The following is a 121,896-nucleotide window of genomic DNA, read 5'->3' as shown; positions in this document are numbered from 1 at the left end:
AACCAGAAAAAAAAGTGTGTAAAACTATGAAACGTTTGCACATTTCAGAAACTTGTGTTTCAAATCAATCCAAGAAAATTTCATCCTGCGAAATAATAAAATCATAACCCTGAATTTATGCAATGAAAAGAAGTTTCATATTGCAAAAGATATTGGTTTTACAGTGCTGGTAAAGACTGTTTTTACTTCCCTCAATATGTGTCATTGTCTAATTGTGTTTGATGGGCTTGAAGGTAGTTCTGACTTCTGGATTAGGGTGGCAAAACAAATCGCATATAATCAAACAAAATTTGCTCTGAATTTTCGAGACTACATATTAATTTATGTTTGCAGTCCATATATGCACACGTTTGTGTTGTGCTTTTTAGTGAATATATTTTCCAGGAAAGTCTTCTTTAGTTCGTGTTTGTTAGACAACCCAACTTTAAGTGTACACTTTAAGTGTAAAAACAAAAGCAAAATTCTTTATCTCAAGATACATGTCTTTTACCACAACTAAAAATTAACTAAGACCCTAGGATGCAAATTCCATGCTTGAATACTGAAACTTGACTAAAGAAACCAATGCAGTTTTTACTTATTTATTCAATGGAACCTCGTGTATATGTACATGTATATATTAAAGAGTGAGAAAAGTAAAACAAATTTTCAGGACTAAGAATATTGCCTTGATCCCTTTACATATTCTTTTTAAAAAATCAGGGAAACGAGACTGGCGAAATTACATTGTTACACCTGAATGTAATTATTACAGTTTTCTCTATGATGAGGTTCCATTGTGTATTTAACATATGAATAAAGTGGGCATCAATTATGACAGATTTTGACGTAGAAATTGAACACAAGGAAGACGTCTAACAAAGAATCATATTTATGTTTTTTTTTTCCACATGGAAAAGGCACATGTCAATACATCAGACATGATTTATTTCAAGAATGTTTTTTTTCTCCTCTTTGTACAGAAATGGTTTCTTCTCAGGAATTTCAACATTTCAATAAACACATAAAAAGAGCAGCATCAAAATATTCCATGACAAAACAAATTATTTCTGAAAATGACAATAAATATATTTGGCAACATATAGTTAACCTGAAGAAAGTTAAATGTAATGTGACCAAAGAAAAAAAAATTAACTTCAGCATTATTATTTTTTTAAAACCTTAACAGAAATAAACTATGGTGCAATTAGTGATTAAATTTGATTTGTCTTTATCCCCTTTGTAAGGGACTTCAGAAGCTTCTTGAACGTTTGATTGTATACTGGAGTGTTTCTATCAAAGTATACCACTAAAATATACAGGAAGGCAGGCTTTGTTGGATGCTGGTCTGAAAATCTATGGAATGTTAGCTTTACTGATATATCTTAACAATCTAAACTTGACCTGGTTTTCAAATGAAATTTCAGAATAAAGGGAAAATAGATAAGGAAAAAAGGAGAGAAAAAAAACAAGTTGCTGTTCTAAGATACAAAAAAAAAAGCACTCATCGGTTGCTGAATATGTATTCACCCGATACAAAATTTCATTTGTTGTTTTAAGAATGCATGTATAAACCCCAAATTATAATGTACATTTAAAGTGTACATTAAATTAGTATATACCAACTGTATGTATTGTTACAACTTTTGTGCATTCACAATACAGATATCTACCCAACACAGTCAATTGTCCAATAACATGATAAAGACCAAGTACATCTGAATAAATCTTTTTTTATGCAATCATTTTGAAATATAAAGATATATCTTAAAGAAAAATACACAATTTACATCATTTACATGTCATGAAATATTCAAGTGAAATAATTTTATAAGTTCTTATCATAATGAAATTTACATCTTCATTGTACATTGATTGTTCAACACCTGAGTTTTACATGGGATGTTGATTGATACAAGATGCAATTTATAATTGATATATACATGTACAGTTACAATACATTAACATACATGTTGACAGTCTCTCAGCTTGATACAAGAAATCTACAGATACACGTACATTGATAAGAAAAGGCAAGGACTATCAGAAAATGTACAAGTGTTAGAAAAATAGTAAATATTGATTAAATTTGGTATACCATAAAATAAATATAATGATAGCATATGATATGAAGTTGCTATATCACAAATGACTAAGGCTAATACTGGCACATTATTTTGTCATTGTCCTGTAGCATTGATAGAACATTGATATTCCACATAATAACCCATAATATATTACGAATCTTCCAACATGATTGGTCAAAATTAGGTCACATGACAAAGGATAGAGTGCTTACCATGGTGGGTTGTAGTGACAGTAAAAAACTATCACATAAGGCCTGTCCTCATCAGCTCGAGATTGCCAAATAGCCCGCTATTTCTGATTTGGGAAATAATCCCAAAGTTACAAATCGTGTTTTCATCAACTCGAGACTTGAGCTCGAGATATTTTTGCTCAACGTTCGCGCATAGTGCGAGTCTTTGGGCTGGTGAAGACGCACTGGACAAATAGCGGGATATTTCGCAAACTAGCCCAAGATATCTTGGGATAATCATCTCGATCAAATATCCCACTAATTGCAACTTCGGGCTGATGAGGACAGGCCTATTGATGCCACATAGACGAGCACCCTAAGAACCAATGGTCAAGGTTTCTCAAAATGTTAATGATTTTATAGTCCATCGTAATGCCCAATGAATTGTTATACCGGTACTTTATTACACTCGCCATGATCGTGATGCAGGTCCATGCAGTGTGGAGGTAAGCTGTGCATGGACCATCTTACTGAATAAATATCTTTACAAGGTCCTAGGAAACTTCCTGAAAGTAATTTCTCTGGAGCTGTACCATCTTCCCTACTATTATTCTACCTTCCGGTGAAGATGATAGTCCGGATATCATCTCTGTACAGACAGTTAGTCCCATCAATTAAGAAGTCGGTGATTATTTGATTAGAGAACGGGATCAAACTTTTGACTACCATACTTCAAAAGGTAGAGCTAAGCAATTTAGCTGCAATTTCTATAAAGGATTAACCCTTAAAAAAAGTTCAAAAACTAGACAAAACAACCTGAACATAAGAAAAATTACTATTTTGTAATAATAAGACTAATTTAAATTTGTTAAATAGTACACAAGTTTTAAAAATGCATACCAACCTTAATTACACTACAGAGAGACAACTTAAAGGCCAGTTGGTCCGTTAATATTTTGTACAAAACAATTTTACACGTTTCAGATATTTCCTTGTGTATATCAGCAAAAAACAATGATTGGGGAATGTGCCTTTTTGGTGAAAAAAAAAAATATGTGCTATACAGTGGTAAAGACATAAATAGTACTCAAATTATTTCAAATACATATAAAAAAATAAATATCTAACTTTGACATAAGAATATATATAGCAAAGCGTAAAGTATGAGTTATACAGTGATTCCATTACATGATTCTACTTTTCTACTTCTGGCCTTTGTAACATAAGAGTATACTGGCCAATGAATATCAAAATAACGCTACAATAGAAGATTTTATAATTTTCACAAATGCTAGCTCTGAATTGAGTACTGTTACAAAATAAAGTCCCTAGAAAGATAAGAGAAAGACAAAGAGAGAGAGAGAGAGAGAGAGGAGAGAAAGTGAGAGAGAGAGAGAGACAGACAGACTATAGATGGGAAGAGAGATACAGGGAGAGAAAGAGACAAATATAAAAAATAGAAAAGTATATTGATCATACTTGGCTATAACAGACCTCTTTTTATTCTATTAGCACACATTGCACATGAGGTGTATACATGTATCTCCTCCTCTTTCTTCATAAGAATGAATCGCAGTGACTAGGTATAAGCTAGAGTTTAATTGTAAGTGTGAGTAGTTGTGTCTTATGATTTATTCTTAAAAATCCAGGGTTTTGAAATCCCATATTGGGTGAACCTCGTTAATGTTTTAATACAATTGACACATGCTACTGAACAAGGCCGTATTTGATTGGCTGTGATGAAGTGGGATAGTGGCAGGTGTTTTTCTGAAACATTTTTTAAAGAAACAAGGCCTTGAAGGTGAAGAATGATTAATTTTCAATCTCATTTTCATGCATGCATTTCAAATGAGAGGGTTTAATCCCACATATTGTTAGGCTCTGTATTCAAGAGTTTAATATGAGTACTTACACCTCATAACATAATAACACCTACACTGTATTTCACAAAGTACATTATCATCAGTTAACAGAGCTACTAATTTCAACTTTGTCCCTCTAGGTTTGTGGAGAGTAGAACAATGACCAATAGTCAGCTATACACTGCTCATCTTCACTTCAAAGAACTCTCATAATACCATTACAACACCACATAATCAATTTAGAACGGTTGTCAGCTTTATAACAGACTGGCTGGCAGATGAGCGAATGGCAGCATTTTCCTCCCAAACCCATCCTCTACTTAGAGAGTCGGTTAAAGTTGCGCTTGAGACATATTTGTGCTTCGTGATCCGATAATACTCCAACATTTGCTCCTGGCTTTATTTCATCAAAGACATGGTTATGATTGCGATTCAGTTTTACTGTAATTTGATGGTTACTGTTAGTCTTTAGGTGTAGTGTTTGGTGAAGAGTAAAGTTTAGAAGCTTGGTTAGCAATTAAACTAGCCATGGAGCGATTTGTGCTCTGCATCCGATCAATCCAGTACACCTATCAATGGCTGTAATCCTGCTGTACTTCGAGGCAGTTGATTCTATCCTGAATGATTTCAATTATCAACGTGGTGTAAAGCTTCCAATCAATTGCTTCTAATCCAGAAGACGGACTCTCTCACACTAGGGCAGTATTCAGCAGTGATTAGCGATGATATCTATATCTTTGTTCCTTCAATACTGGATATCCCTCACTTATTTCCTCTTTTTAGGAGAGTCTGTTCTTGTAAGTTCTGGTCTGAGTTCTCGATATTGTTTCTGTTAAAAGAGATACAGAAAAAGGAAGTAGACAATAACTAGATGGAATTTTGACTGCGCGCAGTCGAAAATGATGCCTCCGCCATAGAGCAATTTAAACAAGTTTGGAGTTTAAATCTCCAGTGGTTCTTGAGATATCATGATAACAATCTCAATGTATGGAATTTCATAAGTTGAACTCTGTGACCCTTGACCTTTGACCTACGTGCTCCAAAACCTAATCAGATTGTCTTCCTATAGTGATACACACTATCATTAAGTTTGAAGTTTAAATCTCCAGTGGTTCTTGAGATATTATGATATGGTGATACATACTATCATTAAGTTTGAAGTGAAAATTCTCCAGTGGTTCTTGAGATATCGCGATAACGATCTCAATGTATGGAATTTCATAAGTTGACCTCTGTGACCCTTGACCTTTGACCTACGTGCTCCAAAATCTAATCAGATTGTCTTCCTATGGTGATACACACTATCATTAAGTTTGAAGTTTAAATCTCCAGTGGTTCTTGAGATATTATGATAACAATCTCAATGTATGGAATTTCATAAGTTGACCTCTGTGACCCTTGACCTTTGACCTACGTGCTCCAAAATCTAATCAGATCGTCTTCCTATGGTGATACATACTATCCTTAAGTTTGAAGTTTTTACATCTCCAGTGGTTCTTGAGATATCATGATAACAATCTCAATGTATGGAATTTCATAAGTTGACCTCTATGACCCTTGACCTTTGACCTACGTGCTCCAAAATGTAATCAGATTGTTTTCCTATAGTGATACACACTATCACTAAGTTTGAAGTTTAAATCTCCAGTGGTTCTTGAGATATCATGATAACAATCTCAATGTATGGAATTTCATAAGTTGACCTCTGTGACCCTTGACCTTTGACATACGTGCTCCAAAATCTAATCAGATCGTCTTCCTATGGTGATACATACTATCCTTAAGTTTGAAGTTTAAATCTCAAATGGTTCTTGAGATATCGCGCTAACAAACTCAATACAAGGAATTTCATAAGTTGACCTCTGTGACCTGTGACCTTTGACCTACGTACTCCAAAATCTAATCAGATCGTCTTCCTATGGTGATAAATACTATTCCCGAGTCTTAAGTTTAAATCTTAAATGGTTCTTGAGATATTGTGATAACGGTCAAACGGGACGGACGTACGGACGTACAGACGTACGGACGTACGGACGGACAACCCGAAAACATGATGCCTCCGGCACCACCTTCGGTGGCGGAGGCATAAAAACTATACATTAATTACTTTACTACACCTAAACAATAATATTTCACCTATGTGTACCATGATACTATTTCTCTTGTATGCATTGGTATTTCTACCATCAGGCAAGTTTATGCATACCAATTCTCCCCCTCCCCCCTCACACATAGATTTTTTTTTTAATTCCATCTCTTTACATAGCTATAATACAATTTCAGAATGATGGAAACACTGCACCTGTATTCTTGCATTTTTTTTTAAAGCTCCTTCCTTTATTTTCCTTATTTTTTACAAATTTCTTGTACATTTATACAATTTTTTTAAAGACTATGGATATAAAAACTTACGAGCTGAGTATCCGACGGAAGTCTGGACAGGAAGTCTAGAAGCTCATTGTTTGGAATGGCATGGGGCGCGCGAATCTTCTTGGTGAACTTGTTGATACCTAACAGAAAAAAAAGGATAAAAAACAAAGATATTATTGTACACATTATTAACATAAATTTTGGATTTATTAAATGAGCACAATCATAAGCACAATACACTTCTAATTTAGCAGAACTCAAATCAAATACATTGTAATCCAACAACAGATTTATCCACAGAACTTTGACCCTTGAATCAAGGTCAAAGTTATCTAGATAACATAGACCTTAGTGATCTAAAGGGTTGACCTTAAAGTAGACAACCATCTTTGTCAACATTAGTAACAGCCCAGTTAAAGGAGCACTTATATGTAAACTGGACTTGAAACAAATTCAGTCAATCAGTACCTGTGAATGAGCTTTTGAAATCTAAAAGACACATATCTAGTCTCTTGCGAGAATGCTGATTGCTTTAATATCTATGATCATATAAACCTACAACTTTTGGTAAAATAAAATCCATGAATTAGTGATTGGCCGGCTTTGACTTACCCCAAGCAAGGAGGAGGTATCTAAGAGGTATAAAGTAGAGGACAATAGTGACTACACACAGGACTATGATAGCCATAAAGGACAACCACGGCACGGTGAAGTTGAAGGTGCTGAAATCAACAAGAAACAAAAGATGCATTAGAATACTGATCGTTGTAATGTTAAGATAAATTATTGACACTTTACATTTGAAATTTTATTCTAACAATAAAAATTGGAGAGAAAATGAATGCATGCTACAGTCTCTTTGAATAATTTGAATTATCAAAACGAAATTATCTCCTGTATTTAATACTCTTAGATTTTACATTTACATTTAAGGGTTATGTTTCAGAATGAAATTATTTCTGGAACTTACCAAACATTTGCAAGGCCTAACAAAAAGTGAGAAAAAAACTTGGAGTAAGTAAATAAGACTGAAAGGTTAAGCTTGAAATAATGTGAATCCGTAGTAAAGAAAGGTATAGCTGAACAATTTTTCCTGCATTAACAAGTTTCTTTAAGGAACGCTTTCCATGGTATTCAGACGATACTTACTTCTTGATGCGTTCTCCCAGGCATGCTACTTGATCTAGTGTATTCTGTATGGTCTGACATACCCTCTCTATCGCTTGTAACTTCTCCTTGAAGCTTCTTTTACTCTCCTGTATCAAGTACAACAAATAAAGACATTTCAACCATTCATCTCTTACTGCTGTTGGTGAGAAATTCAGCTGCTTTGATATGTTCTAGGTACCTACAAGTTTTAGTAAATTTTTACCTTGTAATATTTGGCAGGGGCGAATGTTAATAAAATATATTGGAGAAGTGTCGTAGTCAAGTGGTTTAAGCGCTTGACTTGCAATTGAAAGGTCGTGGTTCGATCCCTGATACGGCACTAATGTCCTTTGGCAAGGCATTAATCTTCATTTGCCACACTCGACTCAGGTGAGGTAAATGGGTACCTGGCAGGAATTAATTCCTTGAAATGCTAGAGCGCTGTAATGGCAGCTAGGCTAAAGCCGGGGTAATAGAATTTCCAGATAGATGGCGCTATAGAAATGCCTATTATTATTATATTGAATTTGATTTTTTATAATTTTACAATCAATAGAGGGGAAAGTGAGCAATATTGGTGTTCACTCCTGTATACGTTTACACTCTCATCCTGTTAATACAAAACAGGCCAAATATAAGATGTGCAAAATTACCATTCTTTACATTAACATGTCTGCCCACCTTATAAAGGCAGAACATATATATTATATATTGAGATAGATCATATGTTGCACTATTTGATGTATTGCTGCGTTATGAGAAATGAAAACCACTGCAAAGCTGAAAAGAAAGAGGTTATGTTATTAAAGAGGAATTAGATATGTAAATGACAAGCAGAAAAATAAAAGGAACAAAGTCCAGCTCAAGTGCCTCATTTAAAATAATTTCTAGCTGAAAAAATATTACAATGCAAATAGTAATATAAATGTATTATATGTATTCTAAGGATGCTATCAGAAGTAATACTATCATGCAGTGATCTAATGATCAATATATTCATACCAGTTATAGTGTAAATAAAAACTGGTATGGAATACTGATAATCTTGTGCTTAGTAAGTGTGTATGGCTATGAATGTTTGAAAATAACTTTGAAATTTTAATATATATGTGGTTACCTAATTGATCTTGTGCTGGTTTAGAAGCCTACAATTCACAAACAGTACTTTGGTTTTTGATATTTTATTTAAAATGGTTGCCTTCTGGCAGCCAATCAAGATAAAAGTTTCTACGTTTCTCTAATTTACAGGGTTATTATAAATGACTGACAACAAAACACTGCAAAAGACTGAATTCCATATAGAGGTTAGTTTTTAAAATATCAATGGGCATACATCTGTTCTTAAATATAAGTTCTATAATAATTTGCACCTCATGCCATCACTTTTGTATGGCCTAAACACTATTTGTAGATATACCATATTATTCATATTTACAATATAATATATTGTGATGCTCATAATCAAAATATGGAGTGATCTTCATATTTCTTATAGCAATGCAGAGTCTCTGAAATGGAACTTTATTTGACAGAAAACTATTTTTGCTATACCACATAATTCATGCAACAATGTGGTGCCAACAGATATTTAACATGCATTGTGCAAAAAGACAGATAATTGTAGGATTGGGGGGAAAAAGTTGTTGATATTTTTAAACTGCTATTGATAGAGGCTGGACAGAACAAGAAACTAGAGCTCAGGCAAGATATATTAATTAGCTAAAAACTACAATGTTCACTTCAATATGATACATTCATTCTATTCTTGATGCATGCATTATCAATTTACATGCTATTCTAATGTGTCATATTCAACACTCTGTTATTAAAGTTGCTCATTCGTGGGTATGTAGAGGACAACATACGGAGGTACGCACAGGAGTGTAATACCTGTTGGCTCATTGTTATGTAGTAGTTGCCAAGTTGCCTACTTCACAAATGACTATATACCCATGCTTGAGCATCTTGAACATAACTTGAGAGCAAGAAGGGCCTTGATAAACTTGTACCCATTGATACAAAGTTAACACCCTTCAAACTCTCAACAGATGATATAATAAAAAGAAATATAACCCTTGGTCACAAAGTGCTTGACACTTATGTCACATCTTTCCACTCTTCATTTGAAATATTGTCCTTAAGCCTGTGCCTATGTTTGTTTTTGTTTCTATTTTATGCTTTCATCCACAACTAGCAATTTTTTTTTAATAAGAAATAGAAAATACGAAAGAAAACATAGATTATGAATTACCACCCATTTACTTCCTTACTGACAGATCATGAATCCTTTATAATTTGATCCTCATCCTTTACTTTCACCAATATCAAGAAATTAAAGAAACACCATTCTTCTGAAGAAAAAAACACACACATCAAATTTACTTTACACTTAAGGTGTCTGAGGTTTTCAGAAGTCCCTTTTTATCTCAATATTTTCTAGCTGTACTTTACCTGCATAAAGTTTGCATAATGTTAACACAATAATAACAATAATAATATAATAATAATAACATTTATAATTTATAATCACAAAATATAAGTAAGAAATACATGAATATGCAGAAATGTATAGGAAGAATAGTTCGAACTACACACTAATGGGGCACAAACTGCAACCAACTTTGTCACTTACCGTTTTCTTTTCCTTTTTCTAGTGATAAGCACAAGGGGTAACAATTATCAAAAGAGGGGTAGGTAGATGGTAGCAAAAAGGGTTGAAAACCAGGGACAGGGGTGAGGTGTGAGACATCAAAATGTGTATAAGGTAAGAACAGGTGGCATCCATTTAAAAGTGTTCAGTATAAAAGTGTTTAGAGTTAGTTTGTGGTGGTGTGGGACAGCATGATTTGAGGGTCGTTAAGAGACAAGAGAGACAGGGAGACACAGGTAGTGATGGGGATGTAGAAGGAGAGATAGTAAGAGAGGGAGAGGAGAGTTGAGTAGAATAAGAAATAGACAGAGAGAGAGAGAGAGAGAGAGAGAGAGGGAGAAAGGAAAGGGAAAGAAATTAAAAATGTTTAAAAAAGAAAACAAAGACGAGGAAAAGAGGGAAGAGGAGAGAGGAAGGAAGGGAGGGAGAGAGAGACAGGGAAAGGTGGAGTGGGAGAGAAAGTGGCAGAAAGTGTGAGAAAAGGGAGATAGAATGAGTGAAAATGGGAAAGATAGAATGGGTAAGAGAGAAGGGGAGAGGAGGAAACCAGACCAGTCATGTGAGGTGAGGGGGGGGGGGGGGTGAGGAAAGGATGTGAGACAATTGCATTAGTTTAAGCGACAAACTATCAAGTGCACAGGCACTAGTGAAACAATGGGAACCGATAAATCAAATCATTGCATGCCACTTTCAAATGTTTCACTGTTACCATGACAACACAATGGAATGAATTATCTCTCCACCCCTAATCAATCTCAAAAACTAATTTTAACATACCGGTATAACAAATTTTGCATGGAAACTATTATAGTAACGGGTAAAAATTAATGTCAATGAAGCAAGGTACATGTACAGTTTTAATAATTTCAGGACAAGCATTTCTTTGTTATTGGGTTTTAAACAAGTACATTTGATACTAGTACATGTTTGTTTGCAAAGCATACTGTTACAATTTCCTTCAATATTTACATCTAATGTTGATTTCAATATGAAAGCTATTGAGAAAACTTACGCAATAAAACTTTCATAATCAATTGATCTCAAATAAATGTATAGTAATTCATACCGATTCAAAAAAAAAAAAAAAAAGGCATTTTAAATGCAATGCATACAGCTGTATAATTGAGTACATTTTTAAATTACTGTATAAAAGTGATGAAATAAATTAAATTATATTTTGTACAAGCAATATATGGTATTACCAATAGAGAGCATGAATTTATAACAGATGGAAAGATATATGTACACACAGCAAGTTCGACATGCCTCAACATTTGAAAAATGTACAAACCTATTTTATATTACAGTGTTTAGAGCTGTAATTAATTGACATGTTTTATTTATCTATGGAATAAATAAATAAACAAAGGAAAAGAAATAATTAACATGTTACATTGCAGTCAATACTGAACAAGAAAATCCTGATTGCCATCTCTCTTTTTTAAATTTTAAAAGATGCATGTCTAGCACTTTGCATTATCCATTGGTATTGGAAGCATAAACCATTATTGCCTGATACTATATTACTTATTCAGTTTGTATTGAATACAAATATCCAACAGGTTTCATGAGGTTATCTCAAGCTAAAAGGGGAGTTATAATGTACCCTTTTTTTTTTTAATGGATAAGTGTTGAAAGAGTAAAAAGGAGGATAAATTCTGTTTTAATCAATTTATAGGAAATCTTTAATACTCCGTGTGTGTGTGTGTGAAAAGGTGAAAGAATGATTTCAAATTTTGGACAACTGCCTATTTATAAATAGACTGTTGTCAAAAATGTTAAAGTTAGTTGAATTGACTAGCACAAGTTTTATTTCATTCTTTCTACATCAATGTAACTACATATCTGTCAGTGTATGGAACCAAACACTATAGTTACCTGACAAAATGACAAGACATGCAACATTTTACAATAATATTTCATTCAACAATCAGAAGCGTGCATATCATTTGAACATAGCCAATGAACATACAATCACATCCAACTAGTGTAACGGATAAGCCTATCTATTAGATTCAACCATAGGGTATTGAGAGAGATAGTTGCGGCACACGCATATACGCATACGCAATCACAGTCATGGGTTAAATCATAGAGCTCCAAGTAGTTCCCTCCTATGTACAATCTCTACAGGGGGGAACTATTTGTAGCTCCTTGAAATGACTGACCAATCGAAAGCAACTTCCAGTGATGCAACTATCTCTCTAAACAAGCCACGGCTTCAACTATAAAGGGTAATAGTGTACAGTATTGATACTCAGTGCACGCAACAAAATCTGACCAGAACGTGCTTTGGAAAGAAAGCAGATAGAGTCAGTACGCATCTGTGCAATTAAAGGCCAAATACATGTACAAACCTGTCTTTAGTGACTGCCCAAGGGAAACACAAAAGGGGTCTTTGTAGACGGGTTCCTTTAGAACATGTTTCAATGAGACACCATTTTCAAGGGAAACAAAAAATGTGGTCTTTGTAGACAGGTGGTCACTAAAGCAGGTTTGACTGTAGTTGTAATCACAGTAAAAGTTATGCCTCAGTGAGGATTGATAGCAGAGCCAGGTATTAGTTTGTTACATTTCACTTTCAAGAATCGCTAGTGAGTTGGGCCTTGAGTTGGGGTTCCTCCCAAAACTGGTCATGGGAAGATGTTGCATTGGAGTACCAAGTCTACTACAGTGAAACCTGTCTATAAAGACCACACAAGGAAAACAAAAAATGTGGTCTTTATAGGCAGGTGGTCTTTCTATACAGGTGGTCTTTCTATACAGGTGGCCGCTATTAAAAGCAGGTTTAACTGTATTTATAATTACCTTGTCTTTTTCTTCTGCTTCATCTTCATCTCCTGAGCTATCCTCATAGTCCTTCAATAAGAGAGAAATGGATGCAGGGAAAGATACAAGAGAGAGAGAGAGAGGAGGGATGAATTAGGGTTCAACAATCATGCCACGTCTACAGTCTGTCTTTAGTAATCTCAAAATGCACATAAATGCACATATATATATACTTGATATGATACAGGTACATGTATATCATGTTTTCATTTTGTCTCCAGTATCTACAAATTGCATATAATTGCAGATAGGGAAGAGCTCTAGATATATGTTTATGTTTTATAACTGTCCACATTCAATGAATAATAAGATCTACCCTTACCATCTATTTCATTCCCTTATTCATGCTTGGGGAGAAAAGGTTTACTACTCTAGAAATCCATGCATTATTATGATTCAGTGCAGAAATACAGTAACATCAAGGTCAAGACCTATGACACGGTCATAGAACTAGTTACAAGGGTGCAATCTGAAGTATGTGAACAGACCTTATAGATTGTGTCTACTTAAAATGCAAATTGCTGTAACTCAAAAATCATTTTTATTCTAAAATAACGTGAAGTAATATAATGTCAAAAATACTTTAGAAATACAAACCCAGAAACAATGTGAAGAAGATTCTGTAACTCAATTGATATGCCAAGAATATTGAGAAAAAAAATTGATATGACTTTCCTAAAAGAAGGTAGTACAGACTCAATATCAAACAATCTAGCTGTTATATTAGCAAAGGTATATGACACCTAAAATTCTAAAGGTCAGACTGAAACTACTACATCTGGGATAAAAAAAAAAAAAATCAATTTACACAACTCTGCTTCTCTTGATTCATATTCAATACCTCAAAAAAGGTGACAATATAGTATATGCTTCGATGTCATTTATCAAATATTCATGTTTCTGATTTTTAAAAAGAAGATAAAACAGGTTTGCCATATTAGGCAAATCATTCTTTAAAAACTTGATTTTTGTTCTGAAGATTCAATCAACAAATTCTGACAAAATGTTTTTTTTTTGGAATAATTTTTCTGATGAGTTTCCATGGGCCAAAGGGAAATACTGTCCACAAACTGGTTTTTAAAAACTTGTTATCGATAAAAAAAAATCTGCTTATAGCAGATCAAATGCAATGATTTCAGCAGCTTTTTAATGGTGTAACTTGTTATTGTTTCATAAAAAAGGGTCCAGCATTTATTTTATGCAGACTTACATCCTCATCTGGTGGTTTTGAGTATGAAGAGACAATCCATTGCTCTACAAACTTCCATGTGAAGAGCATGAGGATAGCCAGGGGAGCCATGTATAACTGAAAGTTCCATACTATGATCAGAAAGGCCTGCAGAAGGGGGGATTTAAAAATTGATGAGAGGTAACAAAGATAGTCATTAGTTCCTTAGTTTTCCTTTCTGTTTTTATGGATTGAAAATCAAATAGAATCGAGAGATATAATATAATATAAATAAAAAGTTGACTAAACAAATGAAAATGTTGCAAATAAAATTGATACATGTATATCAAAAGTAAAGCAGTTTCAAAGTCATAAGTCTATTTATGAAAATGTTTAGTAAGTTTACTATTTCTTTATGCCACTCTGTATTCTTTATCCTTGTGAAAATGATCATAAGTTAACAATGGCAAAGTAATGATCATCTTTTTTGCAGGTTAAAATAGTTTTTGAAAGTCATACTCAACTTGATCTTCATAGTTAACAATTTTTCGAAACCAATGAACATGAAAACTGGTGTGGCAAGATTATAGTGGGACAAAATAGAGAAACAGAAGAGAAAAAGAAAGAGAAGGGCAGAAAAAAGAAAGTTTCAAGAGAGAATTAAAAAAAGAACACAGCAGTTTAGCAGATTGGAAAATGTGGCAGACAGACAAAGAAAGAAAGAAAAAAAAAAGGAGAGAGAAATACTAGGAAAGAGAAAAAGAAAGAGATAGAAAGAGAGAGGGAGGGAGAGAGACAGGGAGAGAGACAGAGAGAGAGAGAGAGACAGAGATAGAGAGAGAGAGAGAGAGAGAGAGAGAGAGAGAGAGAGAGAGAGAGAGAGAGAGAGGGGGTTTAAAAGATATTAAAGTGATTATGGCATACTTACAACAAAAGCAATGATTGTGCGTAGCTTGCTGTCCCATTGAAAGCAGCTATTGATGAATCTCCCAACACTCACTATGTCTGTAACCATGTTACTCACTCTAGACAGGTTGTTTTGTAGTACCTTCAGGGGAACAAAGAAAATAATTGTTATCATTCATCTTTCTCTAATTTCTTGTTTCACTCATGCCTTAATCTAAAAGGATATGAAAACAATTTTGACATCAAATTAGCATTTAGTATTGCACAATTTTAAAAATTAATACAAGTAGCATAATATACATGTGTCTCAAAATAAAAGGCCAGCAAATCCATAATAGAAAGCTTCTTTCTTGCCAAAAAGGTCTCATGTGACTTCAGATCACAAAGTGTGTCATTTTATATCCATCAAAGAAATTAAAAGGGTCAAAAACAATTCAGGTTTAGTACTACAAATCTCTTGAAATATCCAAACCAAGCTTCATGGGGAGCTGTTATTTACTTATGCGCACCTGCACCTGCAAACACTTTTGAACAGTATCCCATCTCATATGAAGGAAGCATCCACAGTTATAAGTTTAAACTCTTCTTAAAACATACTTGTTTAAACAGCAGTTTGACAGAGTTACAGTCGGAGATTTACAGCACCTATTTCTCCCTTTTATATCTTTTTTCCTAAGCACACAGGAAGCAACGGCAGTCATATGCAGTCTCAGAGCAATGCAGTATTTATTATTATACTGTCAAACCTGCTTTAGTGACCACCTGTCTACAAAGGGCACATTTGTTGTTTCCCTTGAAAATAGTTTCTCATTGAATCATGTACTAAAGGAACCTGTCTACAAAGGCCACTTTTGTGTTTCCCTTGGGTGGTTGCTTTAGACGGGTTTGACTGTATTATTACATAACCATCATTCCTTGCATGAGAATGATAAATCAACTCACTGATATCTTGAATCTTTGTTCCTGTTCCATATACTTGTCCTCTCTGGGATTGAATGTCCTGACAGCAGCCTTGATCTACAAACACAAACATATTAAATAGAAAGATCAATGTCACTACAATAGCAAGATAATGAAATACTGGACTGTCTTATTTTATATTGCATTAAATATCATGCTGAAATGAAGAGACATGCTTTCATTTCATTTCATTTCATTTATTGACCATTTAACAAAATAAAAATATATACAATTAGAAGAATAATATCAAAGAACAACAACATGAAAAGTAATAATGGCCAGGGCCCCTAAGAAGCAATTCATACATCATTAAAAAAATATATTTCACACATACATGTACGATATCTCTATTGAATGAAATTGTCTGGTAAGGAGAGAAATTTAGGCAATGATACAACAGTGACCTACTAAATCACTATCTTAAAATGACTGACAATGCAAAGGGAATGATCAGTATAGCACAAGTCATAAAACATGTTAATAAGCCCTACATGATGTGGAGGTAAAAACTAAAATATCTTGGCTCCCAAATGGGTCAAGTAAGTTCTAATATGGACTTAAATTCATCATTTTGGTTGGTTGGGGTAAGTGGGCAAGTAGACTTGTAGCACTGGGAGCCTGCTCTTTGCTTGGTTGTAGGAGATCAAGTAATTTATTTATATCACCAATATTCTTACATCATTGTAGATGAAGTCCAGCTCCAGTAGAATAGATCCTTTTGCTCTTCTCTTCAGCTTCTTGTCCTTCAAGGTGTACGGTCTCCTCTCTCCACATTTCACCTGCAAATTGACAACACAAACCAAAGCAATGGGAACTATCATAAATGGCTATCTATTTACTCCAGTGAATTTTATTCCATGTTTTATTAATTTCTACTGGATAAAGGGTTAGGCTTGGAAATGGACCGGGTGTTTGGATAGGTGAATGTATAGGAGTAGGTTTAACGTTAGGTTTCAGGTTAGAGTCAGAATTATGTATAGTGTTGGGTCCAGAGTTAATGTTAAGGGTTTGACTGATGTTGAGAGAAATCAACTGCAGACCAATCTTGCATGGACTAAATGTTGTGGAATCGGTATGACAGGAAAACTCAAAGCCACAGGTTCTCTGGGCCTCTTGTACATATAGCTTACCTATGAGCATATACGTAATTTCACACAAGCCGCTAGAATATGATATCACATGATCTTCAAATCACGTCAGAGAAGTAACTAAATGAAATTCTCTTTTATATCGCAGTCTACTTTCATAGAAATTTGGGATAAAGATGGGATACATGTTTCCATAATTTTCACCAGTCTAATTAGTTTTCAACCATGTACCTAATTTCCTGTTCTTTGATTGACTTACCTTCAAAATTGGAATGGCCACTTTCCCCAGGAACTCAGGACTACCATGCTTATCTTCATCATACACAGTCACCTCTAACACTGAGTGGATGTCCTTGATTTGACTACAGAAAGAGAGGAGGGAGATAAGAGAGGGAGAGAAAGAGGTAGAGAGGTAGATAAGGCCAGAGAGAAGGGGGAGGAGAGAGAGAAAAAGAGAGATAAGAGGAAGAGAAAGAGAGAGAGAGACAGGTAAAGGCTAGAGAGAAGGGGAGGAGAGAGAGAGAGAGAAAGGGAGAGGGAGAGGGAGAGACAAAGACAGAGAAAGAGAGAAAGAGAGAAGAGAGAAAGAGTGATAAAAACAAGAGGGACAAGAGGGGAAGAGAGGGAGACAAAGAGATAATGTGGGAGAGGGAGAGAGAGGATGACAAAATTATACATACAAAATAAATCATGCAAGCCACTATGCAGACAATATCTAAAATAGGATTATTCTAATATCTAGAACAAGATTATCCTGGCAGATATTGTCAACCGTGCAATATCGGATAGCTTAATAATTTAATTTTATAGGGCAGGTATTCTGAAACCTTTTCTTACTGTGAAAGGTCTTTAAATGTCACATTAGACTCTGTATCACGATAAGGGATATGATTATTACCTGCATACAAGTGTTTTTACACAAAGAAAAGAATTCACAAGGTATCTGTGCCAGCAAAAAATGAAATTGTTTCTTCCATACAATCTAAAATCTTTGACACTCAAAAGCCCCCTCACTCTCAAAGATAACATATTTTCCAGAATACTACTGCTGAGTCAATCGTTATGCTCTATACAAATGCCATGCCTGATACAACTACAAAGCATATTGAAGAAGCAATTAAAAACTACTCTGAACCAGGGGGTTATTTTGCTCGTCACAAGATATCAACCTGCCATCTCACTCTGTCGTCACTGTCACTGTTGGCAATCAATGGCTCAAAGATATAGAAATTTATTTAAAAGCCCAAAGAGATATTGCAAAAATAATACTAATTACAAAGAGTGGAAGATAGAGAGAGTGACTCATTTGTAATCTTGAGATAATCCAGTCGATACCTGATAAGAAAATAGAAGGTGTAGTCGCAAATGATCATTTAAATTTCATCATCGATGAAAAAACAGATAAATCTATCGTTTTAATCAACATCTTATGCGATCTAAATATGACCTTAATTAATGACCTCAGATATCAAATAAGTTAAAATCTATAATGACATTTTTTTAAATGGCAAAAAGGAAAAAAAATGTTTGGCTATGAACTAAATTTCATACTGCTAGAACATGAAGAGATAAGAAAGAGAGAGAGAGAGAGAGAGAGAGAGAGAGAGAGAGAGAATTTCTAAACTCAACTGTAAAGAATTTTACAACTACGAAGGTTCAAAGGATATATATGTTTACACCTAATAAAATAGAAGATTGGAATATATATATATCTTCCTTCTCTTCCCCTTATAATAAACAAAAGGTATGACTCTGGGAAAGTATGTGAGTGTGTGTGTGTGTGTGTGTGTGTGTGTATGTTTATGGGTGCATGAGTGCGTGCCTGTTTTGTAGTTTTAAGATGATATTATATTTTATATTGCTGCTTTTACTCTGTTAATTTTTCAAAAATAACAATAAAAACAGAAGAAAAAAAAAAAAAAAAAAAAAAAAAAAAAAAAAAGGTATGACTTACAATGTGAAGACTTTTCCCCACTCTGGATGTAATGTTTTGTAGACTGTTTGAGTCTGAAGTCTGGCGTTGACCAGCTCTAACACACAGAATGGATCACTCTTTCCTGCAGAGAGAGAAATGATCAGTAAATACAAGTGAATTATGAAAAGAATCTTATGATGCAATATTGCATACCAAAAGATGAATAAAAGATAATCACCTAATAATAAAACACCTACATAATATTCTTTCAGACTCTGATATATAAAATTCAGTAACACAAAATGAAGTAAAATAATGAGTATTACAATGTAAAGTGCTTAAAAACATAGTACACTATACCAGTATATAATATTTGTTTCCATAATGCACATGAACAACATAAACAAATACTTTGAAATACAGGAATGGAAAAAGACAATTTATATTTAAACAGCGTTATCTTTCACCAATAGTCACTTACAATATTGTTAAAACAAGACAAGTTTAAATCCACAAGTGTATTATGTCAATTATTAATAAGATGAAGAAACATACCTCCAATATCAGCTGCTTGTAGAGATTGTGCTCTGATTACTGTGGAAATGAAAGGGTAACAAAATGTAAAATGCAACATGTTCATTTTAAAAACATAAGCATGGCATAAATAAAACACTTAGATTAAGTTCCTTTGGGGAATTTTTTTTTAAAAATCTCAATTTTTAGACAATTTATGCATATTAATTTTGAAAGAATTTTAAATTTTGAATTAAGGATGTAGAAATAATTTGTGTCATAAAAGACTACACACTATGTCCATTATGAAGCTAAAAGTGTATCTGTGATTCACAGCAGAGAGCACTATTCTGATTAAGGAACAAGGTTTTGTCCAAACCAGAATTTACGTAACTTTGTGGTATTTACAAAAACATTATTTACTGTTACACAAAGCTTAGCAATTGATTGTATGATAGATTGATCAATCGTATAACCAATTTATTTATTGCAAAATAGCAATCAACTGTCTAACTTGTCTTTGTGCTACGGGGCTCAGGTATTTCATGAATTATGCATTTTTAAATAAACATGTATATTTTTTTCACCTTTGACCTGTAACCAGCCCACATCTTTGACGTCTTTGAATGAATTCAGAAGTCCCTAGAAAAAATGAACGCAGAATAACAAAGTGATTTCATGTTGTGAATTTGAACTTTACATATTATTAACAATGAATTAATGAAAATCTATCACTTGACAGAATAGCATCTTAAAGCAACATATGGTATAAAGAAGGCACACAAAAATCATTAAAGAAATTTATGTATGCCACCATGAGATTACACTACATAACTACAGAACTACACTGTATGCATGGATAAAATGTAAAGACATTAAACTACAATCAGGATTATATTGACTTGTTATCTTAACAAAACAAAACATACAGCTGCAAGAGCTTAATTTGTTCAGTTTATAGAATAAAATATTCATTGAAAGGTACACAAGTATGATACTTAAATTGACATTAAAATGAACAAGCACTTAAAACCTTAGAGTATATTCAAATTGTTACGATCAATTCTTTAATGTTAAAGCGGGACTGCACTACTTGTAGCTACTTGCGCGCTCTATAAGGTCAACAATGCCTTAGCGGTACTCATTGATCCCCCATGGTCCCCTTTTTCTTATGATAATTGAGAGCTGATTTAATGAGATAACCACCTGTCAGTGACCCGGCAGAGAAGTCTAATCCCTCCTGGCCAAACTAGTGCAGATTAGAGTAATATAATCAATAAAGCAAACTAAACCCTAAGATTGTGGTGTAGATGAGCAGCTTACATATTTGAGGCACAGCTCCCTCTTGAGGTTAGGATCGTGTTTGTAGTTAGCAAGGTCCGAGACATTCTCTGTTCCTACGGTACCACTGATGGTCAGTAAGATGTCCAGAGTGCCTGCATTGTCCTCTAACTCAATGGACAGCTGGTGGGTCTGCTCCATGTCAAGGGTCGCAACGTCAATATGTGACCTACAAATAGAAAGAAAAAAAAATTCTTCCAATTATTATTACTATGGCATTACTTTCAAAGTCTTTGATAATATCAAATGAAATTTTTTTTAAATTTCGCATGCAAGGAACAGGTATTAATCAGAATAAATAAAGTACAAAACTGTTAAATCAATTCTGAAAAACTTGTGTTGGGAGGACTAACATACTACATCCAACTATTTCTTAATTGTCATATCTTACACAATCTTTTTCCCCATTAGCCTGAATTACTATCATCATCACCATCTCTACCACCATTATCATTATCAGCATAAACATCCTAACCGCCTCCACCACCACCACCACCACCACCACCACCACCACCACCACCAACATCATCACCACCTACACCACCACCACCACCATCACCACCACCACCATCAACATCATCACCACCACCACCACCGTCATCGTTGTTGTCACCACCACCACCACCACCACCACCACCACCACCACCACCACCAACACCACCACCACCACCATCATCACCACCACCACCACCACCACCACCACCACCACCACCATCATCATCATCATCATCATCATCATCATCACTATCATCATCATCATCACCATTATCAGAATCACCACCATCACTTTTATCCCTACCTTCCCATGATATCATCCTTAGATCCTAAGTCTTTATCCCAGACTGAGATTTCCAGTGATGAAGATTGTTCCTCATACATCCTAAGATCAAACTGCTCCATCCACTTGGGATTCAAGGTTTTACTCTCCACCTATTTAAATAAAATCAAAAGTTGTTCAATGATTACACTTGAAAAATAAACTATAAACTGATAATAAAACAACTATCATTTTTTTAAGGAAAAAGACAACTTTATGACCTGAAAGGAATTTTATCATAATGAAACTTACCACAGCATCTCAGTACTTCCTTCCCCCCTCTCATTAAATTCTTTTTAGTTATTCACTGAATTAAAAGAAAAGAGTAATATATCAACCCCAAAATCTGTTTCAAAGTTCACACAAAACTATAACTTGTGATGACTACATAGTGAACAAAGGATGTTGTAATATGTATAGTGTAACTGTATAATACATTTCAGATGTTTCTGATTGATATCAAATTCTAAGGCAAATATTCATGAAAAGGGTTAAATTTAAGTCAAATTTTAAACCATGAATAATGCATCAGATTAATCCACTGATCTATGGACAGCCAACTGTCAATATCTTCAGATGATAAGATTCATGCAATTCTGCAACTTACTGGAAATACATGTCATGTCACATTTTAAAGTTTTGTTTTTGTTTTGTTTGACTTCATCTCTACAATCCTTATCAATATGTACACTGTAAAAAGTAAATATATTGTAAACTATGTTGAGAACTACAGTGTATGAATTCAAAGAATAAAAAATATAACAAATTTGTGTCTACTGTCTATTTAGACTTTAAATTTCTGAGTGAATGAATTAAACATTGGATATTAAATGTTTACACATTTAACTTTCATTTGAACTACACTTTCAGAGCATCAAATATTACAAGCTATTTTCTGAACAGAAATCTAAATTCAGCATCAAATTATCCCACTCTTGAATGTTCAAGTATCTATTAAAAAGGTCTCTTGCATGTGAATTGGCAATTAAATTGGCAATAAAACCCAACACAGGATACCGGATTTTAATGATTTAAAGGGTACCCACAAAATTGCTGGTACATGTATTTAATACAAATCATCTGCACCAGCCAGAAAAGAATTAACTTAACCAAATATCATAGGAATTGATACTCTTCTCGTCACAGAAAACAATATAAAGACATACCCTGGATTTTCTCCACCCAGTTTGAACTTGACAAAAGGGTCGCCCAGTCCATTATCATTCATGGGGACCATGTTTCATCCCCTCAGGAGGGACAAAACACAGACAAGACAGCCAGAAGGGGATAAACTCAACCTATATTTATAAAAAATAAAAATCTTTCTGGCTCTCAGAGTAGTCCAAATAATGTAAAAAATAAAAAAACGTACCCTGGATTTCCACTTCTCTCCACCTAGTTTGAACTTGACATAGGGGTCGCTCAGTCCATTATCATCCATGGGGACCATGTTTCGTCCCTCCAGGAGAGTGATGGTGACCACGCCTATCCATGTTTGGGATTTCCCTTTCCTCTGACTCCCTGATCTCGCTTCATTGTCTCGTCTCAGCCTCAGATTGAACTGCAGAAAAAAGAAAGTTAAATGACAAAAAACATCTGAAAATTAGTTGAGAACTGAAGAACATTTTGGTTCATATTCTACTAGTTCAGTTAAAGTGGGTCTGCACTACTTGTAGCTACTTGCGCCCTCTACAGAGCCAACAATGCCTTAGCTGTACCCGTTGATCCCCATGGTCCTCTTTTAAAAATGTTAATTGAGAGCTGATTTGATGAGATAACCACCTGTCAGTGACCATGCAGGGAGGTCTAATCCCTCCTGGCCAAACTAGTGCAGATAGGCTTTAAACCCCAAACTGGGTCTCATTCAAATTGAAGGAGAATATATATCATGATTGCAGGGTCCTCAGGGCCAACAGTATGATTACTGATGAGGCCACCCTGGGTTACCAAGACATATCGTTATTGTTTCGCTGAGCGAAATTTATTTTGTGGATTTTTTAAGCAGGTCAAAAATCTTAGAAGAGATTTTTAGAGCGCAGATTGTTTGTTTCATTAAGATGAGAAAAAAGGTTAATTTTGTTCATTTAAATAAAAAGAAAGCGAGATATTCATTCTCTTTCAGCCTCAATGAAGCATTTAAGTATTTTATAGAAGGTGAATTGGCAATTTAAATATTTACAATGTCTGTTGTATTTATGATCGATGTTTTTTATAGTAGGATTTGAAATGGCCTTTTCTTTGAGTATTTTTTTTCAAGGATACCTTACATTTGACTTCGATAATAAGCGAAGCCATTTTAGACACTTGTTCATGTAGTCTGTCGAGCGTCAAGTCACTGGAGATGAGCTCTCCAGTTTTCCCAGTTTTTCCCGTTTTGTCCTGTTTTTACAGTGACACCAGTGAGCCCAGTGTTTCGGCAGTAAATTGCTAAGTTCAGGCCAAGGAAGTGAGTTTCTGATATAGAGATAAAATGTGTAAATTATAAGTTGAATTTCATTCGTTCAACTTCAGTAAACATTGAATAGCATGTGTGAAAGTGAATCTTATTCGTGTGGTGCTATGCCAGAGACATTACTGTACAATTTGTTGCCGTTTTGGCGAAGAGTAAAAGTGGATAAATATAAAGGGAAATAAGAGAAATGTCAATAATTTAGGCGAGATTTGGTCAATTTATATTGAACTGTATTGTGTTTATTTAGTCAGTGCAAGTGAAGTTTTGCTTTGAAATATTCATGTAGATTTCTGGATAATGTAATTTACAAGCAAGTGGTTTGTACTGTGCAGGGTGTAAATGTCACCTACTTAATTATGCGCACAGCTAGAGCCAAGCTTTATACATGGGGCTTTGCATTGAAAGCAGTCTCCATGTTTTGAGTTATCTTTGTAACATAAACAGAGAGTTATGAATTATAGGTTTGTGAAGACTAATTGAGTATAGTTCAGTTAAAGGAATTTAGTCACAATTTTATTGTGAATTATTAGAAACAAGTGTTGATTTTCAGATTGGGTTGATATTTTGGAAAGATGTGATTTAAACACGTATAATGAGATAGGCTTTTGGATTTCAGCCATAGCATTTATTTTTGTAAGGCATTTATCAAGATGTTTATGAAAGTATACATTTGTAGTGACAAATGTTTAACCAAGTTAGTTGCCTTTATTAATTATGCAAATACCAATGCATGTTTATGTATGGCTACCAAATCACAAGGTTCAGGTTTAGGACAGTTTGGGTATTTGATATACAAGTGGTTTATATTTATGAGTACAAGTTCATTAAGTTGTATTAGAGGCACTCAGAAATAAGAAAACAAAGGAAACTTTTTCGTGCAATACTTATTAATTTATTGTATTTTCTGTGCATCTGATTCTCATTACAGATTGAATTTTGTGTCTGTTTTGTCTTCGACTCTTCATACTACTCTTCGTTTGAGGAAGCTAATAAAGACTTCATAATCCCATTTCAAATTTGGAACTTTTGCAATTTGTTTCATGGTCAGCGAACCAGTTATCATTATTATCTAAATCATTATAAATCTTATACTCATTAAACCTCAGTTTAACTTCCTTTGTTAAAATCATCCTTAAGCTGAGCCTAAATTCTGCATCGAGTTACAATCTAGGATAGAATATGGGCCTTTAAGTATTTAAAGAAAATGAGATGAATACAGATTGAATGAAATGAAATCAATTATCCATATGGAAAATGAAATTGTTATGGAATCTAAACCTCTGCAAAAGAGAAAGAATTATTGTATGTCAAAACAATTTCATTTTTAAAATAGCAAATATGCGATTCTGTGAAAAACTATGCATGTGACATTTATCTCAAAAGTATAATCTGCATTTTATAAACATTAAAGTGATCAAGTGGGACTCTTGCATTATTGAAGCTTTTGTTTTTATCATGTGGACATAGTCATGTTCGCACCCCATGGAAAAATTGGAAATGCTTTGGAGTCGGTTACAAATTGGCATATGAAATATTCAACATGCATGAATAACTAACAAGCACTTTGATATTTTACCTCAAATTAACTTATAATAACAAATAAGAAGCCTTCAAATAGGATCCCTTATACTAGATTTCTTGTATTTATAAATAAAAAATAGCTGTATCTCAACCAATTTCATTAGAGAATGGGATAGGTACATACAAGCTTATTTTGGACATGCTTCTGTACTCTAAAACATATTGCAGGCATGAATAATTTATCTTGAGAATTTTCATCTAAGATCAAGGATGCATACCACATATATGTATTTATGTTGGGAGCCAGAAGAGTATTAACTCTGTCAGAGAATATGAAATAACATTCTTCTGGCTCTCAACAAAAGATATATATATTGATTAGGTGGGATTCCTTACAATATTTATGCTAGTTGCATTATCTTGCATTTTCAAAAACATCTTGATTGCTTTTGGGAATAACAGTTTTAAAAAAATATGATATTGCAGTCCTATCTTGCATCATACATAAAATATATAATGTGTTGTTTCCACTGAAGTTAGCATAAGCACTGATTGCACTGTGGTCAATTTCTAATGATATAGTTGAGTTCCCAACCACAAACCTTGACAAACAGATATACAATGTATGTGTATATGTGTACATAATATATTAATCCATAGACTGTTGAATTCTGTCATCCCCATAGGCTTCGCACATAAACCACTTGATTCCCAGAGGCAATGGATTAATAGACTCCACTGTACAGCTGGCATTGAATGCATATATATTCATGAATACTGCACAGACATGAAAGTTAGAAACAAACACCTGTTCTGAAGAGTCTAGACCATATGCTCATAAAACAAATTGACTTTTTACATTACACAATCGACCAGCATATTTATCTTTCCATCACATTTTAATGTCGATTTCGATTAAATCAGCAAGTACGCTCACAGCCACTTTCCTACAGGGCGTTTTGTTCAACGATATGTACATGGCATACCTCATATTCTACAAAAAGCAAAATTGAGAGGACATTTTGCTATCTACTGATTGATTTAGCCATAGCCCAAAAGATATTCCAAACTCAATAGCAAATCACTCTAAAAGGAAGCAGAATATTTAGTGAAAGTTTGAGCAAATTGGACAAACACTATGCATTTTTGAAAGTTTTTAATCACTACACATGAGGGAATTTCAGTTTGGTTGCAATGGTAATGTCACTGTGATGTTACACCAGACAACTCATTTATACCAACATATACAATGACTGAAGTATTTAACAAAAATCTTTTTGGAGGACCTCTAATAGTATGCCATCCATAATAATTTGAGTAGTGCCCCAGTGGACATGGTGCTTGAAGAAATCCAGAAATTAATGATATTTCAGAATATGACAAAGACGGGGGTTAACCATGAATACATCACAACCTAATGTCTAAATTTGAGATTCGCATAGATTTAGTAATCTCATATTTCCAACATTCATATCTTTCTTATCATTTTAAAGATACATTTCAAATTTTCGTCATTGTTTTTTCACACAAATGAACTTGTTACAAAGGTTGCTTTGCCCTGTAAATTCTACATGTTGTAAGCGCTCCATACACTCACACTCACCCAAGATGTAGAATGGCTTGAGCTACTACTAGCCCCACTGGTCGGTGGGGGAGAAGAAGTAGTAGAAGTAGTAGCAGCAACCACTGCGGATGTAGCAGGGGTGGGTTTATCCCTTAAAGCATCCTCTGCTTCTTCTAGGAAATCATCAGACGACTCGTCAGATAGTCTCTTAAGCCTTTGCTTCCTTCCTTCTAAACTTTCCATCTCGTTATCAAGGAGGTGCACAACTTTGGACAATCAGTGGGTTAAATGTGATATTGGCAAGAAGTTGATAGTTGGTTTACTTCAGTAGTTGTATGCAGAGTCACATGAATACTGAACAGGACATTACCATTCAAAATGCCATCATACTCCCCGAGTATTTGAAGTGTATTGTCTGAAAGGTGTTTCTGTGGGAAGACACTACTGATTATTTAAAGAACCACGAACACATTGGTATCCTGCATGAATCCCTCAAGATATTCCAAGTCTATTGTCACCATTCATGAGACAAATGATGAGCAATGAAACTTATTGTCTGCCTGCCACATGAAAAACAGACAAAATAAGTAACAAATCAAGCGTGCTTTCTCCAGAGAATTGTGTTACAACCACTGTGTATTATCCATTAAGTAGAATCAGAAACAGAGTTCTATAAGAACAAATTGTTTGTAACAGATCATCAAAGTCAAAGAAAAGAAACTCAAATGAAATTTTCTCCCTTTCAAAGCTTTTCATTGGATTCACTTTCATCCATCAAAATTATAAATCAACCAAATAACAGATGCACCTGATATATTTGTCAAAATACTTTGTGTCTAAATTCACCACACACTCTGTAAACAGGATTCAAGTAGTGTATCCCTGGATTGACCAAGTCCAAGGTAGCCTAAACAACTACATGAATGTCCCTCCTTTTCTTGAAATTCCAAGACAGCTAGGATCCAACATGTTGACACCATGATCGTTGGAAGCGAAATGATGCAAAACATCCCGCACCTTAACTTATTGGCTTACCAAGCTTAATGGCAGACTAACAACCGCTATTATTCATTGTCAGCTAGTGATTGCTAACACAGCTGTTCCCAGTCTACTGTTGATATGAGGAAAATATTAAGAAACAAGAGGAGCTTATATTAAAGAGAAGGTTCGGTTCTGGGAAGAGGTGAAAAATAATTTAGGAGTGTTATCATTGTTATTTTGCAAATGTGGAAGAACATCAGATTAACCATGTTCCCTGAAAAGCATGGCTCTTCAAATACCTTCATTTTCTAAATATGGCATTTAACATCATAAAAATCAGGACGGATTTGTGTAGTCCCATATACATCTTTCTGTGTACAGTGCTTGTAACTTTACCAAGACTTGGCCAAATTTCTTATCATTGTGATGATTCCAGAACCTTGCTATACACACGAATACTTATATGCTAGATGATCAACCTTTTCTGATCAATTCCACACGGTTTCTTTCACAATGCGATCGCATGACCAGAACTCAACTTCATCTTTATTTTTTGATAATGATATATTTATTTTTGCCAAGTGTGTGCTAAGAACAGGGGCCAGACTCGACTAGCACATGTGCTATTATTTGGCTCCTTTTCATCACCTTCTATATTCTATGAGAAAAGACATATGTCTAGCATATCAATACTTTGTTAGGTTTTTCTTTAATATGATCTATAATATTCATTTATGAACATGTACCATTCACGATGTATTCAAATGTTTAATCACTGATGTTATTGATGATGAATAAATAAAATAAAATCAAATCAAATCTTTAAACACCGATTGAACCTCACAGTGGTTGCACAGCATCGTCATGTTGATTAGAGTTCTCAATGTCTCTACCACTAACACCAAACATGATATTGATTCCTAGGAAATAGGAAAGTAATGGCTTTCATCTGGCAGAGTAATTAAAAATTCACATCCCTAATGAAAAAAAATGTCCAGATGAAAATGTGATTAGCCATGCAAAATGCGAAGAACCATAATTAAGATATCAACTACAACACATTCGAGTAATTTTTTTTTTACAGATGCTGTTTTTATACAGTTCTGCCCTTCCTCAACCTGTATATTTTTGTTATAAATTGCCCCATTTTCTAATTTTCCATAGACATTTATTAAATAATTCTATGAATTCACTGTTTTTCATTAGAAATATAACTATACTTCTGTTTTCCTACACAATATAACATAGGATGCCTTCTAGAAGGCTGTTATAAACATAGCATGCAACTCCAAAAATAGGAAAATTACAAATGGAGATTTAATCTACACCATTAATAATTGGTTAAGTATACAAACCAATATCAAGGCACCTAATAATATAGCTTTAAATCAGTCATAATTGAGACTAAACCACAATGCTTTCTTCTTTTGTCTCAAAGCTTTTAACTGCTACAAAAGATGACAATGTTTATTTTGCTAATGGTAAAGGTACATAAAGCTATTGCGACTTAATGGAGACAGTAACAGGAAACAAGCATACTTGCATTAAAAGGATTTTAAATGTATCGCATTGTGTCGGCATGTTTGTTTTAATTTCTGGTCACTTTAATAGTGTTGTAAGTCAACAGTGTGTCCATATCTTCTTTAGATAGACAATGTCATATGCGCAGAGCTAAGAGCTAGAACAGCATTTAGAGCCTCTTTGATATTGTTACTGCTACTTTATTTGCCATACATAGAATGTACATGTATACCCACATCTTATTCGCAGACATCTGAGTATAGATTCTGGCAAGGCTGAGCAATTTAGATAATTTGTGTTTTTTAACACTCTAATTGCTTTCTTCGCCTCACAGCATGGTTGCTTGTTTGCCACATATGCAATTTTGCACACAGCAATAGACACCAGTTGATGGATGGCCTACTTTGTGCAACACAATGGCTTTGCACATTACCCATTTCTGGTCTTTGATTGGCTACATGACAACACTTTTAACAAGGGTGAAATCGTCAGCCAGCTGGCAGAAGGGCGTTAGTGCGCAAGTGACTCGAAAAATACTTTAGATTTGTTTTATGTTTAAACTGCTTTTCGTCCCGAAAATTGGTTTAAAACTTAAAAGACTACTAGAAATGTTATAGTAGAACATGGCCACAATTATTTTTTGGAAATAATTCAGTTTTATAAAGTTTGAGGCGATTTAGTACTAACGCCCTTCTGCTTAACGCTTCATTTTTTTACCTAAAATTCAAGCTAACGCCCTTCTGCCAGCCAGGCGACGAAATGTGATCTTGCACTGGACACAAATAATCTTGAAGATTTGGTATATATCTATCCTATGATAAACATAATGTGGCACAGGGAGATTATTCGAGTGGTTTATGAAGAGTTCAATATGGCCTCCATTGCCTCCACTACCCACTCAGCAATACATACCATGTAAACATCCAGGATATAATTCAATCAATTAGATGTAGTTATCAATCATCACATGGGAGGTTGCAGACCAAAATGTTTGTATTCATACTTCACTAGACAAATTAGATAATTAATTTAACACATTTAAGATGTACTTGGACTGTCCGGATATGTTTGCAATAAATGTACAGTGTTAAATGCTTTGTTAGCTTGTTTATTGGTCTGCACTATTTCAAAAGAGGATTTGGTTAAAAAGGACAAAATAATGATTTTTGTGGAGTTATTCATGATAACCAGTGAATGTGGGTTATAAAGAGCATTCTTGTTTTGATGACATAAGCTGAAAATGTGAACATTCAAACATCTGCCTTTTCAAAAAGTTCAATCATTTTATAAAAGACCATTACACTCTCCCAATAATTTGTAGAAATTACTGGTAGTTCAAACAATTTACACTTCATTTCCTAACAAGAGTGTTCAAGATTCCACGACATTACCAATTTGTATCAAATAGGCTATGCTTGTGTACACACTAATGAATAGATTGAAAAGTAATAGGGTACATGTGTCATTGATAGAATAAACAATTGAACCATTCACCTGCACATGTTTAAATGAATTAATTTCAAATGTTCTGTATTTTAACCTCAGGAGAGTGGTGAATTACAGAAAACCTAATATAATTGCAAATATAATTAATTTGATTGAATCAATACCTTCCAGACTGAATTCCCCCCCCCCCCACTCCCTCCTACACACAGCATAAACCCATACAATATTAATGCATGAACCCATGAGGTACATGTATATATGCTCCTGTGACAAAGTCCAATATTCTTGTTCATTTCAATAATTACAGCACTTTTATACTGCTTGTGTTGAAGGCCATTAACAAAAAAACAAAAACAAATCTATATATAAGTGATATTTACACAGATTTTTTCTTCATAAAGGAAGTCTAGAAATATTATCAAGGTTTAATGCCTTAAAAGTGCGCTATATGTAGATCTACTTTCTGCAATAATTGTATAAATCATTTAGATTTGTTGAGAAATTTAGAATTGGATATAAGGTAAAAATAATCAGCTCCTTCTTACTTCCTTATGCATAATCTACATGTTTTTTATTCATCTTCTCTATAATATCCTTAGTTCCTTACCCCGTCAACTTTAAAATTGTTCTTCCCTTTGACTCATAACAAACACTCCACATCCCATCTCCCTTTCTTTCATATTTTTTACCTCTCCTCTATCTCACAATTACATTTTTTGTCTTGCCCTCTCAACACTCTCAGCTCGATGTCTATTTGGTTTATCATCACAAAATCTCTCTACCCCCTTCCTCCCTCTATCTCCCCTCTATCTCTCTCTCTCTCTCTGCACCTCCCCCTCTCTATTTCCCACTCTCTGCACCTCCCCTCTATCTCTCTCTCTCTGCACATCCCCCTCTCTACCTCTCTCTACCTCTGCACCTCCCCTCTCTCTCTCTCTCTATCTCTCTATCTGCACCCCCCTCTCTACCTCTCTCTGTGCACCTCCCCCTCTTTCTCTTTCTATTTATATATATATATATATATATATATATATATATATATATATATATATATATATATATATATGTCTCTCTCTCTCTCTCCCTCCCTCTATCTCCCCCCTCTCTCTCTCTCTCTCTCTCTCTATATATATATATATATATGTCTCTCTCTCTCTCCCCCCCTCCATCTCCCCTCTCTCTATCTCTCTCCACCTCTCTTTCTCTTTCTCTCTCTCTCTATCTCTCTCCACCTCTCTTTCTCTTTCTCTCTCTCTCTCCCTCCCTCTATCTCCCCCTCTCTCTCTCTCTCTCTCTCTCTCTCTCCCTCCCTTTATCTCCCCCTCTCTCTATCTCTCTCCACCTCTCTCTCTCTTTCTCTTTCTCTCTCTCCATCAAAAGTTACAAATTACTTTCTGCTCGAATTATGTTCTATAAAAAAACAAATTGTACATGTCAGCTCATTTGCTTTACGGTACGATAATCTTTTCCTGTCTCTTTCTTGTTCCTTCGCATGGTTCTTGCTCAATGTTTCCGCTAGCGTACTGTGAAATTGAGCACAGCATTGCTGGGCCCCAGTACACTAATGTAGTGTGAATGGTTGAGGTGACAGCATGTTGGGCCATTCAGATAGACATCTACTATAGGCTGATTTAACCAAGTATTGATCTTATTATCTTTAACATTTACATCTGCATAAAAAACACCCTACCATGCTCAAAATAGTTGATATTAAAAAGGAAAAAACTATTTTCTTCTGAAAAAAAAAAGAAGTTTAAATTGCCCCTAACAGGTAGAAGTTTAAGTTTGAACTTGCATAGTGTGAGTTTGTCTCCAGAGTTCAAGATTAGATGCAAGTTAACCTGTATGAATCCCATTTCATGTTGCTAGGTTGGACAAGCCTCAGACAAGCTTGAGAGGATATCAACAAAAGATTTTGTCTGAAAAGCATTAACTACAAGCCATACATGACATACAAGCCCAAAACATGACCAAATAATAGTTCCAAAATATCATAAGTTTTCCATGTAGATTCTGAGTGCTTTCATATCTTCTCTAGATAAAGAACTGATGAACAAGACTTTTTGAAAATCAAAATATTGAATCAAACAATACTTTTTCCATCAATGTCGTAACTCCATGAATACGTAATTGACCTTGTAACCGACATCTAACACACATGCAGGGGCCAATGGGGGAGGGTGGTCACATGGGTCTAGACCCCCGTTTTGTTTTGTTTTTTAACTGTCAGAGCTTTTTATGTATTGGACTCATTTTTTCTTCCTGCCTGATAACCTTCTCCCCTTCTTTTTTCACAAATTCCTGGAGCCATCTCTACACATGCATGGGTGAAATCATCATAGACTACTTCAGATTTACGGCCGCACATCATCAGCATAATTATAAACTGGATGGATGATTCTTCATGCTTGGTTTGATAACATGGTACCTATCCATGCAGTGTCTATAGGGGGTAGAAGATGAGAAAATAGGGGGTATGAGAGGGGAACATTGGAAGGAAGAGTCTTCAGGCTTGGTAAGATGACATGGTACCTATCCATGGAGTGTGTTTAGGGGGAAAAGATGAAAAAATACGGGGAATGAGAGGAGAACATTGAAAGGAATAGTCATCATGCTTGGTTTGATAGCATGGTATGTATCCATGCAGTGTCTATAAGGGATAGAAGATGAGAAAATGAGGTCGATTACACCTTGGAGAACATTCTCATTGCTGAGATTTTCCAGCAAGCTGAATTTTGTATATTGTCAAGATCCGAAAGATTATTCCTCCAAAATGACCACACCGTATGTCTGCATTAGTATGATGCCTGCTAGCCCTCAATGTAGACGACCTTTTATCGACCAAGTAGTTTACCTCTCTGGCGCAATGTCCAAAATATCACTGCTGTGTAAAAGCAAACATAGACACTGTTTGAATTACACAGAAACACCTAGACCCCATTTCACAAAACTTGGCATCAGTGACAAATGACAGTGTTGGTTAAAAGCTACTGAAATCCTTGCTTCTGATTGGTTATCAGCAGATTTGTCACTGATTTTTGTAATTTGTCATTGAAAAAAAGCTTTGTGAAACAGGTCGCAAGAGTTACACCCTAGGTATTTTAGTCATGTAATTTGTATGGTGTCTTTCATCTGTCACTGCCCGCAGTAATCAAAACAAGCCCTCCTGGGATGAGATGAAGTCACTTTATCACCACGCAAGTAGCTTATAGACTGTTCAGACTGTAGAAAATTTATATAAAAATTATATAAAGAGATGTTGTATAAAGAATCCTTGTATAGCAGAAGGAGCATACAGACAAGTAAACAACATCGCATAAAGAAACGTTGTATTAGGTCACTGATTTTGAAGAGGTCAGCTGACATGACAGCTGGCCAATCATCAGTGTGCGCTCATGATAAGCCCCGCCCAGCTCTACGATTTTTGTATGATATTCAGACTGGAGCTGGACCCCGATTCTTTGTTGAGTTTTTGTTCAAAGCGATGCTCAAACTTGCTTTTCTCTATACAACGTTTCATTATATGATGCTTTTTTATTCAACGTTCCGACTTGGGAAAACTTAATTACTTCAATGAATGCTGGTTGTGTGAAAGCAGGGTTAGATAAGCCAACATGCATATTCTCACTGACAAAGCTGTCAATTCGCAAGTATACATGCATGGGTGGTACATGTACCAGCCCTCCTGTGATACATGTATCCATTGGCTGGGTGGATGTCATACATATTTAATGCTAAGTCAATTCAATCATACAGCTTAAACGCCTTGGTGGATTGTGGGCTATGCATTACAAGCAAACCTAAGGCAAATATACAGTTAGAGTGTTTTTTTTTACTGTTACGGTGTTACAAATCAGTTGCTTCTTTTATTTTTTATTTTACAATGTTTGGCAATCAAAACTTATCTCTGTGATTTATCTTTATAGGAATCATTTATCTTGCATAAATATAATGTGTACAGCCTTACATTAAAAAGAAAAAGATAACTTTTCCCATTTTCCCATTTTTTAAAAATTGACAAAACATCTACACATTACTTTTCTTGGTTGACTCTATCTAACTGAATTTTGCATTCTTGCCATCTTCATTTTCATCCATCTTATTACCATTTTGATGCAAGAATACTACTATCTTACTCTTTAAAAAATCCATACTATATTCAGGAGATGGAGAGAGAATGGATAGCCAGCTTCAGACAAAAGCCTCAATCGTACGCAATGTAGCAAACTACCTGGAGAAAAAAACTACCGGAGCAAAATAAACACTATTTTACAAATAAAATTATGGCAAGTTGTGGTAAAAAAAAAGGCCTTAAAGAAAGGCCCCTAAGCATACTCATTTGATGGGTTTATAAGATACAGAAATGTGAAGCGCACAATGCTTATGTCATTTTATATATATCCGCAGTTGCTTTTTAGCTGCTTTAAAACTTCATATGTGAACAGGGCTTTACATGAAAATCACGATCATTTGAGAGGGTGGGAACAGACCTAAAATGACCTGGAAGTCATGCAAAGGTTTCACCTCAATCTCTGATCTTCTTAATGTGAACAGGGCTTTACATGAAAATCACGATCATTTGAGAGGGTGGGAACAGACCTAAAATGACCTGGAAGTCATGCAAGGGTTTCACCTCAATCTCTGATCTTTTTAATGTGAACAGGGCTTTACATGAAAATCACGATCATTTGAGAGGGTGGAAACAGACCTAAAATGACCTGGAAGTCATGCAAAGGTTTCATCTCAATCTCTGATCTTCTTGATGGAAACATCTTGAGATCGACTTCTTTGGACTGACGGGCCTCAGATTATTTATCAGAGATCATGTCATGTGCATCGGACTGAGCTGAGCAGAGGGACTGAGCGGAGGGCTATGGGGTACACTACATCAGGAATTGAGACATCCCCGGTCAATGGTGTATATATTATATGCTTAGAGCAAGAAAGGCATTTAATCTTATACTATTTACATGTAGTTACGCTCTTCTGGCTCTTACAAGACATTCTGTGACATCAGGGGGGTGTTTCACAAAGATTCAAAGTCAAACTTAAATCTAAGTTGGACTTGAAAAATATGGAGAGCCATTTGAAGCCTTAAATAAAATATATTCAAAAGCAAAAATTGAAGTATTTCAGACTTTTCATAAATTCTACATCAAGAACATGAAATCTTTCATAATAAAAGAAAATATCAATGATTTGAATCAACATTTGATGCCTTTTAAAATAACTTTTACAAAATATTTTCATGGATGCTAACGGCTTTCCATAAATGTTAAGCCCAACTTAGAGTTAAGTTAAACTTAGGATCTATGTGAAACACCCCCAGGAGTACAAATTCTAATTGCTAAACAACTGTTTCAAATGGATAAATCAATTCATTAATATTTTAGCATACCAACTATGGCCACTGGCATGAAGTAATGAGGCAATTATAGAGTCTTTACAAAAATGTGAGTAAGGGACATCACTACTATGAGGCTAGCATCTGACTCACATAGCCCTCAGAGTTTAATAGGAGACTTGAAAGCTGATGAACACATGTATGTCTCTATAACCTGAGGCAGTCTGTCCCATGAGAAACATATTACTCATGTGCTCAATTATACATTCATGTGCATAATTGCACAATGGTATGTGTAACTTGAAGAAGAAATTACTCATCTCGTAAATACGAATATAGCTGCTGTGATGAGATTAGTGAAAATGTTAACTACTAGCATTTATTTTTTTAAAGAAGAAGAAATACTAACAAAAGGAAAATGTACGATAATATTATCAAAAGGCAAAACACGTTGATCATTTCAAAGGGGATTTGTTACCTGCTGATGTATTTTCATTAGTAATATTACATATGTCTTTGTTATCATCTTTCTTATGTATTATGTGGGCACTGAAAACAATATGATAGAAGCACTACCATATCATCTTCCCTACCCCCCCCCCCCTCCTGATTAATCATTATCATGGGCACTGAAAACAATATGATAGAAGCACTACCATATCATTGTCCCTACCCCCCCCCCTCCTGACTAATCATTATCATGGGCACTGAAAACAATATGATAGAAGCACTACCATATCATTGTCCCTACCCCCCCCCCCCCCTCCTGACTAATCATTATCATGAAAGATACAGTGAACATGACTTCTCCTGAAAACCAGGGCTAGGTTTGTTATTGATAACAAGTTTAATGAAACAGGGCCTCGGACATTCAAGTCGTCCTTTTAAAACAGAGTTGCTCTGTCTTTAATGTAGAAATGTATCTCAACAGTTCTTGAAATGAATTCAAAACCTCCTGGTATACAATGCATAAGAAACTATATTTCAGCCTAATCCGATCATTGACTTCTATTATTGAAAACAAGATCTCCCAAATGACGTAGAAAGGATCTTGCGTTTCTCTGTGAAATCACCAAACTTTAGTCAAAAACGTAATTCAAGGTTGATTGAAGGGCTGCTCTACAAGAGACCACTAGGGATTTTAAACTAGGGTCGTTGACTGAGAAGTTTTCCTTGAATTTCAAATAAAATCTTGACAGCTTGAATTTCAAGTTGGAAAAGAATCCATATATTATGCATAGGCAAGATTAAGTGCTAAGCCATGTAGAGAACTATATAGGGATTTTGGTAACCGATAGCTAGAGGATGGATGTATCCTTGTCAATCTACTTTGTGTTTGTTCATCTGAAAACAAGATGAAATTATCTTGATGAAGTCGTCAAAAATACAGTGAAACCATGGTGAACAGTACGTTATCTCGACCGCTTGAATATATTTATTTCAAACAGCACTGACCGTTTCCCCAGAGAGCAAACAGATGAATAATTCAAAGAAATCAAATACTACAGTCCCGTGAAACAAACAATATCTTTCAGTAGAATCAAATCAGTTTCTTCGTAATTTTCACCCTTAAATATGGGGCCAGAGTGTGTTGATATGATCAATTGATTTCCATGCACAACAAAAATACAACTAGGTTCAATACATGTAAGCACGACTTTTCTCTCTCAATAGTTGATATCAGTACGAAGACTAATAAAATTCCACCAGAAGTTTGTCACTGAGTACATGTAAAAAAAATTGAACAACCTTTGAAAGTATAGGGCCAGAGAATTTTGATTACTTTGCATAAAATGAATAAAAATGAGTACTTACAGCAGCATATTCTCCCTCATTGACTGGTATTAGTGAGAAGACTAAGACGATATAGCCCAGGTATTCATCGGTTGTATCGTCAGATAGGTCTAGCTTCACTTCTGTTGGTCTAGACACCAAACAAAACAAGATTAAAAATGTTTGAATTAATTATTTCTGCCACACAGACTTTATGAGTGTAGTGGGTGTGGCATTTATATTAATTGTCCTCTTTAATATAACCTGCCTCACAACGAATCACGACACAGCTCATTATGCTTTTTCATGCGTTATTTCAAAGTTGTGTTTGCGAAAAATCAAACTGTCATAGTAAAATGTAAGGGAAATGTCTTTATTTATTGTAAACATTAGGAAACTTCATTTATATGGAAAGTTAATATTCTCTTCTCCACAAACATAAATATAGTAATGAATATGAAGAACAAAAAATATGTAGAAATGGAAATTTTGTCGGTGCTAGTTTCTTTATTTTTAGTTTATTTTTACTGATATAACTGCATCTAATTGACTTGAGTTTTATAATAATCAGCATGGAATTACTAAATTGTAACTGAATTTCATTCAGCTTTGTTATAAGACAGAGTATTCACACGCACATCAAACCATGCAAACAGAATGTAAGTTCAAATGTTCAGAGAGAAATAAAGAAAATCTTAAAGTCAAATTTCTCCACAGAGATCTCTTTTTCTTCGACACAGAAGAGCCAAGTGGAAGACAATTTTATGGGGGGGGGGGGGGACAACCCCAATTCTGAGACATTTCAACAAGTGCCACTACAGAGCTGGCATGCCATTGCTTCCTTTCTCTCTTTTATTTTCAACACCACCATTGCTGCATGTTAATAAAAAATTGTGACATTTCTAGAGCATTTGCCCCAAAGACCTTTCCTTCAAAGAATCCCAATTGGAAGGATATTGAGAGGCTGCAACCATTAAAAATATCTTTAAAGGAAAATTGTGACAAATTTACTAGTCCAGCACTGTAGAAGAAGAGAAGTTTAAACTCACGCATGCATTTAAGAAAGGCAGTATCCATACATGCAATACATTAGATGCTAAATCTTTATCTAAAATTATATGCGTATTAACTCACCTAGATTTGCTTTAAAAGGGAAATAAAACAAAGGTAGTACAATATGACAGTTTTAATATTAGTGCTTTCTATTTGTCTTGACATGAATCTAATAATAAATATTTTGCCATCTTTAAAAATATGCGGGTTTGCTTTAAACACTCCTAAAGACGAGAAGTGTAGCTGGTAAAACATCTTTAAATTCCTAATAGCAAAAAATAAATGACAAAACACTTGGATTCCGGCTTGAGTTGGAACGATATCCAAGAAAAATAATGAAAATATAATCAAAACCAACAACATAGTTTTACCAAAGTAAGTTAAGAATCTGCACACTGCACCCCCCCCCCCCCGAATACTATTTTCTTATATTTCTTTGTAGATCACAACACAGATCTCATTGTACCTCAGGGGAGGAATGACTATGCAAAATCACAACAGACTTAAGCGTGCTTCTTATACACAAACATGGTGCAACAGTAAGCCTTCTGTACATCTCAAACTCTATAAAAGCTCTCTCTTATATTTCCATAACTAAGTTTTACTTTGATAAAAGGAGATCTACAGCAGGATAGTAAGCTAATCCATTGAAATGTCATGTGTATGATGGTAGAGAGCTGGAGAGGTGCTAATAATGGAGGCATGTTAAAACACTCTTTATCAGGTAGAAATATACTGTCTGTGTCAAATATTATCTGTTCATCCTCTTGTACGACAAGAGAAAGAATAAATATGCATACGGTAATGTATTTTGCTTCAATCATATGTAGAAATGTGCTATAAGGTTATCAGCCAAAAAAATACACGGGGGCGGAGGGCGGATTCGCCCCGGAAAGACCATAAACAGCCCCTGAAATAGGCTTAAAATCCGATTTCGGGGGCGACATCAAAAAGTGAAATGATCTCAAATCGCCCCCGTAACAATTACGAGCGGTCGCGCGCTCTCTTCTAGCTTCGTATTCATTGCGTGCATTTCTTGGTCCGCGCGCTGATTCTCCGTATAAAATTGTATACACAAAAATTGGTCGTAAAAAAAACTCGAACCATATTCCATACCTTACCTGGCTTACCATGTCGCACGCAAGTACGCCAAAGCACTTACATTTTCGCAGTTGCGAGATCGAGACGGAGCGTAGGGCTCGAGTTTTTGGCGGTCGATTTTGTTTTGGTAGAAGCTGAATCTAGACCATGAACCACTAAACATCGCGAAACTGCAATCAATTTCCATCACAAATTCACGATTCCTGCAATATTATAAAGTTTCCATAAATAGAGGTATGAAATTAAAGCCTATTTTGTGATGTTCTCGCCATGTTAAAGTAATTTTGATAATCATTTCTTCAAAGTAAAGAAAATCAGACAAAATCACCATGACTGACACGCATACAATACAGTGCATTGGCACTGTGTAGTGTGTGCGAGTTGAGCTGAGTTGCAGTTAACTCCAGAAAGCTCCAACACCGGCAGCGCAGGCGTCCGACGCCGCATACAATACAGTGCATTGGCACTGTGTAGTGTGTGTGAGTTGAGCTGAGTTGCAGTTAACTCCAGAAAGCTCCAACACCGGCAGCGCAGGCGTCCGACGCCTGCGGCGCCGGTGTTGAAGTTTCCTGGAGTTACGCTGCAGTTATGCAGCAGTGTGTGAGTTGAATTGAGCTGAGCTCGAGTCGAAGAGATTTGACACTTTGAAAATGTTATCTGTTGGTTTGCATCATTATTGCCACGATTTCAATATAGTTTCGTGAACAGATTTACGAAACCTGAGCTTAGAATTAGTAAAAGTATTACTAATGTCTGCGTTTTTAAAAGACTGTCTGATTTTCTTGTGAAAATTTTACTTTGAAAAATGATTATCGGAATTCATGGCCAGAAAAAAATCACAATCTAGGGTCTATTATGTTACAGTTCTTGCATCAAATCAATGCATGAAAACTTAGTTATTGAACTAGAAAAGGGGGTTTCTTTTTTAATAGGTAACTATGAAGCAGGAAGCCCAAAACATTAGCCTACTAAAAAAATCTCAACAAACTGTAGGCTTATCCTTTGATGAATTAATGAAAAAGTAGCCCCAGAAAAAAGAGCCCCCGAAATGGAATAAAGAGCCCCTGAAAGTTGAAAAAGTAGCCCCCGAAAAATTTCCAAAAAAATTGAAACGGAGCCCCCGAAATGAAAAACTTAATTTTTTGCCTGAAGGTTATGTAGGAATGGTGCCTATATAATCTGTTCATCCTCCTGTACTGCAAACCTTCAAATAGATGTGCATAACAGATTTAATATTATTCACAGTATTGAATGTACCGGTAATGAATTTTCTTTCAAAAGGAAAAAGAGGATGATTTCTGTTCAAAACAAATTGTTTTTTAAAAAGAAAACATGTTATTCTTTACTCCATATGAACCAAACTTATAAATTTGATACATACATGTACATATTAAACTAATTTCATAAGTAAAAAACATCATAGAAAATCTAAGTAGACCTTACTCTTTGGCAGAAAGGAATTACTACTCCAGAGAGGCAAACATATTTTTTTTTTTTCCTTTGCTTTTGATCTCTGGGGTTGTTTTCAGAAGGAAAAGTAGCTTCCCTGGATAAAAATCAATATTTAAAATCCAATATGCATGCGATCTGAGAAGGGTTGGCATCTTGGTGAACACCAATAATATCCGCAAGGCATCTGTCATTCAAAAATGCTCTTCAGTTAATAACACCATATTCTCGCATTTTGGTGAGAAAATACCTCCATTGGATTATCCCTAAAGGTATGGCACATCTCCATTAAAATGTCATGAAATACATTCATAATGTACTGGAATGCAGGGATGGGCTCTGAGTCATGGAATTTTTGCAGTTTATTACTCTTTAATCAGAATTGTCACTTTATATTCTCATAATATAAGTACATGAATTATGATTTGGTTATTAGGGTAGTAATACTACTTTGCATGTGCCTTGAGCATCCCCTTGGATGGATATGTGTGCCAAAAAATGTAGCTTATTGCAATGACGACCTTCGTCATTGCCTTGTTTTCGTTCACATTCTGCCCCATTAATATACTTATCCGTGTTTTCCTTATCCTTATCGTCAGGAAATCGCATTCGTTTTGCACGTAGTGTTTGTGATTCCTAGTTAGGTGCTTTCCTCATGTCCTTTTCCTTTCAAATTTCATAGGCATAGTCTCTAACATCTCATCAAGGTCACTACATTCTTCAATTTTGGAAATCACTCATGCATGACCGTCCAGGCGCCATTTTGTCTGTTTCTGGTCCATTTTAAGGCCTTTATATCTTCCTTCCTATCTCCACTATCCTAGATCCTACAAACTTCTAACAAATTCCTCTAGATAGTCTGAGAGATGTTCTTTCATCTGCGACGTATGACTTGACCTTCAAAATGCCATCTTCATACTCGAAATTCAAATCTAAAACCGACTCCGTCAAAAATCTCTCAAGTTCTTGAAAAATGGACCCCTAAATAAGCTAAAACTGCCATAACTTTCTCATATAGATTCCGTTTTGTATTTAAATCTCACAGTATCTTTATCTCATAATTGCACATAGCCATGCCAAATTTCACGCTCCAATGGCTTTGCACAACATAAATAGCGCCCTCTAAAGTTCTGGGAATTGGCTTTCTCTTTGTGGCCGTATCTCCATAATGGCTTGGCAAACCCGTACCCTTTTTTGGATTTAGATACTTGAAGATATGCTCTTTCCAGCCATATACAAAATTATATACCCTATCACTGACCAAATTTGAGAAAATTGCCCTCCAAATTCGCCATTTTCAAGAAAATTCCGAAATAACTTCAACTTGCTCTAAAATGGCGATCTTTATACCTACATCAATGAAACTTGGCAGACATATGTATCCATATACGTGACAACTGTCTGCCAAGTTTGGTAAATTTTAATAACGTCAGCGCAAAGTTATCGCCAAAAATGATGAATTTGCTATGCATTACGTAATAGCGCCTTTAATGCTTGCAGTACATTGCGTGCAGATGACAATGGTGTCAAACTGACCGCAATGAAGTGCCCTTTGGAATGATACCAAGTATGGTATATGTTTACACAGAAAATTGTGAGTAAATCGCATTTGAACAAGGGTCACTATACAAATTCCGCCCGATTATAACACTTATCGGCCATGACGTCATTTTTTTCAGACTACTTTTCGCCCCCTAAACATCCTTTTTTTTCCTTGAAAATTTGCAATGACATTCCGAGATGCAATACGCAGGGCACCTCGTGGCCGGATTTTTAAAATTGGTCAAGGGGGCCATTTAAGACGCCATTTTGTCCTTTAAATCTATTTTACATCACATGTTTCGATAGGATTATCATAGAAAAAAAAAGAATAGTTTACAATAACGACCATGAAATTCTCTTTCCAATGATACCATATACGGCCCATAAAGAGACATAAAGAGAGAGAGAAACTAGATGGAATTTTGACTGCGCGCAGTCGAAAATGATGCCTCCGCCATAGAGCAATTTAAACAAGTTTGGAGTTTAAATCTCCAGTGGTTCTTGAGATATCATGATAACAATCTCAATGTATGAAATTTCATAAGTTGACCTCTGTGACCCTTGACCTTTGACCTACGTGCTCCAAAATCTAATCAGATTGTCTTCCTATGGTGATACACACTATCATTAAGTTTGAAGTTTAAATCTCCAGTGGTTCTTGAGATATTATGATAACAATCTCAATGTATGGAATTTCATAAGTTGACCTCTGTGACCCTTGACCTTTGACCTACGTGCTCCAAAATCTGATCAGATCGTCTTCCTATGGTGATACATACTATCCTTAAGTTTGAAGTTTTTACATCTCCAGTGGTTCTTGAGATATCATGATAACAATCTCAATGTATGGAATTTCATAAGTTGACCTCTATGACCCTTGACCTTTGACCTACGTGCTCCAAAATATAATCAGATTGTTTTCCTATAGTGATACACACTATCACTAAGTTTGAAGTTTAAATCTCCAGTGGTTCTTGAGATATCATGATAACAATCTCAATGTATGGAATTTCATAAGTTGACCTCTGTGACCCTTGACCTTTGACATACGTGCTCCAAAATCTAATCAGATCGTCTTCCTATGGTGATACATACTATCCTTAAGTTTGAAGTTTAAATCTCAAATGGTTCTTGAGATATCGCGCTAACAAACTCAATACAAGGAATTTCATAAGTTGACCTCTGTGACCTGTGACCTTTGACCTACGTACTCCAAAATCTAATCAGATCGTCTTCCTATGGTGATAAATACTATTCCCGAGTCTTAAGTTTAAATCTTAAATGGTTCTTGAGATATTGTGATAACGGTCAAACGGGACGGACGTACGGACGTACGGACGGACGTACGGACGTACGGACGGACGTACGGACGTACGGACGTACGGACGGACAACCCGAAAACATGATGCCTCCGGCACCACCTTCGGTGGCGGAGGCATAAAAACAATTTAACTCCGGTCATAATACAGATCCTCTACGTTTTCCGCCCATGCATTACACGCATTGTCTATGGGGCAAATCGGGTTCACGCTTTTGACCCCTAGAACGATCTTGATTGCAATGACGAACATGCAACTAATCCCATTTGTTTTTGCACGCAGTGCTTGCGAGCCCTTTCTAGGTTCTTTCCCCTATCCCAATTTCTTTCAAACAGCGTAGGCATAGTCAATACCATCCCATCAAGGTCACTGTTGAGGCCTTTCTTTCGCCCTACCTGTCTCCAATATTACAGAAGCTAAAGACTTCGTACAAATTGCTCTGGATAGTCCGAGAGAAGCTCTTTCGTTCGACACGTAGAAACACGGCGTCATTGCACGCACATCGTTGTGACACGATTGCATTTCTAGTTACTGTTCTTGTTCTTATAATCATTTGTCAAGAAGACTAGACATTTTGAATTTTCATCTCATGAAATTACAATCCTTCCAAACTCTGATTGCAGAGGACCATACAGACCCTAGGGTTGGGGTTGCACGTCCAATAAAATTTACAATTATATTATATCTGATGATTGTATGATTCAGTTGTCAGCGCTTATAGAGCTTGGATGATACAAAGTAATAAGTAAAACAAGACTTGTGATGCCAATTTACATGCATAGTATTGTCTGTTCAGAGCCAGAAGGGCATTAAGTCTGTGTTACAGTATACAAGTTAAAGCCCCTCTCAAGTGTTGAGAGCCCCAAATTTGCCAAAGATTTGATAGCCAAATTTCACTTATTAAAATTGTATCATAATGTGAAAGAGGATGTCATTTAAGACATTTCTTTTTTTGGAAGGATTTTCAAAACAAATGTGTTTGAGGGCAAATATTGATGAAAGAATACAAAATTTAGGTTTTCTGCGTACAACAGAAAACCCAAATTATGTATTCTTTCATCAATATTTATTTTTTGGGGAAAAATCTTTGCAGAAGTGTGTCTTCAATGACATCTTCTTTCACATTATGGTACAATCTATGTGAAATTTTGCTATAAAATTTTAGGCGAATTTGGGGGCCCCCAACACTTTAGAGGGGCTTTAACATCCTTCTGGCTCCAAACAGACAATCTAATAATTGGTAATGTTCGAGACACCAAATGACAAAATACCTTGGACTTGCCAACTTTCTCATTCTTCATCAGGGAGGGGGGGGGGGGGGGTGAAGTGAGGGTTAAAAGTATAGTAGGGATAAAAGTACTTACTCGCTGGTCTTGAGGGTCATGAGGTCAAACTTTGCATTTCCCATGGGATCATCAGAGGTTCCTATGTCATAGTCAAAGACGTGTATGTGGAGAGGCTTGGTGACATCTTCTATGGCTACAGAGAAGACTTCATTCCATCTGGGGTTGAGGTTGTGAACGATGGTCTTGGATTTGTAAACCTGCTTGCTGTTGATCTTGAACCTGATGTATGGATCGGATGAACCTAGAGGAGAAAGAGATTCAAATGATTAATTGGTTATTGATATTCCTTATTTCAAATTATCAAAATGAATGATTTACAGGAACCTAATGTGATATGCACTACATATAAAAATGGAAAATTGCTATCATTACATAAAATGATCACAATATCGACAGGAAAAAAAATACCTCAAGGTATTGTTTTTGGGGAAGGGGTGGTCGTAAGAAAGATGGACTAGAAGGAAACTTTAAGACAATATATCTCTCCTTATGCTTTTTGGAGGCAATGCCATAGGATTTTTAAATAAACCAAGGTCTGATATTGCATCTAACGTACGTATTCAGGTTAAAAAAAACTCCTCTCTTCTTTAAATTCATAACAGGTTGATAAATTGAGACATTAAATACGATGAATACATTATAAAGGAAGGAAAAAGGGCAACTTTAAAAAAATTGTCACAGAAATCAATTGGACTATTAAAGATAATTGTAAAAACTTTCTTGTTATTGGTCTTACCGCTCCAATCCCTGACAGCGAGATCCTTGCCCTCCTTCAGATGCACCTCTAACCGGTAGAAATTACCCGGCTGGGGTACACCACTGAACCTTGCTGCCCTCTCATCCATCTCCTCCAGACTCATCCCTTGAGTCGACGAGGGGAACCCCCCATCCACCCCATCATCTCCTGATCCCCGCTGGTTGGTTTCCATGGTGACAGCACCAAACGACGACTCCCTGCTCCGCCTTCGATGGTAGTCGTCCTCGCTTCCTCCGGAGGTGTGTTGCTGGTTGTTGTTTTGGTTGGTGAGGGGTATGGATGTTGTCCCATGGGTGCTGGACTCAGGAACAGAGGATGATTGGTCCCCATGCTTCTTGTCCATAAGGCGTTTACGTACTGCTGCTGGCTGTGAAGGAAGGTAAGATGAAGAAGACTTTTTATAATTATACTTTCAACAATGGTTATTTTTGTTACATACAGGGTGCGTTCAATCAACACTTTTTCACCCTAGAATTACTGTTTTCTAAGACGTTAAGTTTGAAACACGGTTGCGTTCAAGCGATTTTTTTTGTCGGTCATAAAAATAAACGTGTTTAAAAACCCAAACGTGAAACGCTGAAAAAGATGCGTTTTGATTTGTGATTCATGTTTGTGATTCTAGCTTCAAAAAATCGCTTGAACGCACACACATACAAGTTTCATCTACTGAGAGCAAGAAAGGCGCTGATTCTGTCTTCTGAATGTAAAGATACAACAATGATTTTTTTTCTTCTTTCTTTGTATCAATACACTTGCAAATTCTATTTTTTTTTCATACATTTATTTATCTCTTTTCATCCTCTGTACATTGCACTTTTTTTTTTCTCTCTCTCTCTCTCTCTCTCCTTCTCTTCCTCTTTATTACCTTTTCTCCCCCTTAATATCTCTTCTTCTCTTCTCCCTTTTCTTGTCTCCTCTCTCTCTCCCCCTCTCTCTCTCTCTCTTTACCCCTCTCTCCTCTCTTTCTTGATCAAACCATTGATGGATTACGCTCTTTCAAGATAGAATTGAACACACAGTCATAGATACTGGTATGTGAACAGGAATTTGTACTTCACAGAACTCACCAACAATTGACAATTGCCAAAGAATTCAGAAAACGTATCTTCATCGTCGGAAGAAAACACACACATTTTGGCTATTAAACTGAGCTGTCAGTCCGACATGTAGCTAATCAGGTAACCATTCAAGTGAACACGACTGACTTGACTTGGACCTGACTCAGTGGTTAACACACACACAGCGACTTCACTGCGTTCGGAACATCCAGTGCTAACTGCATCAGCATCCTACACGTGATATTAGATTTGCTTGGCAACCATTGGCTTCTCCCCCCCGGATTGAACTTCACTCTAGATGACTATACGGGGAGTGTACACAACCTCAAAAATAACTCCACACGATCTATATCCAACATGAAATATGCACATCAGTCCATTAGACGTATCTCTGAACAGTAATCCTTGTTCTTCCCTGTAAACAATACCGATACTCGACAAAATCAATTTGCAATGTCACCAATCTTGATCGACCACTATCTTTGATCTCTGGACGATTCAATACATAATGCAATCCACACAGCGGTGCTACTTGTCCCTGTTGATGTATCTAAACAGCGCATCAGTGCAACAGAGATCCTGGGTAAACCAACCTTGCATTATTGGATGTGATATTCAATGAAATCAATCCCTAATTATGTGGGAATTCTAGCGTAGGTGGAGCACATAAATTACTTTTGGTGGACAGCCGAGCCGATACTGAAACACAACCAGCCAAGCTAGCTATACATGCATGTATCTTTGCATGCTTTGTATGAGTAGGAACTCAACCCTCGATCATGAAATCCCTGACTTGTTTCTCACATACCTGTTTGCATGTGTACACAGTGAAAGTGCTCTAGCACCAGCGGTGGTTATAAAAAGTAAATGCAATTAATTGTCTGGTTTGACGACAGCAAGCTGGTATATGTGATCTCAAGGATGAGGAATATGCTGGTATGCATTGTATAGTGACTTGACATCTTATTGCCTTGTTTATGAAAAAAAAGAAATAAAAAGCCAGCCTCATGAAAACCATGTACAATCATATTCAAACAAAATTGATATGGATAGTGATACATGTATCTGTAACTTCATCTTTTTTAAAAAGGTGACTTAGCTGCAGTAATGTACACTTTCCTAAAAGAAAAACTTAAAACTATCAAAGTAACGAACCATGTCTAATACCCTCATATTTGATGGCCCTGCCTGAACCAAGAAATACACTTATTGCTTTCTAAATCAAGATCATTGAGTGTATGAATTCAGACAGAATCAATCTAAGGTGGAAAGCTCACGTCGAGGTCATAACGCCAAATGAACCGTAACCATATAAATTTGTAACAGGATCCTGCGTTTGTTGAATATCTAATTAATGGGATGGACCAGATTTAAGTAATAAGCGATGACGAGGACCATGATGATTAGCCCTTTCACACGAGAGAAAACTACCGTATATCAAAAAATAAATATAATGACTCATGTATGATAAACTCATTGCAATGGGGAATACAGACAAGATAAAAATATTAAATGAAGAAATATGGTATAAAGAAATCAGCTTGGGGAGAAGTGTGATGGTGATTAAATTATGGCTGGCAGATCATGGTTCAGCACATGCTCACGATAAAGGCTTGTGTTCAAGGCTTGTTCTTGATTTCTTTTTTTGGGTAAATGAATGGCCATCGGCAATGTGATGCATATTACCATCATCCAACCTGCCATCATCATATAAAAACCACCCTGGTATAAACTGAAGCACATCTGAGGCTTAAGCCCCACCCAGATATACATGTATACCATTATACCAGGTTACAAGGTTAACACACGGGTAACGGATACAATTCTATTTGTTTCGAACAATGCTCAATCCTCTACTTTGCTATATGACAAGTAAAAATATATTTATGGTTAGGTTTAAAAATGAATTTTAAGAAAATATTTAAGTTTGGTATGTTTTTAGTTAAAGGAATTTTACAATTCAGTTCATGTAGGATATTTAACCCAGAATACTTTCCCCAGAGCATGTGTCATACAACACTTTCTGACCTCCTGAAAGATGATTTGCAATGGAGATATGACATGATGATTACATAATTGAAAAATAAGCCTGTCATGTGAGCACATATGAGCATAGGTGAATGTGTCAAGCATGTATGTCTATGCATGAAGTATAGAGTTACATTAGAGTGGCCACAGGCAGCTCCTATTACTCGAGGAGGTTACCACAGAAAGTACTTTTGCCATCTCACTTTCTTCATTGTTCTATCTCTGTCCCTCATTCTCTCTTTCTCTCTCTTTCTCTATCCATCAATTTCTATATCCCTCCATCTTTTTTCTTGCGCTCTCTCTCTCTCACTCCTTCATTTTCATGTTCACTCTCTCTCTTATTCTTTCTTTCTCTATCCATCATTTTCTCTCTCCCTACATTATTTATCTTGCTCTCTCTCTCTCTCTCTCCTTCATTTTCATGTTCACTCTCTCTTATTCTCTCTCTTTCTCTTCCTTCTTCCCTAGAGTGCCCCCTCCCCTCTCTCTCCCTCTTTCTCTCTATCCATCAATTTCTCTCTCCCTACATTATTTATCTTGCTCTCTCTTTCTCTCTCTCCTTCAATTTTTATGTTCACTCCCTTGTTCTCTCTCTCTCTCTCCTTCCTTCCTCCCTAGAGCTCCCCTCCCTCTCTCCCTCTCTCTCTCTCTCTCTCTCTCTCTCTGTCTCTCTGTCTCTCACTATCTCCCCCTTTTCCCTCTCTCTCTCTATCTCTTAAACTGTTAGCCCTCCCTGCTTCTCAATCCTCTATTTTTAATATTAACTCATAACAATAGGTTCATATCTTCTACAGACAGCACTTCCACAGAAAATTCTGATGCTGACCATTATGATAGCTTGATTCCCAATGTATTGTACGCTGCCTGCTTTAAAGAAGAAGATGCTGGTGTTAGTAAACAGGGAGACCTACGGCTTAGATCCTATCAGAGGGACAGAGGATTTTGCGACAATCGTTCCTCATTTTGTGGCTTGGCTCAATACATTTTTATTCATAACCCTAAATAGATGCCAGATGCGTGAGTAAAAAAGGCAAAGAGTTCTGCACATGCTGCATCCAGTTTGTTGCCAGGAACTTTAAAAAGGAAAAAAGTATGATAATCCTTGAATTGGCAACACACTGAGAGATTTAACAAATCATTGTTTTTGATAAAAAAATTCATCATTTGGACAACATTCCTGCCTAAGAATACTGTTTACAGAGACATTACATTTTATTTTGACAATGTAGTAATAAAATTCAAATATTGCTGTTGCCAATTTAAAGAACAATATTTGATCAATTTAGCCCCCAAATAAATGCTGTTCTGAAAGGATTAAGAATGTCAAAAAAAAAGCATATTAATTACCTTTTGAATAGAGGACCTCCCTATTACACTGCCTACCGTTCAATGATCCCACCAACATGCACTTTATGAGGTTTCTCTGGCAAGGGGTTCAGAGAATTTGATTAACTTCCCATTAAAAACAGTTCTCAAGCTGTTCTATCCATGAAACGTTTACATGAGCAACTGAGTAAACTTTCTCAACATACATCACCATTTACATAGCACTGCAGCGAGTGTGATCAATACATTGCAGTGTGTAGACATAACCTATGAAATATCAGCACAGACAGTTTGCCTTCAGACCTGGTAGAAAGTGCACATGACAACGGCATGTTCACAAGCGATGCAGGAAAACACCTTATTTTCTCTCTCTCTCTTCTTTAAAAAAAAAAAAAAATGGCTGGCAAGTGGGGATGGAAAAGGAGCCCCACACAACAAAGGTCTTACATGTACCCACTATCTGTGCGTTATAAAAAGCAAAAAATGTTAGGCATACTATGTTTTAAAAAATCATTACAAATAAAATACTGCTACACTTTACTACACCACATGTGAATGGGTCTTAAGGATGCAAAGACAATAGTGCTACTGACTTTTTATTAAAGAATCTGTAAGAAACCATTTCAGGAACATTAGAAGTTCCATATCACCTGAACAATACAAAACTAAGTTGAACCAATCGCCTAAATAATGACAATTTACTTTAGAGGGGGGGGGGGGCATGCAATTTAAAATTTGACTTTTCTTTTACTTTTTTTGCCTTGTCAAATTTCAGTATTACAACAGTTTTCTACTTTCAATGTCTTTTAATAATCATTCTTAATATGTGTATCAATTTTTCAATAAGCACGATGCTGTGCATTTTTTATATCAGAGAAGAAAAAGCATAATATTAAAACACATATATTTCTCTATCCCACACACCCATGTCTAACAATGGTATAACCATTCCCATATATTCTACTGCAACAGTGTGAAATTCTTCTTTCTTTATCCGGAGGGTAATCATATATTAGTTGTGCTTTTACCAGGCCTTTCCGATGGCTTTCAAGAGCTTAACCACTCACTGATACTCTGTATGATTTCTCCCCCTGTTTTCTCTCTTTCTTTCCATATTTGTTATCCATTGAATATGTAGGATATTCATTGAAATTAGGAGATGACCTGGATCCACTTGAGGCAAGAACTTATCACGCATCTTATCACCATCTTAATACAAGAAACACATGTAGGTCAGCTGTATACCTCAATTACACCGCCAAACAAACTCCACACCATCTCCAAACCAACTGACCTTTTGCTATTTGGGGTAATGTAATTGTTTGATCCGTCTGGTGTCGATCTAGTGTCGGTCTGGTGTCATTCCCGACTCCAAATTGACCGACTTTTTGCCTTTGGGGGTAATATAATTGTTTGATCAGTCTGGTGTTGATCTAATGTCAGTCTGTTGTAGGCCTGGGCCGGTATTCCATTCAATACTTAGAATAAGTAAAAAATTTACTAAGTAAATGGCTAAGCTAAGAAGTTTACTGATCTCGTATTCAAATCTCATTTTAGAATTTTACTTACCTGAAACAAAATCTAAGCAAAATACTTACTGATGCGCAATTAATGCGTCACAATAAATGTGCGCTAATATATAATTGTGCGCAGGTTATGATACTGTATAAGAAAACCATGTGCATGCCAATCAAGGCCTTAAATTTAGAGTAAAATACTTAGCCAAAAGTTTGAATTGAAGACCAAAATTGGCTATATTTTATCTAAGCCAAATACTGAGTAAAAAGCTCAAATTTTGTCCTTAAGTATTGGATTGAATACGGGCCCTGGTATTTAGGTTCTCCAATACACAGTGCATCTTAAATCTCAACTCCTCAAACCATTTCTTTCAATTGATGTCTACATTACCACACTTAAAAGGCAGCATTTATGTCACTTTGCTATTTTCAATGCTACAATTTTGAAAAGGCTTCTCCTCGGCTTAACTTGCACCTGAATTTCATGAAATCTCAACAGAAACCTCATTGACACACCTACCTTTCCCAATACCGTATTTCAAGGTAAGTCTGCAACAAATACGAGGTTGACAGATTCCTCTTTTTGTATGAGCAGCGTCTCTCCTACTGAATCTTAGAAAGTCATCAGATACCCTTGGGATACTGTGAATCTCAGTACCATAGAAGGAAACTCCATGCAACGATCTATCACCTAGCAAGGTAGAATGGTCATCGAGGGAATCTAATGACCATCATCTGTGTGAAGATGATTATTCAAGAGCTTCTAAATGGGACTACGGTAATGAATTGATCTTATCCATACTAGATGTTCGAAGAGAGGTTTTTGGTTGTTGTAATCAACAAAAGTCACACACATAAAAAAAACTCGCATTTGAGGGGCCGACCCTCTTTTCTGAGTTCACATGTAGAGGTAACTGTGTCAATCTTACATGTTAAAACACAATGTTGATTTTAAAAACAAGATTTGCTGCAAACAGAAATATGTTGTTGGAAAAGTAATAACAGGAAATAGGCCTACAGTGTTTCACAGATATCAAGGACCTGTGTTTATCTTTCTTTGAGACAATACATATGCAACAAGTTATTGAAATAAGTTACAAACCTATCATTGAAATGTGATCAGGTATGCAAATGTTTTGAAGACCAAGTCATTCTTGCATACTCACATTAGTGGTGGACCAGGGGAAGGCAGGGGCTCTAAAAAAAATTACAACTGACAACCCCCCCCCCCAACAACAACAACAAAAACAAAAAACAAAAAAAATTGTGAGAGGGGTGGTGCCTTTTGCTTCCACTGGATATAAGACCGTGTGCATCTGAAAACTAGAGTCTGGTAAGGGATTTGAAACAAGCTAATACTGATAAAATAGTACCCCAAAATGCAGGATTTCACAGACTTTATCCACCTAATCTGCAACAACAACATAAAGATAAGTGTTGATTACATGTAGGTTTTCTTGGTAAGGAACTCAGGGAGTATTGAATGACACTGCCCTAACATCAGACGTGCGAAGAAATAAAATGCCCGGTGGCTGGAGGGAAATGACCACTAAACTGAAATGCACACCGATCATACTGACCACATGGAGAGGAGGGTTACTGGTTCCTGCGGACGCACTTCACCATGTTTACTTGATTTCACATCCTGAATATTCATGATGAATTTATAATGTATTCAACCACAAACACTCTTAAAACCATGCTGTTAAACACCTCAGGCTCACCAATGAGACCAACACCTCAAGGGGTCAGTGACACAAAGATGTAACTCCATTTTATCCATTTTGAGAAAAAGTGGTTTATGTGTACTGAGCACTTGGGCCTTAAGGATTTAAGTCTATGCTTCACTAGCCATTGACTTCAATGGGGGTGGGTGGAGTTTCCTGGAAAGCCCACATTTTTCTGAATATTTTGATATCAAATACTCATCTTGGCAAAATATGAAGTTAAATCTTTGTGTCACTGAATCCTCGACCTGACAGACTATAATAGACCAAGAAAACAAATCATGTTATCCCAACTGGCAAAGATAACGTCTGTTTGGAGTCTGGTAGGTGATGTGACTCAACATTAACATGCTCTGTTGAGAGCCAGAAGAGCATTAACTTTGTGTACAAGTATATGAGTTAATGCCCTTCTGGTTCTCAGTAAACAAATGTAATGAAAGACTTCTTCTGTTGTTGCATTGCACATAGGCCTTTATCTTTTCTATAAAGCTGCAAAGAACATTTTGGAACAACCCACACACAAAAAGGGGGTTTTCCCCATTTTGTTAAATATATGGTCCTTTTCTTTTAAAACATTGATTTGGTTAATAATGAACTAGTGCTGTAACATCACGGATATCTCCAATTCCGTTTAACCGCCAGTCAAAACCGGACGGTTTTCGGTTAAACGATTTTTAAAAAAATAAAAAAATAAAAATAAAAAAAAAAAAATCATTTTTTTTTGGTTTTTTTATTATTTTTTTACCGACTCTGTCGGCAACTTTCATTTAACTGCGAGGTGCATTTAAAGGGGCCGATTTGTGCTTGTGAACTTGTCACAAATAATAGTAACAATGTTGTTTTTAGAAGAATGTGTAAGATCATTAATGTAAATTAAAAACAGTAGAGGACCTAGGACAGAACCTTATGTAAAAGTTGGATGAATTATTATTATAAACTACATATTGAGATGATGAGATCTATTACAAAGATTACTTTCAAACCAAAATGACAGACAAATTGGAGTGTTGTTCTAGTTTTGGAGTGGTGAGTCAACACACAGATTACTGAGCTGGGAGACATTGCCAGGCATAGTGCCAGGTGGAGGGGCATAAATCGAAACTTAAAAAAAAAAAAAAAAAAAAAATATTTAAAAAAAAAAAAAAAAAAAATCGGGAAAACGAAACCGTCCAATTGAAAACGGAATCCGCCATGGGCGGTCGGATACCGGACGGTTAAACGTTTGACTACAGCACTATAATGAACACATAAAAGAAAAAAGGAAACAAGAATGTGATATTTTGAGAGGTTTCATAACAAATTCATGAAGTAGGTGCGATAATTAATTGATCAAAGGCTGATTCTTTTGATAATACATTCTAATGATATTCTGTAAACAATAATTAATCTATTCATGATAATGTTAAGGCACATCTACCATCTACATAGGTAGCAGAAAATGTACTGTGCTCTGCAAATCTATGATGATATCATCATGAATCATTATACATATAACTGCCTGCACTGACTTTAATCTTCAAGCATCCAGGGACATACTATGTATTCTGCATGGTGATTTATATCAAATTTGTTGGAGAATAAGTCGACAAAATTGGATTCTAAACCTTCACAAGGCATAGCCTCTGGGAGAATCAACCTGGTATCTAATATCTCTGCTATACATCAAGACAGAAACTGAAGGCTTACATTTGACAGGTAATATCTACCGCTTGTTATATCATCTGATGAGCTGCAGAAGGATGTTAACTCTATGTAAATGATGTGCATTAACACCTTTCTGGCTCTCAAATGATAAGACTTAACAGTGATTCGATGAGAAATGTACACATCAAGACAGAAACTGAAGGCTTACATTTGACAGGTAATATCTACCGCTTGTTATATCATCTGATGAGATGCAGAAGGTTGTTAACCAAGCCTTTTATTAACCGGGCGCCGGGCGATTTTTACCCCACGGTCCCTGACTTTTGGCGCCCGGTAAGACGGGGAAAATGAGTACCGGGCGCCGGTCCATTTTTATTTCTGGCGCCCGGTCTGGGAGAATTAACATTTTCTATTTCATAAACTTCCACATGTCTAGCACTAAATGTTCACAAATGTGACAAAAACTTACTTGATACGAGTTAAACGTGGACTGAATGAACCCTAACAAACCATTATATAATGAGAATCCTAATTAAAATCGCCCAGAAAAATTGCAGCACTAAATACGAGCGGCCGCTATCTCCTACTCCTAGCGGAGTACGGAGCACACAATACAGGGGATGTACACCACTCAAAGACGAGCGCATTTCCCCAGGCCATGCATACACACACAAATGACATCAGTGCTGTACTGCACTACACTACACACACAGTGTCAGTACAAGAAAGTCTCGATGTAACTTCCAAAAATCCATCCCAAAAGCCAAATTTTGCTGTCAAAAATGCGGAATCGGAGCCATATTTCCAAAGCTCACGGGGGTTTAGCCCAGTTTTAAGAAACAGTTTCATCAAAAAAGCGCTAAAAATCAAGAAATCAGCGATTTTTTGCCTATCACATGCCCTTCGGATGTAATGGTATCTTCAAAAAGCCAAATGAAAATCAGAACACCGGACCTGCTGATGCATTGACTTTATGTACAAAGTTGATTGCAACTCCAGACTTGCCTTGATTCAGCGGCCCTCATACTCATTGACTAAAATTCTGTGATGTTTTAAATAATGGATTTTTCTGATAAAATAGGTAAATATATTTAACAAATCTTTTTTCTTTTTTTTGGTTATTATTATTATTATTTTTTTTATTATTATTATTATTATTTTTTTTTTTAAGTGACAGGTCTAAATAACAAACACGTTAAGCAGGCAAAATCTGTTTTTTTAAACTAAAATAAGCTTTTTCAAGCTGAATAATATGTTTTTTGAAAGTGACAGGTTGGCAGCTCTGCAATGTCATTATAGATGGTTTTTCTTAAGTATTTTTTTTACAAAAATAATTTAATTCCCCCTTTCCTAACATTTTTCAATTTTTGACATTTAACGGCATGAAAATAGTATTAAACATGAACTACAACAACTACATATGACAGATTTATCCAAGGTATGAGTGATTTAATATTAGAGTGCTCAAAATGTAAACTAGAAATTAAACTACCGTATGTATAAATAAAAGGCAACGTTTAACAAATAATTTAAAAGAATACATATTTTCATCCATTTTGGAAATGGCTCCTGGTCCTGGAAAACGGCTCCCGGTTCTCTAAAAAAATTAAGGACCGGGAGCCGCTTTTTCAGATATTTGGCTCCCGGTCTGCTTTGACTTAATAAAAGGCTTGTTGTTAACTCTATGTAAATGATGTGCATTAACGCTCTTCTGGTTCTCAGACGATAAGACTTAATAGTGATTCGATGAGAAATGTACACATCAAGACAGAAACTGAAGGCTTACATTTGACAGGTAATATCTACCGCTTGTTATATCATCTGATGAGCTGCAGAAGGATGTTAACTCTATGTAAATGATGTGCATTAACACCTTTCTGGCTCTCAAATGATAAGACTTAACAGTGATTCGATGAGAAATGTATTCATCAAGACAGAAACTGAAGGCTTACATTTGACAGGTAATCTACAGCTTTTTATATCATCATATGAGATGCATAAGGACTTAAACCCTACGTAAATCATGTGCATTAACACCCTTCTGGCTCTCAGACGAAGATATATGGCTCAAAGGAAACCTCATCCCAAGAAATAAATTTACTACTGGTAATTCTCAAAGATTTATTATATTCTTCCCTATTAATCTACAAGATTCCCTACTAAAGTGTATGAGAGAGAGGTATACAGCAAGAATAAAGTAGTTTCTCAGTAGGACATTGGCATCACCATTTTCTTGATAACGTGACGTACATGTACTATGTAAAGTTGTTTATCGAGCAAATGTATTCAAATTTATGGATGCTTCCTTCCCAGGTGTGTGTGGTGATGAAGCACCACCTGCTATTAGGGCGCTTTAGTAACGAGACGGTATGCACAGGAGACGGTAACGCGAGCGAAAAAAACAAACTGCGCATGCGCGATTCTGAATTCTCTCCGTCCCGTCGATTTTCGGAACGGTACTCGGCCAACATAGCGTTCGTTCCCTAAACACGACGTAAGAGAGAGAGCTGACAAATAATTTGTATCTAGATCTAACAATGCAGGGCCCTACTGAAGATTAAAACAAGAAATCTACTAGTGTTTCCAATGTCTGTTCTGTATCTATACCTCAATCTACAATAAATTGATGGTTTGGCCGTTTAGGCCTACTTTGGGGGCCCTTTTTCATCGTTATGCATGACGTGCCTGCACGCTATGCACTACAGCCCACCGCCAGGTCTATTGCCCCGGCGCTCCAGCCAAGCCTCGAGGCCCAAGAGCACTCGCACCAAAAGGCAGCAGGTGTGCAGTTCAGCGCAGCTTTGTGTCCCCGTCGCCTTTAGCAGACAGCGAAAGCGCTTAAATATCACGACGGTAACAAGAGTGCGAGACCCGTCACAGTTGGTTAAACACTCCGTCTCCTGTGCGTACCGTCTCGTTACTAAAGCGCCCTATTATCCTTTGTGCTACAATTATTGCCAGCACGCAATTTGCATAATAAGTTGGCGCTCTTCTGGGGTGAAGGTTTCTCATAAATAAAATAGATTTGTCAACTGCTATATTTTAGTATTTTTAAATGAATTAGTTAAAATTGTCCCCCTGTTATATATATTTTTCACCAAACATAATTTCCATCTTCTCAGCTATGATTTTTCCTCATTAAAAAGTACGGTTTTGTTATTGATTTTAGAAGTCTTTCCAACTAAATCTTGGTGCATGAAACATGTATAACTTCAACTGGGTACCCATTTAACACCTGGGTGGAGAGTGGCAAATGTAGATAAATATCTTGCCAAAGGACACCAGTGCCATGCCATTTGTTATTTCAAAACTGTTCTTATTTAAGGAATTAGTCACACATTAAAAACTTTTCAATAAATGTACTTGTTACAGGGTACTCTCACGGTACGAATGTGTACCACTAATAAATTACCAGCAGGATATTATTTGAAAAAAACAGAATGGTGACTCAAAATTTTCAGAACGCTTTATAATGCTTCAAAGTACCTCAATACACAATGTCGTATCTCAATTCACTATTCAAGTGCATGAACGGTAATTTTTTTTCCAGTCTTCTGGCACAAAGTAATTACTTAACAAGAGGAGTCAATGCCATCACGCATGAAAACTCTCTTTGAAAACCGATATTGCACACCGATGCAGAGAGGCTTTACATAGTACTGTATCAATAAGGAGCAGGAAGGTATAGAGAGAATGTGTATACATTACATATAGCTAATTAATAATTTGCATTCATCTGTGTCGTATGATAGTGGGTAGAGAAGCCAGCAATGTTATAGTATGCAAACGTTACAAAATGGAGAAAAGTGAATATTTTTGCTCCGTGCACCGTATAAAGAATTGCTGGTACATATACACAAATCATACTACTGACTCTTATCAGAAAAACCCAAGATTTACATGTATCAGGTCAATAACTGAAGTTCTTTTTTCCTTTTCTTTGTTTATTTATCATTTAAAATCAATCTATTCTGAACGAAAAATAATAATTGTGAAAATAATACAGTGCTCTTATAGTGCATTTTACTACCGTAGCATCTCTACATGCTAAGGAAGAAAGATATAACAGGAAAGACAGGTGCTCTAATTACAAGCAAGACCACAACATCAGTTTGTTCGTTTGGAGGTTTTAAACTTACAAAACATTATTTTTTACTTAAATGATAGAGAGTGTGCTGCTTTATGACCAGCACATTTTTAAAGACATTTTAAAATACACATTTTTATCTGATGTAGTACTAAGTGAAGTGCACTGTTTCTATTATTACTTCTATTCTGCAGAGGAAGATACCCAGAAATAACTATAGTAAATAAAAATGTAGCATTAGCTGAAATGAACGTGCAAGTAAACAAGAATATGACGCGGCGGCGTAACGCTGCTGAATCCAAAGTACCCACCGGCATGCTGCCTGGGGATACAATAATAACGTAGTTATAGTAATATATATTAATTATTTCTTTTCTATTATTAGTATAATTTAATATCATATAAAGCTGAAATGACATTAAAAACCTTACCCTTGGCATAGTGTCAGTGTGTTGCAATCTCAGAAAATACAAATGGGAATTCTCGCTGAAAGAAAATGGCATGTGCTGCTATGAGTCACTCCTTCCAAGTCATCTACTCCTCATTCCTAGCAGAATGCACACATCCCTTCTCATATACCGAGATAAATCAATCCAATGAACTAATCTTCCTCCTTGAGAATACTACTACACAGAGGGAGGATGGATACGAGGGAACTTCATCCCATCGTCACGACGACACGTGTGGTATCATCCCTAACATGCATCGTTCTATCAACATCATGATCCACTCAGTATCTTTGTTCAGCTTGATGCTAGAGAACGTCTACTTTAAATTGTCAGCCTTGGCCACATGGGTGATTAGACAACCAATCAGGAGCTAGCTACCACTATCAAGAGGAGAGATGATATACAAACAACCTACAGTATGTTATTAGTTGATTAGATAGTGGTTGATGCTTGTTTGGGTACAGCCTACAACAATGATTGGGACAAAACTGATACTGCCAGATAGGAGGGGAGGGGAGGGGGGGGGGAGTAAAATAAGTCTTGCTTTTGAAACTGCCAAGATATCCATATATTTATGTCAGTATCAATATAAAGGATTACATTTTAATTTCAATATTCATTTTTGGGGGTGGTCTTCTTGGACATCAACATTTTATTATAAAAGAAGTCTGGAGCATACTTCTTCAAATCCCTCAAATGGAGTCTGGGGAATCAAATGAATGTTTTCATACCAGATTGAGATACAGATTTTTGTTTAAATAGAGAAGCCAATAACTGCTTTATGAAAGAGAATTTATTGTTATTATTTTTTATATTTTGTTGTTGGCCAGATCGTAAAGCCTTAGTCACAGTATGACCTGATCAACCTTTCAACTCCTTACGGCAGAAATACAACCTGAATCACAAAACCCTGGCTTTCATTTGAATAATCCTCTAAGACAATCTGATTCATTCTGATTCCTTTCTTATTTTTTTATCTGCTAAACTTTCCTTGGGCATCTTGCAGATTTTCTAGATATAAAGTCTGAGCTGCTTTTATAATTCTGTTATAATTATTGCACCTCCAAGGGTTGAGATGAATTCTAGATCAATATGGTTCTGGCTACTTTATGAGATTTAAGATATTGTTACATATCAATGTAAAGACTGCTCTGATTCATCAAAAGTAATCGCTACAGTAATAAAGTGTAACCAGGGCCTAATTGCAAAGAACAATTCTTTACCCCTAATAAACTTCAATTTTTTTCTGTGAATTGATCTGTTCTAACAACCAAGAGGACTGAATTTTCGACATAAAACCCAAAACAGGCTCCAAATATAAACACTTCAGACAGTCCTATAATTGAAGCAGCAAGAGTTCACAAGTACAAACTTCCTCGGAGGCGTGCCTTTCAGATGAAGCCATCATCATCATCATCATCATCTTGAGATTGCATTAAAGTGCTGTAGTTCATGAATGATTCAAGAATATTAATTTCTCCATGAGGGGATATCAGTCCCGAGGCATAGTGAGGTATACGTGTTAGTGTTAACGTATGTAAGTTACATGTAACACCCTTCTGGCTCCAAACGGACGGTATGGTCCCCTATTTTCAAGTCATTGAGATGTTGTTTACCTTCCATTTGAGCTACTAAGAAAATGAAGTTCTAATGTTGTTTTTTTAACTGAGAAATTTGCATTTTACCTAAACTTTTACCTAAAATGTGTCTGAGAAAAGAAAGATTATTTATTTGAACTTTAAAGGATATAGTTGATGCCAAGCAAGCACAAGTAGAATCTTAAGGGCACATTTTTGTACTCCTTCAAAGTTTTGCTAGGGATCTTGTGCTCAAGCCTGGATCCATTCATGATTCACAAATGTCATTTTCTTACTTTACAATCGATCGCAACAAAGATCGGTCTACATGTAGGATATTTCTTCTGACTTTCTTTTCTATCGTTGATCAACACTTTCAGTGCACTATAGAACAAAAAAGATTAAAGGTTTACGGGTATATTATTGTGGTAAAAGTGAAAGAGGCTGACCTGTTCACTTAACCACTTCAGCCAGAAATACCATTGTATAATACATTAAAAAAAGCTCCACCTCTTGTGTGTTTTATCAAGTTTTCTAAGCATACTGAAAATCAAAATTTTAGCTACTGAATTTGTGGGTTATTTTAGAACATATATAGTTAACACCCTTCTGGCTCCAAACTGACAAAATTTTAAAATAATTGTTTATACTTAACAGGTACATTCTTGCTCTTTCTGACATGCTGGCTGTACTGTATAATCCTTGTCCCATGAAAGAGAACTGCTGACTACATGCCACTCACTAATTTCACAATAAGAACAAAAACTGTTTTCGAATGACACGCAGCTGCAACATACAAAATACATGGAAAGTTGGAAACAAAAACAACAAAAAACAACAACCTTGCAACTGAATATTATAGCTTTGATTTTTTGCATATTCTGATATGCATACAGCAATACAATCATACCAGCACAAAAAGGTGCAGTTTTTGTATGAATAAATTTCATGTAAATTCAATATTGCAATACTGAATCATTGTGAATTCATACATTGATTTATTGTGGTAAATTCAGTATTGCAATACTGAATCATTGTCAATTCAGTATTGCAATACCGGTGGGCAGATTCAACTATGACAAGGACCTTGTTTTTAATTGACATAAAAATTATGAATACCGGTATCTTATTTTCCAGAGTGACAAAGGAAATTGAAAAACCTAAATTTTTACATTTTTAATGACGATGTGTTTTTAGTCACTTAAAAAAGGGCAATTATATGAATTACATAAAAGGCAAGTATTAGATTATATAAGTTTAGATTGCATACATAATTTATATAGAAAAACACAAACATGTAGACAATACAAATCAAATCAAAATAAAACAAAACAATAACATTAAAAAAAAAATATCAAAGAACAATTAATCAGAAACAGATTGGAATAAAATATATTACATATGTGTTATTTGTGGTTCTGTTTACATAAAATGTAGGAATATTTATAATGGCTGTAGAGAATACAACCATAATGATTATCAACTTCCATGACACTATGAACATGACGGACAAAGAGAGCAGACAAAATATACAGTTCTTCAGGTAGACAAAGGAACATCCCTTCACTGCTATTATGTAAAAATGTGTAGAACAGGTGACTATGCGACACATGTTCTACACATTTTTTACATAATAGCAGTGAAGAGATGTTCCTTTGTCTACCTGAGGAACTGTATATTTTGTCCGCTTTCTTTGTCAGTCATATTCATACTGTGAGCAGCAAACATGGACAATTTGAGAAAATTCTACATTGTGTAAAGGGGGAAAACCTGGAAATAAAACCACGATTGGATACAAAGTAGAAGATCATGTGAGGGCAGTATAACAGTTTAGGCCTCAGAAACAGGTCAAGTACTTTATAGGGAATGATAATATCCATGAATGTATATACTGTAGCTCTCTATCAGCTAGTAGTATGTCATGCTTTTCATTATTCCTTATAATTTTGTAAAAATGTATTGTATGAGATTTTAATTTGGGCATCTATAATGTAGCTATTCATCAACCTACATGTAAGTCTAGGAAGTCATATGAATGGCTTTATTGCTTATAAAATCTGCACATAATTGCTTCTCAAAATGTCACCTTTCTCCGATACCACCTGCCAGACAACCATGATTCAGGTGAGAAAAAAAACTGAAAACTTCAAGGCGTTAGAGTATACCTACTGTTCAACATACTTTAAAGAGAACCTTAAATTCTGATTAAAGCAGAAGATAATCTGGAGTTTGAGTAATGATGGGAAATAAATGATAAGAAAATAATTTCTTTTTAAATGAAATGTGTAAGGTGACAAATAAATCATTTAGTAATAACATTCAACTTGCTGAGCAATAAGCAAATACAGATGAGGAATACGAGCAAGCTGTCCAAAATCATGTGCTTAAAAAGTGATTACATTGTGAGTCCTGCTTTTCAGCAATGGTGACTTCCAACAAAGCCTTTATACAATATTTATATTTTGCTACTCAAAACATGCTACATGTATCTACAATCCAATCCATGTGAAACCATTTATCACCACTTTCTCTAAAAAATACAACTTCATTACTACATTACATCTAAGTTTTATATCTCTAAAAATTTTTTTTTATAAAACTCAATCTTATCGTGATTCTAAATAAAATAGTCTGAATTTCTTTCTGAACCACCTGCCATGCAACCATCTTCTACATCTAGGTGAGAAAATAATGTGAGAAATCATCACTTTCCAAGGCTTTACCTTGCCGGCATGCATGCTAGAAAATTATTGATCCATCCCAATATAGTATCCTTACTGTGCCTACCAAATAATGTTATAGACTAAAAGATTGCTCTAACAGTAACAGCGGCAGTACTGTGTATATAATGTGAAGTTCATAATTTTGTTCCTTATAACTGCCAAACACAAAGAAGTTTCTTTTGCCTAAGTTTTTTTTTCACTCTTAGTCAAATCATAAACCATGAAAATCATTACTAAACTATGATAATCTATACAAGCAAAGAGCAGGTTTGCTCTGGAAAAGTCTGGAAAACAGAATATAGAAACAAACACACACACACACACACACATAAAGAATTTTACTTCTTTTCCCTCTTTTTTAGGGGGGGGGGGTACATGTAGGAAGGATAACATGAAGAGCACCAAGAAAAAAGAAGACCACTGTACAATAAAACAAGAAGTTGGAAGTTACTTCATACCGCCCCTAACCACCAAGTACATTGTAATAATTGGGTCGGTTCACCAACTCAAGTATAGAGTATTTTTGGTAAGTGTGAAATAAAGTAAGATACAAACAATCTCTTATAATTATGTGACTGATTGAACTGGAATGTCTGATATAAATACATGTACGTCACTTCATCAAAACGCATACAAAACAGGTAATGTGATGCAAAACAAGAGTTTAATACCCCTGCAGTTTTCCCAACAATATATTTGCATAAAAAGAGGAATTTAAAGTGCAATAAATTCTGTACAATACCAGAGAATTTTCGTTACTTCACATAATCATAACTGCAAATTGTTATAGCATTCTGACAATTGGATTACAAAATATCCTCACTATTTACCACCATCTGCATTTGAGTGAAATCATTATATCACAAAAGAAAATGGATTTGTATTTAGATGGGGAGTTTGAAGTACAAATCAATGCATGATGACTTGAAATCTATAGTAGATGTGGAGTATAATCCATGTTTATAATGTCCCTATTTGCATTTTATAGGATATTGCTATATTCTGCTACTACCACAATGTATTCCAATACAATAAAACAAATGATCATATGTTTTTTTGCTATTTTCATTTTTAGAGCCTTATGTAGCTTTGTTGCTTTATGTTCAGGGTATACAGATTATTTCAAAATGCTTTTACTTGATTCTGCAACTGCAATCTACACAGCTGTGTATACACTATAAAATATTTTTTCTCAAAAGAACATTTTAGGAGTGAGTTGAAACTTTGACAAGCGTAAATAATAGCTGCATTTACACTGCATGCAAGTATCTTTAATTGTTCTCACATTCCGCTGTTTCAACTACATGGAAACATAATGAAAATAGGAAATAAAAAAATTCAGTGTGGTTTTTCTCAAAAGCCGGCAGAAATTTCATAGATTTTTGCTTTGTAAATTCCCACTCTCAAAAACATTGGAGAATGATAATTTTTGTGGTCACTTGACTCTCCTCACTTCTGTGCGGTCGCATACAGAGCAGTGACAAGTTCTACATGCATATGCCCACATCACCCAAGAAACGGAATGAGGAAACAACAACAGCTTTTAATGGGTTTTTCCAGGAGTGAATGACATAAAAAAAAATTGATTTTTCGGAATGGTGTTTGGGCTGTGTAAATGGACCTATTGACAGGAGCCAAATTGCCTAAACTTTCAACTTTTGCCTAAAGATACAATAACATGATCGTCTTTGAGATACAACAGAAGTCAAGGAGGGCGGAGTGAGAGTGAAATAAGGCCTGTCCTCATCAGCTCGAGGTTGCCAAATATCCCGCTATTTGAACTATCCTGATCCAGTTAAATTTGCGTCTTCATCAGCCTGAAGTTGCAATTAGCGGGATATTTGGTCGAGATAATCATCCCAAGATATCTTGGGCTAGTTTGCAAAATATCCCGCTATTTGTCATGTGCGTCTTCACCAGCAAGAAGACTCGCACTATGCACAAACGCTGAGCAAATTATCTCAAGCTAAATTCTCAAGCTCGTGTTTCAAGTTTCGAGGTCAAGTCTCGAGCTGATGAAGACGCAATTTGTAACTTCTGGATTATTTCCCAAATCAGAAATGGCGAGCTATTTGGCAATCTCGAGCTGATGAGGACAGGCCTATTTAGCAAGATGGTAACTTGCAACGTGAGGTGAAATTAAGCCTCCAAGACTCCAAACATATGAAGAGCTCTTGTACATGGCTGATAGATCACGAGAGCACTTGAGAGGCTCGCCTTGAAACTCCATCCTGCTCCAAGGGGACACAACAAACCATGTCTTGATCTACCCCCATTAACCAACCCTGAGGGTTACGAAAGAGACATCCATCCATACATGTATGGACAAGAATGGATAAGTGGTGAGGCTCGGTGAAATTAAAATGAAACATTTTCACTCATCACATCAAGTCACATCAAGACACATTTATTCAAAATTGCTATCGATGCTTAACTTACCTGTACTTTATTCACATTGATGTATATTTCATATACATATATTGTAATTTGTGGGGTTTATTTGTAATTTTTTGTTTTGTTTAATATGTAATTGTTTATCTTTGTATTTTGTTTGTTATAGCGCTTAGAGACTTTGGTGGTAAGTGCTTTATAAGCACCGTTTTTATTATCATTATTATCACTATTATTATTAAGTCTGTCGTTCTGCACTTTTCATACCTAAAACAAGAACAATCCGCTATTACTGACTTATAAATGCCTCATTCGGACAATGATGCAGGAAAACATAAAAAATAAAATAAATACATAAAAAATTCTGGAGAGAAAGAATTTTTGTTTACATGTAAATTAATGGCAAGTAGTTGTGACACATAGTAGCTGCACGCAACAGAGACCCATCATTTTAAACCATCTGAGTGTTAGAAGACATAGATATGAATGGCAGTTTGTTTAGAGATGGTTTACCAGGTTAAGTACAAAGGACTTACATGGAAATGGGTCATCTTGATCCAATCCAATCCAAAAGATATTTGATATACATGTAGCGCCTTTTCCTTGCAGTTACAAAGCTCTGCACACACGCTCGACAATGTTAAGGCCACTTGATGATTGCTATTATAAGATTCATCTGGTTCATTAATATTCAGCAGGACACAGCTATCAAAATCTGTGATTCATGGCTTGAATTTCAAGCTTGGCGATTTTTGTTGGACTCGATGAGGATGGTTCCTGACACCTTCTTGGCACAGCATGTAATATTCCTTGGAATGGTATTGAAATTAACATTGACAACTTCCATAATGAGAGTATGGGCCAGGTTTAGGGAGTATTCCAGGACTTTTCAACTATACATACAGTAAAGTTTTAAAAATCAAACCAGAATTTTTGGATCTCAGTCATTTACAAAGACACCTTATACACTAGTTTATTTCTCTGGATAAAAAGGAGAAAATTCACTCTTTGCAGAAAATATAATAAATGAATAAAAAAAACAAGGGTTTAAAGCCCTTCCGGACTCTAACACAATCATATAACTGATATCATTTACACATTTTTCTATCATTGTTTGAAGAAAGACTAATCCACTCTGGCCACTCATTCTATATGTACAGGAATTCCATCCTAAAACTGATACAAACTAAAGCTGCACCTGTATCCTGTGTCATGTATCTGTTTCAGCTTTTATTAAAGATTTCAAGTGATTCCATGCAGGAGAATAAAATCCATTCTTGATTTATTCACAGTGGAAACTTAATTCTCCTGTAGAAATTTACAGTGGAGAACCTGTCTATAAAGACCACCCAAGGGCAACAAAAAGTGGTCTTTATAGTCAGGTGGTCTTTAAGTACAGGTTCCTTTAGTACATGTTTCAATGACAAACCATTTTCAAGGGAAACAAAAAATATGGTCTTTGAAGACAGTTGATCTTTCTATACAGGTGGTCGCTAAGGCAGGTTTGATTATAGAAGCACTGAAATACAGTTTCATAGCAGTTGTCACTCGATATCGAGATTTGAAATCAGAATCATCTACAAAGAGACAAAAGGGTATCAACACCATGTCCAACTATCAAAGCCCTTCTTATTCTCAACAAATATTGTAATTAACAGTTAAAAGGAAGAATCTTAGGGAAAGTAGAGTACTCACCGATGCCGCTAGCTCAGGCACATCAAGTTCTAATTCCCCATCCGCGGGTAAGCTCTTTGAATGTCTAGAATCATTGTTCACATCGAAAGACAAGATTTTCCTGGAAGACGAAGAGCTAGATCTTCTCACAAGTTTGCTACCATTAGTCCTGGCCGCGCCTGAGTCTGAATCACTGGAATATTGCTGGGGTCTACCGTCCGTCTCAACAAATAGTCTACTACGATCAATGACCGATCCTCCAAAGCGATGGGAGCGCGGAAGCGAGTTGTAGTTCTGAGTTTTGTTGCTGAGTTGCGGTTCTGAAGCAGAGAGTAAAGAGCGGGATCTCGTCGTGGTGATGTTCTCGTCATCGGAGTGACCGTGGGACTTGTGATGGGCTTTCTCCATGACGTGGGAGCCGATCTTACGCATGGGTTTGGTTTTATGCTTAAAGCGCTTCCAAAGGCCAGGTCGTTTCTTCTTCTTGCCATGGGGATACTGCGGTGTAGAGGTGGAGAGTGGCTCGTCGCCCTCTGTGGCAATGAGGTGGTCAGCATGGTCAGTATCGTCCTCTCCGTACTGATCTTCTGAATCACTGTCCATGGTCTTGGATTTACGGGATGAGCCTGTCAATGAGAAAGGATTGAAACCTTTGCAAAATTAGTTGAATTACTTCAATGTATCTCTTACAAATGTAATTGGATAAAGATATCATTGTATGATGGTACATGTAATAGTTAAGAGAGAAAACCTTTCTTGGCCATGCAAATTATTAAGAGAATAAGAGTTACAATCTATTTCATCTCCTCAACTAATAGTAACTTACTTCTTATATGTTAAAAAAAGATGTGTTTATTGTAGCAATAATGGAGAAACAATAGATTGTGATAACTGATTGTGTTTAAGTTGATTTTTATGTGACAGGGCCCCTGTGCCCCTGTGAATAATTTTTCATTGTAAACCATTCAGAACAGAACACAGAGCAGCTCAAAGCGTGGTGCTGTATGTAAAGTGTATATTGCACTGTCTTGCACTGTTATGTCTACGATCAAGACAATGAGAGCTGCATTATTACGATATTACGTCTGCATGAACACTTTGATGACCTAATACATATTAATCATGCATGGGATTTATGAATGGGATGATTGTCTCATCATCAAAAGCATACCTGTGCATGTACACCTACATTTGATATTATTGGTTCACAAATCTTTTTTTACTTCAAGGACCACCACAAATGATTCAGACTACGTAAGATCCAAAGTTTCTCAAAGGTATGGCTGGGGTTATGATGCAAATGACTACAGACAATGAGCCGGACAATGTCGGTCTTCTGAGTCTTCTTCTAGCCACTTTCCAGAGGCTTCGCTAGACCGACTGCCTAAGAGCCTGATATTTCTTTGTTTTGTCAGTCTCATGGGCCATCTCTCGCGTCCGGGATGATCCCATGCAAAATGATGGAGAGCAAATCAAAAGCTCCAACAATTTATATAAATAACGATTCAATGCAAGAAACCTACAGCGGTATGAAATAATTTGCCTTGGAATAAACGTGTATGGGGGGAATCATCACCTGCGATGTAAGGAATACCATGGCAACGAGACTGAAAGTGTGAAACAGTGCAGTGCTACCCATATTGAGATGCATGTATGTATGCCAAATAAATGGAAGAATGAACCAACACAGAGAGTGATGTAGTACCTACATGTAAGAATGGTTGGAGTGATGTCATACATCAGATCAGACAGTGCAGTAGAAAGTCAGAACCAAATAACCATCTTCAATAAATAGTTGTCTGAAGGTTTCTACAATATGTATTGCTGTCTTAGAGTACAAATTTATTTGTCGACATGTCTGGTCAAACATTTGGCTGACGGCAAGACCTGTCGATAAAATGATGATCGGTAAATTTTAGCATTGATATCAACGTTCATACAGTCATACACCGGATATAAAAGCCATAGACCGCCAATTATCTAGGGGTCCAATGTCCCGGTTATGTTCATAAAAAGGAATGAATAACTGTTGACAGATAACATCACCAAACAGACCATAAAGATACTTATTTATGTCAAGTGATACTTTGCTTCGGAACTGGTCCCTTTATAAATCCAAGAAATGCCACAATCATGGCACAAGTTTTATAACACAATTATCAACGGCCGTTGTTTTCTCTATAATATCATCAAATAGAGATATATACATCTCATCCACTCAGTATCAATGTTCAATTTACAGATCTTAGACACCAAACCTTGGTTCAAGTCTAATTTTGATTACCGGTACTCTAAGAGAATGAATTAATTCTTTGCCAGACTTCTCAATTCTACAAAGACAAAGGCCAGTCAAATATATACTTATCAACATAGGTCTCAGTCACACCAATGCAATCCTTCAATGAAAAGAACTTTTTTCAAAAACGACAACAGAAACCTGAAAACCTAAATATATTTCAATTATTTATAAGGGTACAGAGTACAGTCATAGACTGTTCAGTACACATCTGTCACAATTAATTTGACACTTATATGAATTGAACTGTGAGAGCCACCTGTGCTCATCCAGAGCTCCAACTGAGAAAGCTTCAATTGATTACGGTAATAGAGTTAAAGTGGAATATGGCTAGTGTAACTGTAGGGAGTGAATTTGAAATGTGATACTGATGATGAATTATTTCTGATAGTGGAATAAGACTGGGTGATTCCACGTTATGACATTTGAAAGCTACATATAGCTCATTAAGTGATTCACTTTGTGAAAGCTTGTCTTATTTTTCATTGGCACTACTGAAACATACACTGATTTGTATTTTTATCAACGATTATTTTTAGTGATTTTTTAATAAAAATCTTCAAGTGAAAGTTTTTTTTTTTAAGCGCAATGTAAGAAGTACACTTACACTATACGGAATTTCCAGTACAATATATAGGAAACTTTCTTTGATATAATTATTTCATCTTAAAATATGATTTACATTTGACATGACTATTGATTATTATAGGCAGGAAACTATTCTTAACATATCTCCATATACTACCCAACTCGGGGCTATAAGCAATTACATGGTTCGCATATTTCTGACATCTAGGTTATTTGATTAATCACCATGGAGAATTGCTCTCTGCATCTTACATGAAGTTTACTCAGAAAGTCTTGTCCATTTGGTCACTAATTTGATTATCCATGCGATGTCTCTTATAAATCAAATCACACATCTTCTCAACAGTGATTTTTTTTCTCTTGAGATATAAGAGAGAATATCTAATATCTAATACAAAATCTTAAAGGAGAAGAAGAAAATCTGTTTCAAGCAACATTCATTAAAAAAAATGGAGACTGAGCAAATAAATACTGATTGATAATAAAAACCATCTTCAATGCTCTGTCACTTCATATTTGGAAAGCATCTTTCAAAAGACTTATGGGACTGGAAAGATTAATTCCATTAACAGCAAACAGGAAACAAAACCATATAATGAAAAGAAAGTACTTTTGTAGAGAGATACCTGAGATGAAATATGAGAACCATCATACTGCATAATAGATACATCATTTGTAAACCGAGGAGTTACAGGATTAAGCTACCAAGAAGTAATGTTTTCAGAATGAGTGCACTTCCTACGTTATTGTAACCAAAACCAGCGTTTTAGAATTCATGGCCATGAGAAAGATCTCATGAATCAAGCAAACTGCAGCAATACAATGAAAAGTCTGAAAGTGTAGCAATAACACTTTCATTTTGTAATCTGAGTGTGGCAAAAATATGAGCTATTATAAATACTTTTCATGAACTCCAGCAAAATGTACAATAATCATTATCAGTAACAGTTCTAGAAGGAAGGGGGGGGGGGGCTTGCAGGCTTGTCTGATAATTTTACTGAAATCCTTGTTTTCTTTTTTTTTTCCTCTTCAATTCAATTCAATTTTACTTCATTCAGTTAAAAAGACAACATTGGATGTGACAATCAGATATATAACATAAAATACACATTAAGAACATTAAGGACAAGGACATAAAATAAACTGAATAGCTTGCAGCCTGAAAAGGAAACATAATCCTTAAATACAGGTTGACCTTTTTTTGATAGGTTCCTCACATTCTACTTAATCTATTATATGAATTGAGAATCATTGAGATGTGCTCATTTATACTACAATTGTATAATTGTATATTTTATATGTATGTCTATATTTTCTGTAAAATGTGGAACAAATAAAAACTTGAAAATAATAAAAAATAAATAAAAAATGCATTTGTGTACAACACAATCAACTGAGTACTAAGAAAGCCTCATCACTTCATCAGTGTGGTAACGCAGTGTACATACAACATACAGCTTTCATTCATCACTTTTGACACAACAGAATATCTCATTTAGTTGATGGAAAGTCAATGTGCATGCCTTGTATTCATTGCAGCTGTAGAAGCAAAGGTCTGGTCTCCGAGAGTAACCCAATATTGGCGGTACCTGTCCATACAATGTGCAGGTGAATAGATGCAGGGCTGTTATCACACATGAATGCCTCCTCTCTGTAACACTCCAAAGGTTGTCATGCAAATGGTGGACTCTACTCTTAAGCCCTTGACTACTGGATTCTCTACTTCCCATAGGCTTAATACAGGAATAACCTGGTTCTAGTAGGCGATGGGTTAATCATCCTTCTCCCAATCCTGGTATATTAATCCCGGACACTGACAGAATATGAGCAAGGGGAAAAAATATTTGATTTGAATTTTACTGAAATTGGATTATATTTTTCTAGTATTTTTATGAATTCATTTATATCATGAGAAATGAATGATAAGAATATCATCTGTTCGGAACCAGAAGGGCAGTAATTCACATAATTTAACACAGAGATACACCCTTCTGGCTCTGAACAGAATATAAAGACCTTCATATATTAGACCATATAGTGATTGTGTTATATTAGGCCTGTCCTCATTAGCTCGAGATGGCCAAATACCCCGCTATTTCTGATTCGTGAAATTAATTTGGCAGGTGAAAACTCTGGAAATATTCAAAAGATATCTTGAGCTAGTTTGTAAAATAGCTTGGTATTTGTCGAGCTCAAGCTCTCGTTTGGAGCTGATGAAGACACGATTTGTAACTTCGGGCTAACTTCCCGAATCAGAAATAGCAGGCTATTTGGCCAACTCGAGCTGATGAGGACAGGCTTACTGTCTGCTGAGAGCCAGAAGGGTGTTAACATATACTTTAACAAATATGCTCTTTACTATTCATTACAGAACTTTGCCCCTCTGTGCTATATTGGACAATGATAAAACACAAGCCAGAATACAAATGTTGGCTTTAATGTTAAAATGATCTTTATTTGTCATGTCAACATCCACTCACTTACAGGTTTGGGCAAGTAAACATTCAGGAACAAACACAGTAATGTTCAAACCTCACATGCTTATTGGAATTAGACTATCTGGAAAATACAATGCACAATGTAAGTGTAAAAAAAATCTACTGATAAATAGTACATTGTGATCATTTTCCATGATAACATATATCAACCAGTGCGCAACTTTTCATATTGTTTAAATATTTTTGTATTAATGAGTACACTACAAATAGACAAAAAGAAGCTCAGTTTTGTTAGAAACGTTCATGAAACATGATCCAAGAGCAATATTTGAAAAGCTTTGAGAAACTATAGTACAGGAGATGGATGAATTAAGGGGCAATACTAGGAAAAAGAAACAAAATTAACTTAAAAAACTTATACATGTATACCTAAATATATCAAGTGATATATGATATGTATCTACTGAATAAGAACTACCAAACAGAAACTACCAGGTTTAAATTCACAATACAATAACAATTCTACTATTGTACTGTTCAGATAAAAAGGACCAACACTTTGGGAACACAGTAAGAGACTAGTGTTTCAGGAATTGGTTATTATAATGAAACAGTGTTAGGAAAGCCTCAGAAGATTCTTGAACGACAAGATATAGATGGCCTTGTAGGACCATGGAGCGTAGTAGGTCCGTGGTATGATCATACCAAGAGCCATCTGCTCCCGCTAGCTTTCCTTTCCGAACCAACATGAATTAGACACATTACCTGGCAACCTATTCCACCATCTCCGGCCATGGTCTGCTGAAAAGTACTTGACCATGGTATTGACCAATGCAATAAGCTGAACACACTAACAATCCAAACAAACAAGTGTCCAATTCCACACTTCAGGCTCAAGGGATACAATCCTGATCCATTAGTCCCATCAATAACATTTCATGTTTGTCCATCTGGATCTATACAACATCTCTCACATCCTCTACGGTATTAATAATCAACCAAACGTCGAGTCACATTGTCCGTCGTTGCACGCATCTTGGAATGCCAGCAGGAAGTACCATTGACGAAAGGCCTCCCGCCGCCGCCGTCAGAGGCGGGGTATTTATAGCCATGACAACCAACCGGCTGAAGATTCTTTGGTAGTAATTGGTGGAGGAGAATAATGAATATTTCATGGAGAAATATAATGAAGAGTAATACACAGAGATATATATGGTAATGAATCTGAAAGTGGGGAGGGATAATGGCAATAGTAGAAACTGGTTTAAATTGGTTTAATGGCCTAGGATATATGGATAATCATCATTATGTGATTAGAGTAATTGGCTTTGATGGCATGCGTATGGGTAGAAAGACGACACTTAATAGCGGTCGAGCACGTGCTGTACATGTAGAACCTTTCAGGTAATTATTGGTATTTGTGTCACAAAGTCATCAAGCTTTTCCATTCCCTAATTGCTTGACCTGTTATAATGATAGCATTATAAAATGTACATGGTGAAAATATAGCTAGAGTATAATAATTTGTAAATATATTGATGAAATTTCACTCTCTACAGAAGAAGATCGGCTGAGAAAATGTACACTCATTACAGTAATGGCATTTAATAAATTTTCAATGACAGACTATGACATTGTAATTTCCCTCTCATTATTGTCAAAACCCATCATCGCTGATAAATTGGTCATTTAAAAACAGCAGCAAACAGTGTACGGATGGGGGACTTATTCTACTCATTACCATCATACTCAATATCATCATCATAATTACCCTAATCTTTACTGATCCGTATTACCGATAGGATGATAACCACCGTCCCCATGACCAACATCATCACTTTCCTATCCTTCATCATCGTCATTATCAATATTGTCTTCATCATCATCATCATCCTTACTACCACCATTACTACCCCCACCATCATCACTATAATATTAACAATTACCAATACCATTACCACCACCACTTCCATCATCATCATCCTCATAGCCATCATCATTATAACCACATCATTCATCATATATGTCATCATCGTCATTGTCATCGTCATCATCATCACTATTCATCATCATCATCATCATCATTATTCAACATCATCATCATCATTTTTCATCATCATCATCATCATTATTCTTCTTCTTCATCATCATTTTTCATTATCATCATCAATTTCATCATCATCATCATCATCATCATCATCATCATCATCATCATCATCATCATCATCATCATCATCATCATCATCTTCATCATTGAGGCTCATTGCAATGAACATTACAATTCATCACCAGCAATGCAGAGTAAAATCATCAACATCACTGACAATTAACAATTCATTACATCAGCAATCATTATCACCACAACAACTACCATCGACTTCACTATAACCACATCATTAATGCAGGCACCATCATCAATTGTATCCCAATCATTATCCATAACGATGTGTGAGCATTGATGTGGAGAAGAGTTTCATGCCTCAGCCTCCAAGGGTTGAATCATCCGGTTACTATGACAACAGAACACACAGACCACAAGAACCACTAACGCTAATGCAGAGATGCCCCTGCTCCTGACAAATGAGCCTGATCTTTGATCTTCTCTCTTCCAATCTTTCTCTTGAGTCTGTTTGTCTTCCAATCTACCATTACTCCTCCTAGCACAGGCCAGTGAGGCAGCTCTTCAAACTTGATCAATGTCACTTTTCAAATGTATGCTACGGTCTTGAACCTTTGCCATAGCAAATATTAAAATGTAGAGGTTTTAAATATCACAAATTCACAATCTCAGTCTAGAATATCAGGACCAGTACATCTGAATATAACACGTATAATGAAATGTGCGACATGGGTGGAAATAGCAAAAATTAAAATAATCATGTACGTAATAAATATTTATAATTACCAATCCTTATCCATAACAAGGAAAACAATACATGAAGCCTACAATTAACCATCCATTATTGCAGTTAAGCTGTTAAAAATTGTGTGTAGTTTCGATAGTTTCAGGTATCAAACAGTTTCTAGTTCGGACAGATGGGGGGGGGGGGGGGTAGGGAGGGGTAGATGGTGGGGTAAAGATCTACTTTCTCCTGTCAGCACTGATCATGTTTCATTCTCAATCAGACATATATCACAGCCTATGTAGGCCATCCATCTCACACTCAGAAAACACTCTGTCATTGACCTTGTATAGGACCCCTGTTACACATACGTCTGAAAGTGGACTGAGGCCGGCCCCGGAGTCGGCTCGACGTATGTGTAACACCAACTTTTTTCGAAAAGCCGGACTGAGGCCAGGTGGACTCAGTCCACCTCGGGATGTGGTTTGAGGCCGGCCTCAGTCCCGCAATCGGTATGTGTAACACCAAAAGTGGACTCGGGCCGGCTTATAAGCGGAAGTGACGTAACCTGTATTCTTTGTTTTTATCATTCTATCACTCTCTCTTTCTGTCTTTCCTTATGTTATTCTTTGTTTTTATCATTCTATCACTTTCTCTTTCTGTCTTTCCTTATGTGAAATGTTTTTATCATTCTATCCTTTTTTCTTTCTGTCTTTCCTTATGTTATTCTTTGTTTTTATCATTCTATCGCTTTCTCTTTCTGTCTTTCCTTATGTTATTCTTTGTTTCTTCCTTCTATAACCTTCTCTTTCTGTCTTTCCTTATGTTATTCTTTGTGTTTATCATTCTATCACTTTCTCTTTCTGTCTTTCCTTATGTTATTCTTTGTTTCTTCCTTCTATAACCTTCTCTTTCTGTCTTTCCTTATGTTATTCTTTGTGTTTATCATTCTATCACTTTCTCTTTCTGTCTTTCCTTATGTTATTCTTTGTTTCTTCCTTCTTTCATCTTCTCTTATGTTATTCTTTGTTTTTATCATTCTATCACTCTCTTTTTCTGTCTTTCCTTATCTTTTTCTTTGTTTTTATCATTCTATCACTTTCTCTTTCTGTCTTTCCTTATGTTATTCTTTGTTTCTCCCTTCTATTACCTTCTCTTATGTTATTCTTTGTTTTTATCATTCTATCACTTTCTCTTTCTGTCTTTCTGGAGTCCGCCCCAACATCAGCTCGTGAAAAGGCGACGTGAGGCCGGCCTATGTGTAGACGCAAAATTGCGGGCCCGAGATCATGTGTAACAGGGGTTTGATGATCTCGAGGCGGCTTCAAATTGCCGGTGTGAGGCCGCCTTCGGGGCCCGCTTTAAAAGCCGACGCATGTGTAACAGGGGTCTAGGATTGATTGATTTCATGGAAGTAGTCTACGGTACATACTGAACTATGTTGCAAACAAAAACTCTTTCCATAATCTACTATTTACCATAAAGACCTAGTAACAAATCTTAGGACTATATTGTAGCTTCACCAGAACTTGAAATATGCATAGTAGTACAGTATACTGTACAGGTGACTTTTGCTTTATGAACACTTACATGTATCATGAGGTAGACTCAACATTAACAAGTGCCGAGGACACATGGCCGCCTAAAACCCATGTCTGGACCCCCCCCCCCCCCCCTTGATATTTTTCTATACGGCTTATGTGTACAGGCTGTGAAAAGTTCAATCTGAACCCATTTCCAAAAAGCTAGTGTGGAGCCCTGCAGTATTATAATGGGCAAGTGGCCTCAATTGGCCTTATGTGCTCAGTTACAATTTTAGCTTTATAGAGTCTGCAAGTTCAGACTACAATAGAATTCATTTCACAGTCCATGATATTTGTATTGTTTCTTTAACCTGCATTTTTTATTTACACTTCTGTTAAATTTCACACAAAACAGAAAAGAGAAATACAGAGTACCGGTATACACTTTACGAAAGCAGGTATACACTTTACAAAAGCAGGTGTAACTTGATCAATTTTTTTCTCCTGATATTCCTCTTTTTAAACATTGTGTAAATCAATAGAACTGCAAATAAATATCCTTTTTTTGTGCATGCCAATTATACAATCCAGGGTACAGACTCATTCATTCAAATCCTGCTGGTTCCAAGATTTTTTCTGACTTGTTTTCGATCACAGATTGAGCACGCAATCTTTATTTACTGGGTGTAAGCCAAAAATGTATTAAAGCTACATGTAGACTCAAATTAGTTTTATGGTATTCTACATTTGCACATCGTTCTTATGAATGCATGTACTCAAAAACCAGACACTGAAACTGAATATTTCAACTGGGTTTTAAGTATTAAATTATTGACAAGTAGGAAGTCATTTACTTCTTTCGTCCTTTACTCTCCTTTTCCCCTATGAAAGGCTTTTTAACAGGTGCAATAAATCATTTATGAATTCTTTGTTCACTTTTTGAACAAGATGGTTATCCATCAATCTGCTCACAATACCCTTACCACAAGAACATAACTCATCATCTATAATCGCATTGTTAAGCAAATACCTACAGGTGTAAAGCAATCAAATTACATGTTATTATTATTATTATTATTTATTAGGCCAATCATAAAAGCACAATACAATGACATTTTGACAGATCATGCAATACATAAACAATACAAGAGGAAAAGGGAGGGAGCAAGGTGTGGGACAGGGCTCACAAAAGTGAAATTCAACACTAATAACTCTTGTGTTATTGTATATATTCTAGTCTTTAATAAACATATTATGAACCATTATCACACTGAACTCTGGGTCAACAACAATTCAACTGTTCTGCTTCATTATTCTTTCTATTGATCCAAAACTAGTACAATTTTTTTCCCTTTCCTTATCCATTTTAAAAATAACAATTCCTTGATTTTTCACCAGGAGTAAGAAACTTTCTCACACATCTGCTTCAAGTCATAGCAAATTCAACAACCCAATGTTTCAAAATTATGCAGACGACGTGCACCGAATCCTACCCCTAAATAAAATGGCAATGGTGCGCCTGCTACGCTATAGCAAACTTTTCTTCCTAGTAAGTAGCACTACATGTACATAAAAAAGTTTGTGTAGGGCCAAAGTATATTATACACATGAGAAGTGAAGAGAAACAAAACAAAACAAAAATCTTTACAATGTTTGACTACATCAATGTTTAAAATCTCTTGACACATGTCAACAATAAATCTAAATGACAGAGTTTCAATATTTACTTTGCTTAGATTCCTGATAACAAAAGAATTTTGTGTTAATTAGTCATTATACTTGTCACCGGTGGGTTGGCCGCATATAACAACAAAGCCTTGTTCAAATACATGTAATGTACATGTACATGTATGCTGCAGTAAACTGACACAGTTTTTTAAGGGTTTTCACACCTACATGTAAGCATATTGTACTTCACATTTGTATCTTACAACACACAGTTAATTGATGAATGCCTTTTTTTGTTTTAATCTACAAAAAAAACCTGTGGTTTACCAATGTACTGAACTGCCGCCCCCCCCCCCCCAAAAAAGCCTCATTTTTAAAAATGAGTATGAGCATGATTAACGGCTCGCAACAAAGGTCCTTGGTGTATTCATTATATACCTGTAGCTCTGTGTTGTAAGATAGAGAAAGGTGCAGTAATCATTACGTCATCATTTTTTTTAAAGCAGCGGTTTACCTTGGTCACATCTGTACTGTAAGCCTCTATTAAACTCTTAAAAAAGAATTAATGAACATAGAAAATGTATGGTGCACATCGATCCGTGGTATTGAATCCTTTTATTAATATAGGTGTCATTATCAAAGAGATGGAACCAGCCATACAGCTCAGGGAGGCTAGTATACTAGGATCTCCTGCAACTCTACCATCTGTTCTACAACTTGTATCAACTTACATGTAAAAGTGACGATACTTTCTATCTCATACTCTCATATGACACAATTGGGGTTTAGGTCTAAATAGTCTCCATGGTCTACATTTTTCCATGTATGCATACATGTACTTGACCTTGATCCTTTGCCCAGTCAGCCAGTAGTCTGCAGGCACAAACCCTTGTCAGTTAGTAGAAGTGTGTACTGTAGTTAAGTGGTTTAAGCACTTGACTTGAAATTCAAAGGTTTTCGTTCGATCCCCGACATGGCACTAATGTCCTTTGGTAAGGTATTTATCTATGTTTGTCACTTAATACCCTTGAGAGAAAGGGGGACCCGGTAGGATGACGAAAGCAATAGTGTTAGTAATTGCCTATGCCCTCACGGTGACCATACATGGTAAGAATACTCCCCAGGGAGTGGAGATGGTGCACATCGTGCGTGAATGAATCCGATGACCGGGATAATGATATCTGAAAAACGCTTAGAGATGATGTTCCCTATTTAGCACTATATAAATCCAGACTATTATTATTATTACTATTATTATTATTATTATTGTGAATAACAATGTCTGCAACATGAGACTACAGTGGGCTCTGTACTTGAGCTACTCCAGATAAGGATGCAGCCACAAACTGACAGATCTAGGCTCTGCTCAAGGCTTTAGGAATTATGGTAATGTGTCAAATAAGACTAAGAGTCTGTGTCTACAGACAAGTCGGCCCGCTAGGATCAACTTCAAAGTAATGCATACTCTGTTCAATCTCAAGTTCTGAGATTATCTAGATTATAAAGGAGCCAGTAGCCAGTATGGAACTCTTTGAGATTATTTCAAGAAGAAAAACAAATATTAAACTGGGGAATTTTGTGTTTTTTCTTCTGGTTTCAAACAGAATTCTTTCTGATTTTTATAACATCACTGTCTGTCAACATCATTGAAAACATAAATGTATCAATATAAGCATGAATCTCTCCAGTAATCTTGCTTGTAAAATGTAAATGCAAAGAAGAACATAGAATCCAAACATATTTCAGACTTATAAGCCTAAGGGAAGGGGTGTTGCCAAGTTACCCCTACACTATGTACAGTATACACTACACACCGATATACATGTATATCTTGTCACTGTAAAGTTGGATTATGGATAGTATGACATAAATGGGCATTTTATATTTCTTCTCAGCAAATTTGCTCTGTGGTTGATTTCTGACACTACTCAGAAATTCCTACATCAACCATGGCCCCAGCACTAACCTCAACCCCATCCAGCAACCTAACCCCAAACCCAATAGCAACCGAAACCTACCCTGAACCATATCTCTCATGAAGTACAGCCAGGAGCAATGTTATGGATGAGACCTCAAATTCCTTCATGTCGAATTTGAAAACCTTGTCACCTTGCTACCCTTTAAAATTCCTTGCCAAATAAAGTGAAAGGGGGGAATTCACATACTTTTGCTTTTTCTTTTTAAATCTATCCATAACTCTAAAATATGTACCCTTCAAAATAATTCCACATACATGTTTCACACACTAAAAAGGGGTTTCATCACAACCTAAAATATTTGATGCCAAGGTTATTCACGATGCTATATTTGCAAACAAACATTTTTAAATTGAGTGGGGCATCCCCCTTCCCCACCCCCACCCCCCCCCCCCCCCCCCGACACCAACTTCAATAAACAAATGCAATTTTTGTATTCCCCTCCGAACAGTGTTCAAATGTAGGTCTATATCAGATCCACTACAACACATAATTAGCTCATTAAATAATTATCATTACTGGTATCTGCCTGATATACTTTCCTCCCTCTGCGTGGCACATTGCCAAATCTAGTAAGTGCATGAAATATTTTCTTTAACTTAAATCCAAAGCAGTGCAATACATGTACGTGTACCAGTTATACAAAAAAATAGTCTATTTGTGTGTACATGTATGGATGCTCCCGAGTTTCAAGTAGCAGTTACATGTATACTAACAAAATATATGGTAGGCTGTTACAAATTTTTCTTCTTCTCAAAGTTGAGTAGCAGGCACTTGAGAAGTGAAAAGTACCGGTATCAAAATTCAGAGTCATGGTCTATACTGTATTTACTCTGCCTTTTCTTTTGTTATTGTGTAGCTCCTGTAAGAATGGAAGAATGGAAGAATTTCATGAATTGTAAGGAAACATCTTTTTGAAATGTGTCCGAATCTGCAAGAAGAATCGGACACATTCATTTCCATTATCCCGTTATGACAGTAAGCCTTACTATCTATTCCTGTACATAAATCATTTCATGCTCCCTCAGAAAAAAAATATGGAGGCAGGCAGCTGAAAAGAGTAGCATAATCTCATTTAATGCACACAAGCTGTATCTGATTTCATTTCACACTCCATGGTGTTGAGTGATGCCCACAGGGGATAATGACATCATGCTACTTACAGTGTACATTCATGAATAATTTATTGTGGTACATGAATACATCTTTAATATAGCTGATACACAACATGACTGGTTATTAAAGGTCTCAAACATGTTCATTTCTGTCTATCGGACTATCTCAAAAGGAACTTTTAATTCTGGGGTCTACCGGGTATATCATTCAAGCAATCAAGCACAAACAAGGTGCTGTACATAATATATTCCATTTTATTACTGTAAACCACTAGAGGCTAAGCAAAGAAACAGCCCCCCCCCCCCCCCTCTCCCCCCCCAAAAAAAAAAAAAAAATTGTGACCCCTTTAATAAGGAAAAAAAGAGTAAGTTTGCACAAACTCAAAGATAAACTTGTACAACACAAACTACACATACAGGTACAGCATTTAGTGTATGACATGCGATTACATGTAAGGTCAGAGCAAAAGAAAATGTTTTAAAACTTACATAAAACTGACATCTTTGCCCTCAACCTCTGATCAATAACCCAAATTCAGGAACAATGTTGAGCAAACCAAGGAATTTCTCCTTAGGCTTTAATAGCAAAACTCTTTGTATTTTGAATTCTATTGCACTTCAAGTTCAAGTATAAAAGCACAATATGTACGCAGACATTGGAACAGGTTGTCTGTTGTTAGAGGATTTACCTCGGCTTTTCTCCCTTTTCCCCCAGGCATACATGTAGGTGCATCCTAGTTTTGAATGAATCACCGATCTTGTATACGTGAAAATTGCGACGATGAATCACCAAGCGTAAACTCTTTAGGCTCTATTGACAGGAACAAGACAATTTGTATGGTGCATGGATCATGTACTTGACAACTGAAACCTGGAGGGCCAGTAAATTTTGAAAAAAACACTCTAAACCGTTTGTAGAATGTAAGCATGGACCTAATTTTTAATAGGTCCATGATGTGAGTAAACAATCATTAAGTTTGTTTGGTTTACAGGTACAAGGCACACCTCTGTTCAGACAGTTCACACAACCGGCAAAGTCAATTAGCAAAGTCAACATCACCTGTTATAGGCATTGCCGCATTGAAATTATGGAAATATCCTTGCAAATCAACCTTCATACCATATGTTTCCAATAGTTGCCAATCCTGATATTTTCATGCTGAATTGATTTCCTCATTTTAGTAACTTCTCTCTGTGGTGGTAAATTCTTATGAAAATTGTAATTTTCTGTTAATTCACACCTGAACGAAGCTGTGGAATTTAGTCTATACTTGTTGGAAAATACTTGTTTACTAAACTGTACATTAGTCACAACAGAAATCAATATTTGATCTTCTTAAATTGTACATTTCACAAAATCAATTTTGCAAAAAGACTAATATAAAATCCATGTTGAGTCACATGATGATTTTTTATTAATCAGAGATTTAAAATCAATGTATTTTATCTCATTCCTCAAACCAAGTCCAATAAGCCAACATACAGTGTACTTTTCTGTAAGTTGTCAACCTTGGAAACAATAGTACAGTAGTTCAACATACAAAGAACATCAAATCCTTCATCACTATACATTAATGTTTTTTTAAAGAGATGTGGAGCTGAAAATCTGACAAAATTCTGTCTAGTGTCAGCTTGATCAGGAGGAGGTATCTTGCAGTCATCAAAAGTAATCCTGCAGCCTCGAACAGTTTGGAGGCAAAACCCTTGTATCTGAAAAAGTTTGAAAAAGGTCTACCATGCCTCTATACGGCCTGTACTGTAACTGCTCCTTACATAGCCAGAGACTGACAGAGCAAGGCTCAGCTCAATGCTTTATGGAATTGTGCTGAAGTATGAGATTAGGGTCTGTGCTGGAAGACTACCTCAAGGCTCAAACATGTGCAAACACTTCTGTTTGAGTAAAAAACTTTTTTTGGTGGTCCATTGAATATGTCACTGCTAAATTTAGAAGGCATGCAGCCTTTTCACACACAGCTAAAATTCTATAAACATGATTAGTATAAACGTGTTTGAAACATGTTTAAACTAATCATGAGCCTTTCACACACAGAAATTTCGTTGCGATCGTTAATCGTTTCAAGATTAACTACTGCTCGTAAAATGCGCAGTAGTGCCATTGCACATTGAAGGTCAGGTCATATCAAACAGAGCGGTCGCTCCATCCAGTTTAAACACGTTTAAACACGAAAAACCTTTCACACACAAAATGTCAAGCTCTTTAGATACGAACTTCGTATCGGCAGCCTGCTTTTAGGGGCGTATGCATCGCGACTTCGTACCTATCCCAACATCGTATAAATGATGTTCACACTGGGAAAAATTTTCTATAAACATGTTTAAAACTGTTGAGTGATTCTAATCATCTCTGGAAACGATGAATTTTAGCTGTGTGTGAAAAGGCTGATGGTCGTGGTTTCCACTCTTCTAGTTCTATAAATATACCTGATGCAGTTACAACTTACAATTCACATTTATCATGATTCATGACGATTGGTATTTTTTAATTAAAACTGATGAATTGTTAAAATGGACATGTTGTAAGTTGAAACGATTAAATATACATGAACAACTGCAAATTAAAGAACCTGCCGGCAAAGAGACACAAAATAGATCATTGCACTTTATTCAGGTTTTTTAGAATTGTCCTTCAATGCTGAACATGGAGGATATGATCATACTTCCTGCATGTGCTGGTCATTGATTCACTTAAAAACAAAACAACAACAAAAACACCACCACCCCCAAAACCCACTCACAATCTATACCAGGGTTTTAAAAAGTACAATACCATTCATTTGTTAATCTCCTTGTTATGTAAGTGGGATCCTCTCAAGCTGAGGTCAGCTTTTAAGAGTGTATTGTGAGACTGTACATGTATAGGCCTGCATTCCTGTAGTATAGCTGAACTTCGGGGGGGGGGGGGGGTACTCACATGTTAAGCCATACGGGGTGTGCCGCTTTATTGCGTCACTTTTTCACCCAAAATCCCTAAACATGGGTCCCATTTTTAACAAAAATATCCTTAACGTGGGTTCAAAATTTTAAAAAATGGGCTTTACTTCAAGAGAAATCCCCCAAAATGACCCATAAAAATGGGTAGGGGTTTCAAAGCTTGAGCGGCACACCCCCGTCCGAACTGCATCTGATTCCCCCCCCCCCCCAACAGATTTGTTTATCTGCTTGTAACTTACACAGGGTTGCTGAATACCTGAGCCTGTACAGGTAACTGTTACATAATCATTAGTACTATATCCTCTTAGCACAAGTTCTATATTGTACTTTATTGTATGGGTCTAGAAGAATAAACACTTAACCCATTGATTACTGCATACTGTCATTCCCATAGGCTTTATACAGGGACCAGCCATTCCCTGTAGGTGATGGGTTAAGAAAAAATAAGTAGCAGAAAAGGGCATACCATGAAGCAGTTATGGCTTCTCTCACATGAGACATTTCATGCAAATGTTTCACTGTTGGCTCGTTTGATATCATGTTTACATTATGGGAGCTCTTTCTCTTATCAGACCTCCTTTTCTGACAAATTTCCAGGGGGATTTTTTAGCTTTACAGAGCTTTCCAGAGCTACATGTATTTACATATCTTTCTGCTACCATGAATTTTTTGTTCAGTTGGTCATTTTAATTTAAAAATGATATATGATACATTATTTGTGATGCAATCATGGTGCATTCATACTGCTTTTATCGCTAACCCTAACAACTGACAAAAAGTCTTATATAGTAGGGTACTTAAAGGGAAAGTCCACCCTGAAATTAAGTTAGTTTTAATAGGAGTAGAAAAATGAGAGAAACAAGTCAGTGAAAGTTTGAGCAAATTCCGATTAAAAATAAGGAAGTTAGGATTTTTTAAGTTGTGATCAATCAAACACAAATTGGCAACTCTATGACGTATCATGCGAGCTCAACTTCCATTTGCTCAGTATTAAAAAAATCTAAAATTTTCATTTTCCCTCAAGAAAAATTTCAACCATACATGCACCCTAAATATAATAATTGCAAATATGTTTCTATACTCCCCCTGCAAGGAACAAATATATATTCCGTCATCAATAACGAAGAAAACATGATTTTATGGAATATTATGCACAAAGCAAATGAAGGAGAGCTCGTATGATAAGTCACAGAGTTGCCAATTTGTATTTGATTGATCACAACTTCAATAATTCATAACTTTCTTATTTTCATTCAGAATTTGCTCAAACTTTCACTCACCTGATTTTCTTATTATTCTGCCTCTATCGAAACAAACTTATTTTGGGGGTGGACTTTCCCTTTAACGCTGATAATAGACCCTAGTTCTAGACATCATTCAACCTGACATTAATTCCCACTACAGGAAGTCTAGCTCCCTGGCAATATGCCATTCAATGCAAGACACCGTTAGAAACCTGCAGTGTGAGTGTACCCTCATAATAAACCTGTTTGGAAATAACATAGTACAAATGACCACTTATATTTTCACAATTCTCTTAAATACGCTGATTGCTGAAGTCCCAATTTGTGCATTCTGGAATATCTATTGCCAAATTAATGGAAGTGCTACATAAAGACCATCTATTTGTTTTTAATCTTGAAAAGAATAATTCTACCTGTGTATCATAGAATTTACTGCTAGCGCATAAATGACTAATTATTAATGTACATAACTCTATTTACATGTTTCCAGTGTTTGTCTTGATGGGTTTTACAGTTTTGTACGAATGACCTTTATCTGCCCATGCAGATAGAATTATGAACTGGCTTTACATATTCTACTGTTCTTCATTTCTTCCAGTGTAAGTGCCGTTTCAAGGTGATGAAGATAAACGCAACGCAAGAGAATGTAATCTGGTGTCATGTTCTTTGATGGATGGTTAATCCAGATGTATGATATTATGTTTTTCTATTAGAAATCAATCAAATACTCATCAAGCCACAAAATATCATAGCAGGCATGACCATGCAGCTGTATTGACAATTACAAGGACTGTCGTCTTGAGAATATGAACGTAGGCCTACATTTTACTGGTACTTCCACTTTATTTACCCAATAACAAATTACACAAATATTTTAAAAGTAAGCCTTCATTTTTCCAAAGAATTATAAAAACATTCTCACTAGACTTTATTTCACGGTTCCATATTTTTTGTTAATATTATTGATATCAGTAAATAATAAATGTACTGAGGTCTACCTGAGTCAAAATCACCTTGGATAGCCTTGTAAAATGGACGACTACATGTATATTCATAAGACTTGAAGACTGTATAGAAACATACATACATTGCAATAATTATAATAACAGTGCATTTATGATTGAAATTTTTCTCAAGGGAAAATATAAATTTTGATTTTTGATTTAGTACAGAGCAAATGGAAAGGGAACTCACAAGATACGTCACATAGTTGCCAATTTGTGTTTGATTGATCACAACTTTTTAAATTCATAACATTCTTAGTATGTTTTTGGTAAGACTTTCACTGACCTAGCTGTTTCTTCAAGAAACTGCAGGCTAGAAGGAAGTAGACAGCTGAGAAAAGGGCAGCGGCCCTGTCCCAACTTGTTTTCAGAATGTAGCCTTTTACTTAGACTACTTGTCATCAATCTATTTTTCTTTAATTCTTATCAAATGAAAATAAGAATTGATAAATTATGACAATGGTATGGTACAGAAAATTATAACTTTCTTTAAATCAATTAAAATACAGTCTACTAGATCTAGTCCAATGGCCATCCAACCATCAACCAAAGTAAATAAATGGCAAGTTTTTAAAATTGGTTTTGAATTTTGACCTCGACTGATAAAATCTTAATCATGATGAATTTTAAAAGTAAAACATAGATCTAGACTTCTACAAATATTGTTTTCTTGACAAACTGTGTTTCATCATTTTTAGGCGTAAATAGTCTAGGCTACTCTAGACCCTATTCATAATCAGATGATACAGCTTAACTTACAAGTACAACTTAGTCTACAAACTAAAACAACAAAAACGCCAGGCAAACCCGGACTTTAGTGCCCAGCTGAAAATCTCAGTTTATTATGGATTTAATATCAATAATATTAATTATGCTAATATATGCAAATATAAACATACCAAAACTTGATGATTTTTAATCATTTGACGTCATAAAAAGCAATTTTAAGCCAAAAATAGCAGCGAAGTAGGGGATCTCCTCTTTGCTTGATGCGAGATACTAGCGAACTGAAATAACCGAATAAAAACTATGGTGAACTAAAAAAAGAAAAGAAAAAATCAAACCACCTCTGAAATTACCTTTGAAATGTTTATTAATTTTTTCTTCCGATATGCGCACATGATAGGGGCAGGTTGGGATGGGATGGGGGGGGGGGGGGGTGCTCAATAGTCGCCAAATTTGGGGTAAAAGGGCAACTGGCCTGGGGGGGGGGGCTAAATTTATTATTTACTTTTATTTCTTTGTAATCATTTTTCTATTTTTTTTTCCGGGGGCTCTTTTCTTCATTCTGCTTCTTCTTTCTTTCTCACCAGATTTGCACGAAATATTGGGGGCTTGACGAAATGACAACCCCCTTTCCTGATGGGGGCGCCAAATTCAAGGGTTATTTTTTTTATTAATCTTTCTTTCTTTCTTTTCTCTGCCGCCCCCCTTTTCTCGCTTTATCTTGAATAGACATGCACGCATCGAGGGGCGGGTGGGAGTCGGATGGGTGGTTTCTGGGAGCTTGATAGTTGCCAAATTTTGGGTAAAAGAATTAGAAAAATGATTACAAAGAAAAATAAGTAAATAATAAATTTAGCCCCCCCCCCCCAAGGCCAGTTGCCCTTTTACCCCAAATTTGGCGACTATTGAGCACCCCCCCCCCCCCATCCCATCCCAACCTGCCCCTATCATGTGCGCATATCGGAAGAAAAAAATTAATAAACATTTCAAAGGTAATTTCAGAGGTGGTTTGATTTTTTCTTTTCTTTTTTTAGTTCACCATAGTTTTTATTCGGTTATTTCAGTTCGCTAGTATCTCGCATCAAGCAAAGAGGAGATCCCCTACTTCGCTGCTATTTTTGGCTTAAAATTGCTTTTTATGACGTCAAATGATTAAAAATCATCAAGTTTTGGTATGTTTATATTTGCATATATTAGCATAATTAATATTATTGATATTAAATCCATAATAAACTGAGATTTTCAGCTGGGCACTAAAGTCCGGGTTTGCCAAACGCCACTTAGACAGGCAGATCTATGCCATAAATTGTATCTGGATTGGTATAATTTGAATTCTACTAAAGCAGTCGCGGTCTCATTTCTCCACACATGTCCAAATGAACGGTAGATATACTACCGGTACTACAACGACGTGGGTCACACTGCCACAGCACAGGGAGCTCGGCCTGGCGACTGGGAGTCGAGTGACCGGGTGGAGCTGAATGCTGTAGGCCTACTGCTGAGCTGAAGCCGAATTCGGACATCATTTTTGAAGAGTTAACTTAGTGCAAAATTAAGTGTTAAAAAGATCCGAAAACGAGTTTACTTACCCAAATAAAACACTCCTGGCAGTCACAAAATACGGATCTGGCAATGTAGCTGGTCTTTGGATACTTGAACTTCGGAAGCGGGAGGAAAAGATTAGTCCACCGGCATGTCCTTCCGCTAATTTACGGGGTAGCAAGTGGTTCCCAAATGTTTACAAATAGTTAGTCTCATATCATACTAAATAGTTTATTAGACAAACTTTGAATATATCTGACAAGAAGTAAAGTATAACGATATGATAATTTACACATGTCTACAGGCATACATTTGTAATTATTGAAGAATAATGGTATTTTTGTAGTATTTACATTCAAGCTCACTTTGATCGCGAAATAATTATTTTGTCAAATATATATTTTAGCCCTTAATGAGGTTAGTTTTCTCTCAAAAAGTTAAAACATGTTTCCCCCAACAAAAAAAAACAAAAAAAATCCGTATACCCTTGGCATAGTAAATATGCCCATTAAGAGCTTTCCCTTTCGATGAAAGCCATTAGAAAGATATGAGAGTATGTTGCCATTTTTATAATCACTCTGTGGGCCTTCTCTTAGAAAAAGTTTCATCATTAGATCGATGGTCGTTTGGGCCCATTTCCGAAATAAGTCCACCCTCTGCCACCACGACCTCCAGTTTAAATTCCACTAGGAATCTTTTGGAGGAACAACAACCAAGTACCAAATATAGCGCTATAACACATACAGTTAGATCCTGTGTTATCCCATTTCCATTTCATATTCGTGGTCTTACATGTGCATCACATTTTTTCTACCGTTCTGAAACAAGAAATAGAGGATTAACAAACATGTGGAAGGGGAGGGGGTATAGGCGAGTTGAACATTAGAATGTTAGGGCATGTCAAGTTTACATTTTTATTGGATGGACATACATTAATTTAAAGAGATGGCGCTATTTACTTAAATTCGATGATACGGTCAAAGATACCAAGGGAAGAAGGGAAATGATGATTATAAAATCGGGTTGAAATGTGATTTAAATGTAGGTCTACTTCTGGAGCAGCATTTCTTAATGCTACCCCCAACCCCCGGTTTTTTTCTTCCCTCTCTCTCTCTCTCTCTCTCTCTCTCTCTCTCTCTCTCTCTCTCTCTCTCTCTCCCTTTCAACTCCTGCTTCCTCCTCTCGCTTTTTCAAAATTACCCATCTCATTCCTTATTCTGATACAACTGTTCATCACACAGTTTTCATCCACATTATTCCCCAATGATCAAACTATTAATAGGATTTATAAATTCAGTTTGACACAATCTTACGAAACATCCATAAATATATTCATAAGGCCTACTGATTTGAAAAGCAATCTTTGGGAAATACTATTTCAAAGCTGTCTCTGTGTTGCAAATTAAGGCAACAAGTGCCGACTATATAAATTTTGAGAGAAGTTTATCTCACTTTATCATGTGTCATTCTTTCTTACATATTTGACCACTCTCCTAAAATATCACTGTCCAGTGCTATTCAGTATTCGATCTCCCTTCCCTTTTTAACCAGTCAGAGTCATTAATACAAAAGGGGGGGGTCCTTAATTCTTTGCTTGCTCATCACAGATTTTTGACACATACTTGCCCCAATGCCCCCCCCCCCCTTAAAATACCCAGGCCCACCTATACTGTCAGTGCCCTGGAGGGGGGGGGGGGGGGGGGGGGTCACAAAGATCCAAAGTTGGACTTATAATACAAATTATGGAGAGCCATTTGTAGCCTGAAAATTAAACAAATTAAAAGCAAAAATGCAATAATTTTTGACTTTTCATAAATTCCACATCAAGGACATAAAATCTCCTTGATAAAAGAAAATATGAATGATTTGAATCAACATTTCATGCCTTTTAAAATAAATTTTAAAAAATATTTTCATAGATGCCAACAGCTTTCATAATTTGTAAGTCAAACTTAGAGATAAGTTCAGTAGGATCTTTGTGAAACACCCCCTGGTATCATACTCATTCAAAAATTTTCTTTGACTATTTCTCAATCTCTCTCTCTTTCTATTCCATATAATATTTATTAATATGAATGTAATCCAATGCACCCTCTTTTTCTTCTCCGCTCTCATTCTTTTTCTTTTTTCAAAAACATGTAATTTTGGATTTTCTTGTGAAAGTGTGCTTTCCTTGCTGTAAACACCTTCCAGGCTCTGAGCAGACTCAATGAATTACATGTATCAACACAATAAAAAACAAATTAACAAATCTGGATATCTTTTTAGTATTTTATGATTCACTCAATTTACATTACATGTACTTCAGCCATCGTCTTTCAATATGAAATGAGCAAAATGTACAAATGTTTTAAAGAAAAAATACAGAAAAATAGTTGAATCATGTAATCTTTGAAACATAAAGATAACTATCAGTATCGACATGGAAACAGCAGACTTCCTTAATATTACAAACATAATTTGAGACTTCAAATGAAACAATTTGGGGGGACAAAAATTAAAAAATACAAGTATGAATAAATCATATGTGACATCAGTTTAACATGAAGAAATAAACCACCAATGTAATAGCTTTGTTCTAATTATCTGTTTGTCTTATATTATCTAAGACAAAAAAATAATAACAAGCAAACAAATAAACAATCAACATTCATAAGCACATTCATAAGCTATGATATCATTTAATTTCCACACTGAGCTTCCAGAACACGTATTGCTGATATATTTATCAAGCCATTACATCATTGAATGTTGCATATGTACCAAAATACTCATATTACTCTCGTTTCTTTAGAGAACAGATTGAGCTATTTGAAGCAATATGAATTATTTTTCCCAACTCATTCACAGAACACACATTTTCTTTGATTACACATGGTTTCATGTACACATACAAAAACATTTACATCAACACTGGCAGTGTATAGCTGTATATTCCTGGTATTATTATTATGATCACTGTGTACTAGCATCAGGGATACTGTTGTGCATGTACGTAACATATCTTTCAATTCAGGTTAATGACCACAGAGATTACATTGTGTCCCCAATTTAGAGAAGTTTGTCAATAATCTACATATTTACATAAATTTATGAACAGTAGAAGATTATTTTTTACAAATCAATGGGAAAGGCTCTTGAGATGATACTTTTCTTTTGAAAGTTAATTTCAAAGTAGTGGCTCAATAAAATTACCACAGAAAATAACACCAATCTGTTGATAACATTCAGATATTTTTGTAATACATGTACTGACAAGTAAATCAAGAAACATTCATGAATGATTCAATTGCATGAAAACAGAAAATGACATCTAGAATCAATACTTTAACACTTAAACAATGGTATTGTGTTATGGGATTCTAAGCAAAACAATCTTTTACAATTACATTGCATTCATTTTTAATTCAGTACGTGGAAATCAAAGAAAAGAAGAAAAAAGGATTTCAGTAAGGGACATGATCTCAAAAGAAAAATTGAAAGGAAACAAAAAAAGAGAAAGAGCATGGGTTAAGAAAGATGGAAGAACAGAAGACAAATATAAGTAAGTTTCATTCTCATGTATGATGCACACATTTGTTATCCAACAGTATGTAATTAAATTTCACATTTTTCTCTTCCATCATCAATAACTAAGAAAATGAAAGTTCAAGACATTTTCTGTACAGAGCAAATCGGAGAGGAGCTTGCAAGATAAATTAGTGTCGCCAATTTGTGTTTCACTGATGACAACTTTAAAAAAATCATAACTTTCCTACTTTTAACCAGATTCTGCTCAAACTTTCACTGATTTGTTTCACTCATTTACTGCTTTGATTAAAGCCAATTTAATGTCAGAGGACACTTCCCCTTTAAAAGACATAGAAGTAAATGGAAGGCATTTCACACCACTTTTGTGAAGCAGTGACATTAAAAATTATAATTGAATTTTTGATTTGATAATGATGTGGTATTGGTATTTATATTAGAATATTATACAAGGTGACTAGGTTGGTCCTTCAAAATACCATTGATGATGTAAATGATGATGAGGATTATACTGATCGCAAAGACAATAAATGGTTTTGGTGGTGGTGGTGGTGGTGGTGATGGTGATGATGATGATGATGGTGATGATGACGATGATGATGATGATGATGATGATGACGATGACGATGATGATGTGATAAAGGGAAGAGGTGAAGGTAATGATGATGGTCGTGATTATAAAATTAATGACAACGATGACAATAATGATGACAATACAAATATTGGTGATATTGTGAGATTCCGTGCAAAGTGTCCCAGATGACATATGACCTTCATCAAAACGTTTCAAACGTTTTCAATCATGAATGAAAAATATTTTGATATAACTATGATTAATGGTAGTGATGCAAGAAAGCACCATTCAATAGTCAGATCAATCAATTCATTTTTGGTTGAAAATTTCGTAAAAAGACTACACGTAGGAGACACATTTCTCGGAATGGCATTAATACAGAAATTATTGCATAAAACAGCCTCCTTTCAAGCCCTTGATACTAAATCACATTGAGACACCAATTCAAGGGTTCAGTGGCACAAAGACGTAACTCCATATTATGCCAAAATGAGTATTTGATATCATAATGTTCAGAAAAATGTGGGCTTTCCAGGAAACACAAAGACTCAGCTCCACCCAACACCCCATCGAAGTCAATGGCTAATGAAACATCTAATAGACTTAACTCCTTAAGACCTAAGTGCTCAGTGACACATAAACAACCTTTTCTCAAAATGGCCTAAATGGAGTTACGTCTTTTTGTCGCTGACCCCTCAAATTACATCAAATGAGTTACTTTCTGTGTAGCCTCCTATGTCTATCTAATGTGGATTGGTGACTGAACTTCATCTGACAATCTGGACACTCTACCTCAATAACCACTGGAAACTGTACACCAAATTCATTTTTCTTCCAGGTAACCCCTTTAGCTTTCCCATGTAAGATCCCTGCATCAGCCTGCTGAAGGTCTTCCACACTCACAGGGGCAGTACCAATGGATCCCACTATGGGTACAGAAACATCAGGTTTTACAGCACTCTGCTGTATTTCTCTAGAAGTGTTTTTCTTGCTAGATGCTTGCTCTGTATCACTTCCCACTACACTTTCTACATCCACATAAACATGCACATAAACATGTTTATCATCTTTCTTCTGTGGTAGTCTTTGCTTAGTAGTCGTTATTGTCTTCTTGGCTACTGACTTATTTTCAGCAAGTTTAGAATGTTTCTTTTTTGAGGATTCTTTATCTTTTAACTTAGCAGAGCCTGAAGGTTTTGTGGTTGACTTTTTGCCATCTTCAATTTCTTCCACATTTAGTTTCTCCACATATACCGCGAGAGTCTTCTTATGTGGGGGAGACACATGACTTACTTTGTGCTTTTCAAATTTCTCTGTCGAGTGGAATGATCGATCACACAGTTCACATGTGAATGTTGTCTGTTGTTCCTTATTTCTGAACTTATTCACATTGTTTTGTTCGAGTTGTTGCAGTTTGGCGTGTACACGGAGCTTCTCTCGTTGTATCTCCCTTACCCTTCTCTTCTTTCTCTCAATCTTCCTCTTTTTCTCTACCTCAACATCTTCTTTAACCTTACTTTTCTTTTTCTTCTTCCTTCTCCTGCTCCTGACAGTGTCTGGGTCTGGAGGTCTGTTGGGTGGAGCTCTGTAACCCACAGCGGGTATGACGCAATTCAGATCTATTCCGATCTCAGTTTTCATGATCATAGCCTCCTTTTTGGTGTAATCATTTAGCACCTGCCACGGGACATTTCCCATACTTCCTGGTTTATTCACCTGCTGGTATTCCTTATCTCCCGCAACCCGATTGGCTATCACCTTTAGATGGTTGTCACGGCACCCTCTGGCATGCTTCCACAGACTGGTTTTGGAAGGGAATTCTGCAGCGCAGTAGACACAGTGATGACCTGGGATTACTTCACATTCAAGGGAAATAGTTTTGACAGCTCCTAAACCCATAGTGTACTCAACGTCCAATGATGAACCCATACTGCTCTCATCCTTTAGCCCAGAGAAGTGGCCCTTCTCTTTAATACCAGACATCATCTCAACTGATGCCTGGTTAGCATTCAATGAACTGTCTTGGGATAATCCTGTCTGGGCAGACTCTTGATGTGGAGGGGCAGTTGTTGACGTTCCTTGAGTGTGGATGTCCAGCAAGTTTGAAGATGTCTGAGACATGGACCCTCTTGTGTCTTCATCATCTGTAGATTGTCCAGGAAACTGCCAAGCAGCTTCATCAACAAAAGAAATTGACTTAGCATTATCAGCAACTCCTGATGCCAGCTCAGGTTTTGATGATTTAGTGACTCCTTCATCCATAGGACATGACTCGGTGTCTTCATCACCATTGTTATACACCATTCCTTCCATCTCTTCCTTGTTAACCTCTGGACAACAAGATTCAGACTCCTCTACCATATGCTGCTCTTCTTTCACATTGACTGGGAGAGACAATGCTGATGGTGATGATGAACTAGTCTCTGCATTTCCTATATCTTTAGGTGCAGAATGTGCAGAATCCATAGAGACCCTCTCCATTTTTTCTTCAGCCTGGGTAAACGAAGGTACATTTGTCCTTGGATAATTATCACATGATGAGTAGGATGGTGTCATCGTTTCTCCAAGTGATGTCTGTGACCCATTTCCTTGTGACAAGTGTTGCTGTGGCATATCATCTGATGAAATGTCTGTTGGACTTGTTTCGTCTGGAGCAGGAACTGCCATAGTAGGTTCAGATGTAGAGCTCACAGTCTCTCTTTCACCTAACGTTACTTGTTGTGTTGATGCAATTGAAGGATCAGTGTCCTTCTCTGAGCCTTCCTCAAAGTTTGATTTAGGGGATATTTCCATCCCATGAACTTGCCCTTTTGATTTTGCATTGTATGTATCAGTGTCGCATTTTAATTCCACAGGCAAATTTTCCTCCAATAATCCTGATGCACTGACAGGGTTGCAGGACGTTCTAGTATTACTTTGTACATGAGTTGCATTATCAAGGATTATACTATTCTCTATGAAGGATGTCTTGTTCTGGTGTGATAGCACGCTTCCATTGGTGGCACACTCCTTGGGAATGTCACCGGTATTCTGATCAAACTCTCCTTTGTCCTCTTTCCTCTGGTTATCTTCTGTTCCAGACATGGACTCTATCCTGCTGCTCTCATTAGATGATTCCAAGGTTTCATCTGGCAAGGTAACAGGTGTATGGTCATCATTATCTGATGTATCTACTCCAACTGAATCTCTGACACCTGTACCATTAGTATTTTTCAAGGCAGACAACGGAAGTTCATCCTCCTGATCCGATGCATCATCCACAAGTGCACTTGAGTCTACACATGACTCTGCAGAAGTGCTATCTTGAATCCACAGACATGATTTCACATGCTTCTTTAACTTCTTCTCTTTGAAAAACTTCCTGTCACATTTAGGACACCGATGCACTGTAGGATACTTCCAGTCCAAGTTGAGATCATCATCTTGTTTTGTTGACTCTAGACATGAATGTTTATTCATGACACCATCACATTTTCCAGCATGCTTTTCCAATTTCTCGAAGTTCTTGAACCATCTTCCACAAGCGCCACACGTTTCACCATCTGTTGGCTCATTCTTGTGCTTCTTTGTTGAAGGTTCTGTGATGGCATTCTCACAAGTTTCTTCATTTGATGAGCTGCCCTCAAGGGGCAACATTCTTTTATGGTGTGAACCTTTCTTAGATGCTGAACTCTTGTCATAAGAGGACAGATTCTTTGATCTTACCATGTGAAGACACGCCTTGCAATACTCTGGAGTTTCCATGCATGCTCTTCTGGGATATCTAAGAGATATATGTAGTTCCCTTTCACAAACCTTACATCGAACCACACCGCCATCTCCTTCTGAAAGTTGTGTTGTTTCATTTGCTTCTTTGATTTCAGCCTCGGCAGGTCTGCTGTCCAATTTCATTTCTAGACTGGTATCATGATATATTACATCCTGTCCTGCAGGTTTAGAATCAGCAGCTTTACGGTCTACTCTGTGATCTAAGGCATCACGATCTACAGCTTCAAGATCTGCATCTTCATTTTCCGAAAGGGTCTCTTCCAAAACAATATCTTTTTCATTAATTTCTCTGCCATCCTCCCCAATTTTCTTCATCTGATCTTCGTTACAAATCTCTGCATGGTGTGCTAACTGCCGGAAGGATGGGAATTTCTTTTTGCACAACCTGCATGTTTCCATATTCCCTTCACATCTCTTCCGATGCTTGCGCATTTTGTACGAGTCCAGGATGGTGCGCTTGCACTTCTTACACCTATACTTGAAGACCTTGTGGCGCTTGTGGTCGCTGCAGCGTGCTTTGTGGAGTTCGGTTAGTGTGTTGAAAAAGAGATTGCACTTCCTGCAGTGGAAGGGAAACTGTTGATGCATCATGGTGTGGTATGGGATCATTGTAGGGTCAGTAAAGGACTCAAAACAAACCTCGCACTCTTCGGGCTGTTCCTCTGTGATGTCTGCCGCGATGTGTGTCATTTGTTTCTCCATCTCCTCAGTAGTCATCACCATCATCTGGTTCTCTTCCTGCATCTTCTTGGCATTCTTGGCCAACATCTCGTGAATTTGTAGGTGGATGACAAGAAAGTCTGTCGTCTCAAAGCCAACACCGCATTCTGGACAGTTCATCTCTGCCTCGTCGTCATTAGGTGGTTGTTGATCGGTTGGGAGATTGACTGGAGATTCAGGTGGGTTTGGTTTCGCCTTGCATTTGAATGGATGCTCTATCATGTCACCACAGGCAACCAGTTCATTGCATGAGGTACATCTGTCAAACATCCCTGTCAAAAATAAGACAAGAATTTTGGTTAATACACTTTCATGACAATTGCAGCAGACAATTTGAAGTTAAAATTCGAGTTATAATTCAATGGTGCATCCCTTTGCTAAGAATTAGAGTGTATATTTTGAGTAAGAAGAAAATTGTTACAGAGAAATTTTGTATCAGTTAATTAAGAAAATAATTAGGATATTGGCATTTTCTTCTCTATCCTAATAAATTATAAATTGAATATGAAAAATTGAAATTAAAAGTTACCAAAACCAGTAGGGCTTACAGTCAAATTGCTAAATATATTACTCATTGCGGATATACATGTAGTATCGAAAAGAATATCACTAGCGATATTATTTTCGAAACATTCAAATTGTTTAAACCCCTTTTATAAAATCCCCCCATTTGTCTCCATTAAATAAATATTGGGGGCTACTTATTATAAATAGCAAGTCATGCAACATGTTGTCTCACCAGGTAGTTGAAGATGTAATACGAGTAATGAACTACAAAGACAGAGCAAGACATCATTTTTTTAGTGTGGTTGGTTCCCTTTAACACTTTCATAGAACTCATTGTGGCTCCCGTTTCCCCCAGAATTGTTCCTAAATAATTAGATAAAGAAAACAGTTTACTAACCATCATCATCGACTCCATGTCCTGTGCTGAAGGAATTGTTGACATCCTAGAAAAAGAGTAGATGGTGAAAGAAGGAAACACAAAGAAATAAAATCATTACTTGGAAGTTTGCTACCGTTTTGAAAATAGACGAAAATAATACAACAGAATGTATAATATTCAGCCTAAATTTTTTTTTTTTTACAATCAAATGATGAAATACAATTGCCTTGAAATGTTAAATTTAAATTCATCAGTTCATTTCAATGAATATATATGTTTTTCACATGAGTACCCTGTACGAACCAGAGAGATTGTCAATATGAATGAATGAATGAATAAAACTTTGAAAGGTGTAACATTAACAAAAAAAAGTGAAACAAGGTTCTAAACACATTACACTGTTAAGCCCCGTCCTGGCAAGGTAAACTGCCTAAAAAAAAACTGCTGCAGTAGTACAAAAATATATATTTTATGTGGAAAATGTGGTGAATGGGCTGAGCACATGCAGCAAAGACCAAACAAAGAACTAATAAAGATTTCTCATACATGATATTTTGAACTATGTACATGTATCTCTTATCCGTGTATTATAAGATATAGAAATGTGAAACGCGCTACACTTTTGTTCAATTTCAATAAGGCAGTTTACAAATTCATGTGTGCATGGGGCTTTAATGAGGGTATTGTAGCCCTGTCAAAAAACAAACAGGATTAACTTGTGTATAGGTACCTGTTTGTCTCCACTGACTTCGTAGGTGTCACTGTCATAGTTGCAGTCCATATCCATGAGTATATTCCCTTGAACGATCACAGGAACAGCATCGTCTCTTGAAGTATCAGAACCACCTCTGCTGAGTTCTGTTGGACTTTGACTTCCAATCTTATCCCCTACTTCAAGTTTCACTTCATCCTTAACTTGGAGCTCTGTAATGGAGTGACCAACCTGTGGATGATATTGCTCGTCTTGCGGTTCCTGCTTGACTATTGGTAGACTGTCCTCCCCTTGAACCCCTGGACGGTTGTCCTCTTCAGAGTGACCAACCTGTAGATGATATTGCTCATCTTGCGGTTCCTGCTTGACTATTGGTAGACTGTCCTCTCCTGGAACTCCTGGACGGTTGTCCTCTTCAGAGGACTCGTTTTCTGGCTCTGATACTGGACCACCATCTTGTTGACTACTGCAGTAGAATGTTTCTTCCTCTTTGTCACTTGTAGGCTCTCCCTTGACATACTTGCATGTGCCTTCTTTAAACTTCACCACAGTGCTACAGCCTACTTCTGAAGCACTCAGATCTACTGTTGTCCGAACTGATATTGCATGGGTATTCGTGGATATATTTCTTTCTTTCACTGGTGAATGACCATCACAGATCTTAGTGGGTATAACATTTCTCTTTTGCAGTGATTCCTTCTCCTCATTAATATCAAGTGTGGTATCAGCCAGATCTAAACAGGTATCTCCAGAATGACAGGGTGAAGATACTGGCAAATCACACCCAGTGTTACTGACACTAATCGTTTCAGAGACCTTCTTGACGTTGTTCTCTGATATTTCCTCCTTCGTATTGTTTTTACTTTCAGATGCAGTAAACGTTTTCTCAGATTCGATAGTTCTATCTTCAAATTTTCTAGAATCAGCAGGAATTTTACAGTTCTTTTCTTCTTCTGTCGTCTTGGCAAGATGGTCTAAGGATTCCTGACAAACAAAAGATAGCTCTTTTCTCTCATCTCCTGTAACAACACTCTCGTTGTTGAGAGTGTCCTGGTCAACAATACCTTCCACTTTATCAAAGATAGAATTCCAGATTTTTACATTATCTTGTCTTGATGATGATGATGACGGCAGCTTTTCATTTACAGAGAAAGAGGATTGTCCACTACTACTATGTGATTCTTCTGCCTTTTGTCTAGTGTTATGAGAGTTTTTTGTTCGGACATCAGACATGTCCTTGTCCTGTTGAGTGCTTGCAGATAATGGACACGCGCCTTCAGTGCTATTGCTTGTTAAAATTGGCAAAGGAACAGTAGCAGAAGGTTCAAACTTTGATTGATGAACTTCCGCTGTATAATTCTGCAAAAATGTAGGTGGAACTGGTACCTTAGATTTGCTTGATGATGATGGCAGCTTTTCATTTTCAGAGAAAGAGGAATGTCCACTACTACAATGCGATTCTTCTGCCTTTTGTCTAGTGTTATGAGAGTCTTCTGTTCGGTAATACTGTTTACAGTTAACATCAGACATGTCCTTGTTCTGTTGAGTGCTTGCAGGTAATGGACACACGCCTCCAGTGCAAATTGGCAAAGGAACATTAGCAGGAGGTTCAAACTTTGATTGATGAACTTCCCCTGAATAATTCTGCAAAGATGTAGGTGGAATGGGCACCTCAGACTTGCTACTGTTCAATCGTGGCTCCAATCCAGGAGTTACATTAGCAGCATCATAGTGCATTGGTAAACTTCTCCTGTCTATTGCTGCATTGTATGGGTCCTTGATGCTTCCATCTTTGACAGGCATCTCAGGGTTGGTATAGTAGTTGTTTGGTGAATTACCCTGAGGAATTTGGGGAGGGACAGCATCTGTTTCGCTTCCATGTGTAGCACCATAACTCAGTGGGTAGCCTCTGGAGTCTTGAGCCATTGTCTGTCTTGAGCTATACATCTCATTATTCCAAGAATGTTGTCTTCTGTCAACAGTATTTCTATCACATGGTAATGACTGTGATACAGGAGGGTTAGGAATCCTATCAACAGCATTACCAAACCTGTTGAATCCAGAGTATGGTAAATGTCCTGTAGTTTGGCCACTTTGGAATCTACTTTGGTCATAGTAATTAGGATATGCCTGAGGGATGTACATATTTGGTGCATGGGATGGATACTGGGGCTGGCTTTGCCAATGTGAGTAAGGTTGACCTTGATCACCATGGTTACCAAAGTGTGCTGCACCGCCGTGATATGCCGATGAAGGTTGGGTGGTCCTGTCCATGTACTGTTCATATCTGTCCCTTTGCGTTATCTGATCACTGTAACTTGTGTCTTGATGCTGGAACTGATGATTGGCATCATACCCCGTTCCAGGATGGTTCTGACCTCTGACCTCATGTCTTCTTCTTTCATCCATCTTGACCTCTAGGTCAAGCTCCAATGAACACTTGTCTGAATATCGTGCTCTTACAGAACTTGTCTAGTCAAATTGGTAGCATTCGGCATCTTTCAAATACTGGCATAACACAAAGTTCAGCCACATGTTTTTAGAACAGTCTCCTTCCCAAGTAATCAGAGTAAAGAGCAACCCTTTATCATGAAGTAACAGAGCTGGCTGAGTAGATTCTGGGAATCCCTGGAGAGAGAAAAAAGGGAAAAAAGAAAGAAAGGAAAGAAAAAATAGTTAAGAAAAGCATAAATGGATATTGGATACATTAAATCATATTTACTAATATGTTTGAGTCTGGGGTATCATTTCAAACAGAAAATAGAACAATTTTGGAAGCAAGTGTTGATTAATCATTTAAAACATATGCAAAATATGACAGATCAACTTTTGTGAAGTGTCTGGAGCTGAAGGAACAAACCCATTCTGATTTCAATTGAAAAGAATAGTAATTTTTTGTTGAAAATTGAAACGATAATCTTTACAGCAGCTCCTAGAAGCTAGAAGTTAAATAGTTAATTAATGATTCTCAGAGGTTTTCTGTAGACTACAAGACTTCATTACCTTATCTTCTTTGTTTATAAGCAACTTTTAGAAACATTAAAACATCTTTGTGCATTTTCATGAAATAAACCCTCATTCCGTTACTTATTGGGCAATGCATTGGCGATTTCAATTGATCCTATTATACTAACACACTGTGTATTTGAGACAGGTTGTAATCCATAAGAGGCCACATCAGCATTTTTCAATCAGGGTGCCACAAGACATTTCAAAGGGTGCCACAAGAGAAGTTTAGTCATATATTTTTATAAAGAATATATTTTGGAAATTCACGAGGAAAAAGTATTTAAATGTACGTAATAAAGAGTATTTCTTCAGGGTTTGCTTCGCAATCTCACAAGTTTTAGAAACAGGCTTCTTTCAGGCAAGTAAATGCCTGAATACCTCCATATTTGGACAATGAAGTGCCGGATTAGGCTTTCTATTTGACAACGCGCAGCGAGGAGCCCGATAATATCCAAATTACATATTTACCACACTCTTTCACTTCAATCGCTCACAAAATTTAGAAACAGCATACTTCTGTGCAACGAGATGCCCAAATATATAATTTTTGTATCCATGACTAGAGCCAAGGTCTACTGTGATGATATTAACTTAAAATCTTTACCATGTCTTCTTTTTTGATCGCTCGCTTGCAAAATTTTAGAAACTTATGTGCCGTAGCCTACGTGTGTATATGGTCATGGGCACTTGGCGAGAGCCAGAGTGTTGCAAAAATAATCTGCTGTGATGAATTTGGGGTTGGGTTAACGCAAAACTTTAAATCTTATTACTTAAATTGCATTAAAAAAAGGTGTTGCAGACCACAATGACTATCTATGTTATACTTATGTAGCTTAATTGCCAGTAGGGGTGCTGGTCCAAGAAAGAGGATATCCTCATAATCCGATCCGCGGTTCACCCCCCTTTCATTTCACTGTCTACTTTTACGGGTTGTCTGTTTTCCTGAGGACTTATCGTTCATAACGTGAAAGTCTCTGTGCAAATTATCCATCAAGGATCTATCATTATCGTGGAGTTAATCTGTTTTTTCGCATCGCCAACGCGCAGATCAGAAATAAGAATCCTCTGGGAAAATGCGTACTGCCTCATTTTTTAGGACGCTCTGTCCGCGTTTACGAAGAATGATCCTCCTTAATTATGCGGACGATCCTTATTCTCGGACCAGCATCCCTACTAATTGCAAGCAATAAACATGACGAAGCTCTTCTGTGCATAGTGAAGGACTGGTGGATTATTTCACGATATTGCCTAGAAACTTCAAAATCAAACACACTAATATTTTCAAACTGGAGACACTACATAATTTGCACAAGGTGGGATGCACACACTAACACTCGACTTAGACTATTTTATAACAGTAACACACCCAAGGCAATATGCTCCATGTTAATCACTGAAAATATTAACATTTACAAAACTATACGCAAAAAACGAAGTAAATTCTTACCAAAGGCCAAATTCAGTCTAGTAAAAGATAAGATAACCGGCCGTGGTTTTCATTCATCGATCGGGCGAGAGTGTGTGAGATAAAATTCTCGCGTTAGATCTTCTTTGGCGTTAATCCACTTCCGGTGTGTCGACTGCACCGCGGTGATTTGAAAAGAGTGGCCCTAGTTTTAGATATCAAGATACTATAACATATTGATCAACGTTCTAGAGGATCAAGACGTGATCATTTAATTGATACTCTCACTCCGATATAAGAAGATGGGCAGTTCGTAAAGGAAATCAAGACGTGAGTAAGAAAGATGTTCGTCATTGACATTGTGTAGTCCCACGTATTCCTTTACTTGTTAGGTACATGGGGAGGAGGAGGGGGTATGAATAATCACTATGATGACTGTGAAAAGTCCATTCATATGTGTGACTGTGTTGTTGGTTGTATTTTTGGCGTACAGTCAAATTCGACTATTTACGCCTAGTCTGGTTCTTTAGTTTAATCAGTTGAGGTCGTCAAGTCGTAATACTAGTTCCTAGTTTGGAAACTCTGCCTGGGCTGTGGGCCTGTCACTCAGCTGTGCATCGCTGGCCTGGTCCACTGCCGAGTGGTGGGATGTATCGTCCCAGTCAAACCTGCTGCGTACATTGAGCAGTTGAGTGAGCTTATCAACCCTTAGAATCTAGGCCACTCGGATACACAGTGTACTGCTATAGCATGACATTACTTGATAACTTCTGAGTGAATGAGTGGAACAAGATATTGATCAAAAGAAATTGTTTTACAAAATGTGTTACCTTCTTCTCACTTCTCTGACTGTGATGATATCCTATGAATTATATGGATAACCTATGTATGTTTCCAAATATGCATTTGAACCAGGTTTCTCATAATGTATGCTAACTGCTCATGTTTTTTCATTTATCTACAGGTATGATGGAAATGATGATTTGATCTCCGGCTCCAGCCCCATTGCTTGACGTTTATCTTCCATTTTTAATTTCAAACATTCCTGCTGTGCCTCTAGCAGTAGAGTACGATACCTTGGTCCAAATGGATGTGAGAGGGGTTTGTGTGATTGCTAAAAGTCCTCTGCTTAGGTAAGGAACTTTTCAGATTAAATCAACAATGATTTTAGTTATTGTTATACTTTAAATGCGATTTGCATCATTTACTCCTCTAGGACAATGTTATAATAAAAAGGCATTTATTTCATTGTGAATTTTTTAAATATATTTAAGATATAAAAGAGAGCAGTTATCATTGTTGATTTTACCCCCAAAAAAGAATCATACAGTATTATTTTGCAAGAAATGTCTGTTCGTGTAGTATTTCAACGGCTTATTAGCACTATTGTGAACAATATAACAACAAAGTTTGAGTTTGTGGAAACCCCGAATTACTCTTTGCTATAAGTGATTGAATTTTATATATCCATAGTTGCACCGTCAGTATCAGTACTGCTCTTCCTACAAGCCTTGCAACTATTATTACCCTTGTATGCATTGCCAGATACCTAATTTAAACTTTGGTGGAAAGTGACAAATGTGGTTTAACGTCTTGTCAAAGGACATAAGTGCTTGGCCGGAATCAAGCCCTCAACCCTTGTACTGAAAGTCAATTGAATGAGCCACTATATATACCATGACACCTCAAAATTACACCTCATTTTTTTTAAAGATAGGAATTTGAGTGATCAGTGACACAGAAATGTAACTCCATATTTTTCCAAAATGAGTACTTGATATCAAAATGTTCAGAAAAATCTGGGCCTTCCAGGAAACTCAAAGACTTAACTCCACCCAACACCCCATTCAAGTCAATGACTAGTGAAACATAGACTTAACTCCTTAAGGCTCAAGTGCTCAGGGACACATAAACCACTTTTTCTCAAAATGGCCAAAATGGAGTTACGTCTTTGTGTCATGTCACTGACCCCTCAAATTTCACATTGTTTGGTAATGTTTTGCAGGATCCATGGCAATGCTCTTTTTCTGACAGAGATCCAGACAGGATCAAGCCCAGGATCTAAACAATTTATCCTTGCTAGGGTGAGTATGAAAGGGATCTTTAGAATACAGGTCCATGTGTTAGATTGGAGCCATGTGAACATGCTGTTTTATTGTTTAGTATGTTCACATGGTTGAAACCTTTTTTCTGGGGTTCCAGATACAAATTTGAGAGTTCAGTATGAATGAGATCTCAGTTAAAATTTGCATTTAGAGGGTCAGGAGTGAATGTTTGGAAGCTATTATCAGTGTATTTTGATCATTACATACTGTAACAGGCCTTAAATTTCGATATTTTTAGGGCAAGGCCACTTTTCTGTAGTGCACATTCCTATATTACAGCACAAATAGGAAGAATTGGAAAGGGCACAAAAAATCTCCAAGGCCAATGAGAGGGGCATTGAGGCCAATCAAAGGGGCATCCAAGGCCATGGCCTTGGTGGCCTTGGATTAATTTAAGCCCTGCTGTAATCCTAATATCAAACCATGAAGTAGTGTCAAAACAAAGAAAAAGCCCTTTCTGTATATTGTCTGTTAGAGCTTCTAACTCTGTGTAAAATACATGTACATACATACATATTTATATTTATATAGCGCCTTTACATGCTCAAGGTACTAGTATGCCCCATGCGCATAAAATATACAGTTCCTCAGGTAGACAAAGGAACATCCCTTCCCTGCTATTATGTAAAAATGTGTAGAACAGGTGTCACATGCATATTCACCTGTTTCACACATTTTTACATAATAGCAATGAAGGGGTGTTCTTTTGTTGAGGGTAGAATGAGGAACTGTATATTTTGTCCTCTTTCTTTGTCCGTGATGTTCATAGTGTTACTTCCTGCATGCATGTTTACCGTCGAGTGCAATCTAAAAGATTTCTAATTGTAGTCAACATGGGCAGTTAAGTACGTTGACACGCATGATCAGTCGGCGTTCGTCGTGTTCTCGTCCACTCAATCTAAAAGTCCCTAATATCTTGTTACAAGGTTTTAATAAAAAACTTTTTTTTTTTAACATTTAAGCGCTACAGAATCATTCAACTGGCATTCTGAATGCCGCCAGGATGCCCTCATTAAGCTTTCTAGAATGGTTCTGGAATGCCTCCATTCTACAAGCATTCTTAAAATATCAATGTGATCGGCGCCTTTTGTCTAGAGAACAAAGGGGCATTCCAGAATGCACCCAAAATGACATGGCATGGGGGGCATTCTGGAATTGTTTCAGAATGCGGCGATTAAAAAAACAAGCCTGAGACTGCAGGCGATTACTTAGATATGTGCAATTGATGTGGTTTCAAATTTCTGTGAACGTGACCATGCAGTCCTAAGGTCCGACAGCGCAGCGCATTTTTAGAAGGAGTAATAGCTATTTTTATTTGTCTTTTTAAACAAGATATAACAGCGTTTGGTTAACATTTTTCTCTCAACGTCTCATCTTCCGAAGTTGAAAACAGTGAAAAGACGTTGTCCTACTTGAAGAAGAAAAATCTATCTTGGCGTTACATTTCCACTTTTTATGAAAAAAAGTTGCGGTCGCTATATTTCTTAACCGGAAAAAGGAATTTTGACGCTACGAACGGGTTTCAATACTAGCATTTTACATTATATAACATATTACATTTATATAAAATACATTTTTCATATTTACAAATTTCTGCTGTATAATGTTGGAATAAGAATAAGTGTCATTTTTATTTTCCCTAAAATACAATAGGGGTTGGTTTATGGTATCGGCGCCTATGTAGGGATATCGGCGTCACTCTCTCCCATTTTGATGAAATATATTTTTTCAAATTTTTGCCATCATAATGTTAGAACATGAATAAGTATCATTTTTAAAACATTACCTACTATGTCCTACTGCTAACTATGCGCCGTCTTCCTGCACTTGTTGTTCACTGCCAGGGCTCGGAAGGCAGGTTTTATCCGTTAGTTGTCCTCATCTTATTATTATTATCTTCCACTCCGCGGTGCTGTAGACGTTCCCCCCGTTGAAATGGCTAGGTCCTCTGGTCAGATCACCTTGTCCATTAGTCAAATGACTAGATCCTGTGGTCCACTGCATGCCCTCTCGAAAACCTCCCTATTGATGATGTTATTTGTGTTTTCAATGCCGATGAGAACCTTCCAGTCTTCGAGTTCAACATAGATTGGCATCCCCTATGCGCGGCTGGTACTGGTCAGGGCGAGGGGGCTGGGTCTACTGGAGACGGAAAGTTTGGTCCTCGGGCTTGTCGTCTTCTAGGTCGCTTGGTACATAGCAATGTGGATTGGTTGTTGGTCAGCGATGGTGGAGACTGGTGGTAGAGAGAGAGAGAGAAAAGTGAAAACAATTAAATATCTCTTGATTTCTATTAATTCTCAAAGTACATTCTGTAAACCATTCCGGCACTCGATATTAAGAAAATAGTCGCGCTGCCGATCTCGCCTTTGTTTGGATGGCACATTCAAAGAGCATTCCAGAGTTTTCACAGAATGCTACCCATTCCAACACCATTCCAGAAGTTGCGAGGCGTTAAGTACCGCATTCTAGTTCACGGCTGGAATGGGGATTAACAGAACAATTCTGAGGGGGGCATTCTGGCGGCATTCCAAATGCCAGTCGAATAAATCTGTGGTGCCTAATAGCATAAGTGTTGTTTAGCAATAATAATCAGCTGATTCACTACCAGTCATACAGAATGTGATTATTTCTTGATATTTACTAAATATGAAATCATGTTGTTTATCCCCTTTACAGGGAGATGAAGCTACTTCATTCTACGGTGGTATTCATGTTGGATCATTCTATGACCTTAATAATGTGACTCCAACTACTATAACCAAGGTACTCATTGTGTAATGTTTTTATAAGTCAACATCTTAGTTAGATAGCAAATGTTATATATGAACCTGAACAACTAAGAAAGGTAATGTGCAATTATAATTCTTGTACCATCAAATATTTATAAAGTACAAGTATGTATGTCAACAGCTTATATTATTCATATACATAGCTGTAGATATAAATTTACAGTTTCGAGTTCTGTTTCGAGCCTCTGTATAACAAAAGTTAGATGTTGTAGAAAATTACTGTAACCTTAACATTAAATACATCATAAAAAGGGGGATGTGAAAAGAGTGTAACATATTTCCTGTGCGGAACATGGTGCAATAGAAGAAAAGTTTTAAACATTGTTACCTGTTGGAAGGTTTTGTCTGTAGAAAAGGCATCCATAATATGATGTGAATGAATAAAGGGTTGCAAAATATTTTCTTAATTCATTTACCAAAATCACTTTGCAAATTTTCTCATTGTCATCATAGGGAACTGACAGACCCAGAAAGATCTTGCTCCTGTCTGCTTTCTCAAAAATAACTGCTTGCAATAAAGATGACATCACCATGGAAACAAACATTCCTACATGCCAGGTAAGTCCAGAGAGGGTCACTTTCAATTGCATTTTATCTGAAAGGTAGATGATGTCTCCTAAGGAAATATTATTTTGTGCACTTTGCGTGATATAGCATATAATGATTGAGAGAAAATATAAAGTGATAAAATGCCAGCATTTAACTTGTATATGAAAGTTGTGTGAATCTTATAGTACAATATATGGAGGCATACTTATAATAACACTATAAGGTTTCATTGTATTCCTGATAACATATGAATTAAAATATGGATCATGATATCAGTGTATAGTTAATATGCACTGTTTTTATCTTTGCTCATATTATGTAACTTTATTGCTTTATGTTTTGAAGAATGTGTTTACCTTATCAAAATGATGTTGATAATATAATCCTTTGACTTTTACAATATTAATCACTGTACTTTGATTTATACTCCAACATCTTAATCAGATAGCAAATGTACATTTCATTTTTTTTTATATTAGGGAATAATTACCAAGTGCATTGACCAGACACTTGGGATTTATGAGCTCAGTTCCAACAACAGGTAGGTACATAAATATTCTTTCTTATATAAAACAGTTTATCTCAAAATAACTTATAGATTGACAGAATTCTTACCGCCAAAAGTGCCCCAAATCCTCAAGTTTTATTGTTTTTATGATAATTCCGCTACATTTCATTTTTTTTCTTTTCTATTTCAATAATGTTTTCTATATAGGTATTTCAAATCAACTTATTTATTATTGCAGTTTGATTACATGTACATTGAAGAGTGCTTATTTTTGTTCTATTTCATAAATTATAGATATGTTCTGCACACACTTTTATTCAGATCTTTATGCATTTCTTTGACTTTTTTTTGTTTTTAAATTCAGTTTCACCGTATCATTTTTTGGTACATTTACTCGGAAATATTATGATATCAAAACTTTATCTAATATCCATTCTGTTTAGGACCTCACCTATGATAGACCTTGAATATATGAAAACTGCTTGAATCTAATGGGTGTTTATGAACTTTCTCTGCAGGCTTTATCTGACCTACCAGTATGATGGGAAGTCACACCTTCCCAGCATTCCTTTAGGGTCAGAGGTCACGATTCACAATGCTCATAGGATCCATGCATCAGACAGAGAGAGTGAGCTGATCAGGGATTGTGAGAATATCGTTTGTTGCATGAGATCATCAGTCAAGATAGAGGGGAAATTAAAGCAACAACAACCAACCAAGGTACAGTCAAATCTGCTTTAGCGACCACCTATATAGAAAGACCACCTGCCCATAAAGACCACTTTTCATGTCTTCCTTGTGTGGTCTTTATAGACAGGTTTCACTGTATATGGCAAATACAACGCAAACTGATTGATATGTTTAATATAATGTATTGTTATTGTTATTCCTCCAGATTGTTTTGAGAATAGTCAAAATTTACTATTTTGTCAAAAATGTGTCTTGTGTGTTAAAATCAAAAGTATTTAAGACTGTACTGTATAATATTTAGCATACCGGTACAGGTAATACTTGTAATGTCACTGATATTTCATTTTCAATTATGTGCACTTTGCCAAATAATGTAGACCTACTGCATTACAATACATTCCATTGTTTAATGGGAAATATATTTGTCAACAATTTCGATTCAAGAATGGACCTACACATGAAGTTTAGCAAACATTGAATAGTCGGTAAAGTTGGTATGAAACATGAAAACCACAATAGTGATTTATTCCATTTGATCTCCATGAAATCATATTTTATCTTTCAGGAGAAAAGTAGCAATGTTCAGCGGGTTCTGTTACCGCTGTGTGGAAAGTTGTTTCCAAGTCTGACTGTTCTGGTATGGTTACAGCACCAGGCAATCCCAACATTGCTTCAGAAACTGGTCCCTGATATTTTGAAGTAAGTAGCCTGTTATAGAGCTGTGTAATCTTATGACATGTTTACATTTACACATACTTAATGTGTACAATATAATAATTAAATTTCCATTTGAAATTGCACTTATCTGCAGTAATCTTCATTTGCACTCTGATAATACTTTGAGAGATATAGGAAAGGCTCTTCGATTATTTGGTACTTTGTGGCAATTGTGGACCTGTACGCTATACAAGTAGCCACTATTATTATTATATAGATATTTATAGCATAGAAGATCTGATGTGATGAAATACAAAGTGAGCAATTTCCCTAATAGTTAAATAAACTGTAGATATCCAGTCAGAAAAGTCTCTTCATTTTTGTGAGAAAAATGAAGTACGGTAGTTGAAGCAAGATGACAGTTTCCATTGTACTTCTATTGGAAGGGTTTATGGATTTCAAAGAAATAAAATTATCATTGTGGTCTTTGAGATTTACCAAGTAATAAGTTTTCACTAAATCTTAAACCTTAAAATAATTGCTAGTCCTTGAAAATGTATCCAATAAAAAAAAAATCATTCTTTTGAACAGATTGAAGGAGATGCTTCCAGTTTTAGTCCAGCTACTGACCACCAAGATGACCTCAAACGACCTGCCAATTATCAAAGAGAGGAAAAGAAATCCGTATGAGGACTTCTTATCTCATGATACAGCTTGCTTCTTCTCTCAGCCCATGAATGATATTCCAAAGGTTTGTTTGTTCATTATTTTTAGATGTCATCCCATATATTCCAAATGAAATGCAATTTTCGACCAGCTCTAATGTATATGAAAAAATGAAGCTCTATAAAACTGGCTTTGGTTTATTCTGTTACATTGAGGCATTACAACAAAGTTTCTGGAGAAAGGGCAGAAACGGAGGATTGTTTTTCAGGAGAGCTGCAAATGGGAAGAACAATGATACAAACTTGTAGTAAGAACAATAGAATCAGAAGGACAGCTTTCTTTAAAAATCCTGTGTGTGAGGAATACTTGATATTCAATTTATGTACATGTATCAATACAGTATAGTATAGTATAGTATAGAATTTTATTGTCTTCTTCCGAAGAATGAAGAAACTTGCCTTCCAGGTGGTACATATACATAATCAAACATTTGCATAAACATTACATAACTTATAACAAATTTACAATATAAGTACAATCATACCAAAATATTCAAATGCATACAGAATACACAAGTATGAAATGAATAACATGTATACATAGAATACGAATTACATAAAACATAAGGATAAATGGAAGAAGACATAAGGAAGAGATAGAGAAAGAGATAGAGAAAGTGAAAAGAAAGAAGGGGGAAAGAAAGGAGAGTAACAGAAAGAAAAGGAGAGAGAAGGAGAGAAGGAGGTGAATTAGAGGAAGGTAAGCGAAAGTTAGAAAAGAAAGGAAAGAGGGAGAAAGTACATGGTATATTAAGGTGTAGTGGGAGGGCAGCTGCACTGCTGCTGCTCAGAGGAAAATAACACACAAAAAACCGAAAAAAAAAAAACCAACTCCTAAGTACAAGTTGAAATGCAAGATAAAGTCGGTAAAGTCGGTGGGCGCATGCAAGTTGGCCACCATGCCAACCATTGTTGTTAGCTAGGAGACAAGTTCAGCAACCCTGCACGCGCCCATCGAGAATCCCGAGCTAAAAAGCTAAACAATAAAGGGCGGATTCATTCAAGACCTGTTACAAGAACTACTAAATCAGAAATCACCACATATTCAATGGGCACTAGCTAGTACGTGTTGTGTATTGAATGCAGGCATGGAAATAGCGGTGGGCGCATGTCAGGTGGCCACCATGCCAACCATTGTTGTTAACTTGGAAAACATGTTCAGCAACCTGGCACGCGCCCGTCGAGGATCCCGAGCTTAGAACAAGAGGTTGATTCATTAAGACCAAAATACAAGAGTTATAACAAGAGATAATAAATCACCATCAATGGGTACGAAAAATCACAAGAATATAATTATACATATTGAAAAGCATGGAAAAGTCGGCGGGCGCATGCCAGGTGACTACCATGACATCCAATGTTAATATGGATATCATGTTCAACAACCCGGCACACGCCCGTCGAGATCCCGAGCTAGAAATAAAGGGCTGATTCGTTTAAAACCAAATACAAAAAAAAAAAAAATTACTGAAATAAAAAAAAGCCACGTGTTGAAATGCATGGAAAATTCGGCGGGCGCATGCCAGGTGGCTACAATGCCAACCATTGTTTACTTGGTAACGCGTTCAACAACCCGGCATGCGCCCGTCGATGATCCCATGCTAAAAAGAAAGGGGAAAAAAAAAAAAAAAAAAAAATGGCTGATTCATTTAAATTTAAATTTAAAATCAATTGTTATCTTGTTCAGCGTCGTTGGGTGGTGTTGAACAGACGTATTGCATAGGGTACGAATGTTCTACGAAATCTTTCTGTTCTTACACGTATCTGACGTGCCCTACCAGACTCGTTAAAAATCACTACTTGGTTAAGAGGATGTGAGGGGTCCTTAATACAGTGATTAACTTTGTAACGGTAGCAAAAATTTCACAGCTATTTATACTATACATGATACATGACACTATTGGTGATGCTTTATGTCCAGGTATATTTAATGCAAGGGGTAGGGATGGTTGATATTACTTGCTTTTATTATTGTATTTCACTCTTTTTCTCAGACTGTGCCATGTACCTTCCCCAAAGCAATAGAACTAGCAGACTGCTTTGAGTCTCCCCCTACTGATGGGAGCAGTCATATCACATCACTGAACCAGTCAGGCTGGACGTGTAGTGTGCTGAGATCATGTGATATGCCAACACACATGGTAAGAACAGATATGAGATGGCATATGGTTGAATTGCTAGAACATAATGATTAGCAATAGGGACATAGCTTTTATTCACTTTAAGAAAGGGAAATGATAATTGCTCAATTGTTAGGCATATATAGTTTGTGATAATTTGGTTTTCTTCTATATGGGTCCTGGCTTCGAATCCTGTCCAGCCATTAGACATAGATGTCAATTAATAGTACTGTATTAATATACTTGTTTAATAGTGCACTTATAAAAAATAAAAAACCAGTCCATGCCCTAAATATAAACTCATTAGTTTCCTGGCTGAAACCTGTCGGCATGGTCTTTATTTAGAGGCTGTGTGTCAACAAGAATTAAGAACCATGTTTGTTGAAAGTCATCTGTATTGTTAAAAAAAAAATCAGGTTTTATGAAATATTCTTGTTTTAGGATATGCTTGAATTATTATTAGATTTTTGTTTGCTAGCGAAGTCACATAAAGCAACTTTTTGATAAACATTACATACACTGAATGTCTTAAGAGAGAATGTAGATTTCGAAATGTTTTTGGTTATCTTTCAGGCTCTAGTTGCTAAACTATGTTGTAAAGGAACAGATGGAAGACTATTTCTCTCAGATTCTACCGGATCCATTCCATGTACTCTTGCCAAAATCTTGCCTCTAAAAGAACGCACCAAATCTTGCAATGAATCTAACAGGGGAGACAAAACAGAAAAAACTGATAAGGAACCAAGATCTTCAACCAGCAGTTGCTTCCCCCAGCCTTGCCTCAATCATCTGCTCAGAATCGATGACTTTGTAGTGATTCGGGAGAGCAGAACTTCCTCAAACTCTCACAACAGGAATGAAGATAGGAGTGAATCTGAGATGGATATTGAAGGAGGGGTCAAGGACAGTTCAAGGTCAAAGGTCAATGTTTATGTGATGTTCAGTCCAAGAAAGGCTGTATGTCTTAATCGCGGAACAGAGAGGGCAGCATCACCAGGGTGCATCAGACCTAGAAGGAGGAAAAGGAGGTCATCAAAGTCAGGTATATGTGGTACTATGGAGAAAAAAAGGAAAAGAAATGTTGATGGCAATCTTTCAAATTTTAATTTTGTACCCAATGATCTTTGATATATTTAATGGTATCAAAAGTTTTGTGGGAAATGACGAATATTGAATGACTGACCCCTTAAAAACTCCCTCTCTTGAACAGTATCCCAAATAATAGTCTATCTAGGTTAAACAACAGTAAGTGAGGTTTTGGAAAGCTTTTCCTTGTAGAATCTAAATAGATAGGATTAGTGAGCAGTACTTCATGATAACTTCAATTTAGTTTTAATCACTATGTTTTTATGCAGAAGGATCACCTTTAGAATCTATCATCTCCGAAAAATTCCTGCTAAGAAGTAGAAGACAGTTTCTCCACCGGGAGCAGAGAGATGAGAGCAGGGCGGGGTCAGCCACACCCTCTTTCTACAGTGACATCCTCATCCTGGACTCTAACCATCCTAAGAGGGCTAAGAAAGATGCGGTCCCAAGACCAGGAGAAGGGGATAGAGATGGAGAGATGGATGTGGATGGGAGGGTTGGGAAGAAGCAGGAGAGGATAGATGATGGTAGAGCAGCTCTGCTGTGTTTCCATGGTGATGCTGTCAGGTGGTATAACTTTCTGAGAGAAGGACAGATGTACAGAATGGATTGCAAGAATGAAGACATGGAGGTAAGAGTCTGTAATGGTTGGATATGGAGACTTACATTTATGCTTGCGTAATGTTTGCTATATGTAGAATTATCTATAATAAGTATAATTATCTATCTTGTTTTTTGATAGACTCATGTTGTGCCATCAGTAATGAAGTTATCCAAGAAAAGAATGACACAGCCTATCTACATTATAACAGCCTTTTCACAGCTACAGGCATTACAGGTGAGCTAGGATTTACAATGAATTGGAGAAAGGTGTGATTCAATATTATATAAACCAGTACCTAATATCTACTTATGTTGTAGCAATCAATAGTTTGAATTTTTACAGTATTTGATTTTAATTCAAGAGGTGTGTATCAAAGTTTTTCTTGTGGATTACTACATGCCACCGCTCCAGTGCAGAATACAAGATCTGGCCTTGAGATTTTATGCTTCTAGATATCTAGAAATTCATGGCTCCAGATAGGTGCTTGATGGGGTTAAATTAGAAGGTGTCTGTTGATCGACAAGGGTTTTGTTGTTTTATACACCCCAGTTTAAAATTAAAATTTCAGGATATACAAGTCTATATTGAGCGTTAAGAGTATAGAATGATATGGAATGAATATACTTGTGACAGTATGGAAAAGAAAAGGGTTTAAATGATTGAGAGTGGTAGAAACTGAGGTCACCTTCAACGAGTATTTACCAAAGAGTACAGCTTGAATAAAGTTCTTGCAAGAAGCTTGGTTATATGGAACTTGACCATTGTAATTTAAAGCCATCGGATCTATCTTCTTTTCATCGTCCAGGATTCTGCACCTCAGAACTTACTTCAGGCAATGAACAGAACTTCATCATCTGAATCAGGTCAGCCAAACAAGGGAAAGCAAAGGTAAATATCTTATCTTTTCATTAAAGAAAAAGAATATGCCATGTGAAATATTTATGTTTCCAGTATAGTGCTTGTTTTGCTTCCTATTGTGTATTATAGACCAAATGTTATAGAAGATCATAAAGATGCATGACTGTCCTTTGGTTGTATTAGGGTGTGCACTTTAAAAGTAAAAGCTTCACAGTAGATGGAATGTTGTCTCCCTTAATACTTCAAGGTATTGTTTTCTTCACCACAGCATTTAATGCATTAAGAGTTTAGAATTTTGAGTCGGAATAGACAATAAGAGACACCTTTCCATTTGTTTTCTTCTTCTTGTAGACATCATCATATCTTATCATCTATATCTGGTATGATCACAAGAAAAACAGTCACAGAGTCATCCATGGAAGGTAATTAAGTAACTTCTAGCCATTTGTGTCTAAGACAAAAAGTCAAGATAATGGTTAAACACATATATATAGGAATTTTGATAATACAAAAAATGCTCTGGCAAATGTAACATAAAAACAATTCCTAGCTTCAATCCTGGACCCAAGACTGCACATAAATTTAACTCTAACCCAAGGGATCTGAATCCTCAAGTGAATGAACCACATAATATACCATGTATTCATGCATCCACCTTACAGAGGCTCATACCAGCAAAGAGGAGGCCACTGGGCAGAGATCATCCATTCAGCTAGAGACAGATGACATCACTGCCCAGACCACTGTCAGTGTGTCTGTACCAACTCACATACATGATGATACGCTTGGACTACTGCCTGGGACTACTCTATCTATCAGGTATGGACTAATTAGAGATCTCTTTTAATGCCAAAATCACTGTGTTTTGCCCAATTGCGTGCATTATGGTTGGATAAAAAAAAGGATTATCTTCTAAAACACTGCCACTGCGTGGTAAAAAAACACTTCATATGCTGTTTTTAATATTATTTTTTGGTATTTTAAAAATTTTTATTAAAGGAACTGTCTCAAGAAAGTAGATCCAGGAATTGCTGTGACCTATGACATTGGACCTTTGACCTCTATCCAAGTGGATAGTTTCTGCACCAAAAGCTTCAAAGAAATGTAAGTGTTCAGTTTTTGAGTTTGTAAAGATTAATTATGAACATGCAGTGATTCAAAAAGATACTAAACATGGTCATTATCAAACATGAGTTATATTTATTGCATTCCTTTTATAAGAAATTATTTAAAACATGATTAATTATTTGAAATTTTAAAACCATACTGAGACAAATAGTCCATATTTGGGCATGCCCATTGCCCATTTAAAGAAAAACTTTTATCGTCAGGTACCGATAGGTTATGAGATTTTATTGGTTTCTTGTAACATGTTTATAGGCAATATTAAGGTTTCTCTTAACTCATGTTTAACTAAAGTGAATAGGAAATAGATACAGTCGTTTTGGGCAGAACTATATTTTTTCATTAATCTCTATTGATAAAATTGTGCAATATTCATTTTTCTTCTGTTTTGCAGTGCTACTAGTCCAGATACTTATCACAGCAGTCACCAGACTAGAATCCTACCTACAATGAGACAGAGATCATTCCTGTATCATATGATACAAGATACAACCAGGGATTCTACTACGTTCAACTGGATCTATGCTCATATCACTCTCATTACTAAACTGGTTTTAAGGTAGGACTGTTTTGCTCTTAGAATGGTCGGACTATGTTGTCGGTGCGTTTGTTTTATAATGAGGATGATGCTTTAGTTGTATGACACATGCTCCTATGATAGTTGCTCTGCAGTTCATTTTTACATACCGGTAACCAAATTCCTAAATTCAACCCACACACTACACCTAACCCTAGCCCCAACTATACACCTAACCTGAAACCCTATACCACAGACCAAATGAAAAAAAACAAGATCTATCGTCGATCGAGAGAATGTTGGATAAGCAATGATTTTAATCATAAATGCAATGATAGTTTTATGGAAAGTGACTATGTGCTGATAATGGTAAACTCCTTTTTTGTGTCATCATAAACTAAAAATTATACAGTTTTAATGTAGAGGACAAAATATTGACTAGAAGCTTGGAAAGCACTATTAGTTGTGTGCTGCAATTAGTCTTTCTTCTAAAAGTGGGAGATAGGTACTGTCAAGGTTTTTAGCATGCAAGTGCAGGAAAAAAATGTGAATACCACCCTATCTAAATGTACCATATTGACCATGTGACACTAATTTTTTTCTTCAGATGGATATGTAACCATTGTGGTAGAAATGATTGCAAGTGTCCCAACACAAGAAGACAGGGTGGCAAGATTATCACTCAAATTTTGTAAGTTGATCTCATTTTTATACACTGCTTATTAGTGTCAAGTGACATAAAATAAGTAAAAATTCATTATATTCAAGAACGCTAGAAAGCATTTAAATTTCTTCAAAAGTTTTTGTGTGAAATAGGGACACTGTAATAGTTAACATTATGACGACTTTGTAAGTAAATTCAGAGAGAGGAAGAAAGAGAGACAGAGAGAGATGGGAAGAGAGAGAGAGAGAGAGAGAGAGAGGGGGGGGGGGGAGTTGAAGGAAAGATAGATGGGGAGAGGAGAGAGACAGAGGATAGAAGTAAAGAGAGAGACAGAGGATAGAAGTAAAGAGAGAGAGAGAGAGAGTTGAGGAGAGAAGACATGAGAGAGGGAGAAAAAGATGGAAAGAGAGAGAGAGAGAGAGAGAGAGAGAGAGGAGAGAGAGATGGGAAGAGGAGAGAAAGACAGACATTATAAATACATAGAAAGAAGAATATTAAAAAAGATTATCAATCACTTTCACATTAATATAGTTCAGCTTCCACAATACCAATTTATCTAATTTCTGTCTCTTATATCCTTTAGGCTAGCAGTAGATGATGGTACAGGAGAATGTTTGATATGGAGTAACCAACCTAATGTACTCTCTGCTGCATTGGGTCTAACCCCAAGGGAATGGACCATGTTGGAGGACTGCTGTTCAGGACCTAACAAGGAACTGGTCTATCACAAGTGGGCCAAGGGGCGAAAGGAAGAGGTACATTCATGTACAGTGACTTTAAGAAAATTACAACAATAATATGAACAGGCAATGCTTAAAGGTATATACCAGTAAATCCTCATTTCTTGATAGCTCTACAAGATAAATGTATGCAAGCCTTCTATCATGGAAACTCACTGCAATTATAATTGTCGAGGCTTTCGTGTCACTGCTCTGACCGACAATAACCATGATGAAGAATCCTGTTTTTAGAGCACCACTCTGTTTTCAGAGAATAAAGCAAGTGGACTGCAAAGTGTGGATATTGTTCGATTAAGCACAGTTAGGCAAATTCATGCAAAAAAATATATTCAAAAAATTGACTTGAAAACACATCAGACAATTAGTCTGAACCGAGTAAGGAGCAAATTTGAAGAAATTATATTTTTAAATGTTGTAAAACCAAAGATATAAGAAGAAAACTGACCAAGTATCTGTACTAAAAAT

At 36.2% G+C, this 121,896-nt stretch overlaps 3 protein-coding genes across 9 annotated transcripts in view; 1 reads left to right on the top strand and 2 right to left on the bottom strand.

Moving 5' to 3' along the window:
- Positions 1-870: 870 nt before the first annotated feature.
- Positions 871-84,314, bottom strand: LOC574791 (multiple C2 and transmembrane domain-containing protein 1). Of its 5 annotated transcripts, none has more exons than XM_030976976.1 (23): positions 84,111-84,314; positions 69,196-69,800; positions 46,953-47,340; positions 46,235-46,457; positions 39,541-39,549; positions 38,449-38,557; positions 23,177-23,365; positions 21,787-21,917; positions 20,970-21,156; positions 20,234-20,288; positions 19,689-19,727; positions 19,173-19,275; positions 17,478-17,580; positions 16,808-16,909; positions 16,113-16,187; positions 15,193-15,312; positions 14,307-14,432; positions 13,076-13,126; positions 10,250-10,267; positions 7,618-7,724; positions 7,081-7,190; positions 6,511-6,608; positions 871-4,927 (listed from the first exon to the last, which is right to left on the bottom strand). In XM_030976976.1, the coding sequence occupies exons 1-23, from the start codon at positions 84,121-84,123 to the stop codon at positions 4,865-4,867; spliced, it is 3,024 nt and encodes a 1,007-aa protein (XP_030832836.1). In that variant the 5' UTR covers positions 84,124-84,314; the 3' UTR covers positions 871-4,864. The 5 variants fall into 5 exon arrangements, with proteins under 5 accessions (XP_030832836.1, XP_030832832.1, XP_030832834.1 ...); XM_030976972.1 differs by lacking the exon at positions 84,111-84,314 and adding an exon at positions 75,262-76,389; XM_030976974.1 differs by lacking the exons at positions 39,541-39,549; positions 84,111-84,314 and adding an exon at positions 75,262-76,389.
- Positions 84,315-94,781: 10,467 nt separating this feature from the next.
- Positions 94,782-105,820, bottom strand: LOC100887987. Its single transcript, XM_003730356.3, has 4 exons — positions 105,734-105,820; positions 101,296-103,905; positions 100,584-100,629; positions 94,782-99,951 (listed from the first exon to the last, which is right to left on the bottom strand). Exons 2-4 carry the CDS (start codon positions 103,684-103,686, stop codon positions 95,906-95,908), a joined length of 6,483 nt encoding a protein of 2,160 aa, XP_003730404.2. The 5' UTR covers positions 103,687-103,905; positions 105,734-105,820; the 3' UTR covers positions 94,782-95,905.
- A 24-nt stretch (positions 105,821-105,844) lies between these two features.
- Positions 105,845-121,896, top strand: part of LOC105440617 (CST complex subunit CTC1-like) — a 20,542-nt gene continuing 4,490 nt past the window's right edge. The window contains exons 1-20 of one of the 3 annotated variants that reach the window (XM_030977387.1): positions 105,845-106,021; positions 106,656-106,824; positions 107,697-107,775; positions 110,476-110,562; positions 111,042-111,146; positions 111,617-111,678; positions 112,164-112,365; positions 112,901-113,034; positions 113,584-113,743; positions 115,712-115,858; positions 116,411-116,879; positions 117,193-117,554; positions 117,666-117,761; positions 118,333-118,415; positions 118,737-118,807; positions 119,048-119,204; positions 119,385-119,489; positions 119,905-120,069; positions 120,635-120,718; positions 121,275-121,446. In XM_030977387.1, coding sequence (XP_030833247.1) covers positions 106,778-106,824; positions 107,697-107,775; positions 110,476-110,562; positions 111,042-111,146; positions 111,617-111,678; positions 112,164-112,365; positions 112,901-113,034; positions 113,584-113,743; positions 115,712-115,858; positions 116,411-116,879; positions 117,193-117,554; positions 117,666-117,761; positions 118,333-118,415; positions 118,737-118,807; positions 119,048-119,204; positions 119,385-119,489; positions 119,905-120,069; positions 120,635-120,718; positions 121,275-121,446 — 2,787 coding nt within the window. In that variant the 5' untranslated portion in view covers positions 105,845-106,021; positions 106,656-106,777. The remainder of the gene's footprint in view (positions 106,022-106,655; positions 106,825-107,696; positions 107,776-110,475; positions 110,563-111,041; positions 111,147-111,616; positions 111,679-112,163; positions 112,366-112,900; positions 113,035-113,583; positions 113,744-115,711; positions 115,859-116,410; positions 116,880-117,192; positions 117,555-117,665; positions 117,762-118,332; positions 118,416-118,736; positions 118,808-119,047; positions 119,205-119,384; positions 119,490-119,904; positions 120,070-120,634; positions 120,719-121,274; positions 121,447-121,896) is intronic. The other 2 variants (XM_030977388.1, XM_030977389.1) reach the window with 2 other exon arrangements.

Source organism: Strongylocentrotus purpuratus, unplaced genomic scaffold (assembly GCF_000002235.5).
Source record: "Strongylocentrotus purpuratus isolate Spur 01 unplaced genomic scaffold, Spur_5.0 spur5_scaffold_9, whole genome shotgun sequence".
NCBI lineage: Eukaryota > Metazoa > Echinodermata > Echinoidea > Camarodonta > Strongylocentrotidae > Strongylocentrotus > Strongylocentrotus purpuratus.
The sequence above is the reverse complement of the archived record's forward strand: the minus strand, read 5'-3'. Positions and strand labels throughout refer to the sequence as shown.

Excerpts from the sequence above, each read along its gene's own strand:
- LOC574791 (XM_030976972.1), bottom strand. The coding sequence starts at position 75,316 with ATGGTCAAGTACTTTTCAGCAGACCATGGCCGGAGATGGTGGAATAGG. Across the intron at positions 21,157-21,786 it reads AAGGATGATATCATGGGAAG|GTCACATATTGACGTTGCGA; the intron begins GTAGGGATAAAA and ends TTCTATTTGTAG. Across the intron at positions 14,433-15,192 it reads GCACAATCATTGCTTTTGTT|GCCTTTCTGATCATAGTATG; the intron begins GTAAGTATGCCA and ends CCCCTTCTGCAG.
- LOC100887987 (XM_003730356.3), bottom strand. The coding sequence starts at position 103,686 with ATGGATGAAAGAAGAAGACATGAGGTCAGAGGTCAGAACCATCCTGGA. Across the intron at positions 100,630-101,295 it reads AAGTCAGTGGAGACAAACAG|GATGTCAACAATTCCTTCAG; the intron begins GTACCTATACAC and ends CTCTTTTTCTAG. Across the intron at positions 99,952-100,583 it reads ACATGGAGTCGATGATGATG|GGATGTTTGACAGATGTACC; the intron begins GTTAGTAAACTG and ends TATTTTTGACAG.